Genomic DNA, 121,616 nt, shown 5'->3' on the forward strand with positions numbered 1-121,616 from the left:
AGAGCAGTGGCCTCAGCTGGGAGCCAGGATAAGAATCCCTGGAGAGTTTGTAACTGTGCAGGGTCCCACCCCCACCCCTAATTCAGCAGGCCCAGTTGATTCTGGCATCTATCTTTTAACAGGAGCCTCTGCGTTTTGAGACTGGGGTCTCTGGATTGTTCTTGGAGGTACTTAGATCATTAAGAACCCTTGGACTACCTATCAAGCTTGAGTGCCCAGCCAGATGGTCATGGACCTCTGCAGGGGTCTCACCCCCTTCCCACTCTGAGTACCCCCCACACCCAATCCTCCATATGCCTGTGGGCTGCGGGGAGCCCCTGCATTAATTCCTTTCCCTTAATATTCATTCTGCTGGTGAACTCCTGCTCCTCCTGTTAACAGCAAATGGTGTTTTCAGAAGACCTTGATTCTGATTCTTGTGATGCAGGTTGGAAGAATCCAAGCAGAACATGGCTTTGGTTCCTTTTAGAGGTCTGACATAATTGTAAATGGGATTTATTAAATGTTAGGGAAAGGGAAATACAAAGGGAGCATGGTGGGGTGCAGGTAGAGTCTGCTGGTAGAGAGCGTGCTTTTCTTTTTCAGGAGCTTTTAAAACCTACACTAACCCACTGGGGAGGGCAGACCCAGGAGATTTCCACTCACTAATGAATGAGTGGAGAGGAGCATGTGTGGTTCCAGCCAGGTGCAGGTGGTCTGGGCCATCCCTGGGCAACCTACATGAGCCCCAAACTTTTCCTACTTCTAGCCTACCTCAAATTCCCCCTCAGAGACAATATTCCAAAAAATTCTTTTTTGGGGTTGCTGAAGGGGGGTGGTTCATCTTCAGTATCTGCTTTGAGCTGACAAGGGGCAGCAGACCCTACCTATAAAGAGAAACTGTCTCTCCTATGTTTTCCTCTTGGGACTCATTTGGACACAAGGTGTCTGAATTATTGTCCAGCACAGTTAAGGCTCCTCGTGGAGATCTCGTCTGTTTGTAGAGATCGATAGCCTTGTTTTCTCATGATTTGGGTCCTAAAGGCTTTTATTCTGGGAGAGATAAATCTGATTTAGAAGGCATGACCTGAACATTAGCAATGACAAGAGCATCAGAAGGGGCCCTCCCAGGCGTGGCAGGAAGGATAAAGTAATTTTGAAAAGTGACAGAGTCTTATGGTTACTTTGCCTAGGGGTGTTTATACCTGTAGCTATTTTTAACTCTTAGATGGCCCTTTATTTTGGAGTGTCATTATAGTGGGTAGTTAAGGGCTGATTACATTAGCAGTAATCAGGGAGCAGGTGTCAGTCCTATTAGAGAGTAAACATCAGTGAGTCAGTTCTGTACAGAAAGAAGACTCACAGCATCCTTAAGCAGAAGGTAGATACCATTGAAAGTTATATTGACTTTGTTTAAACAGAAGGTCTTGGGCAAAGACGTGACTTTGTCTTTTGCCAGAAGCCTAGAAGGCTTAAATATTAGAGCACATATGTAAGAGCTCCTTTTAAAAATCTCTCGGTTTTGGTTCCTTTCAGAGGTCTGGCATAATTGACTCCATCTGTACCTGGAGAAGTCCCCTCATTGTGCAGTCCTTTTGAGCTGTCTTGAGTGGCTGAACACCACTTGTTCCTCTGAGAAGTTGTGGGATGCTGACCACTCGGGGATCGCATCCTCTTAATCTGTTTTTCTGAACCGTTGTCTCTGAAGATTTTGCCAATTTGGCAGTTTTGTCCCTCAATGCAGGAGTGGCTGCTTCCAGAAAGTCAGATTTTGTCCCACAGAGGAGAGGGAGTAACACATCAAACAGATCAGAAGTCAGTGCTAATGTGATCTTTTTGGCCAAATTGAGCAACAAAGAGACTTATTAAAAAGTGGCTCTTACCCAATTCTCATAGTGAAATAGAAAGAAAACCAGGTGATACCAACAAGCACATACGCAGTGGCATTACAGGAGAGGAATTCTGAGTTTGAGGAATTCGTGTACTTACTAATAAGTAGTTAGCTTGTTAAATCTTTGCCTGAAAGAAAACATTATTTTTAGTCTGTGAGACAATAAATGAACCTATCTTTTGAGAGAGTTCTATTTTCTATTTTCCAATACTCTTTACTATAAAAAAAAAACCCTTGAAAACATAGCTCAGATAGTCAACACCTTTAATTTAATATACAAAAATGTAAGAGATACATGGAGAGTTGCATTACAACAATGTCACTTGATTTTCCATAGTCAAACGATCTGTGTCTACCAGGACCTTATAACATATAAATACTATGGAGAGCATAGACCTGTTCCAGAATCCCAGGGACCATAATTGTGCCCCTCCCACTGGAGTTTGCTATAATTCCTATGCCAAATTTTTCCTACCATTAACATGGCTAATACCATAAGGCCTGCTGAATTATATAGCCTAAACAGTAGAGTGATTGCACTGCAGTCTAGACCTATTCTGGGCTCTACTTAATGTTATCAGCCTACTATGCCACCGGGTATAAGGATTGGAGTAAGAAATGGAATGTGTTGCCTCCAGAACCAAAGACCACTAGAGCTTTTAAGCCTTCACTGAAGTGTCTGTTTCTTAAATGTAGCTACGATTTATCTCCCAGCCTCTAGAATGTCTTACTAAGGCTACTAGCAAACAAGCCATCTCTTGCCTGCCCTGTCTAGTCATCAGTGCAATTCAGTGATTCTCAAATCAATCACAACCCAGGGTGAGGATGGAGGTCATGTCAGAGATGGTCATCACCATAGAAAACAAAAGGAGTCAAGAGTAGTGGCCTCTCTCACATCTCTATTTACTATACCAGTCTGGCCTCTGCACTGAACACATTAGTCCTAGGAAATGACAGTAGACTAACACTTTCTTAATCTGATCACAGCTATGCCTTCCACCCTATGGTATAATTTATCGCAGACACTAGGGACTTTATGTTAGTTCTACTCCGGCTTTCAAAATACCAGTTCCAATTATATACCCAGGAACCAAAGAAATAACCACAGTGAGGCCACTGTGAGCTGGACTTGAGCCAGGCTCCAATGTATTACCTGGCTCCCATAGGAAGAAGAAAAAGGGAATGGTAGTGATGCTTTTAATCTCTAGACATCGAGGTCAACTCAGTTTGCATGTCCTATAATTCTTCCCTGACATGACATGCCCGCAAGGAAACAGCCATACAACCCTTCGGCAGAAGGACTGAGAAATTGTGCTGGAACGTATTTACCATAATGTTGGGACCCTTCCTCCCCAAGACACAGCCATCTCTTCAGTCACTGGGCTCTGGACCAGAAAACTGGCTCAGGTCCAGGATAAAAACAAAGCACCATGGCTTTTTAGCTTCATGTTATTATATTGTTCTTGACTTTTGTTTTGGACTTTAATTTAATTTTCTTGTTTGCTTGTTTGTTTTTGGTTATAGATGTTAAGCAATACCCGACCATAGACAGAGTACAATTTAGATAAAGGTTCAGAGTGATTCTAATACAGATTTCTGGATTACTTTCTCTGCATGGCTTTCTCCTATAGTTTACTTTGTGCTGCAAATTCAAGCTACCCTGTCTCCCTAACTTCTACTCCCAAACTTTCTCCTCAACTGAACGGGACCACCTAGCTTAACTTATGATCTGCCTTCAGACAGAAAGCTTGCCTCTTGTGTTTCCCTTTTCACAGTGTTCTCTGCTGTCCAATATCTGAAAACAGATGTCTCATATTTTATCCAGGTTTCTAGTTGTTTCTGATGAAAGGTTAAGTCCAGTCTCAGTTTTTCTGTGGCTTGCAAACCTTGACTTTAAAAAGAAAAAAGAAAATCATAGTAATTAATTTATTTTAGAATTTAAACCATCAATTTAAAAGATATCATTTATCCCATGAGTTCATAACAAAAACATTGTAACATGTTTTAAATTATTTATGCTAATAGCCTACCCTAACTCCTTTCCTCTACCTTTCCAAATTCAACATCCAAATAGCCTACATTCACCAACATAACAGGATTTCAGATTACCTGAATAGATTGTGATGTCTTCCCCTACATTTTCTTTCAACAGCATTTGTTTAATAAAGTTGAGTCAACTCTAAAAAGAGAAAAAGAAAAAAGAAAAAACATGGCTCTTAGGCCAGGCCTAATTAAATCTAATTGTCTGTCCCATAGTGGACGTACTGACACCTTTGAATTATTGTGGAGTATCAGAAGCAACAGTAATAACGTTTTACAAGGAAAATACAAAATCACCCCAATATTTAAGAATGTCTGTCCTGGTTGACAGATAAGCACATGTCAGAGTCATTTTCAATGGGTGTGTCTGTAAATATCGCAGTAGCATTAGAACTGTAATGACAAAACTTAAAGTAACTGTGGTTAATTACAATTTAAACCTGGAATTTTGTTTAGGTAAAATAACAAGTTAGTGGTTGTCAGTATTGTCAATACAGTACTAACAATTAAAAACCCTAAATTTTCCAATGGTTAGGGGAAGGCAGTGTCAGTAATTTTAAATAGCCCTTAAATGAAAGATCTATAGTTGAGTTGTTTACATGTATAATTTTTAACTCTGTAAATGATTTTGTAACATTTAGATACAAGGCACTAGCAATATTAAAACAATTTGAAAGAATTTTTACTTAGCTTAAACATAAGGTTTTTTTTTAAGTGTTATTAGAAAAATACCTTAGGGTTTAGGCAGGGTATAAAGAATAGTAAATAATCTTAAATGGGCCATGAAGAGAACTTGTTATCTTATTTTTGTAGCAGGATCAAAGCATCTCCCAGTATTTAAGGATGTAGCCAAGTGAATATGTTGGCTTCTCCTATGCTGATTGTGGGAAGAGAGAGAGGAAAGGGAAGGAGGAAAATCCATTCACCCTTCCACCTCTGCATGAGAATTCCTGAATGGCATTCCCTATGTTGGCTGGTAGAGAGTGAAAGAGGAGAAAAAGAAAGGAGGAAAGTTGCCCTTTCAGAGAAAGAAACTGAGAGCTTTCGAGATTCCTGGAGCTGTCCCCCTTTTATTTTGAAAAGCATCAACACAGGTCCCTCCGACCTTGTTTCCATCAGACATCACTGGAGCAAGCAAGTGTCAGAGCACTCTTATCTTTCCAGTCATCTGTTCTAACAGCCTGCCTCTTCCACCCTGCATGAGGGTTCATATATGGAATGTAGACCCTGAATGTTAACCCAACTACTAAAACATCAGAACTATTATGCACTGGGCAAAGAGGCTGATGCCAAACAACACGTAAAATGAAAAGAAAACAATATGTAGGAAGACAATCTGTTGAGTCTCAAAAGGAAAACATCTTAATATAAACTGCTATAACCAGTAGAAGATAAACTATCGAATCCAAATTGATCCAAATCCACCTTGACTGATACAAACCCATTGCTTGTGGTTGGTTTTTACATCAGGCCATGGGGTTGTAGTCAGTTTGTAAACTGAAAAAAATTAGGGAACATGTGTTTTGGTTTTTTTTAATAAGAAATCAATTAGAATTAATGTCTCAAATTATATTAGATACAGAAACAGAAATAAGGGAATAAGCATAAAGTGAGGAGACACAATGATTGAGAGCCATGGCTTGGATTTTGTTAAGAAATTACACCCTAGACTGCTGATGTTAACTAACAGAATGACTTGGGACACACAGCAGGGTTGTTGTTGACTTGTATGTAGCCCCGGGAGCCCAAAAATAATAGGCTCAGTCATTGAGAGTTAATGACATGCATTATTTAGTATTTGAGAATTAATTAACTTTTGTAGACTTTTAAAAACTTAAGGTTTTATCATTGTATCTGGAGGGTGAGCTTTGTTTGGTTTTGGTAAAATTTTGTATTAGCCTACAATGCCAAAAGATCTTGATAGTTATTTTAATAAAACAGAAACCCATTCTTTTTTGAACACACATTAGTACCTTAAATTTTGACCTTAAAAAATCTTTTAGGCAAAGTTTAAATTTTAGCCAACCCAATTATACATACATAAACTTATAAGCTTTTAGACCTTGGTTTGTATTTTAAAACAACCTGTGTAAAAACTTGAATTTAGATACAACTGTTTTCAATAAAACTCTTAGTAATCTTGTATCTTAAAAGACTTAGGAAGAATGTTAAATTAAACCTTTTTTTAAAATAATAGCAATCTATGGATGGAATTGGAGAGCATCATTCTGAGTGAGGTTAGCCTGACCCAAAAAACCAAAAATTATATGTTCTCCCTCATATGCGGACATTAGATCAAGGGCAAACACAACAATGGGATTGGATTTTGATCACATGATAAAGTGAGAGCACACAAGGGAGGGGTGAGGATAGGTAAGACACCTAAAAAACTAGATCGCATTTGTTGTCCTCAATGCAGAGAAACCAAAGCAGGTACTTTAAAGCAACTGAGGCCAATAGGAGAAGGGGAGCAGGAACTAGAGAAAAGGTTAGTTCAAGAAGAATTAACCTAGAAGGTAACACACGCACAGGAAATTAATGTGAGTCAACTGTCTGTATAGCTATCCTTATGTCAACCAGCAAAAACCCTTCATCCTTCCTATTATTGCTTATACTCTCTCTTCAACAAAATTAGAGATAAGGACAAAATAGTTTCTGCTGGGTAGCAAGGGGGTGGGAGGGGAGAAGGAGGGGGGGGAGAGGGGAGAAACAGCTAAAAAAATAATAATAATAGCAATCTACAAAAACACATGGATCAATAAACCTAATTATAAAAGAGTTAAATATAAATTACACTCATGATAGAATGAAACAGGTTGAGATTATTGTTTATAAAATTATTATTAATTTTTAGTCCTAAGGCAGAGAATATTTAGGCCTGGTTGGGATTAGAACTTTAGATAACTTGAGAAAGTTGTGCACATTAATTTTATAAAAGTAGTTTAAGAACCATCCTAAAGACATCTACACACACACATACACACACACACAGAGAAATGTTTTAATCTAGGCATGCCAAAGAATATAAGCACACATAATGAGCTCAAAAAAGTAAAAATTAGTGGCCACAATTGATAGGAAGCAAAGACATACTCAGAAATCACACACAGTGATACACAAACCAATCACATTACTTTATTGAGTACTCTTATTAAACAAACCATTTCTTTGTCATTATCTTTAGTAGATTATTCAGCTAGACTCCTAAGTAGTTTACAACAGATCTCCAATACAAATGCTGTACCCAATTGGTCTGTCCAGTCCTTAACAGACCAATGCAGTACAAACAACATGTATAAAAACTACACTAATCTAAAGAATTTTAACCACAAGTTAGTTGTAATTTTCCTAGAGGATGGTAAGATGGCATCAGCCATGAGTTTTGTATGCCTAGGGAGTGGCAAGACAGTGTTGAAATACATGTTGCCTTTGTCATGGTGGCACCATTTCTTGTGACCACATGGTCTCTCCAGAGGGCCTCTCAAATGGAACACAAAGACATGTTACATGCAACAGACAGGCTCAAAATAGCAATCTGTTATAGGAATAAAAGACATCTCCCCCTGAGAGACAGGTGTCCATGAGTTAGGCATACTAACAAAAAGACCAGATAAATTGAAGCAAGCTAAGGTGGGATTGAAAAAGTTGTGTGGCCTCCTTGGATGGGACCTCACTTCATAGTTTTGGAGAATTGGTCATAGGTTGTAGAACTTTCTTCCCCTTGAATATAATGTTCTTTCAGTTTTAGAGGCTTATCTAAATTTAGTATTATTAGGGCTAGGGCAAATGGCAGTAAATCTTTTACCTTTGAGGGGCTTTGTAATTGTTCAGTTTACTTCAGGTGTTCATGATTAGATCCTGGGTTTTCTCATAAAGGGACTTTGTTATTACCAAGAAAGCCAAGAATCCATGCCCCATAGAACCCAGCCATTCACAGGTCTACAGTTTAGAAAGGACCTTAAATAAGTTTAGAATTTGACAAACTACATTGAGCCATAGAGAACAAACTTTTATTAATTTTAAAACAAAAAATAATTGTTAAGAATAAAACTTCTAATTAAATTGTCTATTTAAAATATCCACACATAAGGACTCATTTAAATTTTTAAACCTCTTGGCTGTAAGACTAGTTTCATCCGCACAGAACAGTTAAAAGTAGGATGTTTTTAAATATTTGTTGTATATCACATTTTAGAATAATAATTATGATGGATAGCATTAATTTGTACTGTTAAGTTCTCCTATCTTAAGTATATATTTATTTATTATTACTATTTTTAATTTATTAAAAAAATTTTTTTTCTTTTATTCATATGTGCATACAGTGTTTGGGTCATTTCTCTCCCCTTCCCCTGCCCCCTTGAGTATATATTTAAAACTCGTATTTTAGTGTAAAAATTACATCTTATTAATAAATTCCCCCCTTTAACTTTGCCTTGAGAGTAAATGGATTTTTAAATATGGGTGACCTTTGTCAGATCCTTAATTAAATGGCATTGTTTTTAAACATACTTAAGAGACTTTAGATGCATTTAACATTTAAAGACAGTAACAATCAACATCACAGCTACACAGGAGTTATGCAGCAGTAACAAAAATCAAAGCTTTTAGAATCTCTTACAAGTTTATGAAAACAGTGCTAGTTCCTCAAATAGACTTGTACTTTTTTTATTGACCAAGTGTTAGTCACTTTGTATTAAAAATATAACGTTAGCCCTGTAAATTTTTGTATAGCATTTAAATGAAGTTTAATAAAAATGAAGTTTAATAAATTTTATAAACAATTACCCTGATAAAACATAAAACCTGTCCCATAAGCCAGTCTTTAGCAAGTATTCATGAGAGCAGAGTATCTTTAAGATAGAATTAGATGCTAGCTTTAATTTAGCTTTCCAAATTTTGATTTTAGGAAATTATTTAGATAACCTTTTAAATTATAGCCACATTAGTTATATTGTGTTACCTTTTGAACATTGAGGTTTTAACCCTTTTTAAATGTAACAACTTTTTTTTAAAGCTTCATTAATCTCCTTTTAAGATCAGATAGCCAGGGCCCAGAGGCTATGACAGGGAGTTTTAAAGTTAACCATTTCCCTAAAGCCTATAGTAATCTACATTAGCAAAACATAGACCTAAACCGAGGAGCTGGACTGAGCAGTCTAGGAATCTCAAACACAAATTTTCCATCTATTAGAGCAAGAACCGGGATTTGGGGCGTGCACCTTCCTCCTGCCGCTTTCATTGCCTTGGGGCTGGGGAGAGCACGCGTGGTCCTGGTGGGCTGCTGGGCCATCGCCCATCTCACCCCGCGTGCCCCAAGCCTCCCCGGCCTTCCCACCGATGGAAATGGAGCAGCGGCGCTTTTACCACTCCCTCTCCTTGGTCACGGTCACTGCCATCACTGCTGCGCAGCTGACTAGGTGGGGCTTAAGCGAGGAGCCATGCGTTCCTGCCTCTCCCTTGCAGTACCCTGGACGGTAGCACCTCCATTCACCCTCTAAAACAGACAGAGAGCGAGAGAGAAAGTTCCCAGCCAGGTGAGGGTGGTCTGACCCATCCCCAGGCAACCTACATGAGCCCCAAACTTTTCTGTTTCTAGCCTGCCTCACCAAGAGGATAGCTAAGGGGCTTCAGGGGTCTGCCTGGAGAAGTGGTGCCTCCTGGGACCATGGGGACTATCTCCATGTTGAAGGACTGAAGGACAGACTGCAGGAGGTCCCTATTTTTGCATTGCCTGATGGTGGCAAAAATAGGCTATAAAACCCCACTCCCCACCCTGGCCCACCAGATCACCGGTTTCCGGGTCCCCCTGCATTCTCCAATATGCAATCCTTCTCTTCTCTTCTCTACAAATAAAATCTTTCTGACCTCTGCTGCTGGAGTCCGCCTGTGCTTTCATCCTCAGAGCGGGCTCAAGAACCTTGAGCACCTGAAATTCCTGCACATGTCATCCGTGCATCAGTGTCACTGCAGGCCAATTTCAGGATAGGGAACAGGGCTGTGGGGGACCCACAGTGTGGAGGCAACTGGGAATCACCACAGCTCTGCAGCAACAGAAGACCTGCAGGAGACCTTTTGGGATGTTTGAGGGGTGCAGAGGCTGGTATTGGCCAGATCATCAGGGTGGCAGGCAGTGGAAGCCCCCTAACTGTGCCTGAGACCTTAACAATCTGATTCTTCCTCTGAGTCTTCCCCAAGGTGGTTGTGAGGCCTCAGATAAGTCATTGACCCTCCCTGACCTTCCTTTTTCTTATCTTAAGAGTGGAGATAATGTCCGTGTAACCCAGGCTATGTGAAAAAATGGAAACGAAAGTGCCCTGTAAACAATAAACAGCCTTCCAGAAGTCAGAAACGAAAAGACAACAGATCTGACTACATACCAAGTATAAATCTCTGTGTGAATAAAGACACCAAAAGAACATTCAAAGAGAAGTGGCAGTCAGATGGAAGGCATTGTCAACATTTATGACAACAGAGTCGTCACTGCCAGATACAGTGCAGATTATAAATTGTCCTCACAAATCAATAAAAGATAAGTAGAAAAACAAAGGATAGCTGTAGAATACCAATAACAATAAACATTTTAAAAATGGTCATTTCGTTGCTAATCCAGGAAATGAATATATAAAGCATCTGTGAATTGCCATTTGTTACTATCAGATTGGGACTTTTTTGCGGGGGAGGGGAGAATCTGACCCAGGGCCTCATACATGCTAGGCAAGTGGGAGCTATACATTGCCACTGAGCTACACTCCCAGTCCCAGGAAAAAAAAATGTTTTCTCTCCCTTGTATTCCTCTACTCAGTCTTAGCTGCCACAATCATACGACAGAAAGTGCAAAGCCAGTTATTTTCCTTGCATCTGTATTGGAAACCTAGCCCTGGGAAATTTTTAAAAGAACAATAATATTTAGTGTCAGCAAGAAATAGTGATGGTGGTTTCCCACACACAGTGGCGGAAGTGCATGTCTACACGGCTTTTTTCGGAGCACGCCTATAAACCCACGGCCTTGCTATGTAGCCTAGGCTGGCCTCAAACTCACGATCCTCCTGCCACATTTTAGTTATCTACCCTTTGGCCCAGCCATCCCTGTTCTAGGAATGATCCTACCCAAACCATCGCACATGTGCCCCAGGATTCATGTGCAAGGATGTTCTCTGCAGCAGCACTGTTTACAATAGAGAAAAATCATGGTACCTTCCTACTGTGGGAGATAAAAACACAAATACCCCGATTTGAAAAAACAAGGTGGGGTAATCCCAGCACTAGGGGACTAAGGTGGAAGGAATTGAGAGTTCAAAGCCACCCTGGACTACATAGTGAGTCCCTGTCTCAAAAATACCAAAACAGCAACAACAGAAGGGATAAAAACCCTTCTGTTCCCTCCTTCTGGGGGAAAGTGTTCTATGGCACAGTTCTTCCTTAGCATGCTCAAGGCCCTGGGTTCAATTCCAAGTGCCACCCAAAAAAAAAACCAAGGTAAATGGGGTATGGTGGTGGTGCATGCCTGTAAACGCTGGGCCTTGCTGTGTAGCCTAGACTGGCCTCAAACTCAGATCCTCCTGCTTCAGCCTCCTGAGTGATAGGATTGCAGGTGTGCACCACCACAGGTAACTGATGTGTTTTTTCTTTCTTTTTCTTGCCTTACTGTAAGATCTCCACTACAGTGGTGAAGAGGACATCCTCGCCTGTCTCTCTTCCTAGGGGCCAAGCATTCAGTCTTTCACCAGTATTTTTTAGATGCCTTTTATCATGTTGGGCACATTTCCTCCTGCACCTAGTTTGCTGAGAAGTTTTATTTTTTTAAATAAATTAAAATTTAATAAATTAAATTTGGAAATTGTTCAATTTCCAAATTTTTGAGATTCTCCAGATATCTTTCTATTAATGATTTTAAGTTTAATTCTGTTGTGATGCAAGAAACGTTTTGTAGGCCAAGTGCCAGTAGCTCATGCCTATAATCCTAACTACTCAGGAAGTGGAGATCAGGAGGATCGCAGTTTGAAGTCAGCCTGGGCAAATACTTCTCAAGACCCTATCTGGAAAATGCTCAATGGAGAAAAAGGATGGTGGAGTGGCTCAATTGGTAGAGGGCCTGCCTAGCAAGTGTGAAGCCCTGAATTCAAACCCCAGCCCTGCCAAATGTATGTGTGTGTGTATAAAGTTTCAAAGGTTTATTTTATGCCTTAGAATATGGTCTATCTTGGTGAATGTTCCATGTGCCCTGAGAAGAATATGTAGTGAGTAAATACCAATAAGGTCAAATTGGTTTATTGTTTTGTTCAGCTTTTCTATATCCTTACTGATTTTCTGTGTCCTATTTCTTTCTTTCTTTTTTTAAAAAATTTTTTCAGTTCTGGGGTTTGAACTTAGGGCATATACCTTGAGCCACTCCACCAGCCCTGTTTTTGTGTGGGGTGTTTTTGAGATAGGAACTTGCAAACTATTTGCCCAGGCTGGCTTCGAACCCCAATCCTCCTGATCTCTACCTCCTGAGTAGCTAGGATTACAGGTGTGAGCCACCAGCAGCCAGCTGTCTGATTTCTTTCTAGTACTAAAAGACAATATATATTCTCTTAGTTCTATCAATTTTATTTCATGTAGCTTAAGTTCTAAGGTACATATACATTTAGAATTATTATGTCTTCTTGTAAAATTGGTGCTTTTGCAATTTGTAATATCACTTATTATCTCTGAAAATGTTCCTTGTTCTGAAGTCTACTTTGTCTGATATTACTATTTACATGGAATATCTCTTTCCATCCTTTTACGGTTCTCCTGTCTGTCTTATACTTAAAGTGGATTCTTTGTAAAACACAACTAGTTGGTTTTCTTATCCCATCTGACCATCTTTGTTTTTTAAATGATATAATTGAGACTGCTTACTTTTAAGATAATAATTGAAGCAGTTGGATTTAAATCTACCATCTTGTTAGGGATTTTCTATTTGTTCCACCTGCTCCTCTTTCTTTTTTACTCTGTGTCTGTCTTCTTTTGGTTCGACTTAGTATGTTTTATTTTATCTCCACAATTGGGTTACAACTTTAAAAAAATGTCTTGGTTATCCTAGGTTTTTCAGCATATGTCTTTAGTTAATCAAAGTCTACCTAAAATAATATTAGGTTGATTTGAATATAGTGTAAGGACTTAACAGCAGCACACTGCACATTCTTCCTTCCCATCTTTTGTAATGCTGTTGTCATTCAGTTGCACATAGTGTAAATGTACAATACATTGCTTACTATTTTTGCTTTAAATCAGGAGTTTGCAAACTTGCTTGTGGTACAAATGTAACCTTCCTCCTGTTTATGTAAAAAAAAAAACAGGTATTGGAACATAGTTACACATTCTGCATTGTCTCCAGCTGCTTTCAAACTAGGATGGCAGAGTTAAGTAATTCAAATAAAGATTGTATGGCCACAAAACCTAAAATGTTACTATCTGACTTTACCTAAAAATTTCCCAGTATCTACTTTAGATAATTATCCTTTCAAGCAAGTAAAGGATAGTTTTATAGTTACCTTTTTATAGTTACCTTTATTCTATTCCCAGTAATCTTTACTTTTATTTATTAATTTATGGAATCCAAGTTTCTGGTTGGTACCATACTCATCTTGCCAGAAGAGCGTCTCTTTTTTTCTTTTTTTTAAGAATTTAATTAAAATAATTTTATTTTTATTTATTTATTTATTTTTCTTTTATTCATATGTGCATACAATGTTTGGGTCATTTTCCCCTCTTCCCCCCGCCCCCAAGAACTTCTCTTAATGTTTCTTTTTTAGCATTGGTCTGCTTGTGATGATTTCTGTCAGTTTTTGTTTGTCTAAGGAAGCCTTTGTCCCCTTTTATAGTTTTCCAAAGTAAAATTCACATACAAAAGCAAACCATTTTAAAGAGTACAATTCGGTGGCATTTGGCACATTAACAGTGTCGTGCAACCATCGTCTCTATAGACTCATGACATTTTCCTCACCCTTAAAGAAATCCTCATACCCATTAAGGAGTCATTTCCTATTTCCTCATCCCCACAGCCCTGGCTGGGCCTCATCTGTTATCTGTCCCTGTGTGTTTACCTGGTCTGAGTGTTTCATATAAATGGGGTCATACAGTGTCTGCTGTTCTGTGACTGGCTTCTTGCACTGAGCACAGTGTTTTCAAGGTTTATCCACTTTGTAGCTGGTATTGGCGCTCCATTCGTTTTCCTAACTGAATAATATTCCATTGAATGGCTATCCCAGTTTTTTTATCCATTTCTCAACTGTTTCCAACTTTTGGCTATTGTGAATAGGGCTGCATTTACATTCATGGGCAAGTATTTGTTTGTGTTCCTGTTTTGAATTCTTTTGGTTCTATCTAGGAGTAGAATTGCTGGGTTATATGGTAATTCCATGTTTAACTTTTTGAGGAACTACCAAATTGATTACCATAGCAGCTGCAACATTTCAATTTCTGCCAGCAATGTACAAAGTTACAATTTGCCTACATCTCCACCAATACTTGCTATTTTCTGATTTCTTTAAATAACATCCAACCAAGTAAACGTGACATGATATCTCAACATGGTTTGGGTTTACACTTCTCTGATGACCAATGGTGTGGAGTATCTTTCTGTGTGATTTTTGGTCATGTGTATATCTTCTCTGGAGAAACATCTAATGTTTTTGCCCATGTTTAAACTGAGTTGTTTTTGCTTTGTTGTTGAGTTGTAGGAAATGCTGCAATTTGCACTCAAATATAGCTTTTTATTCTGAATACATAACTTATTACTTGTATGGCTTGTAAGGATTTTTCTCCATTCTCTGGGTTATCTTTCCTTTTCATTCTCTTGGCAGTGTCCTTTGATATACAAGCATACTTAATTTTGATAAAGTTCAATTTATCTAGTTTTTCTTTGGTTGGTTGTGATTTTGGTGACATAGCTAAGAAATAATTTCTTAGTTCAAAGTCATGAACATGAATGACTCCTGTGTTTTATTTTATGAGTTTTGTGGTTTTAATGTTCACATTTTGTTCTCATTTTGAGTGAATTTTGTACATGGTGTAAGTTAAGGGTCCAGCTTCACTGTTCTGAATATGGATCTGCTGTTGACGTAATACATTTTGTAGAAAGAAGCACTTTCCCCACTGAATGGGCTCACCACCCTTGCTCAGTTTCAATTGACCACAGTTGTAAGGGTTTCCTTCTTGACTCTCACTTTGAGTCCATTTTTCTATATATTCGTATACTATTTCTGTAGCTTTGTAGTAAGTTTTGAAATTGGGAAGTGTGACACCTCCAACTTTGTTCTTCTTTTTCAAGATTGTTTTGATTATTCAATGATTCTTGCAATTCCATAGAAATTTCATAACCAGCTTTTCTATTTCAGCAAAAAAAAAAATGACTGGTAGAATTTTGATAGGGGTCTCATTTAATCTATAGATCACTTTGAATCGGTACTGTCACCTTAACAATATTAAATCTTCCAACTTATGAAAATAAGGTATCTTTTCATTGATTAAGGTATTCTTAATTTCTTTCAGGCATGTTTTTGTGTGTTTCAGTGTATAAGTCTCATACCTCCTTGGTTAAATTTATTCCCCGAGTATTTTATTCTTTTTGATGCTACTACAAAAGATTTTTTTCCCAATTTCCTTTTTGGGGTTATTGCTAATGTATAAACGTAGCTTGAGTTTTGAGTGTTGATCTTGGGTTCTGCAACTTGCTTGGTTCATTTATTATCGCTAGTGTTTTACTTTGTGGCTTCTTTAGGATTTTTCTATATCTAGGATCGTGTCATCTGTAGACAATTTTACTCCTTAATTTTTAACTTAAATGTACTTTATTTCTTTTATTTCCTGATTGCTCTAGCTAGAACTTCCAATATGTTGAATAGAAGTGAAATGGTGAGACCTGGTATCCGTGACCTAAGAAGACAAGCTTTCAGACTTTGACCATCAATTTGGCTGTGCTTTCTCATAAATCCCTCGATCATGTTGAGGGTGTTCCCTTTCACCCATAGTTTGTTGAATTTTTTTTAAATCATGAAAGTATGTTGGATTTTGTTAAAGGCTCTTTCTGCATCAATTGAAATGATCGTGTGGGACTTTTTTCATTTTATGTGACATGTTACATTGAGTTTTATATGTTGGACCACCTTTGCATTCTGGGATAAGTCCCACTAGGTCATGGTGTATAATTGGTGTAACACTTTGCAGGGATTTTTTGTTGTTGTTTTGTGGTACTGGAGTTTGAACTCAGGGGATTGCACTGCTAGGCAGGCACTCCACCACTTGAGCTGACTCCCAGCCTGTATGTGTGTAATACTTTTAATATGTTATTTGGATTTGGTTTGCTAGTATTTTGTTGAGGATTCTTAGATGTATATTCATGCATCTATATTGAACTATAGTTTTCTTTTTTTGCAAGTCTTTGTTTTGGTATCAGGATAATGCTGGCCTCATAGAATGAATTAGGAATTGATTCCTTGTCTTCTATTTTCTTTGGAGGAGTTGGAGAAGGATTGGTGTAAATTCTTCTTTAAATGTTTGGTAGAATTCAGCAGTGAGGACAGCTGGGTCTGCTGGGTCTGGGCTCTTCCTTGTTGGGAGGTACTTGATTACTGATTAAACATCTTTACTTGTATGGTCTGTTCAGATTTTCTGTCTCTTCTTGAGTAAGTTTTGGTTGGCATTCACAATTGTTGAAGGTTCAAAACATTTTCTTGGGAAAAAAAAAGTATATGCATACATATACACACACCTGAGTACAAGAGAAGAATGATCGTTTTCCTGTATTAATGTTATATTGAGTTTTTTTTCTGTTTCAAAGAGTAACTTTACAATCACACTACTGAAAAAAGAAGGAAAATACTAAGAGAATCAACTCAACAATAAAAAGGCAATTGCCTTCTGAAAAGATGGGGCAAGGGAATGCTATTTTTAAAAAAGAAATTACAGCAGAACAGTTAAACACCTTGTAAAAAATAAATCAGTTAATCTACAAAAGACAGTTCTATAAACTTGCTATCTGTGTCTGTGTCCTCCTCTCACCATTTGATAGCTGTGAGATCATGGATAAGTTCAAGGTGTTTCGCTGAGTCTTGGGCTTCAGTTTTTCCCACTGCAAAGTGAGAGTAACAATAGTACCTATCTCTGTAATCAACACAGAAGACATCTGTGACCAAATGTATGTGCGCGAGGGGGTTGAGGGGATGTTCCTCAAATTCTCAAGGAGCAATTAATTCTACAGCAGATACCATGTGGGTGTCTTCTTATTCACTTTAATTGTGACACTGTGTACCTGGAGCTGAATCAGACCCCAGAGGTTAAAGGCTCAATCCTAAACTCCTGGAGCTTTTAGCTGTGCTCTTGATCCTCCTCTTCAGATTTGATTAATTTGCTAGAGCAGCCTCCAAGACTCAAGGAAATGCTTACATTTATTTATTGGTTTGTTAATAGAGGAGATGACAAAGGACACCAGTAACCACCAGAGGAAGGTGCAAGGTATGGAGGCAGAGGTCATGCCAGCCTCCAGGAACCTCCACCTGTTTGGGTGGGGCTGAAAACTCTTACTTTCTAATCTTGCCTTGTCTTTCTGGTGACCAGTCTCAGTTTACAAAAGGACACTTCACCATTTTGAAGACTTCAAGGATTTTAGGAGTTGACTGCCAAGAAACAGGGATGACGACAAATATGTTTCACAATATTGTTACCAGAGTCCTCGGCCCACGGGACACCTAACTGCTGGGAGTCCCAACAAATCAGGTCCAGCCACTTGCATGAGTACTCAGATGAAAAAGGTAGTGGTAAAAGTCAGGAAAGGAACTGATTCAATGTAAGCATTAGGCCGTCCAGGGGGATGGAGTGTCCTCTGCCCTGTCTTCTGGGAGTTCTGACCTGAGCTTTGGATTTAAATAGAGGAAGAATTAAAGCAGGAGAGGAGAGGTGTGTGTATGAAGCAGTCTTGGTCAAACTATGGAGTGGCTGATCGTTATCTCAGTCTGGTTCTCCGAGGTAGCTCCAGAGAAGATATCACTACTGTCATTGCTTGAGGGGGCAATTTGATTCCTGTGTGAGACATCCTTCCTACTTAGGGGGGCATTCTCAGTTCCCATCACAGAGTGATTGCTCCCTCTGTGGGGGGTACCTGTTCCTAGAATCCAAGGTGACTTCAGGTTTAGGACAATGATCAGGAGACTTTCAGGTGCTTCTCTATGTATGGAACAGGATGTTGTAAAAGCAAAATACCTTACTGTTATCTTGATGCTTTCAGCCTTGGAGGGGGATGAGAGAGGTCAGAACCTAGGGCTAATCAACCTTGTATTACCAGTTTTTAACAGACACTCCTTGGGTGACTAGCATACCTAAGTGTGGAGCTGAGCAAGGATCTGACCCAAACTTTCAAGACAAAGAAGGCTGACACAAAATGAAGACAGAGCTAGCAAACTTTTATCCTACTTTATGTTACCCGTTGGACATCTGGAGGCCCAAGTGAAGAGCCGGGTTTTTTGTTTTTGTTTAGTCTTTAGCAAAAGCAGCCTCTATACCCTTGTTACAATTTCGCACTGCCACATGAAGTCTTGTGGGAACTAAAGCAGACAGTGAATGTAAAGCGCTTGACTGGGTAAGTGTCTCACTGTTATTATCAAACTCTCCCAGACAACCTAACTTTTCTCCTGGCTCAGTCAGAGTCACCTGGTCACTTGGGAGTGACCCCCATTTGTGCTACTGACTGACTGGCTGCCTGCTCTTAGGCATAATTTTTTCCTGGGGGCCCTTAGAGGTGGCTTCAGAAGGTCCCCCAAATTAGCCAGTTCCCTCCAGGATCAGTCTGACTCTGCCCCATGCTCTGCCCCCTCCCCTGGGGGAGGGGGTCATGGCTTTGTTTCTTCTAGAGACCCAAGATTTCCAAACTCTGTGGTTGCCTTGCCTAGTTAAAAGGGGAAGAAGAGGATAAGCCCAAGGAGGAGGAGGAAGAGGAAAAGAAGACCAACAGCGAGTGCAGCGAGAGGAACGTGTGTCCAGTGGAACCAGAAGCTGGGAGCCCAGCGCTCTGCCCACCCTCTAGCCACTTCCCCATGGAGGCCATGGAGTCAGGGGCTCTGCTGGTCCTGCTGGTGGCCACAGTTTGGCATGGTAAGAGTAGAACTGGGGGCTTTGGTAGGGGTGTGTTAGAGAGGGTCCTGTGAAAGGACTCTGAGCACCCCTGCCCCTCCCTGGGTGTCCCCACTCTGTGTGTCCATCTCCCTAGCACTGGACCCCAGGGTTATCTACTTTGGATAACCCTGTGGTTATCTGCTTTGGGAAGACAGTGGAGGGAAAAGAAGTGTGGGTAGGGGGACCAGTTCAGCCAGGGCTATGGATCTGTCCCAGCTTTGCTGTTGACTCACCATGTGTCCCGAGAAAGTCCCCATACTCTCAGGGCTTCAGTGTCCATGTCTACTTTTGGTAGGTAGTAGGCTCAGTGATGGACTAGCCTAGAGAAATGCTTTTGGAATTTTCCTGTGCGTATAGGAAATTACCTGGGGATCTAGTTGCAAGGCAGATTCTGACACAGTTGGTCTCAGGGGCCACCTAAGATTCTGAGTTTTTGACAAGCATTAGGAGGTGCTGAGGCTGCTGGTCCAGTCCTACAGAGTGGGGAGGTCCTGATGACTCTGTTAGCCTATGAGTCCGTCGTTCTAGGCAGGGCCTGGCTCAGACAGGCCTGAAGGGCAGTGACCCTTCTTTTGAGAGGTTTGTGTAAGGGTCCATGGGGAAAAGACAAGAGGTTGGCGTCTCGCCCAGGGCACAGGAGTGGGGAATTAGATGAGAGGCAGGAATATGGCTAGAGGAGAAGGGCAGCAAGGATCTCAGAACCTGCTGCAGAGTCTCAGGAGTAAGAGCCACACGGTATCTCATCCTCTTCCACCCCACGGGGCAGCGGCAGTTGCTAGAGAACTTCCATCCCAGAGGGAGCCTGGCTGTTTGGCCTGTTGCCCCAACAAACATGTTTTACGTTGTATCACCTGCTTATTTGGAGGGGCCTTGAGGGGGATGGGCCGTGGTGGGGAGGAAGGGCAGCCTCACTAGGGTCTCCCCACAGGAGGTCACTGGAAGTCTTGATGAGGTTTCACAGCACATTCGTATATATCCACCACCTCAATTTAGGTAGAGACTTCTCTCACCCTAGAAAGTCTTGGGGATTTGATTTTACTGCCTTGTCTTGTCCTCATCCAAGGAACCCATCTATGGGGCTGTGTGTGTGTGTGTCCCAGATTCTGCTCCAGGGTGTAGAAGAGATAGGAGACAGGGCTGGCTGGAAACCTAACCTTTCAGCCGAGGAGACCAGTGTTGAGTGAGTGGGGTTGTAAGGTGCTACTGTGGAGGGGGAAGATGCTAGAGCACCTGAGATAGGAGAAGCTGCTTCTCCCCATTGAGTGTGTCTGCCTGGGCTGCAGTGTGTGTGTCACCTCCTGGAGCTGATGAGGGAGGCTTCTATCAGGCAAGTGGGAAGAGGGGAAGGTTAGGAGCTGAGATGAGAAGTAAAGAATGGGCAAGCACAAAGGAATCAGTTGTCAACAAGCCCCTGAGCTCAGGGAAGACAAGGGCTGAGCAGGCTCCCCATCCTGCCTGCTAAGCCAGTAGGGGAAGTTGGCAGTGGAAGTGAAGGGTGTCAGCCCTGTCCTGTGAGTGTCCAGGACAATAGGATAGGACTAAACAAGACTGACGCCTCTTCCTGACCACATTTCCAGGAGGCCAGGGCAGGAGTTAGAGGAGCAGGCTGGGGGAGGGGAAGGGAGAGTGCCTGTGAAAGGAGGCAGGTGCAGAAAAGAAACAAGCACAGAACCTACAACTAGGGGCTATTCTGGTCATAGCCCGTGACCTTGAAAAGTTAAAGTTTTTGGATATCAGACTGTCAAGGCCAGAAGGGACATTAGAAATGGAAGCAGTAGCTCAGGACAGAAGAGTAGAGATAGCCAGTAGCTAGCTGCCCATTCTCTCCTCCTCTGCAGCCTTCTGGGGCGGGCCCAAGGGTCAGGGCAGGGTGGAGATACCCACTGAAGGAGGGTTTGTGGAGATCCCTGAACTTGTGAAGTCCTGAAGCCCTTGGAGCTGGCACGTAGCTGTGCCCCCATCACCCAAAAGAGAAGGGAGGGTTAGCCAGAGGGGCAGTGGCAGAGCCAGGCCCCTCAGATGGCCCTCCTCTCACTTTCTGGAGATGGGGCAGTGACCAGGAGGGCCAGGAAGCAGAAGTGAGAACATCCCTGATAGAAGGCCCACATGCTGAGCGGAAACTGGGGGCCAGCCAGGAGCCAGCAATGTGTTTCCGCCCACGCGGGCCAGGGCGCCTGGCAGCCCCTCGCAGGCCGTGAATCAGCTCTCACTTCCCTTCTTCACCCCTATTTCAGGCCCTGGCAAAATGCTGACGCTGCAGAGGCCACGGGCCCCCTTCCCCGAAGGCCTGACAAGGGTTTCAAGTTCTCCTTTCTCCTTCAAGCAAATTTTCCTTAAAAGACATTGGCTACACAGTAAACACAGAAGGGCCAGGGTGTAGAATGGGCAGCTGGTGGGTGACCTAAAGGCTAAGCCTCATTGAGTGTTTTATTTCTTTCCTTCTTTCTTTCATTCCTTCCTTCTTTCTTCCTTTATCTCTCTTTCTTTCTTCTCCTTCCTTCCTTCCACCTTCTTCCTTTCTGGCACTTGGGTTTGGATGTAGGGTCTTGTACTTGCTAGGAACCACTTGAGCCTTGCCGCCCGTGGTTAGGTTATTTTCAGATAGTCTTGCTTTTTTGCCCAGGGCTGGACACAGACCTGTGCTACTGCTATAACCACCATGCCTGACTTACTTGTTGAGATGGGGGTCTCCATGAATCACCCTCCACAGCTGACCTTGAACCAAGTTTCTCCTGATCTCCATCTCCCAAGTAGCTGTGATTACAGGCGTGAACTGCTGTACCCAGCCCCACTGAGCCTGTATTTAGAAACAGGTGGTGCTCCGAAGGCTTCCAGGCATTTAAACCACCTAACATGCTAACAAATGAGTACAATCATTGCCCCCAGGCAAAAGCAAGGCACAGAGCTATTCCACTGTGCCATAGATCAGATGTGCAGTGGTGGAAATGGGCCCAACTCGGATCCCGCGCCCCTTTCTTCTTCTCCATGTGAATGAAGCCAGAGGACTTGGCCATGGACATCCATTCATTTGTTTCTCCATTTGCTCATTGGAGCATTGCCTTGAGCCAGGCCCTGGGCTCGGTGCTGGGGACACAGCCCACTTTGCACTTTGGAGTTCACTTTGTGGGTAGGCGGGTAGATGATAGTAGGGAAGACTGAGGCAGGAGGCTGGGGGTACTGGGTGGGGTGCAGAAGCCTTAGTGCGAGGCCAAGGAAGCTCTTAGCCCCATTCTCAGAGGAGGGCCGCCTCGATACCAGGGCTGTGAGCCCATCCCTAGCAGGTTTGGGTTGGAAACTAAGCAAATGACCAGAGAGGCTTGTTCAAGGTGACCCCAGTATCAGCAGCCTCCCTACCAGGATACCACCCAACTCAGAGTCAGAGGATGGCCCTGGGTTGCACCCCAGACCTCACTTCTGTTTGCCACCCCGCAACAGGTCAGGGGGTCCCAATAATAGAGCCCAACGGCCCGGAGCTGGTTGTGAAGCCAGGGACAACGGTGACCCTGCGGTGTGTAAGCAATGGCAGTGTGGAATGGGATGGACCCATAAACCCCCACTGGAACCTGGACCCTGATGCCCCAAGCAGCGTCCTGACTACAAAAAATGCTACCTTCAGACACACGGGGACCTATCGCTGCACTGAGTCTGGAGATCCCTTGGGGGGCAGCGCCACCATCCACGTCTATGTCAAAGGTAAAGTCTTGGGCTGGCGGAGTTGTTCAAGTGGTAGAGTGCCTGCCTAGCAAGTGTGAGGCCCTGAGTTCAAAACTGCAGTACCACCAAAACAGAAAAAAAGGGTAAGGTTTCAGCCTCCTCCCAGAGGCCTAGCCCAGCACTTCCCACTATAACAGGGAGGAAGGCTGGCTCCGTTTATTAACACACACAGCAGTGCTGCCATTGCTGAGTGCTGGCCGTGAGCACGGACCTGTGGCAGTTTAATGGCACCCTCACAATAACCCTGTGAGAAGGGTTCTGCCGTTACACTCATTTTCAGGGGGGTTGAATCATTTGCCTGGTGTCACCCAGCCTCAAGTTGCACAGGGGCACCTGTCTCCACAAGCCCACCCCGAATGGCCCGGGTACAGATGCTCAGCCTTCTGAGTCTCCCAGTCACCAATGTCTAGGGACAAGGAACAGTTTTAACCCTGTGGCTCCCTCTTCCCCAGACCCCGCCCGGCCCTGGAACCTGCTGGCAGAGGAGGTGACAGTGCTCGAGGGTCAGGAGGCCGTGCTGCCCTGCCTGCTCACTGACCCTGCGCTGAAGGGGAGTGTCTCGCTGGTGCGTGTGCGTGGCCGGTCTGTCGCACGTCACACCAACTACTCCTTTTCACTCTGGCACGGTTTTATCATCCACAAAGCCAAGTACCTCGATGGCTGGGATTACCAGTGCAGAGCCCTGGTGGATGGCAGGGCGGTCCTGACTGTCGGCATCCAGCTCAAAGTCAAGAAAGGTGAGTGGGGCAGAAAGAGACAGGCCAGGCATGGAGGATGGCACAGAGAGCTGAAAGGCAGGCAGGCCATGACTGGGCCAGCGCTGCCAGGAGGCCCCAGATGTGGCCCTTATTTCACTTCTTTCTTCCAATTAATCATTCACAGTCATCTATAGGGCAAGACAGGCAAGGTATATGCCGGGGTGCGGTGTGGGGACGGGGAACACACTCAGACCATATGCAAGTAGCCTCCATGAGCCGTGCTATGGCAACCACTATGCAGGGCAGTTAACCAAAAAGCGCGGAGGAGGGGAGCATTGCCGAGAACTTCTCAAATCCCACAGTGTCTCTGGATTGGAGCATCTTTTTGTTCTGTTTTGCAGTACTGGCTGGGGTTTGAACTCAAAGGCTATCTCTGCTCCTGCTCTGAACCAGAGCATCTTTCCATTTCTTCCTTCCTTCCTTCCTTCCTTCCTTCTTTCCTTCCTTCCTTCCCTCCCTCCCTCCTTTCCTCTCTCCCTTCCTGCCTTCCTTTTTTGAAGCATCTTCTAAACACACAAGCCACACAGAGATTAATTCCATGCCTGCTGTGTGTCAGGGACTGTGCTGGGTGGCTGCTGGCAATGTCGCCTTCCCAGATCAGACATTCTACTGGAGAGTCAGACCAGAGAGAAAGTAGATATGAATGCGATGAGTGAGAAACCAAGCGGAACATCTGGAGAGAGCTGGGGTGGGGCACGGCGGTGCGGCCAGTTCCCCTGTGCTGCTCATGCAAGGCCTCTCTGAGGAGTTCTGTGGCAAGTATCCGCAGGACAAGATCAGCCTCCCTTCAAGGCAGGGGAGGAAAGGCAAGAGCAAGGCCCTGAAGTGGCAAGGAGGCCAGTGTGTGACAGCACATTGGACAAAGGCTGGCAGGGGCTAGGGTGGCCCACTGCAGGTCTGCAGATGTATTATGGACCTTGGCTTTTGTCTGAGAGTGACAGGAAGCCCCTTGATATTTACTTAGAAGAGGGACACCATCTAGTTTATGTTTTTAGAGGTCACTTGGGCTGCTGCAAGGAGTCTAGGTGGTGGGAGGCAGGGAAAGGCAGGAGGCCTTTGAGGTGGCTGCTCCCAAAGCCCAGAGCAGAGAATGGTGGTGGGACTGGGTAGGTAGGAAGGTGGAGAAAATGGACCTTCCAAGATCTCTTTGGGAGATAAGACTTGCTTCGGGGAAAACTTCAAGGCTGCCTCCCAGGATTTGAGATGAGAGAATGTGGGACCCTGGCTCGTGGTAAGGAGCAGAGTGACACCTCCGGCCTAAGGGCTCAGAGACCTTGTCTTTTGTCTTAGTCCTCAAAGGGCCCCCGGACTTGACACTGGAGCCCGCAGAGCTGGTGCGGATTCGAGGGGAGTCTGCCAAGATCATTTGCAAAGCCAAGGACCCTGACTTCAACTATGCTATCTTCCTCAAACGCGGAAACACCCAGGTCAGTCCTGGGGATCACCATATCCTGTGGGGAATCAGCCCATCCTCCTAGCACACAGGTCCTCAGGGGAGAGCCCCCAGCCTCACCCCAAATTGACTCTCCAGGCTAAAGGTACAGCCCAGACCCAGAGAAGGGAGGGTCCTCACCCAGGATCTCCCTGCCGGTCGGTAGCTGACTCAGAGCAGGACTCAGGCCTTTTGCTACATCTTGGATCTTAGAGGGGGGCAGCAGAGGCAGGCAGTGTTCTAGTCCCTTGACCCACGACCTTTGCCCCAGCGTGAAGGCAAGAGCCAGACATGAGCTCACTTTTGATTTACCAAGGGAATCCTAGGCTACCTTGGAAACCCAGAGATACACAGGTAATTTCAGAAAGACTTTGGGGAAAAGGAAGGATATTCCCAGGAATGTGCATTCTGAGTGTGCCAGGCACAGCCCCGAGCCCTCTGTATGCACATGTCACTTACTTTTGCTATGGGCTAGGAGCCAGTATTAAACCCATTTTATAGATGGAGAAACTGAGGACAGGCAGATAGTTACCTTAAAGGCTGATGATTTGAGTTCACATTGTTCTGGGGCTTTTTTGTTTGTTTGTTTGTTTTTGGTTTTGTGATACAGGGTCTTGCTATGTAGCCCAGGCTGGCCATGATCCTCCTCCCTCAGCCCCCTGCGTTCTGGGATTACAGGCGTGGATCACCAGGCCTGGTTTCATTCTCATTCATTCACTATTGGTGGAGCTGGGGGTGGAACCCAGAGCCTTGCACATGCTAGGCAAGTGCTCTGCCACTAAGCTACATCCCCAGCCTCAGTTTGTTCTAATCCCTAAACAGTCTCAGTATATCATCTCCATTCTTTTTGGCTGCAGCTCAACATTGCTCCAGAAACAGACTTCCATGGTAATGATTACCATAAAGTCCTGACACTTGACCTGAAAAATGTAGCCTTCCAAGACTCAGGCAACTACTCCTGCATGGCCACCAATAGTGAAGGCATCAGTTCTTCTTCCATGATCTTCCGGGTGGTGGGTGAGCATCATCGTGTGGTGGGTGGGAGGCCTGGCAGCGGTCTGGAGGAGGAGAGGCAGTGGGGTCTGAGGGGGAGAAAGCTGAGGGTAGGAAGATGCCTTCATCCTGGGCCGGGGCCCCCTCCCTCCTTGGAGCAGTGCTCACCCCCGAGCACGACTACGTCTTGCTCTAGCACTGTTTTGTTTCTGCATTGGAAATGGAGCCCAGCCGCTCCCTACTGCACCTCATCTGTTCGCTGGCTTTCCTTCGTTCTTTCAAGGCTGGGGGCTCATGTCACATGAACAGACAACGATCACACGGTGTGATCATGGTGGTGGGGGGAGCACAGCACATCCTGGAAATGACAAAGTTTCCTCCAACTCCGGCTTGAAGAAAGGGGTCTCCAAGCTGGGTTATCTGGGCTGAGAAAAGAGGGGGGCAGCATTTCCGGCAGAGGGCTTTTATGTGAAGAATTGAGACGCCAAAAGAAACAGAGCAGCAGGGATGTGGTGTGGCACGAGCAGTGGCCACGGGAGTGGACACAGAGGCAGAGGAACCTTGAAGTGGGTGGGTAACTTGCATCTCACCCTGTCGAGAGGTCTTCGAAGGGTTCAAAGAGGACAGTAACTATGCTTTAAAGAGGGCTCAGACTGCACAGAGGGGACCCTGTGTGGTGTCCAGCATGGGTCTGCCCACTATTAGCTGACTGACGTCTCCGTGCTGCAGGGAAATTTCCCCTGCCTGCAAAAGGGGAAATTAACAGTAACTGCTTTGTAGATTTGTTGTGACAACTAAATGAGGGTCTAGCACAGCCTATGTGCTTAAGTGCCTAGGTGCCCCAGGTGTCACCTAAGCAATAGGATGGGGAACAGAGCTGGGAGCAGTCCTAGCGGCAGGTTCAGGCTGGAGGTGCTGGCCCACAGTGCGGGGTGTGGAGGATTCTTATCCAAATGATTTAGGGGAGGCTCATCAACAAGACTTGCTGGCTGCCAAAATGAAGAATGAGAGGAGCTAGGACACTGTCCAGGTCTCTAACTAGGCTGACTGGGCAAGAAGCAGTGGTAGCCACTGGCCTGGGAATCCGAAAGCAAACAGGGAACTCTTCTGGGTGGGAACTGGCTTTGAGTTTGGTATAGCCATAGACATGACTGTATGCTGAGTGTGACAGGAGTCTGGGGAAGGAGGGAGAAGAAACATGAGTCACTGCCCTCTGAGTGCTTTGAGGGGTAAAGGAGATGATGAGCAAAACCACAGAAAGCTGTCCTCCTGTTATGGATTCTAATCTTATCTGTTATCCAGTAGTCACTCAATAAATGTGTGTGTTTGTTCACATTTTTGGTCGAGATCCAGCTGCTAGCAAAACAGATGTTAAAATCCCTGCCCACATGAAGCTTGTGCTGTAGCTGAGGGAAGACAAGCAAGGGGCAAAACAAATGTTAAAAACACACAAGCAAGTTGTGCAGAGTTGCATTTAGATCCTGGTGGTTCCCAAGGACGCTCTCACTGGGAAAGCTAACCTTAGGCAAACACTCCCAGTTGGTGATAGAGCAAGCCATGTAGACGTTTTGTTTTTGTTTGTTTGGGGTTTTGGGGGGCGGGGGCAGGTTTGTTGTTTGTTTGAGACAGAGTCTCACTATGTAATTCAGGCATGCCTTGAACTTCAGATCCTCCTTCTCAGCGTCTGAGTGCTGGAATTACAGGCATGTACCACCATGCCCGGCTCATGCAGATGTTTTGAACAAGAGAGCTCCAGGCAGGGGAACAGCAGCATTCTTAAGGCAGGGCTGTGTATGTCACATTCCTTGAACATGGCCAGTGGGATTGAGGTGGAACAAGCAAGAGGAGAGAGGTACAAGATGAGGTCAGAGAAGGAAAGTGGGGAGCTGTCGGACCCACAGGACGTCGTAGGCCAATGTAAGGGTTTGAGCTTTTTCTCTTGAAAGAGATGAGGGGCCGTTGAAGGTTTAAGCAGCTGTGACCTGATGAGACTTGGGTGTGACAAGATTTAGCAGGGATTTCTGATGCTTTGTTAAGGGTTATCTGTGGGGAGGAAGGGGGAGAAGGAGGAGACAAGTTAGGCCACTGTGACAGTCCAGGCTAGACTCCAGATGGCTACTGACCAGAGTGGAAATGGAGTTTGGATATATGGCTGGTGGGAGGAGAGAGCAGAGGCAAGTCTTGGAGTTAGAGGTGGAGAGCCAGCAGATAGCGTGTGCTCAGGGACCTACTATGGGTGATGACTGAATGAGCAAATGAACTCAGGCATCTCGCACTAATGCCACATCTCCATGTGTTGCTTTTCAGAGAGTGCCTATTTGAACTTGACCTCTGAGCAGAACCTCTTCCAGGAGGTTATTGTGGGTGAGAGCCTCAACCTCAAAGTCAAGGTGGAGACCTACCCTGACCTGGAAGGTTTTAACTGGACCTACCTGGGGCCCTTCTCTGACTACTCACCCAAGCTTGATTTTGTCACCCACAAGGACACATACAGGTACCCCTTGTCACCTTCCGTCTGTCTGCAGAGCCCCACAGTCAGATGGGGGATGCTTTAGCCAGGGATCAGGATACATGGGTCATGTCCTGTCCTTACCGTGTGACCTTGGATGAGTCCTTTCCCCTTTCTGGATCTCATTTCTCAGAAAGGTGCTCACTATGTGGGCCTCCATGTTAGCCCTCTGTGTTTAGGATTTGGTTCAAACTGTCTTCTTTGTCCCACATCCTCAGGAAACCCAAATTTCTCACCAATCCTATCATTTCTTGTGGGCGCACATTCTCATGGTTCCTCAGGAACTCCCAGCCTTGTTCTCCCTCCTCTTTCATGACCAATCCAAATTCCAAATTAGAAAACAACCACACCCCCAGGATTTCCACCCAGAGATGTACCCCTACTGCGTCTAACCACTGCGCACAGCATCTAACCACGCGCAGGAGGGGAACGAATGTCACACAATCATACATATTGTTCTCCCCTCTGGGAATTCTCCCTGGTCACCTTGCCCAAAGGCCCAGGGCTGTTCTTTAGCACAGTCTCACTTCACACCCTCTCTTCTGCCATTTAGCCACATCCAGACTCCTGTGTTTACCACACACCCACCTCTTTAGAAATCTATTTTTCTCCTTCCGACTTTGTTCTGAGACTCTTGATTTCCAGTCCAAAGTGGTGTAAGCAGGTAGATTCTAAGAAAGATCGTTTCCTCCCTAAGAGGAGGACTGATACCAAGTGTTAAAATAGGTGTCTCGCCCTGTTCCACCAGGATGAGGGCACAGCTCCATCGGGGACAGCTGATGATGCTGTGAGTGCTACACGTCCCTCCCACTCTCATGACAGACATTCCAAGCCATGTTCTGCAACTCTTCATGCAGAATCTCGACACAGTCTCAGAATCCTCAATGCAGCCTCCAGGCACTGTTTCCAGCTTATTTGGAACACAAGAGGAGGTCCTTTGGCCAACCCCGGGCTAGAAAATGTCTCAATGTCTCATAGCCATCTTCCAACTTCAAAACTCTCTGAGCATTCCTCGTTCTATTTCCTGCAGCCCAACTTATTGGTTCCTAGGATTTCACTTGTCGGTTGTCAGAAGCACCAAGATGTCCCTTTGCCCTCCTTCTTCCTCCCTGCAGTTCCCCTCTGGTCCTTTCTTGTCCTGGATTTCTATCATTCATCCCCCTGCTTAAAGCAGAAGTTCTGGACTAGAGTCTGTCAACTCCTGGGAGGGTGCTGGTCCATGGATAGGTTTCAGGGGTCCATAAGTCACAGAGACATTGTGGCAAGGAACCACAAGACACAGTGCTCTGGGGCCATTTGACTCAGGGCAGACATGCTTGGGTGCTGAATATCCAGTGAATTTTTGCTCATGTGATGGGCGTGTTCATGATGGTGTTTGAGTCATCCAAAAAAGAGTTAAGTTCTTTTCAGTTAAAAGGGTAGATGATAGTTGTCTGAAGAATTGCTGTGCTCACTTTGGTGGCATGACTGGAATGATATAGACGTTGCATGGCTCCTGCCCAAGGTGGCAACAAGGTTCATGGCGCTCCGTGTTAAGAAGAGAAGGAGAAGGAAGGAAGAGGAGGAGGAGGAGGAGGAAGAATTGACATGCATTGAGGATTCTATATGCAAAGTTTGATAGAATGAGAGTGCTGTTTTTGTGGGTTTTTTCCCAGTAGTGCTGGAGGTGGGGGCCCTGACCCAGGACCTCAAGCATGCTAAGCAAGCACTCTACCACTAAGCCCCAGCCCCAGCCCAAGACTGGCTTTTGAATCCCATGGAGTCTAGTAGTGGCTGCGTTTTCCAAGCAAGAACTAATACTTTTCTGTCATTTAATTAGTTGTTGTTTTGTTGGCATTGGGGTTTGAACTCAGAGCTTTGCACTTGCTGCACAAGCACTTAAGCCATGCTTCCAGTCCTCATTTAACTTTTTAGTATATTTATTACCTAAGCAATATAGTCATTGTGGAAAAATTATAAAAATAGAGATAACAAAAGAATAGAACAAAACATTACCTAGAATCTGTCTAGGTCATCAAAGATGACTTTTTTTTTTTGTGGCACTGGGATTTGAACTCAGGGCTTCACATTTGCCAGGCAGGCACTCTACCACTTGAGCCACCACGCTTCCAGCATTCTTTGCTCTGGTTATTTTTGAGATAGGGTCTTGCTTTTTGCCCAGGCAGGTTTGGACAGTGATCCTCCCATTTATACTTCCTGAAGTAGCTGGGATGACAGGCATGTGCCATTATGCCCAGCTGTTGGTTGAGATGGGGGCTGAAGCTGGCTTTGAACCATGATCCTCCCTATTTCAGCCTCTCATGTAGCTAGGATTACAGGTGTGAGCCACTGGTGCCCTGCTCAAAGATGATTTTATTCATTAGCATTTGCTTCCAGGACTTTTCCTGAGTAAAGGGTTCCATTAAACTGAGTAAGTACAGTGAGTCAGCTTCTGTGTCAAGGACTCTAGAGTCATATCCCTTTCATCCTCAGACCTCGTCAGTGAATTAATAATCATTAGTATCACCTCACAGCAAAAGAAGCAGAGAATCATAGAGTTAAGTATCTGTCTTAGGACAGTCAGGAAATAGTGGCACCAGGGCATGATCTGTCCCACACATGGGCTCTATGGCAACACAGCCCAGAACTAAGGCTCTACATCCTGCCTCTTGTCCCTCCCACAGTCCCTTTTGGCAGAGCTGATACTTGAGGGATTTTCAGGAGGGATCACTGTGCTTGTAAAAGCTTAGTTCAGTGACCATGTTAAAAGCAGGGGACTTAAGCCTGGTGTGACAGTACAGGCCTGTAATCCCAGCACTCTGGAGGCTAGGGTGGGAGGATCACAAGTTTGAGGCCAGCCTTGGATACATAGCAAGATGCTGTCTCAAAGAACCAAAAAAATAGCCTTCCAGATGAGAAGACCAGTGAAGAAAATAGGGTAGGTGGTTCCCTTGACTCAGTGGCCCCCTCCTGAGTACCTGGCTGAGTGGAGGCCTCTGCCCTGGACAATTTACTGAAGGAAAACAACCCGTTTATGGGTGTTGTCTGAGGCCTACTGCCCCACACAGCCATGCAGCCTGGAGCTCAGGCAGGTATCCTCTGCTCTCTCCTGCAGGTACACCTCCATCCTCTCCTTGATCCGCCTGAAGCCCTCTGAGGCTGGTCGCTACTCCTTCCTTGCTCGGAATGTGGGAGGCTGGAGCACTCTGACCTTCGAGCTCACCCTACTATGTGAGTGACAGGCTGGGGCCCGGGCATAGGTTCCCCCTACCACCACCTCAGGGCTGCCCAAGGGTTGGGGTGGCCAAGGGTTGGAGAGAGCAGGCTCAGTGCAAGGTGATCGGGAGAAGAGGCCCTGGCCTCTAGGGCTGATCTGCCTCTCCTTTCCTCCTCAGACCCTCCAGAGGTCAGCGTCAAATGGATGCACATTAATGACTCTAACATACTGCTCTGTGAAGTCTCCGGGTACCCCCAGCCCAATGTGACGTGGCTGCAGTGCAGGGGCCACACTGATAGGTAAACAGATTCTGCTTAACTTCCTCACCTGGGTGGAAGGGCTTGGCAGGGGCATGCCAGTGCAGGGGACCTTGCCACCTGAGCCACTTCCTGTTCCTCCCAGATGTGATGAAGCCCAGGTGCTGCAGGTTTGGGAGGACTCACACCCCGAGGTGCTGAGCCAGGAGCCCTTCCACAGAGTGATTGTACAGAGCCAGCTGGCCACTGGAACCTTCAAGCACAACATGACCTATGAATGCAGAGCCCGCAACAGCGTCGGGAACAGCTCCCAGCCCTTCAGGATGCCCTCTAGAGGTGAGTCTCCCTTCCTCCTGGTCACGATGGGAAGGGAGGTGTTGTACCAGAGACCTACCCTTCATGGAGCCAAGGCCAGAGCTCCTGTTTGGAGCAGATGCCAGCTCTCTAGGTCAACCCCAGGCTCTTCTGACCAATGGTGACCCTGGGGCACTGACATGGGGGAGTCTGGAGCCCTGTGGGACTGAAGCCAAGGAGGAAAAGGCAGGAAGAAACCTGAATGAGGTCCAGAGAACAGCTTGGAGCAAGCAGGCCCGTAACTTGGTCCCTCTGCTCCTGCCCCTGATCTTGAACTCACTTATTTTTTCACAATAGGTACTTGGCATACGCATGGTGTGCTGGACACTTACAGTCCAGGGGACCAGTGGCCCCACAAATGTTAGAGTCTGGTGAGGGCAGCAGGCAATGAGCAAGAAACACAGTTCATCCCAAGCCCAGGACTACCGGACAGTCTTTTCCATTTCTCTTCAACCCCCCGCCCCCAGCCCTGAGACACCATCCTGTCCACTCAAGGACACTACAAGGGGCTTCCCAGGGCTGATGTCCAGTCCTGTGCAACCTCGCAGGTTGCCTTTCTCTGCTTTGCATGAAGCTGCGTGAAGGCTTTGTCTCTGCTTCTTAGAGGCCACAGCACCATCAGGCCCTTAAATCCACTTTCAGCACCCACTGTGTGCCAGACTCTGAGGAGGTTCTCTGGACTCAGCGGAAACAGGGGGAACTGCTGGCCCCTTCCTGGCTCAGATATCATGTCACTTATATAAGTAACCCAGCTTCTGGTCTTGGAGCAACTGCCACCAGGCTCATTGCACCTTGCTGACTGTGATATTGTCTCACTGCTGGTCCCTGTGTATTTTAGGTACTAAACCAACATTGTGCTGAACACTTGCACTGTGCTGGGCATTATGTTGCACTCTTTGCAGGCCTTATATCAATTAACTCTCACACCCTGAAGAACTCAGTTCTATTTTCCTTCCATTTGGGGGAAGATAAAGCTGAGACTCAGAAGGAAGTCATGGGTTCGGTGTCACCATCTACTAAGTGACAGAGGTGAGAGTCAACCTCAGACCTCCTGGTCCAGCAAGAGGATGGAATTATGTCCTTCAAAACATATCAAGAGCCTGGTGCCAATGGCTGACTCCTGTAATTCCAGCTACTCAGGGGGCAGAGATCAGAAGGATCTCAGTTTCAAACCAGCCCCGGGCAAATAGTTCAGGAGACCCTATCTCAAAAAACCCATCACAAAAAAAGAGCTGGTGGAGTGGCTCACGTGGTAAGAGAGCCTGCCTAGCAAGCTTGAGGCCCTGTGTTCAAACTCCAGTGCCATCAAAAACAAACAAAAACATATCAGGAGAACTAGGGCTATAGATCCAGGGAAGAGGAGACCAGGGCCTGTAACCTGGCTCTGAGACCCTCACAAGGGCTGAATAGTGCCAAAGGACAAACAAGGACACTGCAGGGAAAGGCTGGGGAGGTGAATCTCAGTGTAACCTCTAGAAAGCCTGAGCTGCCAGAGGTGGAGGTAGTGATCCTGTCACTAGGGGTGTGATACACGCAGTGGCAGGACACGAGGCCAGGCTACTGCTGAGGGGTTTCTTGACTGGCAGAGCTAGGACCATATGACCCAGCAGTGTCTCCCTGCATCAGGAGGCTGGAATTCTGGATGGGGTTTGGGGTGGGCATGAGAGCCGAGAGCCTCTCCTTCCTGCCTCCTTCCATGGTGCAGGGGGACTTTTCACAAAGGAGGGGGGGGGGTGCCTCATTCACACAAGTCTTTGTAGAACACCTACTGTGTCCCAGACAGCTCGCTGGCTTGGTCTGAGTGGGCGGAGGGGGCTCAGAGTCCCTCTACGTACTCACTCCTCTGCTCCACCCCTTCAGAACCTGTCATACAGCCCCTGGATGAGTCTGTCTTCACACCTGTGGTGGTCGCCTGCCTGTCCATGATGGCCTTGCTGCTGCTGCTACTGCTGTTGCTCTTGTACAAGTACAAGCAGGTAAGCCAGGGTGGAAGACCCTGACAGCCAGGCCCTGAGCCAGGCAGATGTGGACACCTCTGGGCTGCACAGATTCACCCTTCAGCCTCCACTCCCTCACTCATTCTGTCAGTCAGCCATGTAACTAGCAGCTCTTTCACAACTTAGGTGCTGGGTGGCCTCTGACATTCTGCCATGGTAGGCTTTGCTGCCCAGGGCAAGAGATGTCACTGATCAGGTGGCTGTGAAAGTGAGGGTGCCCCTTTCAGAGTAAAATGTGCTATGAACTAAAGAATGGAACCCTGTCCCACCCGGAGCTTCCAAGCATGCAGTAAAGCATGAGAACACGGAGACAGCAGCCCTGCGCTGCACCTGAATCTCACTCTCAGATAGCATGTGGACTAGTGGAAGAGGGCCTGGGATCACCCTCCTCCTCCTCCTCCTTCTCGATGTTCAGTTATTAGTAGTAATGAAGGATGCCATGTTTTGCCCACTGCACATTGAGTGTATCACCCATCTGGCTGCTAGATAAGGGAGCGATGTTAGGAGCATTTTTATGGAGTGTGCGTAGCACATCATCTCATTGACTGCCCTCAGCAAGCATCATGTGTGGAGGGTATCATCAACCCCATTTTACAGAGCTGGAATCTGAGGCTCTGATAGGTTGAGCCAATTGTCCTTGTCAATAGCAGAATCTGGTTTTTAACCCTGAGGAGACTAACTCCAAGTTTGGAAGCAGGGTGTATAGCAGTCAGCTCATTACTGAGCTAGAGTCCTAATGGAGGCTGAAGAATTTGCCCACAGGGCAAATGTGGTTGGTAACAGATGCTCCACACCAAAGCCCACAGCCTCTACTACCTAGACTAGCCACCTCCTCATACAAAAGATAAGGACCATTGTGAGCCAAAGCCGAGAAGGGTAGGCTGAGGGCTCTTCTTCACCAGGGGAAGGACACTGTTGGAGAAGGTAGTCTGGCCTTGGCAGGACAGGCCCAGAAGAGTGAGGAATGCAGCATGGGAGGCAGGCACAGGAATACTCTGGGGGAGAGGGCTGGGTAGGCAAAGGGCCAGGTGAGAGGAAGGCCCAGGTGAGCTCCAGAAGACAAGAGAGAGATTAGGGCTAGGCACCTGCAGGGTTGGACCCCATCCTGCAGGTCCAGGGCTGTAAATGGGATTGATCCCCTTTTCTGCTTTTTCCTGGACATCCCTGCCTTGGGGGTCTTGCGACAAGAGGACCTGGAGGAGCAGGATGGGTGGATGTGGGGGAATCAGGAGGCCAGGCTGTCTGTGCTCCTGACAGCAGCTAACATGAGAAGGTGGCTCTGACTATAGCCCCAAGAAAGTGGGTCCTAGGTCAACACTTTAGGGGTATAGAACGAGCTCTGACACTGTCTGGCCAGGTGACCTTGGCTGCCTCACTGTCCTCTTTGGTCTGTTTCCAAGTTGCTGTATGATGGCAACAGGTGACCTTTAATGGCCTGTCCTTTTACACTGAGATCCTCTCTGTGGTCTGCTTTAAGAGCCAAGTAGTTGATGATCTGAGCCTGGATTTGGACAGATCCAGGTTCTGCCCGTCTCTACCTAGGAGAGCATGGGAAAGTTGGTGACTCTAAGCCTGTTTCTCCATTTGTAAATGGGAGTTAATCACGGCAGGCTGGTGCAAAGCTTCCCTGACCTACCACATGTGGAGGACGTGGTAGGCGCCAGGTGTACAGACATGCTCAGTAGTGAGGGCTCACTCCCTGGGCACAGGAGGAAGTTGGCCGGGGACCCAAATTAGCTCATGCATGTTGGGATGGGAGGGGTCCTGAGGCTGGGCATCTCCTTGACTGCACACCCAAAGTAGTTTCTGTGTTACTCGCCACCTCCAGAGATGAGACTTACTCACCCCTGTGGTCCCTCGTTCCTTCTCTGAGCAAAGTTCTACTTTATACAGAAGTAAAAACTGTCTCCCGGTGCCCCACAGTAGCTGCCTCCTCAGCCTGGAGAGCCCTGCAGAGATTCCAATGTGGAGTCCAGGACCTCTGCAGTCTTTTCTGCATGGACTGACCAGTCTCCCTTGGCTGTGGTCTAGGGACACCTGAGCTCTCTCCACCTCCTTATTTCCTATCTAGGAAATTCAACTGGGCCCTGATCCCACCCAAAGCCAAGAGAAGACCTGTGGCCTTCTCCCCAGTGTCCATGCATATCCTTCAGCTCCCCCCGGGCTTGGCTGACCCTGTGTGAAATACTCAAAAGATTCAAGTCAGTTGTTCTCTTGCCTCAGGGCCTGCCAGGAGTCCTGCTAGTCCCCTTCACAGGGACTTGGCCCTGTCTGTCCCCACTGCCTAGGCCTGGGTGAGGAGTGGCATCTTTGGAAGTGTTGTTTCTGCCTCAGGGCTGAGTCATCGCCTTCTTCAGAGAGACCACAAGGGGGCCACAAGGGAAGAGAAAAGGGCAGGAGTCAGCAGGCTGCAGGGAGGGGGTCACAGTGAGGGAGGGATGGGCTTGGAAGAGGAACTGCAGAGAGAGGCTGCTGTCCTGGAGAGACTGAGATTCTGACCAGGACTGAGCTATGAAGACAGGTGGATGCCCAGAGCTTCCAAGGCAATTGCTCAGGTCTTCACCTTCCTGAGGCAGAAACCCACCCCACGGAACCAGCTGGAGTATAGCCAGGACTTTGGTGCTTCTATGCCCACTTTGATTCCTGTAGGTCTGGGGTGGGCATAGGGTTTAGGCCTTGTGTGAGCAATAGGTGAGAAGATGAGAAGATGCACAGCGAGTGTCTGTTGAGGACATGGCTCACAGGATGTGCTCAGTGAGCACCACTATTGGCAATCAGCATTCCTGGTATTAGAAGATCTGGTTGAGGCAGACACTCTGGCCTCTCTTCTCTCACCAATGGAGCTCCTACAGAGAGGCATCCCCTTGGGCAGATGCCTCAGAGCCATGAGGGAACCCAGCCCAGGGATAGCATGGGGCCCTGGGAGGTGTTTGCACTCAGCAGGGAGAATGGTGGGGACTGTGAGGCAGGTGGGAGAGCATCGGCACTGGAGTCAGGATTCAGCGACATGAGAATCCAGCCACACCCCTCTTTCTCCACCTCCTCCCTACTATCACTTCCAATATGGCTCCTGCTCATTGGAGGCAGGAGGGGCTGACTCAGACCAGCTGCAGAAGAGACAGAGGAAGCAGAAGTGGTGAGGAAAAAAACAGCCTTGGCTACAGGGGTTCCTGGAGATAGAAGTGCCAGAAGAGATCAGAGAATCTCTTCTCCACTCTCTGTCTGGCTTTTGGGTTAGGAAGGCACCCACACAAGAACTTGCATCCTTGGAGACTCAGGGAGTTCCTCCCTATGTCCTTTTTCAAACCCTCCTTCCGAATCAGAGCCTGGAAGTTCCTGATGTCTAACTCCAGTCTTCTCTCCCAAATTACTTACAGGAAGTTTCTTTCTCTTAACCTGGCAAGATTTGCAGCCATAGGCCACCCATCTCCCCAAGGAGGAAGCCACCATTTAGCTCTCCCAACTGGGATGCTCAAGAAAGGACCCCAGCTGCTTAGCACAGCCCAGTTGGTCCCTGTCCCCAAGGCCTGATGGCATGGAGGGTTGGTTTGCTGACCCAAGGCCTCAGTGTCCTCCACTACCCTAGGCCAGCTTCCACTTTCCTCCAAACTTGGTCTTCCCTCAGCACTTCTCATAGACAGCCCTTGGCATGACACCCCCTTGCAGCTGCTCCCAGGGCAGGAAAGGGAGAGGCAGCTGGTCCTCCTGCCCAGGCCCCACATCCCAGCTCTGCCAGCTGGGTGGGTAGAAGCAACATCGAAAGCCTGAGGAGGAAATGAAGCCTGCCAGAAGCCCACTGCCTACAGCACATGGTACATAGTCCTCTTCATCCGTCTCAGCGACATCAAATCAGATAGCTCCTCACCCTGAACAGATCCTCAGGGCTTCTCCCTGAAGTTAGCAGGGAGCCAATGCCTGGTGGACCCTCACCACCTCCTGCCTCTGCCACCTCCTTCTCAGTTCTCCTAAGCCATACCTGCTACCTGTCTCTTAAATCGGCCAAGACTTTCCCACAATGCTGCAGCATTTGTGTTCGCTGTGCCCGGAAAACTCTTATGGCTAGCTTTACAGTGGCTTACCTCACTCATCTTACATCACTCTCTATCCTGTCACCTACCCTACTTCATTATCTTCATGACAGAATTTAAAAATTTCCTACCTAGATATTTGAGTTAAATGCCTCCCTTAGCCACTCGAATGCAAACTTCATGGGGCGGAGAGTTTGTGTTGTTCAGTGCTGAATCCACAGTACCCGCCACGAATATATGGTCAGTGAACTATTTAAGTAAGACTGTTGATACTCAGTCTTAAAAAGGAAGGGAATTTCAACCCATGCTACAACATGGATGAACTTGAGGACACTAGGCTAAGAGAAATAAGCCAGGCACAGAAGACAAATATGGTACGACTTGGGTGCAGCACCCGGAACGGTAAAATTCATAGAAAAGAAAGCAGAATCATGGCAGTTAGTCGCTGGCAGGAGGGAGGAATGGAAGTTTTCTTCAATGAGCATAGAGCTTCAGTTTTGCAAGAGGAGAAGAGTCCTGGAAAGTGCTTGCATAGCAATGTGAATGCACTTAATACTACTGAAATGCACACTTGAGAATGGTTGAGATGGTAAATTTTATATTATATATGTTTTACCACAACACAACTCAAAATCAAACAGGACTGGGGGTATAGCTTGGTGGTAGAGCGTGTGCTTAGCATAGATGGGGCCCTACGTTCATGCCCCAGCACCAATAAAATAAAAAAATAAAACCAAAAACTGTTTGGATGAAAGAATGGGCAGATGGGTAGATGAATGCATTGATCTCAAGTTCTACCCTCCCTCCTGGCCTGGGAATTACCAACTTATTAGAGATATCAAGACCCTCAGAGGTTATCTTGTCCAAGGGACGATCACATAGTAAAGCAGAATTGAGCAGGGACTAGCTCTCTGTGCCATGTCCATGCGATGCCATGACCCCTTCAGCACTTAGTGGGCCTCACTCTGTCTTCTGCTGAGAGCTTCAGGACTGTCACACCCTCTGCTCTCGAGGTAAGACCCAACATCTGCCTATCAGAGCAGCTGCCCTATACCTCCTCCCTTCTTCTGCAGAAGCCCAAGTACCAGGTGCGCTGGAAAATCATCGAGAGTTATGAGGGCAACAACTATACCTTTATCGATCCCACCCAGCTGCCCTACAACGAGAAGTGGGAGTTCCCACGCAACAACCTGCAGTTTGGTGAGATGGGGTCTCAATTCTCCAGCACTCCATGGTGGGGCCACTGGGGGCTGCAAGGAGCCTCTCCCAAGAGAGAGGACCCCTGCTATCCTGGGACCTAAAGGGCCTGCTTTATGTGTGACAGGGAAGACCCTGGGAGCTGGTGCCTTTGGGAAGGTGGTAGAGGCCACAGCCTTTGGTCTGGGGAAGGAAGACACTGTCCTGAAGGTGGCTGTGAAGATGCTGAAGTGTAAGTGGGGGAAGGACTGGAGAGCCGGGGGAGGGCTGGGGAGTGGTGTATGTTGGGAATGGGCCAGCCCTGTTGTTGCAAGAAACATCACCCACATTTTCAGCCTATTGGAACCTGGGGACAGAGCTCAGGATTAGGGGTCAAGTTTTGGCTTTTCATGTGAGCACCAGGTTCCTTGTGATTCCTGGTTCTAAGGAGACCTCTGACAACCTCTGGGTAGGGAGAGGTTTCTGCCTGAGCCCTGAAGAGGCTGGGGTACACAGAGGTTACCTAGGGCCATGACCTGGTCACAGTTTGACTCCCTGCCTCCCAATACCAGCTCAGTAGCAAGAGTATCCCTCATCTTCCTCTGTCCCTCCCTCTGTGCCTACATTTCTCCTTCTCCCTACTTTGGACTGTGATCCCTCTGATCCCTCCGGGTCTTTGGGGATCCCTGCTTTCTCTGACCTGTGGCCCATCTCCCAGCCACGGCTCACTCTGATGAGAAGGAGGCCCTTATGTCAGAACTGAAGATCATGAGTCACCTGGGCCAGCACGAGAACATAGTCAACCTTCTGGGAGCCTGCACTCACGGAGGTGAGGTTCTTGGTGGGATGGGGGTCCATCATTTGGGGGCCTTTGAGGACGCCAGGGCACCTTGCTCCATCTTCCTCTCTTCACCTGCTGCAAGTGCCAGTAGATCCTCAGCATCTCTGGCATTCCTAGGTAAGACTCCCAGGCTTGGCAGGAGTTGCTTATGCGCACTGCAGCCCTAAGGGGTGCTAAGCCATGCCTTGGTGCATGTGCTCTGGGGCAAGGAGATAAACGTGCAGAGTCCTGGGCTCTGCTTCCAGGGGTCTTGATTCTGTGGGTCTGGAGCTATGCCCCTACCCAAAGATGCTGGACACTCACCCCAGGGGTCACTGAGATACCTCAGAAACCTTAGCTATTTCCTTTTTCCTCACTTTAGCAGCTTTCCCATTGAACTGCCATCAATCTCTTTGAAAAAAGAATTCTTGGGCTAAAGTGTTTTTCGAAGTTTGTCCACTTTAGAGAGATGGAGTTACTGAGGCACCGAGAAACCTACTCACAGAGCCAGGATTAGAACTCGGGTGTGTTGGGTCTCAGGCCAGGGGCCTCATTGTCCCTAGCCCCGTGCTGTAGTTCACACAGGAAGCGGGGCCAGGGGCCCACTCCTCCTCACACCAGTCTGCTGCTCTAGGCCCTGTCCTGATCATCACTGAGTACTGCTGCTATGGCGACCTGCTCAACTTTCTGCGAAAAAAGGCTGAGGCCATGCTGGGACCCAGCCTGAATCCAGGTCAGGACCCTGAGGGGGACACCAGCTACAAGAACATCCACCTGGAGAAGAAATATGTCCACAGGTAATACCCTGGCAAAGGACAGGAGGCCAGTTTGGGGAGGTGGGACTCTGGTCTGTCTGCCAAGCTAGCTGCGAGGAGTAGCTAACTGTAGCCACCCCAGGTTTTACGGCAACTCTGATTTTCTAGTACATATACACATCATTCAACAATGATCTGAGCCCTAACCATGCTCTGAGAGTGCGGTGAGCAAAGATGGACAGCTCGAAACTGTGTGTTCATGAAATTGTCATCTTAATGTATATGAAAGATTGGGCACCGGTGGCTCACACCTGTAATCCTAGCTACTCGGGAGGCAGAGATCAGGAGGTTTGTGGTTCAAAGTCAGCTGGGACAAATAGTTTGTGAGACCCCATCTCGAAAAACCCCATCACAAAAATGGGTTGGTGGAGTGGCTCAAGGTGTAGGTCCTAAGTTTAAGCCCCAGTACCACAAAAAAAAAAAAACAAACCAAAACAACAACAACAAAAGTTGACCCAGGCCTGGGGCTCTGGCCAAAGATGAGAAGGCTTGGGGAATGTATCCTTCATCTCTCCCATAGCTGCACTGTGGGGCTGCAGAGCATCCGTTCCACTCAGGACTAGCTAACCTTAGTCCCCCATCACCAAGGAGAAGTGGAACAGACTTTGTTAACAGTTGGGTAAGAGGAGGCAAAACAGTATAACTGTGGCCAGGTCCATTGTCCACTGGGTCCTCAGTTTCCCAGGCTGAGCTGTCAGTATTGAACCTCTCAGAGCCTTCCTGGTTTTGCTGTTCTGTGATGCTGTGATTCCTGGAAGCCACCAGAGGCAGATGGACAGACAACATGGGGAACCAAAGAGAGGAAGTGGCAAATTTCATGTCACACATGAGTGGGGCAGAAGTGGAGCCTGGGCTAGAATTGTCTCTTGGCTTTAGGCCCAGTGGCCACCTGCCACTCTGCTGTTCTTGGTGTCTTGGTTTTGGGGCCTGGTGAAGTGGGGCAGGATCAGCACAATAAGGGCCCTTATTTTGCATACTGGTGGCTGCCAAACTCAGGGGAGCAAAGGAGGAGTCTATCTCTCTTTAGCACATGCTAAGAAGAGAAGGCCTGGTTGGATCTGCTTCTTCTTTTTGATTCTTAGATACCCCTGAGAGGGTTGGCACACACTGAACCTCCCTCTACAGGCTGGAACCTTAGACCAGATCAAATCAAAATGGGTACCAAAGTAAAGTACTGGCTTCCATCTTTAAATCTGCAGTCAAGGAAAGCATTCCCAATGGGAAAATTCCAAGGGTGAACGACTATGAGCCAGTCCTGCCAACAGGATCCCAAGCTAAGTTAATAGACAAGTACAATTTCTAGAACAAGGCGAAGGTATTTATGCCATGGTCAGATCATAAAAAAACCCTGGGTTCTCTATCCCGGAACAGCAGGGTATGGGCATCGCCAATCTGCACATCTCCAGTGCAGAGGGCAGAAGGCAAGTAGTTTCAAAGCTGGATCTGGTTGTTCAGGACAGTACGGTGCTCCTCCAAGTAAGTTCCACTCAAAGGAGGCTCCCGGCATTACTGGAGGTTGTTAGAAACGCACCTCCAAGACCCACCACTCAACCCTACCGAGTCAGAATCTACATTTTAAGGAGGTTCCCCAGGTGGGCACCTGAGTTTAAAAAGCTCTCCTCTAGACCTGCATGGATTTAAAGCTGTGAATGGCTGCCTGTTTCCCTCAAGTTTCTGAGGGTGGTGTGGGCATGGGAAATGTTAAAAGCTCCCGAGAAGGGATGGGCATAATGGTGCATGCCTGTAATCCTAGCTGTACAGGAGGCATAGGTGAAAGTATTGCAGGTCAAAAGCTCCCCAGGTGATTATTATAGTGCTTTATTTTTTGGATAGGGTCTTGTGCTTTTTTCCAGGACTAGCCTCAGACCATGATTCTCCTACCTAGGCCTCCTGAGTAGCTGAGATCATAGGTGCTCACCACCACATGCACCTGTTTGTCGAGATGGGGTCTTGTTAACAAATGCCTGGGTTGGCCTTGAACAGAAATTCTCCCAATCTCTGCCTCCCAAGTAGCTGGGATTCCAAACATGAGCCACTGAACCTGGCCATCCCCCAGTGATTTTAATGTGCTGTCTAGAGAACTCAAAGAAGGAGCTAGAATATGATCCCAGTCCAGCAGGACTGTTAGGGGAAGAGTTTGCCAACTTCAGACTGGACAAGGACCAGGAGGAGGAAAATTTCAGGGGCACATTGGCATTAGGAGTCATGAAGAACTTCCTAAGAGGCAGAGCTGCTAAAAGATAGAATGGTCTGTAAGCTCCAGCACTGGCAGTGGCAAAACATTAGACGGAATGTGGCAAGGAGCTTTTTTTTCATCAGAAAAGAGATGCTCAGATTGACCTCCAGGTTCCTTCCCTCCCTGAGTGGTTCCAAGAGTTAATGGGGTGGCTGGAGGCCAAGGCCTGAGCTGGGCAGTGAAGCAACAGGGCTGACCACCTCCCAACCTTCTCTCCCATGTAGGGACAGTGGCTTCTCCAGCCAGGGCGTGGACACTTACGTGGAGATGAGGCCAGTCTCCACTTCTTCAACTGACTCCTCTGAGCAAGGTGAGGAGGTGTCAGGGCCAGGTCAGAGAAGGGCTGTTGGGGACTGGGGGTGGGGCCAGGGAGGGCAGTGTGTGTGTGTGGAGGAGGACTGCCCTGATGCCGCATCCCACTCCAGATATGGACAAAGAGGCCAGCCGGCCACTGGAGCTCCGGGACCTGCTCCACTTCTCCAGTCAAGTGGCCCAGGGCATGGCCTTCCTGGCTTCCAAGAATGTGAGTCAGAACCAGTCCAGTGCTCAGGTCCCTGGTTGCGGGGGAGGAAGGGGGAAAAAACCCCTGTGGCTGGATGAGTGAGGATGAGAGGGAGGAGAGAGAACGATGTAAGAGGCAGGGGAGGAGTGGAAGTGCAAGAATGTGGGCAGCAGCACAAAGGGCCTCAGGCATGAGTGGAAGAAAGCTGTGCCCAGGGCAGGTCCTCACCCTGGGCAACCTCTCAGCGCGGCTTGGACAGGATTTGCTCATTTTTACTCAGCAGTGAGATAACAGCTGCCTCCTTCATGAAGCACATGGTCTCTTAAGATGGAAACAGAAGTTTCCTATGAGTGTAAACATGCACTCAGTCCAGGGAGTGGGAGCTCAAACCACCTCCACAGAACAGACTTAAGAGTCAATGACAGCTGGCTTTGCCACTTGCTCTATGACTTTGAGCACCTATTTACATTTTCTGAGCTTCTCCACGTCTCTACCTACAAAAATGGCATAATATTCCTATTATGTTTAGCCTAAGAGGAGGAGTGCTTGCCTAGCATGCTCAAGGCTCTGGGTTCAATCCCCAGCACTGAAAAAAAAAAGGGGGGGAGGGCACAGAATTGATTGGGGGTAAAATAGGATTATAATGTGTGCAATCACAAGCTCTAAAGGTGGCAGCTGAGTTATTAGCAATGGGATGGGCAAAGACTGCTCACAGCACAGGGAATTATAACTTCTAGGGCCTGGTGGACTGCCCAGCTCAAAGGCAGGAAGGGCTCCAAGGACCACAGAGGCAGGTGATGGTGGTCTAAACATTAAGCAGACACTACGTTTTCTCAGAACTGAACCCTGGAAATTTTAGAAACTTCAAGACAGAGGACCAAAAGGGATGTCCATTCCATCAAGAGGGATCCTGAGGCCTTATTTGTGGGGCCCTCTTCTCCCCTCCTCCCCCAGGCACAGGGAGGAAAGGGGCCAAGACTAACCCTGTGTCACTTTCCCTCAGTGCATCCACCGGGATGTGGCAGCTCGCAATGTGCTGCTGACCAATGGGCATGTGGCCAAGATTGGGGACTTTGGGCTGGCTAGGGACATCATGAATGACTCCAACTACATCGTCAAGGGCAATGTGAGTGCTGAGAGGGGTGAGGGGTGCAGTGGACTGGGGAAGGGATGGAGGTCCAGGGCTCCAAGTGACAAGAAACTGTCGTGCCAGGCCCGCCTGCCTGTGAAGTGGATGGCCCCAGAGAGCATCTTTGACTGCATCTACACATTTCAGAGTGATGTCTGGTCCTATGGCATCCTGCTCTGGGAAATCTTCTCACTTGGTGAGCTGCTAGGTCCACTCCAAGCCCAGCGTGGGGCTGATTCCTCTTTACCTCATGAAGGAAGATAATCAAGGACACCTGGTGCCTAGAATAGAGTGAGGTGGTAGAAGTGAAGGTTGGGAGAGGCTCTCAAACCCAGCATTGCAGCTCCTGGGTGGGCTTGGCACACCTTCCAGCCCTGAGTTGCATCCTCTCCTGCTTGTGTGATTGCTGCAACCTAGAATGCTGTTGCCCCTTTGAAACCTACATGCCCCTGAAGATGCAGCTCCCATCCTGAGGACTAGACACAGGGCCTCTTGCTAAGTCCTTAAACACACTGCTCTACTAACCTCCTAACTGGGCATCATCCCCACTTTGCTGACACACAACTGAGGCCTTGCTCTGCCCGATTCCAAAGCCTGTGCTGGCATGGTAATCCCTGGCTGAAGGCTGTCTGTCACCTCCTCCCAAAGCTTAAAACTGTGTGGCACCCAGGATAGCTGCTGCTCTGCAGCTATAGTCTGGGTGGGCCATTTACACTCCACATCATGGGTGGGGAAGGGGAAAGCAAGCAATGAGTATGGCCTCTTATACCAACATGACCTTTGCAGGGCTGAATCCGTACCCTGGCATCCTGGTAAACAGCAAGTTCTACAAACTGGTGAAGGATGGATACCAAATGGCCCAGCCTGCATTTGCCCCAAAGAACATGTATGTGAAAGGGTTCCAGGGAAGGAAGAGGACCCCCACGCTTTGGCTGGAAGATGATGGAAGGGTGTGGCTCTAGTCTTTCTATCCAGAATGCTCCAGTGGACTCTTAAAACCAACCCCTTTTTAGTTCAAGGTTTACCAGTGGCGGGGGAAGAGATGTTCTCAGAGAGGAGTTTAAACTGGGGCTGGTCCTAATCTCAGAAGACAGACTTTAAACTCAAGTATTAAAGGTCCCATCTTTCAAAATTTGGGCATTTAAAGTACCCTTCTCTAAGACTACTGAGGGTTAAGAAAGAAAGCATGCCGAACTTAGCTCTTGGGATGTGTAATGGTCCCCAGACCCTAAGGAGTTTCACACTGGCAACCTATCTTCAGATATAGCATCATGCAGGCCTGCTGGGACCTGGAGCCAACCCACAGACCCACCTTCCAGCAGATCTGCTCCCTCCTTCAAGAGCAGGCTCAAGGAGACCGGAAAGAACGGGTGAGTGGCTGAGCTGGGCTGGGCTGGCTCGAGCAGGCAATGCTGGGCTTAATGAATCAGAACTGACTGTCCTTGGCCTCTTCTACCTTCAGGACTACACCAATCTGCCAAGCAGCAGTAGCAGTGGTGGTGGCAGTGGCAGTGAGCCGGAAGAGGAGAGCTCTAGTGAGCACCTGGCCTGCTGTGAGCAGGGGGATATCGCCCAGCCCCTGCTTCAGCCCAACAACTACCAGTTCTGCTGAGATGGTGATAACAGGGAGCACAGCTCCTCTCCTCCAAGCTCTAGCTCCCCCATGGATGGGGCATCATGGGGAGAATACAAACTTTGCCCTTGGTTATTTCACTCAGCTTGGCCCAGTCTGAAACTTGGGAATGTGAGGAGTCTAGGAGAGGTCTGAGAGGGCCCCATTCCCAGGGCCTGGGCCACCACTGCCAATCAGGGGCTGAGGGCTGAGCCTTCTCCCCTCCCCCACTGTTCTCATGGTATTGGCCTGTTTGCTATGCCAACTGGTAGAACTGCCAGCTCACTCTTGACCTTGTTTCCACTTCCCAAAACCCCCTTCCCTAATTACCTTTATGTCTTTGTGGAAATGGACTTTGTGCCTGAAAGTCTCCAGCAGCTGTCCTAATATAAAGAAGACAAGGCTACCTGGAGCTAGGCAGCCTGACCAGTGGTGGGATTGCCCGCCCTGACCCAGTGTAGTAGTAGTGACAGGTGCTCATGGCTCACAGGCCCTTGGGGGCAAAGTGGCTCCTTTGTAAGAATCTAATTGGACCTTCTAGTCTCTGCCTACAGCTTTCTTTACTCCACAGCCTTACCCCACCCTGGATCTGGGACTGCTCTTATAATGAGCCAAGTGGCAGCTAAAAGTGGGGGGTGTTCTGCCTGGTCTTTTGTCATTCTGGGTTGGAAAGCAAACAATCTTGGTGTGTGGCTGGCCACACCAAGCAAGAAGTACGTGCTCCCCCAAGCTGACTCATCTAACTAACAGTCACGATGCGGGATGTCTCTTGTCAACATTAAACTAACAGCATTAACACAGCCGGCCTCTGGTTCTTTGCACACTGCCACACATGCAAGTACCTTAAGACCTCTTTCTAGTCTCCCTCCGGTGAACGGACAAGTTCAGCCCCTCCAGAGCTCAACCACACTGTAACCCATACAATAACCAGGGAACTGGCTCTTATGTCATCAAAACCAGATAATTTAATAAACTTTATTCTTGTTGGGGGAAGAGAGGGGAAAAAAGCCACCTACTCCACTCCTCTCAATAAATTAAGTAACACTCGGCCAATTCCTGGGCCCTAAGCAAACTATGGGCACTGAGCCAGCCCTGCTGTTTCCTGATGGCCCTGTCTGCTTCCCCTTCACAGAAGGGAGTTTTCCTACTGCCAGATTAGGTCAGGACCGTGGACCACATCTCTGTGGTGAGGGTCCCAGTACCCAGGGAGGATGTAGAGTACAGCAGTAGTAGCCAGGGAAAGAAGGAAGGGGAGTCTTTTCCCCAAAGCTCAGGGTAGACAACAGTTCCAGGAGAGAGCTGTGGCTAACTGTTCCTGCCTCCTTAGCTTCCCCAAGATGTGGATGTAGAAGAGCCAGAGAAAAAAGCTCCTTTCCTTTGAGGGAGAATCCAGAGCCCAAAGGGACTCCTAGAGTGAATGAGACCACTGAAGCCCTAGTCAAAGGCAATGGCTAAGGAACTCATGTGGCTGTACAGCTGGGACCACCAGGTTCCTCCAGTGAGAAGAGAGCTCAGCAGCTTTCCCACCTGGTGTGGGTTTCCTGCCTTAGCCCGCCCCAAGTCCTCCTCCCTGACCTGCAGTGTGCCCAGGGAACCAGCTACCAACCTCCCTTAACCACCCTCCCTCCCCTAAACACAGTATGTTCCCCACGTGCTCTCTCAGGGCCAGTTAGGGGGTTCCTGGCACCTCTCCTGACCCCCAGGAGTTTAAGAAGTGAGGACCCTAGGCCCCACCATGCTTAGGAAACGGAAGCTCTTTGGTCAGTCCCAGCAGTCAGAGGTCCTCCCCACAGGTGACTGCTTCTGCAGGTCCTCTGGATAAGGTTACCTCGGGCAAGGGGCTTATTATGGCTTGAGAGAGATGGTGCAGTCCCTGTACCGTAACTTGGCTTACTCTGCCACTACAGCCACCTCCTCTTCCTCACCCTCCTCCTCTGTCTCTGTCTTGATCTGAGCAACCCCAAGGCGGTAGAGGGCATCACGAATGACCACCTCTCCAGGCTGGCAGCTCTGCACAATGTCCTGGATCTGCCGGTTGACAATCTCACGGCTGGTGAGGAAGTCCATCAGGCGGTTGTAGAGGTAATAGTGGGTGGCATTGTCAAAAGCAATGGGCCGCTGGCGGACATTGTTTGGTTTGCTGTCCACGATGGAGGCTAGGATGCTTGCGTAGGGTGCCAACTCAGGACACAGGGACAAGGAATGATGCCCAGCACTGGGGTCACCAGGACTGGGCTGTGTGCCTGCGTGGACAATACGCCGTGTGGTAGTCTTGGTGACTGGGTGCTGGACAGAGTGTTCAGCCTCTGTCACGTCCACGGAATAATGCTGGTCCAAGAGCTCAGGGCAAGAAATGCTCTAGAAGAGAGATGAGAAGCCATTTTAACAAGAAACATGACTAAGGTTGAACCTGTGAGAGCAAAAGTCGTGGAGTCAGGCAGCCCTGTTTAAATCCTAGCGTCCCTGTACACTGCGACTTCTGGGCCAAGCCCCTTCCTAGCTCCCTCTGCTACCATTTCCTCATGTGAGTACAGGAACAGAAAACAGGTCATCCCCAAAACATGTTGGGATTGTTTGAGCTGCTATTTTCATTGTACCTAATCAATTCAGGCTGCAGGGCAGGAGAAACTGGCTCTGAGGGAGGCTTATATACCTGTAATACCTAGCACAAGCCTTAATACCTAGCACAAGCTCTTGGGGACTGAAATCCTCAGACAGCTGTAATAATGATGCTCTCATCAAGGAAGAGCCAGAGGCCTTTACCTCCCATAATGAACCCTAGCAGGGGCACTAGTCTCCCTTCTGATTTTTCCTTTCTTCCTAATACCAGTTCTAAGGTCTCTTTCAGCAAAGGCCAAGGCAAGCTTTGGAGTGTGCATGCCTCTGGTAAGAACAACTGCCAGGTTCAATGACAAAGACACAAAGACAAGGGCTCTGTTACTGATTTGCTGTGTGACCCTGGTCAAGTCCATTTCCCTCGGGTTGAAGAACGGTGCTGGGGACTATTCCAATTTATAAAGAATAGAGGTTTATTTAGTGTATAGTTCTGGAAGTGAGATCAGAGCAGTGAGATCACTGCTGTGTGTCTACAACACTACAGGCATGCTGGTGGTATATGCATAGACAAATCTAAGAAATGGAAATGAAATAATGAGCCACAGGACTAGTCAGTGTGTGCAATGACTCAAAAGTGGCTTATCTGGAAGGCAACCTGTGTTTGGAACACATCAGGCATACTAAATGACATGTTTTGTTCTCATACACACTAAGTAGTCAGTATCAACTTAGAGAGTAAATGCTAGTTCCAGTGCATCAAGCAAAATGCTGGTGGGGAAAAAGGATGCTAGAGATGGTTCTCAGGCATGTCCCTTGAAGAACCAGAGGGTTGGGACACGGTCAGCCTGAGGAATTCATTTCAGTTCCTCAGAGGGTCACTCACCACTGGTGGCTCTGTAGGGCTAGAGAAACAGCCCTGGTTCCTTCCCCACATCTGGCTTGTCAGCTCTGGGTAGCAGAGGTCAGCACACAGGGCCACTGGTGTGGCCATATCTACCATGTAGACAGGTGGCCAGTGACGGGAAGAGGCAAGGAGATCCACATGGTCACGGGCACTTTCACCTCGAACAAGGTACTTGGAGCCGCAGACCACCTAGGGGGAGATGTAGGGCCCAGGCCACCAGGGGTAAGTAGCCAATGTGCAGGCAGGCCATGCAGAACCCTCACTTGTCTTCCCAGGAAGATTAACAATTGGCTTCATAACTGAAGCCCGTGACATTTTGTTCTCCTACTTCTGTCCCTAAATGAAGTCACCAGCTCATCCTTGCCCTCGAGAAAAGTGCTGGGATATCCTGTTCTTAACTTAGGCAGGAAGGTAGTCAAGGCATTTCCTTGATAGCGCACTCCCTCCATATGACCTACCAACATCATGTAGTGGTTCTCAATCCTGACTACACAGCACCAGCAGCAGAGAGCTGGTTACAGATGGAGATCCTGGGCCCCAACACAAACCTAAGAAATTTGTGTGTCTGGATCTAACCACTTGTCTTTTGAGCAAGCTCCTAGCAGACCCCAGTGTACTGCTCAGATGGTAGCCTCTACTGTTATCTAGTAAACATCTCCATTGACAGGCACCCAGCACCATTCTATAACTGAACAAACCTGGGTACACTGGAGAATTCTGCCTTCACACCCACCTGGCCGTAGCTTACAAATGAAATGCTCCCCTCCACAACCCCAAGATAGATCTGGAGTCTCTTATGTTGTCAGATGCTTCTCACAAGACAATACCCATCACAGTATATCCTCTGGGGGCTTCAAGCCTCTCCCTCAGACACAGTTCCTATTCCAGTGATTGATGACCTCACTCCTCTTGCAGCCAGGCTCCCTTCTGACTCATCATGTCTCAGGAACTAAGGCTTTGCTGACACTCCACCCCACTCAGTATCTGTTAACAGAACGGGTTTTCCATCCAGTATCTTGCTGAGCCTATTCTGCCATCAGGTATCACCTATCCTGGAACCTACCCAATTCACATCCTTCAAGACACCTGATGATTGTTCCCAAACCAAAATCAGACTGTCACCATCCCCATTTCCCACTCAGTATCATCCAAAGGGTCCCTCACCACCCTCAGAATAAAAGCCCCAATGGTGATGGTGACTCTAGTCTCTAGGGCTCTCCCTGCTGGGGACCACTTCTTTCAGGCTCTTCCCTAGGGTCCTCCCTATCTTTAGGCCCCAGACTTCTCTGGTTGCCTTAGAGACAGCAGGTCTTACCTTGTTCAGGCTGCACAGCAGCCAAAGTCCCAAACCCCAAAGAATGAGCTAGATCAATCAGATTGTCTGTGGGCAGTTTATAACATTAGCAAGTTCACCCCAAGCTCCCTTCTTACCTGATGGGGGCACACCTTGTAGAGTTTACCTCCTGTGAGATGAGGTGGGGGCTGTCTAGCTCTGGCTCCATTCTGTACAGATTCATAGAGGGCCAATAAGGAGAAGCAGAGCTGATCCTGGAGGAGAAGGACAAGAGTGAATGCTAAGGGATCAGGCTTGTTACTTAGCAGCAAATGCTCACTCCATACCCAAGGGAAAAGGGACAACTGCTAGGCCAGACTGGGCCTTAGAGCCTTACCAGCCCAACTCCTTTAAGTATAGGCAAGCACCTGGAAGCCCCAAAAGGATTAGGACACAGAAAGAGTCAACCGGATTGACCAAGCTGCCAGACTCTGGGCCTGGGGCCTTCTAGTTTCTATTTTATCATTTATTCATTCATTCATTTATTCATCTGGTGGTACTGGGGGTTTGAACTCAGGGCTTCAAGCTTGCTAGGCAGGTACTGTACCGCTTGAGCCACGTCCCTAGTCAGGGTCTTCTACTTTTTAGAAGTCAGAGGAACCTTAAGAGGAGCTAACATTTGAATGTGAATTTGAAGGAGGCACAGTATTTTCAAGAGCACAGAAATATGAAGGAAAATCAGTAATGTATGGATAAAACACATATATACACTGTCTATATGTGTAGTAGCAGTCACTTTCTAAGAGTCTGAAAACCAAATGCTGTGTAAATTCTTTACAACAGCCTCATAAAGTTGATATTTTAGTTATTTTAATTTTACAAATGAAGAAACTGAAGCTCAAAATGTAAGATAAGATAGTTTATCCAAGATCATACAGAGTAAGAAGAATGAGGATTCCTGACCCTAGAGTCTAAGCCTACTACATTCAATAGGAGGAACCAACAGGAAGCCAAGACCTCACATGAATGTCACAATCTGGCCACTGCTATCTTCCAGCTTCCTGGCTGCCAGCACCTTCTTTCCAAAGCAGATGCCCTGTCACATGTGTCCATATCCTGCTCAGAAAAGAGACAAACTAACCTGTTCACAAAGCCCAACTTCCACTACTGCAACTAGCACTCACCCTGGAGTCTTCTGCCCCAAAGGGGATGTCACATTGCCCCAGCAGGTGCTGCAGCTCTTCTTCTCCATAGGAACCAAGCTCATCAAGCTTGCAGGTACCCTCTTGGAGCAGTCTCACCAAGGCACTGCCATTGCCTACAAGAGATGACAATGCTGGGAGGGGCTGCTGCCAGCCACCAGAGGTAGTCTCTTATGCTTGAGGATGAGAAAAAGGTTGCTGGGCCTGTAGGACAGCAAGTAGTAGAAGACAGTTCTACACTGAGTGCTTCCCAGGGTACTGGGAGAAGCAGAACATAAGGCTAGTCTATGACGTCTGCAGACATGTGAACTCTGAGAACTAGAACATGCCCTGGAACATCCTAGTGAGATACCCAGCACATAGCCATTACAAAGAACCCTAAAATGGGCCACCTTTTAATTTGGTCTTGTTTTTTTCAGAACCAAAACACAGATGCTTACCACACCTGCAGCAACAAGAGAAGCAGTAGCTGTCACTTAAAAAATGTTCTCTTTATGTTATGCTCCTGACTAACCAAGGAAACTGCTATGTAGGGACCTTAAACAACTAAACAAATCCTGGGCTGGAGGTATACCTCAGTGATAGAGAGTTTGACTCCCATGCAGATAGCCCTGGGTTCAATCTCTAGCAACGCAAAAATAAATTACATCAATAAAATTAAAAATTTTTAAAAGTTCCTGAGCCTTAAAGCAGCAAATACAAGTGGAGGCGTCAATAGGTAATGTCAGGAAGCAATGTTTTGACAGCCAAGTGAATCACAGCATATTAAGTACTATGAAATCAATTTAGCAGGTTTTATCTAGTTTTTTCCTTTCTCTTCCCTATGTCTCCCCATTCACAATACAGATCAGGCACAAGGCCTGGACTGAGGTGTATATGGGATAGGTTTACTTTTCCTCCTCTTTCTATACGGTCAGTGTAAGAACACAGACTGTGGTAAGCACCAGGAGGCCTAGGTATCTTTTTTCTTTTTAATGAAATAAAAATAAAGCGTATTGTACTTGGTGAGAAAAAGTATTATTTTGTGGAACTTTTTTTCAGTTATAGGTGCACACACATTTTGCATACGTATGGATTATTCTGGGTAATGATGCAAAACGTATTTCTTCTTAAAGTAGAAAGTTATCACTCTATATTAGCTCAACAACTTAAGAGGTGGGTAACATGTCACATCCTTTTTGTTGATACAGCATTAGAAGCTCAGGGCAATGAAGGTACTTGCCAAAAAATTTATGCTATTCCCATCTAGTTCAGGGCTTCTCAGTGGATGATCCACAAACCATGTGATCTACCTCCCCCTACACTTTCTCAATGAAAATCTTTGGGGTCAGAGCCTATCATCAGTGTTTCTTGCAACACTACTACTCAGTTGTACATCCCAGTACTATATTCATCAACAGTGAGTGGTGTGTCTGTCCTATATAGTATTGCTAGTAACTCTTCAAAACTGTGCACCATGACTTTAACCTTTAGGGGATTTTGTCACAGCTGCCATTAGCTTTTTGATGGAGTTTCTAGATATGCCTAGCCATCCCTTGATCACTGTGCTGTCTTGCCATGGACAACATCCCAGACTCCTGACTTAGCCATTCTCTGATACCAATCAACCACCAGGTGCCTTACCAGGTACTGGCTGCACATCCAGGTTTTTGTCTTTCTCAGTATTGACGACCACAGCTCCTCTCATGAGTGGAGGAAAGAAGGGGGCAATAACAGAGGCATCGAACTTGGTAATAGGGATGCTGGCAGGGAATGCCACCTGCTCAATCACCTCTGTTTCCATTGTGGCCCAAAAGTCTTCCACGTTCACTTCACTGGAGCCCAAGAATTCAGGCCAGGTGAACTAAAAGATCAAGATAAAAATGGCTGAACTGCAGAAGCCACATACTCTTAGCAACATGATAGCCTTCACCCCTCCCTTATGTACATGGAAATCAAGGCTCAGCAAAAGGGAGGAGTCTGACAGTCATGCACTGCTGAGCACCCCTAAATTTGACAACTTAGTACTCAACTGATTTTATTTCTCTCATACCAAAAACAGTGCAAAGTTCCTTTGCTTCTCTACCTTTATTCATATCATATTCCCAACCTTAGAGGAAAGGTGAGCTACTATTTGAATGCTTGTTATATATGAGACACTTTCTACTTAACTATTAATAAGCTCACATCTGTAATCCTAGATACTCAGGAGGCAGAGATTGGAAGGATCGCAGTTTGAAGCCAGCCGAGGCAAATAGTTCTCAAGACCCTATCGTCAAAAAAAAAAAAGAAAAACCCATAGCAAAAAAGGGCTGGCAGAGCGGCTCAGGGTGTATGCCCCAAGTTCAAACCCTAGTACCACAAAAAAATTTAAAAAAAGGTGAACCTAGGTCTAGTTCTAAGGCCCAAGACTTAATCCTGTTCCTGGCTGACAAGAATAATTTAGTGAATTCTATCCATCTTCCGATAACCACAGATTCCTCCCCTCTTTCACCTTGTCAGCCCTCTCCTCTTTCCTTTACCCCAGGTAGTATTTACTTGTTATAGGCATCTAGCACTTATACTACCATTCTTTTTGGCAGTGTTGGAGATCAACCCAAGGTCTCATGTATGGCAGGCAAGCATTCCCCAACTCAATTTTTCTTATTCTCTCTCTCAGTGGGACTGGGGTTTGAACTCAGGGTTTCATGCTTGCAAATCAGGAGCCCTACCACTTGAATCAGGGCTCCAGTTCATTTTGCTCCAGTTATTTTGGAGATGGAGGTGGGGGGGTCTCACAAACTATTTGCTGGGCTGGTCTCGAACCGTGAGCCTCTTGATCTCTGCCTCCCAAGTAGCTTCAATTACAGTTATGGCCACTGGTGCCTCATATACTTAGCTGGCTATGCCAACACCAAAGCTGTTCTCCTGAGCTTCTGCACCTGCCCTGGCAGGCAGGATGCAGTCACTTCATGTCCTAGTCCTCTTGAACTCTATGGCAGAGTTCAGAGACAGAAACCTTGTATTTCGGCACAACTAGTAGCATACATAAGGGTCACTATTTATAGGATTAACTCTGTATAAGGTTAAGGAAGATTCCTTCTTATTCTCAGTTTGCAGAGTTTTACGCTAAGTGGGTATTGAACCATACTGAAAGCCCTCCCCCCTTTTTTTTACATCTAATGAAATAACCACGTGAGTTTCTTCTTTAATATGCTAAATAGTGAATTGCACTGATATATTTTCTAATGTTTAAGCAACCTTGCTTTCTGGTGATAAATTTGGTCATGATACATTATTCATTGAGAGCTACTGTGCTATTATCTTATTCAGGCACGTCTACCTTCATGAGTACAATAAACCCTAATTTCTTCTCTTATATCAAAAATGTTTGAGCTTGCTTTCAAGGTTACATTGTTTTATACAATGAACAGGAGAAATATACCCGCGTTTGCTATTCTTTGTCTATGACTGGAATCATATACTTCTTGGATTTTTGCTATAATTATTCTGTGAAGCCATCTGAATTTGGTATTATTTCCATGTGAAAACTGTTTAGTTTAGAACCCAGTACCTTCAGTGGCTTTCCATTTCACTCTGTAAGTTCTTCAAATGGCCCATGTAGGTTTCAGCCTCTCATGCCTCTCTGAACCTCACACACCTACCAGTTCTTGCATCATTCTCTCCAGTTACACTGGTTTCCTTGCTGCCCCCAATCAAGCCCAGCAAGACTGCCTCAGAGTCTGTTCTTTTTTTATTTTTGGCAGTACTGGGGTTTAAACTCAGGACCTCACAATTGCTAGGCAGGTGCTCCACCACTTGAGCCTCACCTCTAGCTCAGAGTCTGTTCTTGCTGCTCCCTCTGCCTGAAACATTCCTCCCTAAAGTTACCTGAGTTTTAGATGCCACCATAGAGGCCTTCCCTGACTACCTTCTATAAGAACAGGAACACCCTTTTCCACTGCACAGCTATCTTCTCACTCTGGTGCACAAAACTCATTACTACTTAACTTACATTTGTTTCCTATCTGTTTCCCCCAAAACAGAACATGAGGTCCATGAAGGCAAAAACCTTGCTTTTTAAACTATTTTCCAAGGGTTTAAAAAAGGGCCTCTAGGGACTGGGGTTGTGGCTTAGTTGTAGAACACATGTTTAACATACACAAAGCCAGGGTTTAATTCCCAGCATGTATGTATGCATGTATAAATAAATATTTTAATAGTGCATCTAGTTCATGCTCAATACATTTGATGAATGAGTAACTGAATAAACAAGTCCTGTTTCCTTCTCCTTTCCCCAGATGAAACCCTGGGCTGTAGGAGGAAAAATCCACTGGCCTCAACCCATAGGACTAAAGATATCTATCCCTGGGGATAGCATGCAGGAAGGTAGCTACCAAACTGAGGGGACACCTCTGAAGGTCACCCATGGCTGAGAGTCACTTACTTCCACACTTTTCAGTGCCAGTACATTCTCTTCATTCCTCTGAGCCATTTCCACTTTCGGGGCCACACCACAGATGCCACAGATCATGTCATTGTAGTCTCGGACAGTGAGGCACTCAAAAGCCCAATAGCCATTGCACAACAGCTCTTGCAACTGACTTAGCTCCTCCGAGGTTAGAGTCTTCTCTGGAAGGACAGCAAGAGCACTGAGAAGGTCACAGAAAAAGCTCGTGAAGGCACTTGAGATGAGCCAGTGGCGAGTAAGAACAGCAATCCTGCAGGACTGATTTTCCCCTGAAAACACCCAAGAGTACTTACTACTCTGAGGGTCAGGCACGTGGCCTTCAAGTGCTCAAGGAGTAATCTAAAGGGCAGGTCCAACCAAAGTGATAGCTGCCTTGAACTAAGAACTTCAAGGTATTACATGCTGTGCTGAGGGCTTTGGAAATGTTATCTAGAGCTGAAAAAGTGGCTCAAATGGCAGAGTGCCTGCCTAGCAAGTGTGAGGCACTGAGTTCAAACCCTGGTACTACCAAAAAAAAAGACAGAGAGAGAGAGAGAGAGAGAAAATGTTACCTAATTTAATTCCCACATGAATTTAATTCTTTATGATCCAAGAGCTATTACTATTCTCATTTTATAACTGGAGAAACACAAGAACTTGCTCAAAAATCGCACTGCCACTAAGAAGCAAGTCTAAAACACAGGCCTGTGTGGCTCTAGCACCTTGCTACGCTGCCTCTTTCCCCACAGCAGGCAAAGCAGAGAACTGGAGCCTGTAGGAATGGGATGTGAAGCACGATGAAGTACAGAGAGCAAGCATGTCCCCTACCCCTGGGTCTCACACGAGCCTTAGGACTGGTAGCAGACATCCAGGAGCTGTGTATTCATAATGCGTCTGACAGACCTACTGTCAAAGGATGTGCTTCTAAAACTCAGTTGTGAATTTGTTCATTCATTTGCTGACCACTATTTGAGCTGTTTTCGTATTTTGGCTGCGCTGAACAATTAATACTGTAAACATTCGTGTATGGGGCGGGGGGGGGGAAGAAAGTCAGTTGTGATCCCTTGCTAAAGATCCCCAGATGTATGGAAAGACACATGGTTTCCAAATCCAAAGTTCATTTGATAATTATAAAATTCAAACAGAAGAGCGCATTAGGAAGAATGTCTCCTTTTCAAAATCCCAGACTCTTCTCCAAAATGATTCAACCAAAGCCTACCACTGAAAATTCCCAGGGTGCTAAGCACTAAACCTGGGAGAAGGAGGAAGATGACCTTTACCTGTCTGCTCCTGCACAGACTTCAGTACAACACTGACAGACACTCTGGGGTCCTCTCCCAACTTGATCTGGTTTCGGATTGCAAAAAGCAAGTCCAGGCTTACTAGCAACTTGTTCCCCACATTAAAGAGACCTGCAGTTAAGAAGAAGCAACAAAAATTCACTGTAACATCACACACAATGGGAAAAAATAAACTAAATGTTCACCAACAGAAGATTAAGGTACACTGACAAATAGAAAATTATGTATGCATCTTTAAAGAATAAAGGAGACCTAACTGTTCTGACATGAAATTGCTCAAAATACATAGTTCAGTGAAAAAAGCAAATAATGAAATTATATATATAGTACATTCTCCCTCCCCGCTCCCTGCCCCAGCTCAGTCCTCAGAACCAAAGATGCCACTCTTCTGCTACCCCTTCCATGGCGAAGGGTCAGGAGGTTCTTTAGCCCAGTGAAGTGTAGGGGATGTAACAAAGGCTATAAAATCACCCCTACATGAAATCCTGGAATAGAAGAATGCAGTCATTTTAAGACAAATAAAAGAGGATTTTTTTTTATTTGTATAAAATGTAACACACAAATGTATACAGAAGCAAATTCTGAAATAGGTGTCCCCAGTAAAGAAAGGTATAGAGGATTGGGAAGGACTTTCTAAGCATGACAGCAAAGGTTGAAACTGTACAAGCAAAGCTCTGGTTACACAAAAATAAAAAAAAAAAAAACAAAAACAAACAAACAAAAAACCAAACCTTTGGTATCCCCCAAATCAAAAACACCATACACAGATTTAAAAGACAACTGATAAAGCGTAGGAGAAAACTGTCAAAACAAAAACAAAACAAAAAGCCCAGAAGAATGGAAATGTTCGCAAAAGAAATTCACACACACACACACACACACACACACACACACACACAAAAGTCCACAAAGATCATGTAAAAGATACTCTTTAAGCAAAAAAAAAAAAAATTACATAGGGCTGGGGATGTAGCTCAGTGGTAGAGTGCTTGCCTAGTATGCACAAGGCCCTAGGTTGGATTCCTAGCACTGCAAAAAAAAAAAAAGAATGAAGGAAAAAAAAAAAGGTCTATCAATTCTTACCTATCAAATTGACAACCTTTAAAAAGTTATAGTACTAATGAAAAGATCCTAGAGCTAATAATTGAGTTTAGCAAGGTCATTGGATACAAGGACAACAGACAGAACTCAGTATTAGCAATGGATTGAACGTCATTTAGCACTGAAAAAAACCCGAAATACAGAATCCCAATTAAAATTCTAGCAGGGTTTTGTAGATATTGATAAACTGACCTAAAATTTATATGGTAACACAAAAGAACTAAACCAGCCAAAATAATTCAGGAAGAACAAGGCTGGAGAACTCATACTACCTGATTATAAGACTTAAGATGAAGATAAAATAATTAAGACAGTGTAGTACTGGCAAGAGGATAAACAATGGAACAAACTATTGTTCAGAAATAGACTCACACATACATGTCAACTGGTTTTCAACAAAGAAGCAACAGCAAGTCAATGGAGAAAGGGCTGTCTATTCAATCACCGTGGTACGACTGGACATCCACATGCAACAAATGAACTCAATGTGGCCCTCACACTTTATGTAAGTTAATTAAAAGTGGGATCACAGACTTAAAAGTGAACCACAAAATTATAAAACTTTCTGAAGGACTCATATCCAGCACATACAAAGAACTCTTACAACTCAACAAAATTCAGTGAAACAAAGTATAAAGAAATAGTTTACCAAAGAAAACACACTGACATACATACATCATTAGTCACAGGGGAAATAAAAATTAAAACTACAATGAGATACCATTGTGCACGCCTAATTGAATGGTTCAAAAAAACAACAAAAAGGAGGCACTGAGTGCTAGTATGCAGAGGAAACTAAAACTTTCACACACTGTTGGAGGGAATGCAAAATGACACAGCCACTTTGGCAAACAGTTTGGCAGTTTCTTATAAAATTAAACGTATACTTACCTTATGACCCAGAAATCCGACTCCTAGGTATTTACCCAAGAGAAATGAGAATATACACTCACACAAACTCCTGTACATGAATGCTTGTAGCAGCTCTATTTGTAATTGCCAAAAACTAGCAGTAAACATCCTTCAACAGGTGAACAGATAAATTGTGGTATATTCACACAATGGAAAATTATTCAACAACAAACCACTAATATATACAACTTAGGTGAATCACAAAGGATTATGCTGACTGAAAGAGGTCAGATTCAAAAGGCTACATATTTATACATATTCTGGAGGAGACAACACTACAGGGATGTAGGAGAGATTAAACAGTTGTCAAACATTAAAGGTAAGGACGAATTTACTTCCACAAGAATGTTGTGGGGTAAGGGGATTGTTCCACACATTGGCTGGGGTGGCAGTATACAACTCAGTGCATTTGTCAGAATTCATAGAACTGTACAACAGAGCAAATTTTCCTGTATGTAAATTTAAACTGAATTTTAATTAAAAAAAAAAAACACCTATATAATACTGAGTACTGGCCTACTTAGATTTCAGGTAAAAATGGACCCCCGATACAAACACCAACAGGCAATATAAGCCTCATTAAAAGTATGAATTCAAAATAAGGCAACATAAGGGTCTTAAGACAAAGAAAATAAATAAAAAATACTTTTAAATTTTCAGCACTCAAGGAGAATTCCAAGATGGCGGCTAGAGGTAGGAAGCAGAAAGTGACCCTCCTATAGTGAAATCTTGGAGAGACGCTGGAGACACACTTTGCAGGCATAATCACCGAGAAAAGGCATAACTTTGACTCCTCCACATCTCCAGCCGGCGCAGAGAATCTCCACCTCACGTTAAACGGAGAACCGAGGAGGCCCCCGGGGCCGCCAGTGGCCGGCGCCCATACGGCTTGGGAAGACGCGGACCAGGTGAGCTTCGCGGTACCGCGGTTCCCCCACAGACAAGCCTGGGCCAGAGCAGCATAGCCCCCTGGACAGACTGACCTCCACCCGGGAAAAAAAGAGAAACTGAGTACTAAGCAATAAGAACAGTTAAGACACGCTGGAAAGAGGGTGGGGCGCCCTGAGCGCTGAAGATTGGGGGAAGGGAACCCTTCCCGGGACTGTAAATAAACGAGCCAGGCGGCTGGAGAGGCTCTGGCGGGAGCGGGGCGCGCCAGCAACCAGGAGCGGGAACGCTTGTGAGAGGAGGGAAGACCCACTTCCCACGTGAACTGTAAATAAACACGCAGGCCTGACAACGCGGGGCAGTGTCGCCTTTCCCAGTGCTTGGAAAGGGGAAAGCCTGTGGCAGAGGCCGCCGCACAGAACTCTGAGCAAACAAAGCCTGTGGGACCAGGTGAGTGCTAAGCTCACCCCAGAGATCTGCATAAATAACGCAGCCAGCTACAGGCTGAGAGCAGCAGGCAGGCAAGCCACAGTTGCAGGTACCACTCTCAGAACTGCCTCCAGACGCTTTTTTTTCTTTTTCTCCCTACCTTTGATGAGAGAACAACCGAATTACACCTGCAAGCCGAAAAACTTACTGAAACTGTATTGCATTTGAACTGGGGACACTTGGTGGGGCTTTTTTTTTTTTTTTTCTTCTGTGTGTGTGTGAGTGTAGTTTTGTTCTACTTTATGCATCCCCTTTGATGAGACAACTACAGAACAACATCTGAGGCACCAACTCCAGGACTGGAGATTGAGACGGACATCCAAATTATTAAGACTGAAATTGCATTGCATATAAACTTGGAAGTTTTTTGTTTTTTTTGTTTTTTTTGTTTTTTTTAATTTTCTATTTTCCATTTTATTTTAATTCATTTTTATAAATATTACTTTCATATACTTATTTTTTATTTTTTTTTTATCTTTGATTTTCAATCCTCTCTCTGTCACTCTATTGTCTGTTCAGCTTACTGTCGATTAGTACACTAACACTCCCTGTTTATACCTTTGAAACTCTCTTGTCTGATACCTTGTTCTGCTTTCTCCCTCTTGTCTGTATATTTGTTTTCCCCTTTTCTTTAACTTCTTGCTTTCCATCTCAGCTCACTCTTCCATTCTCAATATTACCATTGTTATTATTACAAGCTAGAAAATACTTAATTACACACAGTACAGGGACAGTAACACCACCAAGGACAATGACAGGAAGACAGAAAAAAACAAGGGAACCAGTTTCCCCACAGCAAAAAATTAGTACAGGAACCAGAGGGGAATGAAGAGAACAGAAACTCAGAGCCAGACTCCAACAAAATGAAGATAAACTATGCCAAAGGACCCAATGAAGCCTACAAGAATAATTTAAAAGAAGACATACTACAAGTACTCGATGAGAATTTTATAGAGATGATACTGGATAGGGTCAACCAAAATGTACAGGAGACACTCAAGAAATTCCAAGACAATAAAAATAGAGAATTTGAAAAAGCAAAAGAAGAAATAAAGGAAACCATAGAAGCACTGTATAAACACCAAAATGAAAGAGAGAACACAATGAATAAATGGATAAATGAACTCAGGACAAAAATAGACAACAATAAAGAAGAAAACAGCCAGGATATGGAAAACCTCAGAAAAAAGAACGAAACAGAACTGCAAAACAAAACGGAAGGCCAATCCAGCAGAATAGAACAAACAGAAGACAGAATCTCAGAACTTGAAGATGAAATGGTAATTAAAGGAAAAACTGAAGAACTACTAATTAAACAACTCAAGACCTGTGAAAAGAAAATGCAAGAACTCACCGACTCCATCAAAAGACCAAACTTGAGAATCATGGGCATCGAAGAAGGAGAAGAGGTGCAAGCGAAGGGAATGCGTAATATATTCAACAAAATAATAACGGAAAATTTCCCAAATCTAGAGAAAGATATTCCCATACAAATGCAAGAGGCCTCCAGGACACCAAACAGACCAGATCAAAATAGAACTACTCCACGACATATCATCATTAAAACAACAAGTTCAGAAACTAAGGAAAGAATATTGAAGGCTGCAAGAGAGAAAAAACAAGTAACATACAAAGGTAAACCCATCAAAATCACAGCAGACTTCTCAACAGAAACATTAAAAGCAAGAAGAGCGTGGGGTGAGATCTTCCGGGCACTGAATGAAAATAACTTCAACCCCAGGATACTCTACCCAGCAAAGCTATCATTCAAAATAGATGGAGCAATAAAAGTCTTCCATGATAAGCAGAAACTAAAACAATATGTGACCACAAAGACACCATTACAAAAGATTCTGCAAGGGATCCTGCACACAGAAAGTGACACCCAACTTAACCATGAAAAGGCAGGCAGCACCAAACCACAGGATAAGAAAAAGCAAGACAGTAGAGAGTAACATCAAGTTAGGTACACACAATCAAACCTTCAAACAACTAAGATAACTAAATGGCAGGAATCACCACATACCTATCAGTACTAACACTTAATGTTAATGGACTTAATTCACCCATCAAAAGACACCGTTTGACAAAATGGATTAAAAAAGAAGATCCAACAATTTGTTGCTTACAGGAGACTCATCTCACCGACAGAAATAAGCATATGCTTAGGATGAAAGGCTGGAAGAAGATTTACCAAGCCAATGGCCCCCGAAAACAAGCAGGAGTAGCAATACTTATCTCTGACAAAGTAGACTTCAAACCTACATTGATCAAACGAGATAAAGAAGGACATTCCATACTAATAAAAGGGGAAATAGACCAAAAGGAAATAATAATCATCAATCTGTACGCACCCAATGTCAACGCACCCAATTTCATCAAACATACCCTGAAAGACCTAAAAGCATATATAAACGCCAACACAGTGGTTGTGGGAGACTTTAACACTCCATTATCATCAATAGATAGGTCATCCAAACAAAAACTCAATAAAGAAATCCAAGATCTAAAATATGCAATAGATCAAGTGGACCTAGTAGATGTCTACAGAACATTTCATCCAACCTCTACACAATATACATTCTTCTCAGCAGCCCATGGAACCTTCTCCAAAATAGATCATATCCTAGGGCACAAAGCAAGCCTCAGCAAATATAAGAAAATAGAAATAATACCATGCATACTATCTGACCACAATGCAGTAAAAGTAGAACTCAACAACAAAAGTAAAGACAAAAAACATGCAAACAGCTGGAAACTAAATAACTCATTACTTAATGAAGAATGGATCATCGATGCAATAAAAGAGGAAATTAAAAAGTTCCTAGAAGTCAATGAAAATGAAAACACAACCTACCGGAACCTATGGGACACAGCTAAGGCAGTCTTGAGAGGAAAGTTTATAGCCATGAGTGCATATATTAAAAAGATTGAAAGATCCCAAATCAATGACCTAATGATACATCTCAAACTCCTAGAAAAACAAGAACAAGCAAATCCCAAAACAAATAGAAGGAGAGAAATAATAAAAATAAGAGCTGAAATCAACGAAATAGAAACCAAAAAAACCATACAAAGAATTAATGAAACAAAAAGTTGGTTCTTTGAAAAAATAAACAAGATCGACAGACCCCTGGCAAACCTGACTAAAATGAGGAGAGAAAAAACCCAAATTAGTAGAATCAGGAATGCAAAAGGGGAGATAACAACAAACACCATGGAAGTCCAGGAAATCATCAGAGACTACTTTGAGAACCTATATTCAAATAAATTTGAAAATCTAAAAGAAATGGACAGATTTCTAGATACATATGATCATCCAAAACTGAACCAAGAGGAAATTAATCACCTGAATAGACCTATAACACAAAATGAAATTGAAGCAGCAATCAAGAGTCTCCCCAAAAAGAAAAGTCCAGGACCTGATGGATTCTCTGCTGAATTCTATCAGACCTTTAAAGAAGAACTGATACCAACCCTCCTTAAACTGTTCCATGAAATAGAAAGGGAAGGAAAACTGCCAAACACATTTTATGAAGCCACTATTACACTTATCCCAAAACCAGGCAAAGACACCTCCAAAAAGGAGAACTATAGGCCAATCTCCTTAATGAACATTGATGCAAAAATCCTCAACAAAATAATGGCAAATCGAATTCAGCAACACATCAAAAAGATTATTCACCACGACCAGGTAGGCTTCATCCCAGGGATGCAGGGGTGGTTCAACATACGAAAATCAATAAACGTAATAAACCACATTAACAGAAGCAAAGACAAAAACCACTTGATCATCTCAATAGATGCAGAAAAAGCCTTTGATAAGATCCAACATCATTTCATGATAAAAGCTCTAAGAAAACTAGGAATAGAAAGAAAGTTCCTCAACATTATAAAAGCCATATATGACAAACCTACAGCCAGCATTATACTTAACGGAGAAAAATTAAAACCATTCCCTCTAAAATCAGGAACCAGACAAGGATGCCCACTATCTCCACTCCTATTCAACATAGTACTGGAATTCCTAGCCAGAGCAATTAGGCAAGAAGAAGGAATAAAAGGAATACAAATAGGTAAAGAAACTGTCAAAATATCCCTATTTGCAGACGACATGATCCTATACCTTAAAGACCCAAAAAACTCTACTCAGAAGCTTCTAGACATCATCAATAGCTATAGCAAGGTAGCAGGATATAAAATCAACATAGAAAAATCATTAGCATTTCTATACACTAACAATGAGCAAACGGAAAAAGAATGTATGAAAACAATTCCATTTACAATAGCCTCAAAAAAAATCAAATACCTAGGTGTAAACCTAACAAAAGATGTGAAAGACCTCTACAAGGAAAACTATACACTTCTGAAGAAAGAGATTGAGGAAGACTATAGAAAGTGGAGAGATCTCCCATGCTCATGGATTGGTAGAATCAACATAGTAAAAATGTCTATACTCCCAAAAGTAATCTACATGTTTAATGCAATTCCCATCAAAATTCCAATGACATTCATCAAAGAGATTGAAAAATCTACTGTTAAATTTATATGGAAACACAAGAGGCCACGAATAGCCAAGGCAATACTCAGTCAAAAGAACAATGCAGGAGGTATCACAATACCTGACTTCAAACTATATTACAAAGCAATAATAATAAAAACAGCATGGTACTGGCAAAAAAACAGACATGAAGACCAGTGGAACAGAATAGAGGATCCAGATATGAAGCCACACAACTATAAGCAACTTATCTTTGACAAAGGAGCTAAAAATATACGATGGAGAAATAGCAGCCTCTTCAACAAAAACTGCTGGGAAAACTGGTTAGCAGTCTGCAAAAAACTGAAACTAGATCCATGTATATCACCCTATACCAAGATTAACTCAAAATGGATCAAGGATCTTAATATCAGACCCCAAACTCTTAAGTTGATACAAGAAAGAGTAGGAAATACTCTGGAGTTAGTAGGTATAGGTAAGAACTTTCTCAATGAAACCCCAGCAGCACAGCAACTAAGAGATAGCATAGATAAATGGGACCTCATAAAACTAAAAAGCTTCTGTTCATCAAAAGAAATGGTCTCTAAACTGAAGAGAACACCCACAGAGTGGGAGAAAATATTTGCCAACTATACATCAGACAAAGGACTGATAACCAGAATATACAGGGAACTTAAAAAACTAAATTCTCCCAAAACTAATGAACCAATAAAGAAATGGGCAGGTGAACTAAACAGAACTTTCTCAAAAGAAGAAATTCAAATGGCCAGAAAACACATGAAAAAATGCTCACCATCTCTAGCAATAAAGGAAATGCAAATTAAAACCACACTAAGATTCCACCTCACCCCTGTTAGAATAGCCATCATCAGCAACACCACCAACAACAGGTGTTGGCGAGGATGCGGGGAAAAAGGAACCCTCTTACACTGTTGGTGGGAATGTAGACTAGTACAACCACTCTGGAAAAAAATTTGGAGGCTACTTAAAAAGCTGGACATCGATCTACCATTTGATCCAGCAATACCACTCTTGGGGATATACCCAAAAGACTGTTACTCCAGAGGCACCTGCACACCCATGTTTATTGCGGCACTATTCACAATAGCCAAGTTATGGAAACAGCCAAGATGCCCCAGCACTGACGAATGGATCAAGAAAATGTGGTATCTATACACAATGGAATTTTATGCAGCCATGAAGAAGAACGAAATGTTATCATTCGCTGGTAAATGGATGGAATTGGAGAACATCATTCTGAGTGAGGTTAGCCTGGCTCAAAAGACCAAAAATCGTATGTTCTCCCTCATATGTGGACATTAGATCAAGGGCAAACACAACAAGGGGATTGGACTATGAGCACATGATAAAAGCGAGAGCACACAAGGGAGGGGTGAGGATAGGTAAGACACCTAAAAAACTAGCTAGCATTTGTTGCCCTTAATGCAGAGAAACTAAAGCAGATACCTTAAAGCAACTGAGGCCAATAGGAAAAGGGGACCAGGAACTAGAGAAAAGGTTAGATTAAAAAGAATTAACCTAGAAGGTAACACCCACGCACAGGAAATCAATGTGAGTCAATGCCCTGTATAGCTATCCTTATCTCAACCAGCAAAACCCCTTGTTCCTTCCTATTATTGCTTATACTCTCTCTACAACAAAATTAGAGATAAGGGCAAAATAGTTTCTGCTGGGTATTGAGGGGGGGAGCGGGAGGGGGTGGAGTGGGTGGTAAGGGAGGGGGTGGGGGCAGGGGGGAGAAATAAACCAAGCCTTGTATGCACATATGAATAATAAAAGAAAAATGAAAAAATAAATAAATAAATAAATAAATTTTCAGCACTCAATTCTACATATAAAATTCAGGATTTAAACACTCACAAAGGCAGATACACCATTCAATAAATGCTTGATAATGCTGAACAATGGGGAGGGTAAAAATGTAGCAATTCCATTTTTGAGAACTTGCCCAAAAGGATTAAGGATATATATAAACAGGACTGTAAAATGGGAGTACCACACAGCTCTTAAGAATGGGCATGTAACCCCTCCACTTGCTGGCATAGAAGATGCCCAGGATATACTGCTAAATTAAAAAAGCATGTTCTAAGACATGCAGCACATCCTACCTTTATTCAAAGAAAAACTACAAACCTACAAATCCTTCCATAATTCCTTATATTCTGCACAGATGAATGAACATTAGAGAGCAAAATGTTAAGTTTTTATCTCATGGCAACAGGATTACTACTAATTTTCAGTTTCTTCTTCTTTTTTTTCTTTGTGGTACTGCGCACTGAACTCAGGGCCTTGTGTTTGCTAAATAGCACTCTATTACTTGAGCCACACCTCTGTTTCTCTTTCAGTTTGTTTTTCAGATAAGGTCTTGCTTTTGCCTGGGGCTGAACTCAGAGCGCTTCCTGCCTCTGCCTCCTGTAGCTGGGATTACAGATGTGCACTACCATACTTGGTTGTTAAATTAGCTTTGTTATAAAGACTCCAGAAATGGGCCCTACCACTTAAGAGGTCACTGTCATCTACTGGGGCTGAGAAAGATCCTTTGTTCCTCACAAACCCTGCTGAGTACACAAAGGAGCAGGGCTCAGGGAGCAGTTCTCAAGCCCGCTTTGTGGTGTTTGAGGACAGAGAAGGCTGGCACCTACCTGTGTATATGTCCATGAAGCTGTGCAAGGCCAGACAGTGGGGGTTCAGACACATCTTCACCTGGGCAGTCACCACCTGCAGCCGGCTAGCTGTCAGCAGCCAGCACTCCTGGGGCCCAGCCAGGGAGCTAATGCCAAAAATACCACAGTAAGTATCAGAAGGGAAATCAGTCTCTTTATGCAGATCCTAGGCCCAGCAATCAGTGGTAAAATTCTCAAGATGTTACTGCAACAGGCTAAGGAAGGTGATGGAGCTTGGGTTCTAAGGTTTCTACATGTATCTACTTTGTTGGAATCTAGCCTATTAAGCCTCCTCTATAATTAATATAACTGAAGTTATTACATGATTTAACCAATTCCAGTGAAGTTCCAAACCCAAACACTGTGCTGGGCAGTTCAGATGTAATCTAAATTCTAAGCTGGTTATAATAACTTTCAGCCATTTTCAAGAGAAACAATAATTACTTATTAACTTACCATTACCAATTAGAAAGATAAAAGAAGCCTAAGCAAAGCAGAAAATAACATCTCTACATGTTGTAACTTTAAAGTTGTCTGAAGAAAAGAGTAACATGAGCCAAGTATGAGGCAGAGTAAAGGGGTACTTACTTTTGTTCCCCTTTGAATAATGGGCTGCTACAGAGAAGGCACTGCGTGGATGGAGACTCATAATAATTCGACCAAGAGGTTTGCTCTATGGTGACTGTCTCCTCACTCACGTTGGACAGGATAAGTCGAGAGCTGTTGAGCTCATGAATCAGGGCGAAGACCTCAGCCAGGTCTGACTCATTCTCAGGAATCTGCAGGACTTTACGCAGCAGCTGCAGTGTAGACTGTCGCTGGATCTCCCTCTGGGCCACGCTCAGGGGCTCTGTGGCACTCGGCACACTTGGGAGTGGTGAGCTTGCCTCCTGGGAAGAGAGTGGATTGAGCACCAAACACTCTGGGTTGAATGAGCCAGCCTCAGGATGAAATTAGTAAAGTCTGCAGGAAGCAGAGATATGAGCCTTTGCCTGAGGGGTGGGAAACTGAAGTTCCTAACACTTTGGCTAATGACCTGCCCTACAACTAAAAGCCTGTGCTTCTCTTTCTGGTGTTCAGTTTTACTGTTCGTAAAATAGGAGGATTATCTGCACCTTTCAATAAGGAATTCAATCCTTAGCTCTCATTCATCAGAAGGATAAGACTTGGGTTTTAGTTCTGAAGCTATCACTAGATGTGGGATCCAACGCAATTTATTTGATCTTCCTGAGTCTTCATTTCCTCATTTTATGGGGGTTGTGCGGATTAAATGAGATATTGTAAGTAAAGCAATTAGCACAGTACCTATGATTCACAAAGACTATGAACAGTAGTGTTGATATATAAATGTCTGCTCTGCTTAAAGTATTTGTCTTAATTCTTTGTGGCTTCTAGGTACAAGAGAATTTTATACACTAGTCAGAGGTTTCCAGGACCAAGATTCTGAATTGCTCATTAAAAACAGGTCCTTCTCAAGTGGCTCTCTTCAATGGAGGCTCCTCCCCAATCCTTTCTGCCATGCAGCATGGCTCTGTGCTTCCTGAGTGTATCCCTTTATGGCATGCATCATGTCCTAGTTGCTAAACCACTGCTGCCACCTTTAGTGAGGATAGGGTCCCTCTCTGCTTACTTATTTATTCCCCAAACCAGCATTAGGCCTAGTATACATGAAGATGCAGATTCATATTTGCTGGGTATTTTACACACTGCTTTGTAGAAGCTTACTGACCTGCTTATCAACAGAAGTTCTCTACATTAACAACTATTTTCTCACTGTAACAGTTTGGTTATTTGTCTTTCTCTGCCACAAGACTGTAAGTTTTTCAAGGGAACCAGCCATATCCTAATCATCTTTGTAGGCCTGGCCCGTAACAGGCATTCAATACATGCTAGCTTTAAGAATGAAAGAATTATAGGCTGCAGAAGAGATAATCAACATAGAATGAGCTGTCCTGGAAGACTGTTTTGCCAGGTATGACTATGTTGAACCATAAGCTGGAAGACCATGTGACAGCAATAACAACATTTGGCTCCAAGTCAGAGGTAAAAGAATGGACTGAAGACTATTTCAGCCCCAAAGTGTGGAAAGTCTTAATCACAACAGCTAAAGACAAACTGTATAAGGGATGTACTGTCACCAGAGGTAGCCAAAGGGTAACACATACATACAAAGGCCCTAGTTTCTGACCAGTTTTATTTTTTAGAAAACAATAATTGCATTTTATTTCTCCAACTTTAGGAGGGTGAAGGAAGGTCTGATGAAGAGGGAAAGTGTGAAGTTGGGGGGGTGGGGATGAGGGCGGGTCAGCTGTCAGTTAAGCAAAGGCAGAGGGATATAAATAGTGAGATTTAAAATCAACTGGTGAGAGGTCCCTAGACGACTCCTGCTTGACCTGAAAAGTTAGTTGTTTCATCATCCTAGATTCACAGAGCAACATGCATTTCCATAGTACAAACCACACAAATAGCCAAAATGAAATGGAAAGAGAAATGAATGTTCACAGCCTCTTCCTACACAGAACTCAATTCTATCTCCTAATTACAGAGCCAGAGTTAGAAGGTGTAGAGGAAAGAGATCTACCTGCCTAGAAGGGATTATGGTCTCCTAGGGAGTTAAGAAGTCAGTACAGGATGTGATCAATGCTTTGGGAAGAGAAGCACACCGAATGCGTGAAGAATCCAGGAAGAAAGCTCGCTTTAAGCAGCGAGCATCTGGTGCAGCAAGAGAATCTGTTGAAGGCTATGGATCCATACTGCATGCGATTACAAGGGTCTAGACTCCTTGAAGTACAGTACTGAGTCTTCTTTAGGGTTTTGGATGCTCAAGAGTAAAATGCTGAGGGCTAGTGGAGCGGCTCAAGAGGTACAGTGCTTGCCTAATAAGCAGCCGTGAGTTCAAACCCCAGTATCGCCACCACCCTCATTCCCCCGCTGGCCCTCCACAAACACAAAAGAGTAAAATGCTCAGATCTAATCCAGCTCAGGAGAGGGAAGCTTCCAACTCAGGGTCACTCTAAGTCAGATCTACCCCTGTATTTTAGTACCATTTACCTTTCTCATAAGGACAATGACCCCAGAATACCACCTCAAACACAGAAACAGACTTTGGAGACCAAGGAGCAAGATTCATCACCAAAAAGGCCCTCTCATATGCAAAGAAAACCTGAGGCTTGAAGCAGTTCTCCCCAACTCCAGTATTCCCAAATCCTCATGTCTCCTTCATGAAAAAACCTTCCACTAGGATCTCCCTGGCTCCTGGACATTCAGTGGGACCCCACTGCCTAAAGAACAAATGGGTAGTCTAGCATTCAAGACTTTTTATGATATGGTTCCAACATGGTTTTTAGGAATTATTTCCCCTTCTCTAGCCAAATCAAACACTCCTCACTTTCAGTCATGCTTGTACTTGAGAATGCCTTCCCCTTCTATCCCAAACCTACCTATCTTTCAAGGTCCAGCTTCGACCTGGAGTGGTCATGTTGCATCTTGGACCTGTTCTATGTGACATCCTCCCCACTGCCACCCAGGCAGATCAGCAACAGTTCTCTTCGTATTCTCATTCTAGTCATTCCATTTGCCTCAAATGCTGTCACTTTCTGTTCACTTGAAAAAACCTCATGCATGGGACTGGGTGTGTAGCTCAGTGGTAAAGTGCTTCCCTAGCACGCGTGAGGCATTATCTCTAGCAAAGCAAAATCAAGATATAACAAGTGCACACTCTACCTCATGTATGGAAATGAAAATTGAGGATCTCTAAAAAATGTCCATTTTTCCTGGTTCCAATAAAAAACAACAACAAAAACATCCCCACCCCCATCACAAGAAGCCAAGTAGAATGTATATTACTAGCCAAGTAGTTTGGTACAGCTTCAGAGAACTGGTGTGCCAAGAATGCTAGAAGTAAAACTTTGGAATTCATCAAAAGCTTGCCAAGGACCCTGTTGAGAAATAGTAATCTAATTTACACAGTTTTAGGATCGACATTTGCTGTTTATGACTTACAGGTCTTGTGCCAGGCCTCAAAACTAAGAGGATAAGCCTTTTCCCCAATACCATAAGAATAAAATCCTTTCATCCTGCTCTTTTTGTAAGGTCTGTAAGGTCTATGCTGCCATTCTCTTTAGAACTCTTGGTCGTCAAAAAAAAGTACTTGGTTCCTTTGGTTTGAACGTATCTCCTAAATTTCATGTGTTGGAAAGTTAATCCCTAAAGTCCTGTGTTACTGGAATTGAGAGGTGGGATTTTGGGGAGGTGACTGGATCATGAGGGCTCTGTCTTCACAAATGGGTTACTCCACAAATAAATCAATAGATTAAAGAGTACCTTTGTTATAGAAGCTCTCTCTGGCTCCTTGTTTTGTCTTGTAGTGTGGTGTCCTTTACCATGTTATGATGCAACAAGGTCTCACCATATATTGGGCAGGTGCCAACACCATACCCTTAGACTGTCTAGCCTCCTCCTATGAATTATGCTTTATAAATGACCCAGTTCTAGGAGAAAATGAACTAAGACACTCATCAATCCCTCGCCTTGGCAATGAGAACAAGGCCCACAGAGAAGGCACTTACACTGGTTTAGAGCCTACAGAATGGCTCCAGTCCTGATGCTCTAACTACTAATCATATTAAAAGATACTTTTATTTCTACTAAAACAGGTTCATAAACAGACCTCAACTCAAGGCTGGGGGATACATTTGGGGAATGAACTCACAATAGCCTTGGTGCTTTTCTCGGTCCTGTCTTTGACGAGGTTAAAACCACAGCTGGGACAAATCCGAGGTTTGTGCCGGTTGGTATAGACATAACTACACGACGGATTCTTGCACTTTCCCCGGCCTCTTGATGTAGCCAGGCCCAAATCCTAAAAAGATAAAACCAATGTTCAATTCTACAAAAGTTAGGATAAACCTGAGCAGAATACAGAACACTGAAACCTGGTGAAGTCACCTTAAGAAGAATGGGACAGGAGGTAGAGTAATGGCAGGGTATAATACCTGGATATATGGAAATGTCATACTGGAACTCCCTATGTAACTATTATATATAAACAAGATGTTTAAAAGAAAAAAAAGACAAGAAGGTAAAACAGGTCCTGTCCAGGGGTGAGTACCAGGAGGAGGGCATAAGGAAAGGATGAAGGAAGGCAAATATGATGTATTTTGTTCTCATGTATGAAAACAGAATAATGAAAACTGCAGAAATTGTTCTAAGAAGGGGGGAAAGGGGGTGAAGCTAATTAAGATATATTGTAAGCACATAGGTAAATGTCACAATGTATTCCCCTATATAATTACTATGTGCTTTAAAAAAAAAAACAAAAAAACCCCCCAAAAACCCTGAGCGCAGCCAGGATGACCAGCTGTCAATAAATCAGAGAAGAAAGTGGTAATTACAAATCAGACTTAGCCTAACTTCTAAAGACTCTTGAAGCAAAAGATCCTTTTTCTACAGTCAACCCTTTTCAGTTTTAATACAGGCTATATAATTTGGAACATCTAGTTCTTCCTATCTGTGAACTAAGTTGACTCTCAAGGGTCCAGACAATTGACAGAATGATGCAGTCTGTACCCACAAGGAGTGCTGGAGACTGTGGTAAACTCTATCTAAAGGCAAACTGTAATTTCTGGACTACTACTGACTAAAGCCATAGCATCTAGACTCCTATAACAAGTCGTTAAACCCAAGATAAAATCCTAGCTGGGGGCATGGCTCAGATGGCAGAGCACCTGCCTACCAAGTGTGAGGCCCTGAGTTCAAACCCCATGACTGCCAAAAAAAACCCAAAAAACATCCTGGAAAATTCCCACTAAATGGTATAATTAGTGGCCTCCTATAGCCACAGGAGTAACGATAGGGTGAGCAAGGAGGAGGTAAGAGTTAGGTCACTGGAAAAAGAAACCTGAGCAGATCTTTCTAAGACTCATTCTCAGAAAACTTAAAATAAAAAAATAAAAAATAGGGCTGGTTCACTACTGAATCCCCAGCATAAAGCCTGGCACAGAAACAGATGCTAAATAAAAATTTTCTTTTCTTCCTCTCTCCCTCCCCTTCTTTTCTTTTTCTTCCTTTCTTTTCCCTTCCTTCCTTTCTTTCCTCCCTTTCTCTTTCTTTGGGAAGGGAGAGAGTTAGTGGTGGGGTCTCACTATGTTGCCAAGGCTGGCCTTGAACTCCTGTGCTCAAGACTCTAGCCTCAGCCTCGGGCAGAGCTGAGAATATAGTTGTATACCACCACACCCCGCTACAAAGAACTTTTTGAATGAATGAAACATCCTTTCAAAGCCTTCCTGTCATTATTAACTAAGAATACTTTTTAAAAAATCTAGTAGCTCTTGCAAAAATCTGTTCATTTTATTCTAATCAGCCAGAGAAACTGCCAAAAGGTATTTGGTTTTTACCTTAAAGATAACAGAACTAGAGAATGTCAAAAGTGACAAAAGCCTCAAAGGTACCTAACTAAACACAGCATTCTATAGACAGTGAAACTGAGGACCAGAGAAGGACAGAGTCTTGTCTAGGATTATATGGCATGCTAGCAACAAAGGTAGAACTATTTTTGAACTAGGTCTTCCAACTATTTAGTGTTTATTCTACTGTGCCATGCTGTTTACCTTGCAGAAGAATAACCAGAAGTCACACATTTTCATTTATTGGAATGCTAGTGTGTGTTAGGTTAAAAATAAAAGGGAAAGGGAGAGGGAAAACCCTTGTGGGAAATGCTAGGCTAAATATGAGTTGCTTTACTAGAGGACTTGTCAAACCCTTTAAGATAATCTTTTTGGATGTGTCTGTTTTAGGTAGGAAAAAAAATGCACTGTTTAAACTTACTTTGGTGAATGCACTTTTCTTAGGCTAAGAAGTTTCAAAAGCTAATTCTGGACTAGATTCTCATTTCTGACTACTCTCAATAAAAATATCCTGATCTCAACTGGCCTGTGCTTTTAGCTACCTGGAGAACCCCCAAAATAACCTAGGCAGATTCACCCAGCATCTATCAATTATATGGGTAATGGAAACTTCAGAATTTATATCTGACCCTGCCTTACTCTCAAGCTACCATCACCTTCTCTCCCAGCCTCCCATGCCACCCTCAACCACAAAATCAAAACAACTTTCATGTTAACTTACCACTGGGCTGCACACTTACCAGTGTGACAGTACAGCTGTATTTATATGGAGGAAACATATCAGGTTTGACTTCTACAACTTTCACCTGAGACGTCCTGTTGTTTGGGCCACTTGATAGCTGTGGATCAGAACAAGTTATTTAGTGCTATTTTTGTACCTCATCTAAACTCTTGAGGTCCTGTGTCCTGAACCACCTTGAGTAAATAGTTTCCTAGGAGGAATATGTCAAGCAAATGAGCCCTCTGGACTGCTAGTTGGTACTCACTAGCACATGAAGGGCTAAGTGAGTGTCACGTTCAAGTCCAGGGTATGACACACTTCTCTGTGTAGCTTCAAACACTATGTATCAGAAGCACCATGAGTCAGGTTTATAACTGATTGATAAAAGCATATAACACCTATATGCCCAAGTATACAGCTGGATAATGTTAGCATAGAAGGAAGTCTGAAAGACCATCCACCAAACTATGACATGGCTGTTTTTTCCCCTTTACTACTATCTATAAAAATTTAACTGTTCTGTGAGAAATGTATATATTACTTATATAATTAAAATAGGAGGAAAAGAGAAAGCATTCTAAATTAAAATTATTCTATAATGGGGGGAGGAAGGATAAAGGAGAGTGGTGGAGGGGGTGAATTCATGTATGATATATTGTAAGAACTTCTGTAAATGCCACAATAAAAAAAATTTTTCTGAAAGCAGGTGGGATGAAATGCCAAGTAAATAAAATAATGCAACTTAAAAAATTAAAATTATTCTGTAAGAGTGAATTTAAACTGATTCTCAGAATATAAGATTTCATGTACCTGTTCACTAGTTTAAGACTAACAAGAGGATGGGATGGAGATATGGTTTAGTGGTAGAGTGCTTGCCTAGAAGGCACCGGGCCCTGGGTTCAATCCCTAGCACCACAAAACAAACAAACCTATCTCTTTGTTTCAAAGGACACCTTAAGACACCTTAAGACAAGTCCAAGAGTACAAACACACTCAAGTAACACAAAGAAAGGAGGTGCTGCTGGGCGCCAATGGCTCATGCCTATAATCCTGGCTCCTTGGGGTGCTAATATCAGGAGAATTGAAGTACAAGACCAGCCCAGGAAAACAGTTCATGAAACCTTCATCTCTAAAATAACCAGAGCAAAATGGATTGGAGGTATGGGTGAAGCAGTAGAGTGCCTGTTTTTCAAGTGCAAAGCTCTCAGTTCCATAAAAACAAACAAACAGAAACAAACAAACAAAAAAAATAAAGGAAAAAGGGAGCCCAGACAAAAAGTTCATGAGATCTCATCTTAACTAGGGAGATGGCAGGCCAATTCTCCCATTTTAAGCTAGTTTGTGAGTTTCCAAAGTGCAGGCCACAATCCACTGAGGGATCATAAAATTAGTTTAACAAATGAAACTGACAAATAGGAGTGGGAAATATCACAGTATACCTAGAACAGCAAAGCTTCATTCATTATTAATGTGTACATTTACTGGGCAATATCGTAAAAATGTGTGTTAATGAGATGAGGGTCATGGTAAAGTTTGAAAAATGTTGGCTTAGGGAATTTTGATAATAACTATCTGGCTGAATATAGATTTTTAAAGAAAGCCAGGTATGGTGGCACACACCCATAATTCCAGCACTGGGGAGGCTAAGGCAAGAGGACTATTGAGTTTGAGGCTAGTCTGGGCTACAGAGCAAGACCCTATCACAAACAAAACTGTTAAAAAAAAAATTTAAGAATATGCCGAAATATATGAAATTTTAACACCTGTGACATCTTCAGTATCTATTATCACTAAAGTGAATCAAAGGCCATAAACCAGTACATGGAGAAGAAGCCATGTTTTTGGTTTATAAGAGCTATACTAAAAAATATGTACAATCGTAAAAGTCTCTGGTTTTTTTAGCTGCTACATATGACCTTTATTTCTTTATTCTAAAGCACATGTTTTCATTCACATTTTAGTCTCTAAAATTGGCTTGCATTTTACAGTTGCTGTCAGCTGGCAGCACTAGTGATGTCATTGCATTGCCTGCTGAATATGCATCAAAACTTGCAGAAGGGAAGTTAGCAGCATAGAATATTGATGATTCTAAGTCTAAACATCATTCAGAAAAGTCTGACTTTGAGAAGAATATTTAGATATGCCACAATCAAGTTATTTCATGAGTACTTTCCTTTTAATACACACAAAGAATGATATGGAATTCAAGCTCTATGTCTTAAGTTTCAATTATATTTTTCAAAAAGTATAAAAATTACAATTTTTCTTTTTTTAAAAAAAGCACAAATTCAAGAAAAGATTTAAAAGCTAATAGACCACAGCATATCAGATGGTCAAAACTTGGTTAGTTCTAGGTGGCAGGTCATGAGGGATTTTCTTTTTTCTTTACTTAAATTTTCTATATGCATGCCTTTTTTAGAGACTAAACAGACATGACAACTAAATGCAGTATTTGATCCTACAGTGGATCCTCTATGAGAGGGGGAGAAATGCTATATAAAAGATGTAACTGGCTGCATGCCGGTGCCTCACACCTGTAATCTTAGCTACTCAGGAGGATCGAGGTTTGAAGCCAGCCCCAGGGAAGTAGTTCTGGAGACCCTATCTCAAAAGAAAACCATCACAGAAGAGGGCTGGTGGAGTGGCTATAGTGGTAGAGCATCTGCCTAGCAAATGTGAGACCCTGAGTTCAAACCCCAGTGCCACAAAAAAAAAAAAAAAAGGGCTGTAACTGGCAAAAACTGGTATTTTGGTAAACTGGAATATATATACATTAAAATACTGCACTAAGATGTCAGTAAAAGAATATCTCTATTCTTAGGAAATATAGAAAGATGCATTAAGAAGTAAAGGCTGTGTGACTCACCCTTTACTTATATATATTTTATGCACACATGTACATGTTTATACATGGGGTAGGTATTTATTAAACACAAATGATAATGCAAAATGGGCTAATATGTTACCAGGTGACTCTGGGTAGAGTTTATGGGTGCTCTTTGCAGTGTTTTTACTTTTTAACATTTTTTTCTGGTAAATTACAGACTTTAAAATAAAGGGCTTAAAAATTTTAAAGTAAATGCATTCATTTTACACATTACCTAAAAAATAAATCACTCATGTCAACCTCTTTGCAGAGTCTATCAGTCTAAGAATTGGGGTCTGTCTTCTACCTGTGGCTTTAGTCCATTAAATACAAGTGACCAGATTCCTAAACAGCCCCTCCTCTTGGGAGCAGGTCTTACCTTCAGCTCACCAGTGCCAGATGGATGTTGGATAGGCTGGCCTAGCTGCTTTAGTGTGCTTGGCTTCAGGCCACAGGTCCTCACAGAGGGAGTCTTATCTGTAAGAACCAAGAGCCAAACTGGTGACTTAAGTGTATGAGTTTTCCAAAGTCTCTCCTCTCCATTCTCCACCCTGACTCCCGCCCCTTACCCATCAGACAGCCCCTCCAGCCCTTACCACTCAAGGGGAAGGCCTGCCTGGCCCTGGGCAGTCCCATGCTGCTGCCTCGACCCACATTAGCAGGGGCTGGCAAAATTGCTCTCATGGGTCTTGCTGCAGCCAGCAATGAGGGCTTGGCCCGTGCTCTGCCTTTAAGCTCAGGGGCTCTGGGCCCTGTGGTGAGCAGATCAACTCTGAAAAAAAAACACGAAGAAATCTGGAAATTCTAGACCAAAAAAAAAAAAAAAAAAAAAAACCAAAGTGCAATTTCCAAACAGCATTTTATTAGAGGATAGTACAATGGTTAAACTATCAGGCTTTAGACAGACTGAGTTCAAATTCAACCCCTATGTGACTCTGGGCAAGTAATTTCACTCCTCTGATAATCTAAGGCTTCTAATATGGAAATGGGGAAATAATTAGCTACACTTTATGGGGTCCAAAGTATAAAACAATGTATATAGTACAACCATAATAACTATACCATCACTTGTCTCTAATTAGAGTGATTATGCTTCTAATCAGAAGTGATTAGAAGTGATTAAAGTATTATCAGGTTCCCACATAAAGGCACCTTAGAAACCTTGGAGAGCAAAGTTCATGTTTTCCTCATCTTTACAGTGCCAATGTTGAACACAAAGTCTGCACCATGGAAGCCTCAATGAATATTGTTAATGTGGTTCACCTGTCTCACTTCACTTCATTCTTTAAGGGTACTAAGCCACTTCTAAAAAATAAATAAATAAATAAATAAAAGCAAAATTTAGAAGTACCTATGTTTTGCCACCATTTCTGTAAAGCAAGCAGGAAAACACACACACATACATGTTTGTATATGCTTAAAACTATCTCTGGAACCAGAAAGTTTGGGATATGGACTGATTCTAAGAGATGGATGATTAAATAACAGACCAAAAGGAAGATTTTTAAAAATATATACTCCTTGTAACTTTTTTTTTTTTAACTGGTGGGACCGGGGTTTGACTCAGGGCTTCATGCTTGCAAAGCAGGCACTCTACCACTTAAGCCATACCTCTTGTCCATTTTGCTATGGTTATTTTGTAGAAAGGTCTTGAGAAATATATGCTTTGAACCATGATCTTCCTAATCTCAGCCTCCCTACTAGTTAGGATTACAGGTGTGAACCACTGGCTCCCCAGCTTTCTTGTAACTTTTGAGTCTGAATCACGTGAGTATTTCCAATTCAACAATAAAAATATAAAATTAATAGTGTAAGGCAAACTTGATACTATAAACATTTTGGCAAGATAATTCTTTGTTATGGGAGGCTATCCTGTACTGCAGGATGTTTAATGCCCCTTTCGTCCCTCTAGATGCCAGCAGCAAGCCTTTTCCAGTTTTGACAACAAAAAAGCCCTCTAAAACACTGCCAAAATGTCCCCTGGGGGCAAATCTGTTCCTAGTTGAGACGAACTGAGATGAACAAGAGGCCTTCAGTTATAAGAACACAACAGCCTCCAAGAAGAGCTACATGTAGAATCCATTTAAGTTTTTAATTAAAAAAGAATAAGGACTGGGCACTGGTGGCTCACACTTATAATCCTAGCTACTTGAGAGGCTGAGATAGGGAGGATGATGATTTGAGACCAGCCCAGGCAAATTAGTTCATGAGACCCCTATCTCTAAAATAACCATAGAAAGATAAAATAACCATAACAGACTGAAGTATGGGTCAAGCAGTAGAGTGCCTGCTTTGCAAGTACAGAGCCCTTAGTTCCACCAAAAAAAAAAAAAAAAAGAAAAAAAAGAAAGGGAACAGGAAAAGAGAGCTGAAACAAAAAGTTCATGAGACCTCATCTCAATGGATCAGTGGCTGGGTGCAGTGGTACATGCCTGTCATGCCAGCAATGCTGGGAAGCACAAATAGCAGGATTACCGTCCAAGCCAGCCCAGACATTTTTAAGATCCTATCTCCAAAATAATCAAAAGTGAAAAGGGCTGGTCTGGGGGCATGGCTCAAGAGGTAAAGCTCCTGCCTAGCAAGTGTGAGACCCTGAGTTCAACCACCAAGAACTGCCAAAACAACAACAACAAAAAAGGTAATCCACATTTATTGACTTCATATTTGCAAGGTGCTAGGCTGCATGCTTCACACTTGCAAAGCAGGTGCTCAACCACTTGAGCCACACTTCCAGTCCATTTCACTCTGGTTATTTTGGAGGTGGGGGTAAAGGAACTATTTGCCCTGGCTGTCCTCAAACCTTCCCAATCTCAACCTCCCAAGTAGCTAGGATTATAGGCATACTCAGCTCATCCCAAGGTTTCTCAGAAGCATGAAACTATGCCCAGGGTCAAACAGAAGCCAGAGTCAGTCACAACTACCACTGGGTTCTCTGACTATCAAACAAGTACTCTTTTAATAGGGTACTTTTATAAGGCTTCTCATTCCAAATTGGTAAATCATAGTTTTTAATACTGCCCACACCTGTACCAGCAACTGCTTTAGGGAGACTGACAAGAAAAGATGTACCAGGAATTGTCAGCAGTATATGGACGGCAGAGTGGAGGGGGAAAGGCAAATCATTACATCTCTCTAGGTCTTGACTTCTGTATTGCTAAAGAGGAAACATTAATTGTGCTCTGCAGCCTCTCTCAGGAATGCTATAAGGATTTTGGACAAAGCAAACAAGGGCAATGGTTTATTGCTTTTCAAAATATAGTCCCAATAATATAATATATAATTAGATTGACCTACCCTGTGGGTTTTTTAGGAGCAGGGAGTGGACTGGTGATGCTGGTCCCCTCGGCTGGTGTTGGTATATCTGGTCGAGGACTGTCATTCTCAGTTGTCCCCAGAGTGACCTCAGGCTGCCCGCTAGTCTTGGCAACTGGTGCTGTACCACGATTCCCAGGAGTGTCCTTGACCAAAACATGAGCATCGGAGACAATCACTTCCTCCCACTCATTCTCCTCACCTACTTCTCTTGGAGGAGTTACATTTAAGAGCTGGCTTACGGCTTCCGAGTTTTCCAGAGACAATTTGGAGGCATTTTCCTTAGAGGAATTTTGCTCAGTGGTGATAGGCTGCTGATTTCTTTTAACCACGGAACCTTTGGAGGAGACACTTGAAGCCAATTCCACCTTGACTTTGGCTGGCTTTTCCTACAAAAAGAAAAAAAAAGGAAAAAAGAATACCTCATGTGCATAAGACATTTTACAGTTGACAACACCATTTACAAATTTTCATAACATCAGGAGACTAAGTCTCACAGAGAAGAGGCTAACTTAAGGTGCCAAGTACAAAACTGTCCCTGCTGGTGGAGTGGCTCAAGTGGTAGAATGCTTGCTTAACCAAGTGTGAGGCCCTGAGTTCAAACCCCAGTACCACCAAAAAAAACTACTAAATCTAAGTCTTCTGACTCCAAGGTCCTTTCACTACAGTATTGAAAGCCTCAAGATAGTATAAAGCTACTCTCTGCCTATGAAATTTCTTATCAGCATGATTCTTTTTCAGGAAATAAATGCTGGCACTTTGGGGGTTGACTTTTGATTGTTCTAAGCCCACTTCTTTATACCATGATGGAAGCTGTCATGCTGCCACATTGGGACTAAAAGTACTAAATGGTTTATATTGGTGGTGCTATTATGAGATTCAGTTAATCTCAATGTGGTCACAATTAACACTGTGTTTCCACTCCCCAGGTAAAACCCTATCTTTAGTCCCATATTCTTTCAGGTGAATCAGTAGAATGACTTACCCATATGACACATACTTAACACACTAGGTCAAATGAACTCATGCATGTTAATTATGTGTTAGAAAATATTCAAAACCAGTAAAAACTGCAGCTGCTATCTCAGATCTACTTTTAAAGCCCTTGGTGCCTTAGTTTTTATTCAAGCAGCATGGCTGGGGAAACAACATTTATAAATACATACACACACACACTTACACAAATACATACATGCAAACTTCTTAAAAAAAGTCTCTTAAATACTATAAACTAGGAGATGTTGTAAACCTAAAACCTAGGTTCTATCTATGCTCAAGTCCACTCCTAATTGTGTGATCCAGAGTAAGTTTCATCTGAATCCTCATTTCCCTATTGTTAAGTAACAAAGGGTTGGTCTCTCAGTGTTTGTCAACAGGATTAAGACAGCATTTCAGGTGGCCCAATTCTTCACTGTGTAGGACCTTCCTGCATGCTTCAGGAAGGTTAACATCGGCAGCTAATGTCATTAAAACTCAATATTATGTCTCAAAAACCCCTAAAATTTCCAAAGCTGGGTAGTGTACTTTTCCTGGTCAAGGACCAATGACAAATGACTTATAAGAGCTTGCTAGTAAAGCATTCTCTATTTCTAACAAACAATAGCCCCAGAAGATGAGTAAACATGGAAAAAAAATTCCAAAATGAGTGCACAGAGCTTATTTTGTACAGGACAGGAAAAGTCAGCAGAAAAACAACAGGCTAAATTCATCTCTTGAGATCTGACCTTTGAACAAAATACTGCTTCTTTAGACAAAAATCATTTGCAGAAAAGATAATGAAAGCACTCTGAAATGAAAAAGAAAAAAAACTCTACCTGGAGATCTTATTTTGCCTTAACCTACCTTTTATAGATGTTGCTTTCTTCTAAAATGTAAAGTAAACACAACCAGCTGCTCAGATCAACCTCAATTATCATCATCAGAGCCAATAAGAATGACGCCTTGAGCTAAACAGCCTCACATACTATTCTTTGTCCCATCCAAATCATTGTGAACTAGCTCACACATTTCTTGGGATAATTTTGGTCATTCTGAACTCTAGGACAATACAAAAAAAAAATGAGTAATTTTCTGACTGGCATGGACACAGGGAGCTTTTAAAAATGATTTATACCTGCTTCCTCAAAAACTAGAACTCAAGAAATCTTAGATTCTGCAGCTAAATAGCATAGCAATGCCCAAAAAGTGTAGTTTAGAGGAAAAGGCACTGGCCAAAGTTCACAGCTGTATGAACTTAGCAAGTCACTTCTTGCAAATCTATTTTAACTCAGCTAGAAACTTAGAATTGAGCTAGCTAAGAACCAAAGCCACACTTATCTCTAAAGTTCTACAGTGCATTGATGCTAAAATGTTACCTTCTTACTTTTCACACTCATTCATCTAATGCTGGAGGAAAAAAAATTGACATAGAAAGACGGGACAAGTAGCTAAGAAAAACATTGTTCATTTGCCCTAAGTTTGATCTTAGTAATAGTAAGAGAACTGTGGTTCAAAAGTTTCTCTAACCAAAAGAAATATACACACATATACATGAGAAATGCAAAAATAAAAACAAAGCCCCAGGGGAGAGAAAAGTCTACCACCATCACTTAACACTCTTCCATACACAAGCACAAGAAATAAGTCATTTCACAGACCTGCTTTGCACTGGTGAAGAGGGACCAAGGAGGTTCCAACTCAATAATCCTATAATAGGTGGCAAAGTATACTTTTGGGGACTAGAGTAGGTATAAACTGATGGCTTCACAGAGGTGCACCAGAGAAAATGGGCCCAAGAAACTTGACAAAACCGCCGGAGATACTAGCACTAGGCCCTTCCTGACCCTCGAAGTGATATGAGTAGCAATAATAGACATATATTAATCTCAGTCATGATGATAGCAGGAAATATTTACTAAGGATTTAACATATATGAGGAACTGTGCCACCCACTCTACACAGATAATCTCATTTGACCCCTCCAACGACCCTAATGACGTAGAGACTACTAACTTCCATTTAGAGATGAGACAAAAGGAAACCTAAATCAAGGAACAGAGACATGAAATGACTTGTTACATAGCTAAAAAACCTGGGAAATGAGCTTGAACTAAAGAAGCTAACTCCAGAATTGTATTAATTATTGCTGCTAGAATCTTAGGCATCTCCCAAAGGTCCATTTGGTAAAGGCTTACTCACCAGAGTGGTGCTATTGGGAGGTGATGGAACCTTTGTAAGTTGGAGTCTAGTGGGAGGACTTAAGTCACTGGGGGCACACTCTTGTTGAGGAGTGTGGAACCCCAGTCTCTTCATTTCTCACTTCCTGGCTATAAGGTGAATAGTTTTGTGTTGCCACCATGATGTATTTCCTTGCCACAGGTCCCAAAACAATAAGACCATGGACTGAAACCTTTAAAACTGTTATCCAAAACAAACTTTTTCTCTTTAAGAGAAAAAGTGGGCCATGCTGAATTAAACTTACAATCACAATCCTAGTCTAAGTCAAGTCTAATGCTCTCTCTTTCCTTTTATATCTTCGCAAATGCCATTGATCCTTCAGATCATCTCTTCTACAACAATCCTCCCTGTCTATACTAGTCCTTAATAAGTGTCTCTTCTCTATGAACTAACTGAAAAGTGACCATCTAGTCCATTTGTTTTGGTCCTAAAAATTTGTAGTCTCACATAAAAAAAACATGGCAAGTATATGTGTTTATCTAGTCAGTGCCAACCAAGTGTGTAACAAGTTAACAAAACATGCTGAACTGAACTTCGCAGGGGCAAAACTGTGATACTGGCCAGGTGCAAGTGGCTCGTACCTGTAATCCAAGCTACTTGGAAGGGTGAGATCAGGGGCACAGAGGCCTGTCCAGGCCAAAAGTTCGAGAGACCCCATGTCCGTCAATAGCTGGGCACAGTTGTGCATGCCTACCACGTTAGCTACATGGGAGGCTGAGATCGAAAGGATCACATTTCTAGACCAAACCAAGCAAAAAAGTTTGGGAGACCCCATTTCAACAGAAAACAGCTGGGCATGGTGGTGTGTGAATGTCATCTGAATGATGGCAAGAAGCCTAAAATGGAAGGAGGGCAGTCTAGGCCAGCCTGGGCAAAAAGTGAGACCACATCTTCAAAATAATCAGAGCAAATAATGTACTGCAGGTGTGGCTCAATGGTAGGGTGCTTGCTAAGCAAGTCAGAAGCCCTGAGTTCAAACCCCAATATAGCCAAAAAACAAAGACTAAACTGTGAGGCTCATTTGTTTATTGTACATCCTTGATGGGTAAAAGTTGTGGAGGATGCAAAGGTCATACTGTTACACTGTGACATAAACAGAAACACTTTTTAATGGTGATGGCTACTAAATTATAGCGTTGAAGGCACATATAAAGAGACAGGCATTCATTCTTCCCTAAGGAAACCTAGGGATGTTTCATGGAAGAACTAACATTTATGAATCATGACTCATTGTTATTCATGAATTTTAGACAAAGAATACCCAACTAGTTTGCCTACAGAAAAGATAGTAGGAAGAAGGGAGGGAGGAGGGGAGAACAGTACATCATAAAGATTGAGTAACGCTATGGAAAACTTTGAATATGAAGTTAAGGACTTCCTTTTTTTGTTTCTTTTGTGGTACTAGAGTTTGAACTCAATGCTTTGCATTCACTAGGCAGGCACTCTCCCACTTGAGCCACACCTGAAGCCAAGGACTTCCATTTTTAATAGGAGTTATAGGAGAAAAAAAGGATTTTGAACTAAGGAGTGAAAAAATGTAGCTATATCCTGGAATAGTAACTAAGCAATCAGCATGGAGGGTGGATTGTGAGCCCTAACAGGAAATGAATCAGTTAACATGGTTATCCTCATTCCTGGGAAATTATGAAACAATTTAAGATAATGTTTTCAAAGAACATTTAATGGCATGGCAAGTTAAATGAAAAAAGAAAGATACAGAACTTATTTTATTCACAGAAAAAAATCAAGAAGATATATAAAAATATTAATAAAGGCTCTTCTTTGGATGGTATAAGATTATAGATTGCATTTTATTCTATTTTTCTTTTCTTGAAACAAACTGCTTACAAAAAAAACCAATTTACTTGCATAATCAAAATTAAAATGACTATTAGCTTTTAAAAGACCATCTGTTCCTAAGGACAACAGGAAGCCTACTCTGTCAGGCTTCCGAAACAGTAATGGCCAATAGACCTTACCTTTGGGATCCACTTCCCTCCTAGGAAGTTACCACAGGTAGGGCACTTAGGTGGTTTGTGCCTAGTGACATATGTGAAGGAGCAACCTGGGCTGGTGCATGTCCCATGGCCCCGACGGGTGTATGTAGTGGTCTGTAAAAAAAAAAAACCAGTGTCAGAATCAAGACGACAATTCAATCCTGAGGCCCTGCTGACTTTGATAACCACTGTATCAGGAAGAGAACAGCTTTTAGCAGGATAATCATTCATGATATCATAAAAAGTCAGGGTGGGATAGGTCCTAAGGTACAAGTTTACTTTTTAGAAATTAAACTGAATTCAAATGGGGAAAGACAGCTGCCCAAAGGTTACCCAGTAAGTTAGCAGAAGAATGAAGATAGTGATGGCTAGTACGAATTAAGCAAAGCACCACAGAGTGTTAAATACTTTACCAACATCTCATTTAATATTCTCAGCAATGCTATTAAGTAGGTTATTGTTACTACTGAGGCCCAGAGTGGTTGACTGTTTTGCCTCAAAACATACACTGAAGATCACCCTGATTCTTGGTCCAAGATTTCTTCTGTGTACCTAGCTATTCCCCCTGGATCTGAATACTTCAAAAAATCTGATTAGTCTTCATTCTTGTCAGTTAAAAATCAGAGACTCTAGGACCTAGGATTTAGGGATAAAAAAACAAAGCCATGATCAATGGGGGAAAAAAGGAGGAAAATCCAAGAACAGAAACCAAGTCGATGGATATTTAACAAATCTCCCCTTGTACAAAATGTATTATAACATATCACTGTATTTCAGCTAAAAGTAGAAACTACTCATTCATTAGTCACATTTAATTCTAGATTAATGCAGGAAGGGTAACATTTCCCTGTCAGATTTGTTCTGTCACTTACCAATGTTTACTGAGCTACTAATCCCAGTTTTCCTAGCCTGGCCAAAACTCAAAAACCTCTCTTGGGGAAACTCTAAACTGCCACTAGCTACCTCTGCCAGGAGGCCTAAGGAAAAGCTGATTATCATAGCAGTACTAGGTCAAGGATGAGTGAGTGTGAAGTGGTATGATACCAAGGAAAGAGACCAGGCTTCGAGCTCCATTTGCTGCCAACACACTGAATGATCTTAGAGTAAGTCACCTTAAATCTTGGGTTCTGGGTTCCCGCTGTAAAATCATCTGCTCTTCCTATTTCATAGGTGTGTTTTGAGGTGCAAATGCAGTAAAGAATGAGGACATATTCACTTAGTAAATTGTAAAAGATTCTATAGATGTGTGGGAGATTATTATTTCTAGGATATAAAGTATTTCTGATGTTTACTCAATTCATGGCTTAATACAGAATCTTCATACTGAATACCTCCCAAAAGCAAAATAAAAATTGAAGATGAATTAGTTATATAAATAAATTACCATGAACTTAGAAATACCCTAAATAGTAACCTATAGAAAGACTTTTTTTTCTAGAAGAGTTTAACACTTTTTAGAGAACTACAGAACAATCATTTCCAGGAGCACAAGAGCTCAGGAGAAACAAGCAGTTTTTTCATGAACCAATTTGTAATGGCAGTTCCTATTTCAAAATACTAACTTTCTTATCCAAGAATATACTGTTTAGCTAGGCACAGTGGTGTGTGCCTACAGTGGCAACTATCAGGAAGCCGGGCAGGAGGATCACTTGAGCCCAGGTGAGACTAGTCTGGGAAACACAGAATGGCCCCCATCTCATACCAACAACAGCAACAAAAATGTTTAAATACATTGTTTATCTGTAACAGGGGTTTTTGAAGATAAAACAGATTATAATAAGTTAAAGACATATATTAATCCTAAAGAGACTAATAAAATATGCTTGGGATGTAGTTCAAGTGGTAGAGCAGGGCCTAGCAAGCACAAGGCCCTGGGTTCAAACCCCAATACTAATAAAACAACAACAACAAAAAACTAGTAAAATAACCAGAACAAAGTTAACAGCTAATAAGTCATTAGAAATAGAAGAAAGTTGCCAGGTGCATGTAATCCTAGCTACTCAGAAGGCAGAGATGAGGAGGATCTCTGTTCAAAGCCAGCCCAAGTAAACAGTCAACAAGAACCTATCTTGAAAAAAACCCATCACAAAAAAAAGGGCTGGTGGAATGGCTCAAGGTGTAGGCTCTGAGTTCAAACCCCAGTACTGGAAAAAAAAAAAAAAAAACGGATTCATAAAATACACAAATAGTAAGATAACAGATCTAAACCTAACATATTAAATACAAATGCTTTAAACTTTCCAATTAAAAGACAGTCACAATTGGAAGCTCTTTTTGTTCCCACCCCTCAATACACTATTAACCATATTGTTTAAACAAATGGTATCACCATCTTTTGAAGTTGTATTATGTCTGGTTATTTTTATCTAGGAAAAATCAGTATTTATCAGAAAAGACTGGCACTTAGCATTTGAAGAAACTTGGTGTCCACATGTCACTAATCATTACAGTATGTTCTGTACTGAAGCTAGGTCTTGCTTTTTTGTATCCAAACTGCTAAAAATCAAAACAAAACAGAACAAAAAAACCACATTTTAAATACAAAGATATGTAAACTGATTAAAAGCAAAAGGATGGAAAAAAATATACCTTGCTAATAACATTTAAAAAAAAAAAAAAGCTGGATATCAGACATAATAGATTTCAGAGCAAAGAATATTCCTGAAGATAAAAGATCATTTCATGCCCACAAGCTGGGCATGGTGGCATACACCTGTGATCCCAGTTACCAGGGAGGCCATAGGTAGGAGGTTAACAGTCTGAGGCCTCCCCAGGCAATAACCTGAGAGCCCACCTCTCAATACACTTTTTTGCTAAAAGCAAAAGGGTTCATTCGAGTGATAGAGCGCCTGCCTAGCAAGTGCCAAGCCCCGAACTAAACTTCAGTGCTGCCAAAAACTTTTTTTAAATAAAATAATACAACAGAATACACGACCTAAAATCTAACAAAACTCTAAGAAGTAAATCTACAATATTTAGATGCCTTCTCTCAATAACAGATAGAATAAACAAAAAAATCAGTAAGGATATAACAGATCTGAACAGTATTATCAATCAACCTGACCTAACACTCAACAGCAGAATACACATTCACTTCAAATGCACAGAATATCAAGACAGATCATATTTTGAGCCATAAAACATGTATTCATAAACTTTAAAGAATTCAGGTTTTATGAACCATAAAGTTCTGACCACAATGAAAATTAAATTTTAAGTCAACAGAAAGACATTTGGAAAATAAATAACACACTTCTATGTAACTCAAGGATCAAAGAAGCAAACTGTAAAGTTTTGAGCAGAATGAAATGAAAACATACCACATCAGAATTTGTGGGATGCACTAAAAGCAGTACTTTTTTTTTTTTTTGGTGGGACTGAGGTTTGAATTCAGGTCTGCACACTTGCAAAGTGCTCTAACCGCTTGAGTTACAACTCCAGTCCATTTTTGCTCTGGTTATTTTGGAGATGGAGTCTTGAACTATTTGCCTGGGCTGGCCTCGAACCACAATCCTTCTGCTTTCAGCCTCCCAAAGTAACCAGGATTACAGGCATGACCCACCAGTGCCCAGATACAGCAGAACTTAAGACAGGAAAATTTATAGCACCAAGCACCTGTACTAGAAAAGAAAGAGCTCAATGACATCAGCCTCTACCTTAAGAAATTAGAAAAAGTAGAGCAAATAATCAGTGAAATAGAAAACAATTATTAAAGAAAAATCAGTAAGATCGCAAGATGGTTCTTTGAGATCAATAAAATTGATAAAACCTCTAGTCAGGTTTATTAGGAAAAAAAAGACCCAATTTCTAGTAACAGTGAATCACTATACATTCAAAACATAGTAAAAAAAAACAGTAATAATAAAAGTTCCTGGAAAATATAAACAAATTAAAGAATCACAATGTGATGTGTCAGTTCCACTCACAGCTATATGCCTAAAGGAACAGCATGCAGAGGTTGAATATGGCTCTTAGGAGAGGTACTTACACTTGAAAGCAAATCTATTTCAGTATTTATATATATCTGGACATCATAATAGTTATTTAAACTTCTAAGCACCCTGTATTTATAAACAAAAAACTGTAATAAGCTCAATTTTAACACATTTTAGAAATCATAATTTGTATCTATTTCTTAGAAAATATAGTTTTATTTTTTATTATTAAGATCTATTTTATTATTTATTAATTGTGTCAATGGCTTTGTTTTTTTATTCAGCACTGGTGTTTGAACTTAGGGCCTCATGAACTAGGCAGGCACTCTTACTGCTTGAACCACTTCATCAGCTATTGGCTTTCTTTCTTAAAAAATGTTATCAATTCCCACTCCCCCCGTTTGGTGGGACTGGGGTTTGAACATATGTAGATGCCGTTTCAAAAGTGTATGCTTGCTGGGTGCTGGTGGCTCATGGATGTAATCCTAGCTACTGAGGAGGCAAAGATTAGGAGGATCAGGGTTTGAAGCCAGCATGGGCAAATAATTCATAAGACCCTATCTCCAAAAAACCCTTCACAAAAAAAGGACTGGTGGAGTGGCACAAAATGTAGGCCCTGAGTTCAAGCACCAGTACCACAAAAAAAAGTATATGCTGTGTCTTTTCAAAATCCAAATAACAGTGTAATACTTAATATTATACATTCCCTCTTAATGTATATTTTGGTAAAATTTATTAGGAAGAAATTACAGGTGAGTGGTGATGACCTTAGAAAGAAAGCTGTTCGCTCAGGAAAGAGAAGTAATGGTGATATAAATGAAACTACTGTTTATATCTATACCAAACTTAAGAAAAATAAATGTAAAAGTAAGACTTTGTGGTAACAATGAACATATGAAAAATGATACATTCCTTGAACAACAAAAACAAACAAACAAAAAAACCTGAATGTAGGGACTCAAACTAATACTTGCACACCAAAATTTATAGCAAAATTATTTACAAGAGCCAAAAGGTAGAAAAAACCCAAATGTCCATCAACAGGTAAGATGATAAATTGTGGTACATACATATAATAGAATACTATCCACGCATAAAAGCAAAATTCTGATACATGTGACAAGGTGGATGGACCTTAAAGACATTGTACTAAGTGAAAAACCCACACATGAAAGTACAGTATTTGTAAGATTCCATGTGTATGAGGTACCTTAAATAATGTAAATTCACAGGCAGAAGGTAGAATAGAGATAACCAGGGGGGAGGGTTGGGGATGGATGGGAAATTACTATTTATTTAATGGGCATAGTTTGTTTGGTACAATAAAAACATCCTGTAAATGTATACTGGTTTTGTTTTTTGTCTTATTTTGTTTTTTGGTGGTACTGAGGTTTGAACTCAGCTTAGCAGTTGCTAGGCAGGCATTCCATCAGTGAGTCAAACCTCCAGCCCTAGAAATGTATATTGGTAAAGACTGCACAGTATTTTGAATGTACTTAATGCAACTAAATTGTACATTTAAAAATGGTAAAAATGATAAATCTTGTCATTTATTAATATATATAAGTATATTACATGATATATAATATATAATTATATAGTATGTAATATAAATATTACATATTGTATTTATATATATTAATGTGTTTTTTTACCACAATTTTTTAAGAGCAACAAGGGAATGTTATGAACTTAATGTCAATAAAACTGACAAATTCCCAGAATGATAAAATAGCAAAAATGCCCTCAAAAACAGGTCATCTAAATAGTCCTATATAAATTTTTAAAATTGGACTTGAAGCTAAACACACCACAAAGAAAACTCCAAGGCCAGGCCAGGCCAGGCATGGTGGCTCAACCTGTAATCCTATTTACTCCAGAAGCAGCGATCAGGAGGATCACAGCTCAGTGCCAGCCTGGGCAAAAAAACGCCCCACCTCAACCAAAGCTGGGCATGGTGGTTGCACCTATCATCACGGTATGCACAAACAGAAGAGTCACTATCCACACAGGCCTGGCATAAAGCAAGACTTTATCTCAAAAATAACCAACGTAAGGCTGAGTGCCGGTGGCTCACACCTGCAATCCTAGCTACTTGGAAGGATGAGAACGAAAGGATTATAGTTTGAGGTCAGTCCAGGCAAGTAGTTCACCAGACCCCCATCTCCAAAATAACCAAAGTAAAATGGACTGGAAGTATGGCTCAAGCAGCAGAATGCTTTGCAAGCACGAAGTCCTGAGTTCAAACCTCAGTCCCATCAAAAATAAAACAAAACAAAAGGCTGGCAGAATGGCTCAAATAATACAGCAGCTGCCTAGCAAGTGTGAAGCCTTGAGTTCAACCCCCAGACCCACCAATTAAAAAAAAAGGAAAAAAAAAAAACCCACCAAGCCTAGATGACTTCACTGGCAATTCTAACACACATTAAGGAATAAATAGTATGTATATGACACAAACCCATCTAGAAAATTGAAGGGGAGAAAATATTTCCCAACTCACTTTATAAGGCAAACATCACTCTAATAAGAAAACAAGATGGGATTGTTTAGGAAAACTAGAGTCCAGCATCCCACATGAAGGTAGACACAAAAATTCTGAACAAAATTTTAGCACACCAAATCCAAGCTGGGTTTGGTGTGCTAACCAAGTGGGGTTTGTCCTGAGAATACTGTTTGGTTTAACATCTGAAAAAGAAAGTTCACTACATTAACCAACTAGAAAAGAAAATCCATATAATCATCTCAAGAAACTAAAAAAATTCATTTGACAAAATTCAATATACATTCCTTGTAAAAACAAACAGAAGAAAACTTCCTGAACTTGATAAAGGCATCCATGTAAAATCTACAGCTACTATCATACTCCCTGGGGGAAAGACTGATGCATTTCCCCCCAAGATGAAGAACAAGACAAAGGTATTCACTGTTAGAATTTCTATTCAGCATTGTACTGGCAAACTTAGGCAATGTAATAATATAAGAACAAGTAAGAAGGAATGAAGATCAAAAAGGAAGATATAAAACTAGAATGGGGTTGGGGATGTACCTCAGTGGTAAAGCACTTGCCTAGCATGTATGAGGCCCTGGGTTTGATCCCTAACACTACAAAAACATAAAACTGTGAGCTGATGGCTCACACTTGTAGTCCTACTTGAGCGTCTGAGATTAGGAGGAATGAGGTTCATTAAAGGCCAAGCCAGCCCAGGCAAACAGTTCACAAGAGCCCATCTCCAAAATAACCACAACAAAACAGGTGTGTTTTAAGCAATAAAGCGCTTGCTTTGCAAACCTAGAAGGCATTAGTTCAAACCCCAATCCCACCAAAAATAAAATAAAAAGTCATGAAATATTTAGGGATAAATATTGGTCAAATGCTGAGATTTATGATGTAAAAAATATCAACTGATATTCAAGAAACCTGAATCCTGGTTCTGACTTGTCTATAGTCTAGAGGTCTTGACGTCTTTTTCCCTTCTCTGGATCTTTTTTCTAATTTGTACAATATTTAATTAGATCAGAGGCTTCTTAATTTTTCAAAATCATGCATGCTTCTGAGAATCTAATAGAAGTCATAGAATCTATCCCAGGAAAATGGTCTCTAAGAGAAGTCTGTATATTACCTGAGGGGAGTTCATGGGCTCTATCTATAAAACTACCAATTTGTATGTATTTATATACAATGGAATTTTATTCAGCCATAAAGAAGACTGAAATTTTGTTCTTTGCAGGTAAATGGGTGGAAGTGGAGAGCATCATGTTAAGTGAAGTTAGCCAGGTTCAGACAACTAAAGGTCGCATGCTTTCTCTCATTTGTGGAAGACAGGCCCAATACAAATACAAGCAATATTATGAAAAACAGGTCACTAACTAAGGGGAGGTCACTAATGGGAGAAGAAGGATAAAAGAAGGAAGTTAAAAAGGTGAGTATGGTTGATGTACTTCCTATTCAAGAATAAATATAGAATTTTTAAACCTGTTGAAGTCATCATAAGAAGGAAACTAAGATAGAAAGGAGAATAGAGGGAATGAACCAGTTAGGGTTATAATACATATATTCATGGAAAGGACACAATAAAACTCCCTGTACAGCTATCTTGAACAAAAATGTCTTTTTTCAAAAGGTGAGAACAGGAAGGTAAAACAGCCAGTAGGAGGAGGTAGGATATAATGAAACAGTGTAGGAGAGTGAATGTAGTGAAAATATTATGTACTCATGTATGAAAAAGGAAAAATGAGACCTGTTGAAACTATTCCAGGAATGGGAGTGGAAGTGGGGGGATAAAGTAGAATGATGGAGGGGGTGAATTCAACCATGATATATTCTAAGAACTTTTGCAAATGTCACAACGTACCCCCAGTATAACAATAATATAATAAAAAACAAAAGAAACAAAGACCTACCCATTTTTCAACACATGGGCCAGATAATCCGAAACCAGTCTCAGTGTCCTAAAGTTCTAAGACTTTGGGAAAATTACTTGACATAAAGGAGAATGTTCATGGAGTCCTAATTGCCATCCATTCCCCAATACTGACCAGTTTGATGGAAGTGGGGTTCTCCACAACCGAGTAGGCAGGCAGAGGCAGCATGATGAACTGAGTGGCTGGTGCAGAGGAACTACTCTCACTGGAATCCTGTGGCAATGGAGAAGAGGACAGTTTCATTGAAACAGAGAACACTCAGGGCCATCCAAACACAGGAAGACTGGATCAAGTTCAATACCCACAGACAATGTACTTACCCAACATGCTTATCAAAAGAAATGAATCTGTGGTTACCTCAAAATAGACTAATTAGAAACACAGAAAGATAGAACTATCACAGGAATGTCCTATTCTCATTTAGAGATTATAGAAAGGAAAGCAATAAAAAACCAAAATTGAGATTCTCACAGACGACTCCCAAGATAACATAAGCAGTTAGTGAGAGAATTCAATTCTTCTGACCTTGTTCTCTTTTTGGCAGCACTAGGGTTTGAACTGGAGGCTTCATGTTTGCTAGTCCCTGTCAAATGTTCTTAAACTATTCTATTTATGCCAGGTGCTGGTGGCTCATGCCTGTAATCCTAGCTACTTGGGAGGCTGAAATTGAGAGGATCAAGGTTCAAAGCCAGTCTGGACAAATAGGATTCAAGACCCCATCTTCAAAATAACCAGAGCAAAACACTAGAGGTGTGGCTCAAGCAGTAAAGTGTTTGCTCTGCTAGGGTAAAGCCCTGAGTTCAAACCTCAGTATCACAAAAAAAAAGAAAGAAAGAAAAAATACTCTGTTCATATTAAACATGTTAGTGGCATGTTTCATTATCATAAACAGCAGGGAGGCAACAATAAAAAGGACTTATTAGGTCTGGGATGGGCTTCTTTGTGGGGCACTTGCTTTCTTTAATGAAGAAAGCATGTTGGCCCTCTTCGCATGAGAGGGAAGGTTACCACCTCTGAGGCTGCCATCCTGTCCAGGTAAGAGGGAAGCTGTACACTAGGCCACTGTAGTGATTCTCCCACTTCCAGCAAACCAGATCATGGAATCTGTGAGACTGCTGGTCTCCCCTCAACTTAGACTAGCAGAGATCTGCTTTAGTTTCTCAGCTACTAATCCCATCAGACTGGCCTCAAAGAGAACATCTTTCCATGCCCAGAAATTTCTTTTAACGATTCTCAAATATCATACAGTTCAAGACGTATTGTGTTGAAATAACTTCAGAAACACAAACCTAGGCTTTGGCTCATGGATAACTTAAATACCATTTCCAGCTCTTCTGCCAATGTATCTTATGTACTATCTGATGTGATGAAAATTCAGTCTAAGCTGGACAAAGATCTAAGAATACACAAGAGAAGTTCTCTAAAGGGAAGTATGAAGCAAGCCAAAGGCTCAGAAACATTCAAGAGAACTACAGTGCCACTGTAAGAACCACATGAGCACTCTTAATTACCACTACTCTGACACCACTGCATGGTGCTGACTGCCTATTTAATTACTCCAGATAAGCAATACACATCAGTACCAAAGCCACTTACCCTCATGACTGTTACCACTGATACACTCTCCCCAACCTGGGGGTGGGGTACAGCCAGGTTTCCAGTGGGGAGGTCTGGTGAGCCATTCACTAAGGTCTCTTCAATTACCAGGCTTGTCTGGTAAGGCTGGTGACTTTCCCCTATCTCCAAGGAAGTCTCTTCCAGGAGGACATCCTGGCTGAGGATCTCTGAGGCAGTGATCTCCTGTACAGCACCTGGCTGAGCAAGGGTTCCCACTTCCTCAGTCAGAGCCTCCACAGCCAGGCACTGCTCTGCCATGCCTGCATGGCTGGACACTGTTTCTGGGACAGTGCTAGACACAAGAGGAAGTCCTTTAGCAGACATCTGGTTCTGAGCCACACATAATTCTAGCTGAGGGCAGCTCCGGTCCTCCTGCAGGCTGCTCTTGGGGATGATGATGTAATCTGAGCGGGGGAGGATCTTGCGGAAACCCGGGATGTCTGGAACCACAGCAGTCAATGCAGAGAGCTTAGAGTTCTGAGGATGAGGAAGCCAGAAGAGGGAGGCAAGCAGAGAAAAATGAACTAAGACCACACATTTTCTTTCTGCAAAAAGAACTAGAAAGACTTCACTTTTTTGACTTAACCTAGACAAGGGTCAGTCTCCATCAACAGCAATGCCATTTTTATCTGAATCAATGTTACATGTTCAATCACACAGAAAACAGATAATATGGATTGAACTGTGGAAAAGGCACTAATCTTGGAATCTAAAACTGTGAACTGGAACTCCAGGTCTGGTATAGTCTTGAAAAAAATCCTCTCCCCACATCTATAAAATGAGTGGGGCTGGCAAAGAGGCTCAAGTGGTAGAGCACATGCCTAGCAAGCACAAGACCCTGAGTTCTACACCCCAGTATCACAAACAAACAAATAAATAACTGAGAGAGTAGAAATGGACCAATTTATGAGTCCCTTTCAAGCTTTGATATTTCAGAACTCCAAAGTAGTATATGAGACCAGGTATAGGGGTGCACACCTGTAATCTCAGACAGGAGGAGGAGACAGGTTAGAGGCCAACCCAGGTTAAAAAAAAAAAGACCCTATCTCAAAAATAAGCTGGGCATGGTGGTACATGACTATTAATCCAGCTATGTGGGAGACAAGAGGTAGGAGAATCATGGTCTGAGGCCAACCCTGGGTAAAGAGCACAAGATCCTTTTTTTTTTTCTTTTTCTGCCTCCTTCTGTGCTAAAGCAAAAAAGGCTGGGGGGGCCCTTTTGGCTCTCTGAGCAGCACTGAGCAGGCAAGAACAAGCACCTTACAAAAGGCGGCAAGAAGGGAGCCAAGAAGAAAAAAGTGGTTGATCCATTTTCTAAAAAAGATTGGTATGATGTGATAGCACCAGCCATGTTCAATATGAGGAACACTGGAAAGACACTCATCAAGAGGACTCAAGGAACCAAAATTTTCTGATGGCCTCAAGGGTTGTATGTTTGAAGTGAGTCTTGTCGATCTGTAGAATGATGAAGCTGCATTTAGAAAATTCAAGGATGAATTTCTGAGGATGTCCAGGGCAAAAACTGCCTGACTAACTTCTATGGCGTGGATTTTACCGATGACAAAATGTGTTCCATGGTCAAAAAATGGCAGACCACGATCAAAGTTCACGTTGGTGTTAAGACTACCGATGGGTATTTGCTTCGTCTGTTCTGTGTCAGTTTTATTAAAAAAACGCAACAATCAGATACGCAAGATCTCTTATGCTCAGCACCAGCAGGTCTACCAAATTCAGAAGATGATGATGGATATCATGATCCAAGAGGTACAGATAAATGACCTGAAGGAAGTGGTTAATAAAAGCATTGGGAAAGATATAGAAAAGACTTGCCAGTCTATTTATCTACTTCATGACTTCTTCGTTAGAAAAGTAAAAATGCTCAAGAAGCCCAAGTTTGATCTGGGAAAACTCATGAGCTTCACAGTGAAGGTAAGTGGTTCTGGAAAAGCTACAGGTGATCAGACAGGTCATGGATATGAACAACCAGTCCAAGAATCTGTCTATAAGTTCAGATTTTTAATAGTGACAATTAAAACATCCTATTTGTGGGGGGAAAAAAAAAGGCTGGGGGCATGGCTCAAGTGGTAGAGTGCTTGCCTAGCAAGAGCAAGGTCCTGAGTTCAAACCCTAGTACCACCCAAGAAATAACCAAGCAGCATACAATCTAAACACTAGAATGTATAAATGCTCAATAAAAAACCCAAAAAGCATAAAATGCAACTTAACAGGCTGATTTGGAACTTGAGGCAGCAAGTTAGGGTTCTGACCTCACTGGTTCCTCCAAGAATTACAAAGAAAATGATGACCCACGGGTGTTGGTGCACATCTAATAATCCCAGCACTTGGGAGGCAGAGGTAGGAGGACCTCAAGTTTGAGACCACCCTGGGCTAAACAGCAGAGCTTTGGCTCAAATAAATAAATAAATAAATAAATAAACAGCCGGGTGCCAGGGGCTCACACTTGTAATCCTAGCTACTCAGGATTTGGAGAGCAGGAGGATTGCAGTTCAAAGCCAGCCTGAGCAAATAAGTTTGTGAGACCTTATCTTGAGAAAAAACCTTCACTAAAAAAAGGGCTGGTAGAGTGGCTCAAAGTGTAGGCCCTGAGTTCAAGCCCCAGTACCAGGAAAACAAAACAAAGCAAAGCATAACAAGGAAGATGCAAACAGGTCACAAAGCTGAGAAGGCTTCCTGAGTGAAAGTATATATAGCAAAGGATAAGGTCCTGAATATATTAAGAGGAAAAAAAGAATAGTAAGTATTAACACTAACCTAACTTTAGAAAATGCTTTCAAACCCATGATCTAATTTTACCTTAAAAACAACACTGTTAAGTTGTTTTATTCCCATTTAATACAAGGAAATAAAACATAATACTCAGGGGGCAAACTTCCAAAACACAAAATTAGTAAGTACTAAAAGTCTGAACTCCAGGCTACGTCTTCTAAACATTAAGAAGACCAGGTACTAGAAAAAGCCTTGTATAGCTAATTGATACCAAGAATCAATTATTTATTTATTTTTTTTGGACTTAAACTGAAAGTCATCCAGTAACAGAAACAAGTTCAAAGTGAGTGGTTAAGTGAGAACTCAAATTCAATGGACCAAAATAAATAAATAAATAATTTTAAAAGGAACACTAAACTTAATCAAAAGCCAAGAAGTCAGTGAGATTACTTAAGGCACAAAGGCAGCATTCAGAGATAAGAGGTAAAAGAAGCACTCAGGTGAAACATGAAAAGTGGATAGATTGAGTCCTTTATGGAGCCTTTATTGGAGAGGTAATGGGAAAATGGCATTCTCAAGTCACCCTTTGAAGCAGATAGATTAGAGGAACAAGACAAAATAATGACAAATACACAGGATGGTCTGGACTGAATTCAAGCACGGAGAAACCAGGATGATCAGAATGACACTGATTTTCCAGACTGAAGGAATAACACAGGAACCACAGTCCCTGCACGTGGCAGGAGACCTGAGGGGACACTGAAGAGATAGCCTACCAAAAGGGCTCCAACAGGCTCCCAAAATATACAGACAGGAAGGTCTCATCCTCACACCAAACAATTTGGGAGAGGACAAACAGCATAGAAAGCTTCCCCCAATCTTGGTACATGCTCAATAAATACCACCTTTTCTTAGTATATGATTATTGGGTACTTAATCTACTTGAGAGTGACATTTATGAAACAAGTTAGTATGTGCCAAGAACTCAGCTAAGTGATTTACATTTTATCTACCTTAAATATTATGAGTAGAGAAAGTTTCATTTTACCAAGACTCAAAAGTTATATGATAGGCTGAGGAATTGGCTCAAGTGGTAGAGTGCTTGCCTAGTATGTACAAGGCCCTGAGTTCACTCTCTAGTACCACTAAATTCTTGCAAGGTCCTTCAGCTAGTTAATTACCAGAGCTAACCTATTCATGATCTTGGCTGCAGTGGTGGAGATGGGTAAATATAAATAAGCACACAAATAAGGAAGAATCATTGCAGATATTTACTTAAAAGTTTTAAAGTGCTGGTAAAGATCTCTACTTGTGCCTAGTTTTAAAAACCAAATGAGTCCAGGATTAGATAAAATTTAAGGACTGCTGATTTCTTCTTGTGCTGGGGATTGAATTCAGAGCCTGAAGTATTCTCTACCACTGAGCTATATCCCTTAACTCCAAAGATTGCCTGTTCTGTAAGGCACAAACCAAAGGAAACAGGTGTACTTTTCTGATGCTATACCTCCCCTCCTTCCTCAGGGATTATTTCCCAGACTCACTGTTTATAAATAAATCATCTAGCGGAGGGATTACAGAGTGGCACCTTTGAGTGTAGGTTAAACAAAGCTCCTTGAAGAAGAGAATGTCAAGCCAGTAAGGATAATATAATCTAAATGGAAGTGGCAGATAGTCTCCAAGAAAGGAAATAAAGCATGTTTTGCTGTGTTGTGGCCTTCCAAAGGAATTTTTGCTCTACATTAACAAAAAAGAAGTTTGAGACACTGTTTAAATTCAAAGAAGAGGGTTGGTGGAGTGGCTCAATCAGTACAGTGCCTGCCCAACAAGAACAAGGCCCTGAGTTCAAATCCCAGTACTGCCAAAAGAAAAAAGGAAATTCAGGTTAAAGGAATTCAGCTTGCAGTTATTTTTCCTGCAGGAACTTCAATTTTTAAAAACCCACGTGGGAGTATAGCTCAATGGTAGAGTGCTTGCTTATATAGCATGTGTAAGGTCCTGGGTTCCAGTCCCAGCACCACAAAAACAACCACCAGCAATTCAATGGTCATTGGTATGTTTTGTTACAGTAAGTCCGAAATAACAAAATTGCAGACAAACATAAACCTAAATGCTTTCTTGCGGATTTTTTGGGGGGTTGGGGCTGGAATTTGAACTCAGGGCTTTGTGCTTGCAAAGCAAGCACTCTACAGCTTGAGCCACACCTCCAGTCCATTTTGCTCTGGTTATTTTAGGGATAGGGGTCTCATGAACTATTTGTTTAGGCTTCCAATCTCAGCCTCCCAAGTAGCTAGAATTACAGGCGTGAGCCACCAGCACCCAGCTCCTTATTAATTCCTTAGTTCAAGTGTTCAATCTCTGCCATCATCTTTGACTTTAACCTTGCATTTCTGCTTCTAGCATAGTTTACAACCACCAGGAGTAACAAAAGAACATGGTATTATACAAAGTAGCTATATCTTACCTCTAACCACGCAAGCCTAATTTCTGATTATGTTATAAATGACACCAGTCAGTATGACAAAGTAATTACACTACATTTCATTTGTAATATGAAAATATGGTATAAGGGAAATGCCTAGATAAGCTACTATATTAAAGGGAATTAACTAACCATTAGAATAAGGAGCTCCAAATTACACTATAATTCAGAAAAGGAACCTAAGGCTCACTGCAAAGAACTCAAAATATCAGCTCCATATACTCTTTGCAACCAAAGACGGCAAAAGGAGTATACCATATCAGACTCAGAAAGGTAAAAGTTTTCCCAAGAGAAGGAAGTAGGAGAACCAAGGGCCTTAAACTGGAAAAAAATTACTTACAGGATCCAAACCTTCTTTCTCTAGTTTGGCTTTCTCTAAGTAGTAACTCCTCTCAGCCACGCTGAGAAGCCTCCAACTCTCACTAATCTTCTTATTGATCTCAGACTGCGGGAGGTGGGGGAGCTCCTGCTGCACTTTCAGGTAGATGTCATAGTAGTACAAAAGGTAAGCCGACCTGAGGAAGCAATAATTTCTCTTATACAACCAGTATGTTACAATGTTAGTGGTTGGGTAAATTAGGAAGGTGATACAAAACCCAGCATCTCAATTCCAAGCATTTATCTAATAGAAACTGAAAGTCAAGCAAAGAATATTTATAATACCTTTATGGTATTTGGGAAGTAGGCAAAATGACAGCCACTTGCTGCCTTAACTATTGAAGGGAACAATACCCTTCAACTTGGAAGCAAAGGTTCATCTGGTTTACTTTTCCATGGACCATTTCTGCAGGAACAACTGGCTTTGAAACCCAATATAGCCAAAGAAAGATACAAATATCCTGTCATTCTACTCTAAGGGAGACATTACTGAGGGAACTGATTGCCCAGGCTGGTTATCACTCACACTCTTTACTCCTCTACAAAGACTTTGACTATCTAACTAGTCAAAAGCACCTCAAGGTTGAGAAAGGAAATTAAGAAGAATAATCAAAATCAACCAATGCCTCAGCAAGAAGTCTGCAGTGTTCACAGAGAAGAGGGAGATTAAAGCTATCTGGATATTCCCTGGATATTCTCTACAAATGTCACTGGCACCACTTACAATTCTGTAATTTTATTAAGGCCCTGTGTTAAATATTTAAACAATGGTACTTAAAAAAATAATGTAGTTCTTTTGTACATAGATTCTACCATCTGGATGGTATAACTTCCTGTGACAGTCTGGCAACATTAAGCAATGCCTGGCAGGAACGACACATGTTAGCATAAATCCCACCACTTTCCACTCCCCATTTCCCTCTTCCCCCACCCCAATGCCCATTTAGACTTTGCCAATTGCACCCTTTCTCAATGAACCTTAGAATTCCTCCTCAACCACCTCTCTAAGCAGCTTGTTCATAAATGCCAGCAGCAACCAAGAAGTGTTGGCTAACCTGGGTTTCTTGGCCTTTTCTCCATGCATTTTATATTTTTTCTTCTTCTTGGGTGGTCCAGGGGAGGTATAACAGTAGGCTTCCTCAATTTCCTCCATCAGGACAGTTACCTCAGTACCACCATACGATGCATCCATGGCTAGAAGAGAGGACAGTCAAACACAAAGTTTTAAGAATGCACCCTAAAAGGGGCAGCAGCCTCCGCATCAAATAATCCCTTACCTCTCTCAGGGCTGTAAGGCTTAGCCATTTCCTAAACTCAAGATCTTAAGGAGCACACTTGATAAAAATAGATTCCAGGGTGCTACTTCACCCTTCTGAATCAGAATTCTTACAGGGTATGGTATGGAAAACTGTATAAGTAACAAATGCCTCAGATGATTCCTCTCAGCAGGCAAATTTGGGACCACAGGCTTAGCCTTTTCACTTATCTTCACTCACAGGGTACAGTAGTTCATCTACTCAGATTTATTGGTCCCATATTACAAAAATTCCACATGGAAACAGGTAAAAAGAATACCCGGCTAGGAATTAGAAGTTCTGGGCCCTCCCTCACCTGTATCCTCACCTTAAACAGCTTCAATGAGTCATTTAGTCATTCACTCAAACAAAGCAATAAGGACCTATATACAAGTTTCTTTACACTCTGTCTGCTTGTGTGATTTGGTGGAAGGTGTTTTAACTGCTTTAGGTTCAGTTCTCTCTCTGTAGAAGGGAGGGAGGGAGAAAGGAAGGAAAGAAGGAAGAAGGAAGGAGAAAAGAGGTCTCATTCACCTCCCCACAGATTATAGTGGTACTCAAAGGATCTAATAGATACAATTGTATTTGAGAACAGTTAAGTGCTGTACAAATTAAAGGGTTTATTATTTAAGATTATTATCTATAGCTGAGATGCTTAACAACCTGCCCAAGGGCCCACAAGGCCCGGTGGCCAAAAAAAGACTTGGGATAGGTTTTCAGTTTAAAAACCCAATTTCCTGGTCCCTTTTTTTTTTTTTTGGCAATGTCAGAGTTTGAACTCAGAGATTCACACTTGCTAAGCAGGCATTTTACAGCCTGAGTCATGCCACCAGTCCCCTGGTCCTTTCTCATAATGCTATACTGCTACCTATCTCAACTGGTAACCCTCTCTACCAGAACTATTCAATAGCTTCTCCAAGAGAAAGTTTCTACATCTATGCTGTATAGCATAGTAGCCACTAGTCACATATGACTGACAGATGCTTGAAATAGGGCTAATGTGACTGAAGAAAGAGATTAAATTTATTTTGCTGGACTATAGTTAATTTAAGTAACCATACATGGCTAGTTGCCTTAGTATTGGACAGCACAGGTCTAAATTATAGCCTGATAGACCAGCTCTCTGGTGCTGGCCTAAAAAAAGAGACTCTACTAACAACTTTTATGTCTAGGAAAAGGCAGACATTAAAAAACAACAACAACAAAAAAAACCGTGAATGAGTAGTTTAAGAAGAATAATTTCCTTGTGACCAAGTTCTAAGGTGGAGTTTTATCAACGCAGCTCTTGGAAGGAGAAAGGTTTCCAGAAAAGACTTGAATCTTATGAGAGGGAAATATAGTTTCTACTGAAGAGCTATCATAAGACGAGGACTCTGGAAAGGAGGTGTGCTAGTAAACCCAGGAATGATGAGTGTAGTACAAAGCCCACTCCACAATGATAAGCGTAAGGAGACAAAGCAGACCACATGTGGAGTCAGAAGATGGATCCAAGGCTAAACTCTTACCACGTGGTCACAGACAAGATATTCCACACCCTAAATTTCAGGTGTTTCCATTGTGAGATGAAGAGGATGAACTTAGTGGTGCCTAAGCTTTAGTGAGGCAAGAATCTTTTTGACAGATGTTGTGAAAACTAAAATCCCACTCCTAGAAAGTGCAGACACAGTACTTCACCTCTAATTTTAAAGATATGCCTCAGATTAAAAACATATTATTCCTAAGGTCCTTTGTATTCTGTGTCATCTCTAAATAATTCATCTTCTTCCCCTCCCCTAAAACCTCACAAAGAAAAATCAAAATAAACCTGCGTTGTAACTGTCATAGTACAACTTAGGAAGAGAACACAGTCCACAACTTAGCTGGGTAAGCAAAATGCAAAAGGGCAGGGGAAGGAGGGGTTCAAATCAAACTGGAGCGTTCTCTTTTTATAATTGACTTCCTTGCCCTTGAAAGTCTTGTGGAGAAAGCACTAACTCCAATAGAGCATCTGTAAAGAATGACATCTAAGGTTTTAGCACCCAGAGCAAGGTAAGTTAAGAATCAAAGTCAATACAAACACCCTGGGGTGGGGCAGAAAGGAACTCTCCAGTTCTAAGCCTGGGTATGAGTATATTGTCAGATCCAAAGGCCTCAGTGCAGCAATGCAAAGAAAGGCAGGCTAATGTGAAGGTTAAAAATAAGGGCTCTGGAGGACAGAAGGTCTGGGTACCACTACGGACCCCTTATATGACCTTAAGCAATTTACTCACCCTCTTAAAACCTTAAATTTTTTTTTTAACCTGCAAAACAGAGAGGAAGGAAGGAACACTTGATCTGTCCCTTTAGATACTCCTAGGAACCTCATCAGATGGCCTTTGACGGCTCAGCCATGGGCCACGGTTTGACTCTGGGCTAGTTTCTTTCCCTCTCTGGGTCTCAGACGTTCCAAAGGCATGGACTGGGGGAAAAGGAAACTGAGGCTCACTGACCCTGCTCAGCAGAGCGTTAACAGAAGCTCAGAGCGCCGCAGCACCCGGATCGAGGTCCCCCAGCGGGTGGGTCGACAGCGCGGCGTGACCCCCGAGGGCGGGACTTACCCGGAGGAGCGTGCGAGCCGCGCGGCTCACATTCCCCGAGGCGCCCGGCCCAGGGGCTCGACGAGGGGGCTTGCCGGCGCACTCGCGCTCCCCGCGGTGGGCGAGAGGCGGCTCCAATCGCGACAGCGGCAACAAGGAAGTGGAGGCGAGGGCTCGCGCACGCATCCCGGGGGCTGGAGGAGCCCCGGCCCCGCGGCCCCGCCCGGCGACACACGGCGCGGAGTCGCGACAATCCCTCTCGCTCTTCTCAGAGTTGCGATATGGAGTCGTGAAGGGAGAGTGTAAGAGCACAGGCTCGCTCCACGGGCTCCTCACCACACCTGCCAAGGGCCCCGGGGATCAAGCCCCGGGGAGCCCGAGGAAGACAGCAAGGACACAAGCGTCGCTGCGACACCGACTCAGTGGTGGCACAGGCGGCAGCAGCAGCACACCACGGATCGCCAGGGAGACCCTTCCCAGCGGCCCTCGCGGCGCACCGGAAGCGGCCGGCGGCGCGTGACTCCGTGCGACCCCTAGCGCACGCGCAGCAGTGCAGCCCTAGCTGGAGATGGGAGGACGGATCCCTAGGAACCGCTTAGAGGGTGTAAGAGGGGCTGGTAAGGCGGACGAACTGCTTCCGGCCAGAGGTTCAGGGCATGGGAGGAAGCTGGGGCTGCCGGCTGTGAGGCGCCTGGGCGTCTCAGCCCCGAGGCACTGCCGTGGGGCGTTCAGATAACAGGTCGGACTGTGCCTGTCGTCAGGCGTGGAGGCGCCGCCTTACCTCGCACAGCCACGTGAGGGCGCCGGGGAGCCTACAGCACCCCCTCTCCCCACCCCTCCGTAGCTGCCCGCCCCGGTTCAGGAGAGGGTTGATACTCGGTGCTGCCTTAATTCCCATTCCTCGCTCTCATCTGCCCTCAGTCGGCCTCCCATTGTCCCACAAATAGTAACACCACTGAATTCCCGGAGTGTGGGGAGGCTCTGGGAATCAGAGATTGGATTGTCACCGATTGTGCCACATTTGAACAAGATCCCGCCCGACCCCTTGCAAATGTATTTCCAATCCGCCGACTTTTTTCCTTTTACCCCTGGCACCAGCTTCCCAGCCACCATCATCTCCTGCCTGAACTGGAGTTCTTCTCCCTCCCATCCTGTCCCTTTAAGGTCTGTTCTCCACACTGCATCCACATTGATCTTTCTGCGCTGTAAAATCTGATCGGGTAACCCCCTGCCTAACTCGTGTCTTGTCTCTGACTTAGAATAAACTTCAAACTTCTGAACATGGAGATGTAGCTGGGTGGCAGAGCATGTGTAAGGTCCTGGGTTCTATACCCAGCACCGGAAAAAAAAAAAAATTTTTTTTTTCATCCTTCTTGGTTTGGCCAAGACTTCGGTTTGGCTCTTCATTCTCTTTCCACTTCTCCTCAATATTGGTAGTTCTCAGAACAAGCTCTAAAATACAGAGCATAAGCTTTGTCCTGAGTCACCCTAGATTGGAATGCCGGCCCTACCACGAATAAGCTGTATTGAGCATGTAAAGTGCTTCACAAATTATTTTTACATAGTAGATCCTCAATAATTGGTCCCCATCTCAGTAAATGACACCACCATCAATCAGTTGTTAGTGCTCAAATCAGAAATCTTGAGTTATCCTTCACTCCTCCTTTACCTCACATCCATCCTATCAGCAAGGCCTGTAAAACAGCCCCAACTGAATACTGCTCACAATTGCCTCTACTACTCTAATCCAAGCCATCATGGTATCTCATCTGGACCCTTGTTTTTTGTTTGTGAGTTGTGCTGGGAATTGGGCCCAGGGCCTTGCACATTCACTGTACCACTGAGCTGTACTCCCAGTTCCAGGACTCCTGCTTTTTCTGTGACACCCATTAATTCCATTCTTCACAGATTCTACCCTGCAACCAGAGGACTCGCTCTAAAGTGCAAATCTGATGATGTCATTCCACAAAAACAAAAATGTCGGAAGACTTCTTACTGCTCCAAGATCAAGATAGAATCTTAACTAGGCTTTTGTGATTTGGTTCTGCTTTCTTCTCCAAAGACTCATTTTTGCCTGACCATGACATTTTATTTCCTATAGGACTTCATTATCTTTACATATATTTCTTTACTTGTCATGAATTCCAGTTTTTTATTTAAGGCCTAGTATATTACTTCATCTTGGAAGTACACTACCTTATCCATGACCCATCCCTGTTGATTATCCCAACTTCTGTGTTCCCATAATACTCTCTAATCTCTGATACAGTCTATCATACATTCTACAACTTGTCTTCCCTGCTTTCCTGCCTGTTGTGCTCCTCAATGGTAAGCACCATGCTCCCACTCTGTATGGCTGTCATTGAGCATAGTGCTTGACATATGCAAGATGCCATGAATAGACAGGTGTGTGTGGTGGTAGTGATTAAAAAAAACAAAAACAAAAAAACAAGGGGCTCCTAGAGTCGAAAGGGGGAGGGGAGGAAGGAAAAAAAAAAACAACAAAACCTGCTGTTGAGAAGGGTCCCTGTTGAGAAGGGTCACTCACAGCATAAAGTCACAGCATCTTCTTTTGTCCTTTAAGGACTCGCAGATAGTTACCAACAGTGAGTGGTACTGCTGGATCTTGTGTTTGACCAGCCTTGGAAGGGGAGGTGTTTGTTTTAAATTCTTAAAAGCTCTAGACAGGACACACAGACGACATTCTCCAAATACCTTATCCCTGCTTTGCTTATGCCACCATCCTGACCCCTGAAGGTATTTGAGTTTGAGGAGTCTATCTAGGGTCCAGTACTTGAATGTGGGGAAAAAAAAACCTTAGGAATCATCTGATCTTGTGATTTGCAAACTTGTTAGACAAAAGAATCACTGAGAGCTTTTCAAAACTACACATTTCCTCATAGAGGACCGGACATGATGGTACATGCCTGTAATCCTGGCACTCAGGAGGCTGAGGCAAAAGAATCCAGTTGAAGGCCAACCTGGTGCAACCCTCTCTCAAAAGAAAAATGCAAAACAGGTTAGGACTCTCCCCTTCCCTCCATGAAAACCTTAAATGTATTTCTGTTGCACTCAGTAAAATATCAACTCCTTATCCCAGCATCTTTGAGTAGCCTGGGTCTCCACCTCTGTCATATACTTGGAGTCATGCAAATCCTTCTGTTTTCTGAATACCTGAAGCTCTTTCCTGCTTTTAAGATGTGGTTCATGCTGTATCCTTTGCTTTACTGCTCTTCCCCTCTGCTCTTCATAGAGACCCCAACTTAATGCCATTTGCTCAGTAAGGCTACCCCCGACCACCCCTTTGTACATAGATTTTCTCTTTTTTTGTGTGTCAGTGGTACTGGGAATTGAACTTAGTACCTCACACATTAGCAAGTAGTCTACCACTGAACTATATCCCTATTCCTTTTAAAAATTTTATTTTGAGACAGGGTCTCTCTAAGTTGCCCCCAAATGGCCTTAAACTTGTGATCCTCCTGCTTCAGCCTCCTGAGTAGCTGGATTACAGGTTTATACCACCATTGCTGGGCAGATCTTTCCCTTATATTTCTTCATATACTTAACCACATTCTGTAATTACCTTATTTATCTGTTTATTTATTGTTTATCTCCCCTACCACATTTTATACTTCATAAAGGTAAGATGTTAAAACTGGGACTGGAGGTTTGACTCATGTGGTAGAGCACCTGCCCCAGGCCATGAATTCAAACCCCAGTACCACAAAAAGAAAACAAAAGAGATCTTGACTCTGTTATTCATTATTGTGTCTTCACAGCTTGGCACTTGTAAATACTCTTTAAATGAAAAGATCAGAAATGGCTTCTCACAGTGAAAATGTTTTCAAGCTAGATGGTGAGAGAGCTTTTTTTTTTTTTTTTTTTTGTGGTACTGGGGCTTGAACTCAGGGCCTACACCTTGAGCCACTCCACCAGCCCTTTTTTGTGATGGCTTTTTGCGAGATAGGGTCTTGCAGAACTATGTGCTCCAGGTGGCTTCAAATTGCGATCCTCCTGATCTCTGCCTCCTGAGTAGGTAGGATTACAGGCGTGAGCCACCAGTGCCCGGCAGTGAGAGAGCTTTGAAGAAATCCTTTTGGTAGAATTTCAAGCAGGACCATGGAGTGACAGACACAGAACTAATCTGAGTCAAGAAATCTAAGCCACATGAGCCTGAGTTAGCCTCTTCTTCAGGCTTGTTTCTTTAGCCATAAGGCAAGCTGAATAATGGCTCCTTGAGTTCATGCACTACATTGCTATTTGCAAAGCTCTTTTACCACCTATTTCAATCTGTTCTCATAGTAAACAAAGCAGACATTGTTGTTCCCATTTTTACTGAGGTTCAGAAAGTTTAAGCAAACTAAATTATTTGTAAGATCCCTTCTGTTTCACATGTCGTATGAGTCTGTGTAAGCAGTCTACTATCAACAAAAAATCAGCATGAATCCTATCTTCTCTTTGTCCTTATTTCATCATTTCCTAATAGAATTTTTAAGAATCTGAACCCATGAGCCAGGCAAAGTGGCTCACATCTGTAATTCCAGCTACTAGGGAAGCAATATTGAGAGGATCACAGTTCCAGATCAGCCTGGGCAAAGTTAGACCCCCATGTCAAAATAAGCCAGGCATAGTGGTTCCTGCCTGTGATCCCAGCCACTCAGGAGGTGCAGGTAGGAGGATAGAGGCAAGAGACTTGCCCCAGGCAAAAATGCAAGATCCTATCTGAAAACTAAAGTAAAAAATGGGCTGGTGCTTTGGCTCAAGTGGTAGTGTCCACCTAGCAAGCATGAGCCCAGTGTACAAACCCCAGTACTGCCAAAAAAAAAAAAAAATCTGAACCTATCTTTTAGGGAATATTTGTTATCTTTGGTTCCTGATAGGTTACTCCATTGTTTTCTCAGTTTTCCACACTTGTGGCAAAACAGGCTGTGAGGAAGAAGAGACACAGCTCTTATTAGTTGTGGCCCAGCCCTCATCCCCTAGAAATGGAAAATAAGGGAAACAGGAAGTGTCAGCTGTTCTTCATAGAGGAGAAAGTGGAAGCTGTAGACTCAGGCAAGAGGAAAGGTAATGTGGCAAAAGAATTTGGTATAACTTCTTCTACATGATCTGTGAGACCCCAGCGGAAAAGGATGAGGAATGCTTTCTATGACGACATTGATAAGGCTGTTTTTGCTTGGTTTCAAGAAATCCATGCCAAAGACATTCTTGATGCTGTCATTCAGAAAAAGGCACTAAACTTGGCCAACATGCTTGGCTATGACAATTTCCAAGCAAGTGTGGGCTGGCTGAACAGATTTAGAGATCACTACTGAATTGTTTTGAAAGTGATCTGTAGAGAGAATGGTGAAAGGTTAATGAATGCTCTAGGAATAGTTAAGGTTAATGAGTGGCATGCAGGGGAAATTATAAAACTGATTGTTGACTGTAGCCCAGATGATACCTTTAATGCCGACAAGACAGGAGTTTTTTTCCAGTTGTTTCCCCAGCATACACTTGCTGCTCAAGGGACCATTGTAGAGGAGGCAAGAATGCAAAGCAATGGTTAGCAGGACTCTTTTGTTGTAATGTTTCAGGGACTGAAGAAATGAGACTGCTGATTGTTGGTAGGTCAGCCAGTCCACACTGTTTCAAGAATGTCCACTCCCTCCCTTGTGATTACCGAGCCAACCAGTGGGCATGGATGACGCAGGACCTGTTTAATGAGTGGTTGATACAAGTGGATGCCAGGATGAAGCAGGCAGAATGCTAGATGCTCTTGCTTCTTGACAATTGCTCTGCTCACAACATGCTTCCACACTTGGAAAGGATTCAAGTGGGGTGTCTGCCCTCAGCCTGTACTGCTCTCCTGCAGCCACTGAGTCTTGCATAATTCACACTATGAAAACGCTGTACAAATTGGGTTCCAGTGGCTCATGCTTGTAATCCTAGCTGTACAGGAGGCAGAGATCAGGAGGATCACAGTTCAAAGCCAGCCTGGGCAAATAGTTCATGAGACCCTATCTCGAAAAACCCTTCATAAAAAAATAGTGCTGGTGGAGTGGCTCAAGGTGAAGGCCCTGAGTTCAAACCCCAGTACCACAAAAAAAAAAGAGAGAAATAAAGGAAAGAAAGAAAGAAAAAAAGAAGAAAGAGAAGAAAGGAAAAAGAAAGAAAAAAAGAAAATGCTGTACAGGAGCTGACCTCTAAACCAAATTCTCCTCCAGCTCAACAGCAGTGAAGATCAAGAGAAAGTAAACATCAAACTGCCATCGACATGATTGCCGCAAGATGGTGGTCAATCAAGCAGTCTACAGTGATGGAATGTTGGTGGAAGGCAGGCATCCGCCCTGTTGAATTTATAGATTCTGCTGCAGAAGCAGCAACCAGTGAACCAGCAATTGCTGTTGAAAAGTTGTGGCACTCAGTGGCGATTGCCACGTGTCCCAAATGAAGTAAATATCCAGGATTTTGTCACTGCAGATGATGAGCTCATCATCTCCCAGGAACTGGTGGACACAGAGATCATCTGAAGCATGATGGCTGGCAAAACTACTGGTGAAGCTGGAAGTGAAGATGAGGAGGAGGAGGTTTCTTTACCAGAGCAGCCAAACATCGCCATCACGAAAGCCATCTTAAGTGTACAAAAACTTAGACAGTTCCTTTCCACTTGTGTAGGGGGTTCTCAGTACCATTTTGTACAGCAACATGGCATAGATGGATATTTAATGAAACGACTGACACAAAGTCTTATTGATTCCAAAATTACAGCTTTCCTCCAAACAAAATAACAGTATTAACTGCCTCTTTTACTTTACAAAATACAGTTTACAAGAACAAATATTTGTTTGGATAGGATATTGAATTAATTTAAGTAAAGCAATATTATGACAACATTCTAGTACCCTGAGATAATCAAGAAACTTCCTTAAATGGGATTTGGGGAATGGAATTTGATTAATATGTATTATCTCTTTTAATTAATCCCGTGGCTCTCAAACTTGCCTGCCCATTAGGAATTCTGAGGATCTTTTAATAATTCTAAAACCCAGGCCATATCCCAGACCAGTTAAATCACAAGCTCTGGTGATAGGTGACAGGCATGAGCTGTTTTGAAGCTCCCTAGGTGATTCTAGTGTGCAGACAAGTTTGGAAGCTAATGGATTAACCACAAGAAAATCAAGTGCATTATATGGATGGAATCAACTAACTCAGTAGTTTCCAAAGTTTAGCTCACGTCAGAATCACTTGGAAGTCCTGTTAAAACCTAAGACTGCTAGGTTCTACCCCCAAAGTGTCTGATTAAGTAAGTCTCAGGGGGAACCCAAGAATTTGTATTTCTTTTTTTTTTTATTAGTATGAAATAGTTGTGGAGGGAGATACATTGTGACATTTACATATGTATTTATAACATATCTTAGATTCACCCCCTCCATAGTTCTTCTTCATCCTCCCTGTACTCCTTCTTAGAACAATTTCAACAGGTTTCATTGTTCTATTTTCATACATGAATATGAAATACATTCACCATAATTGCCCTCCTTCACCCTCTCCCCCCTCCCCGCCACACACAGAGAACCTGTTTTACCATTCTATCCTTAATTTTTAAAGTGCATGTTGATAAATTTAAGGGGGTTTTGCCTTGATATCTCAGACATGTATATAAATATGTATTTCTAATAAGTTCCCACCTAATGGTCCAGGGCCCATACTTTGAGAACTGCTGGTCTGTCTTGATTCTATTTGAGCTACTGTCTATCCTTAACTAGTTTTTGTTTTGTTTTTAAGAATAAGTTGGTCTTATTCCAGAGTTCCTAACTCCTTTCTGATTTGGTAACTCTAGATCCATCTTAGGTATGCTCTTGAATGCTCCAACAGTTAGCCAAGTATTGAGTAGTACATGTGCCTGTGCCCCAAAAATTAACAGAAGCCTTCCAGTCTATTAAAATATTTTGTAGTGCTTTGGGCATATCATTATTAAGGAGCTAAGTATAGAGAAATAACACTGAAGGTACATGGATATGATCTGAGAAGGAGAGTATAACAGAGAATTGTGGGTCAAGATTGTGGAGGAGAACATACAACCCAGCCTGCCTCTCACTCTTCAGACAGGGTGAGAGGAAAGTTCATTAGAGAGTCGACTCTTGTGAGAGTATTTAAATAACACCTGATTTGGATTTTTCCCACTGTTCTTCTCAGTATCTGTGAATAATCCACATTACTTTTGCCTTCTATGAAAATGGCTTCATAAATCAACTTTTCTCCTTTGTGTTTGTTCTTCAGGGAAATCAACTAGAGTTGACTATAAGTTATTTAAAACCATATAAATTTATAATCAGATTTATATTTTTAAAATTTCCCCTATAGAGAAGGCATTCTTAATAGCCTTTATAATTCTAATATCTATTCCTAATAAATTAGTAAAATATCAGTTTCATTCTTAGAGGGTATACACAGTACCTGTTAATGTTGTGATGTAATTTTTTTTCAACTGTCCCCCTTTCTGGGTGGATATTTCAGAAACAATAGCAATTCACTTACTTGTCTTTCTACAGTTAATTGAAACAGATATAAAGCAGATTAACCATATAGTATTGCTTCCATGTTGAACAAAACAAAATCACTGGAAAACTATATTTACATGTATTTTGGATAGTCTTCCTTTTAACAAAGCTAGTATGAGAATTTGAGGGGGAGCGGGAGGGGGTGGAGTGGGTGGTAAGGGAGGGGGTGGGGGCAGGGGGGAGAAATGAACCAAGCCTTGTATGCACATATGAACAATAAAAGAAAAATGAAAAAAAAAAGAGAATTTGAATTAAAGGTACTGTTTGGATAGATATTTTTAAAAAAATTTTGAGACTATGTAGCCCAGGCTGGCCTCAAACTCATAATCCTCCTGCCTCAGCCTCCTGAATGCTGGGATTACAGGTGTGCACCGCCACTTGGGACTCATATTGTACATTCTTAATTTAGGAGGGGAAAGCAATGTCTTCTGGGTAAGTCCTGTGGCATATCTCATTGTTAGTGCCTTAATTGCTTTCACCATCCTCTTGTGCCAGGATTACTGACAGTTTCCTTCCCTCACTCTTCTCCTGAAGTCCATTCTGCACATTGTTAGGTCTATTGCAATCATGCCATTTCCTCTGCCTCATGTCTGTGGTGGCTCTCAAGTACCTAAAAAAAAAAAAAAATCAACTGAGTTTTAGTATCTTCTGTAGTTGACTACCATCTTCATTTTCAGCTTGGTTGCTCAACACAATTTAGATTGTGCACGATGCTCCCTGAATAGACCATTGTCTTCTTCCATTCCATGCTTATTTCTGCTTGTGTACTTTTGCCTGAATGGTTCGCCCTACTCTACCAAGCTAGGCTCTACACATTCTATAAAGACTAGCTGGAGTTTTCTTTCTTCCAGGCTTTCTTGAAGACTCCAGCATCTATTGGATCTTTCTCTCTCAGTGGTAGGGACTTATTATCTCTACCACTAAAGGAAGCACTTACAAGTTTTCTGCGTGTTCTACAGCTCTTTAATTAGACTGTAAGCTCCATTAAAGCAGGGACTGAAAAGCCTTTATAACTTTAAAGGTGCTTAATACTATGGTAGGCATATCTCAAGCACTTCAATAAGCATTGTTCCTTAGTTGTTTGTATAAGTTGATAAATGTGTGTCAAAGCCACCTTATTTTAAAGCATCATTGATTCTACTAGAAAATGGTGTGAGGATAAGGTAGGGTTGTACTCTATTTAAAAAGGTATGCAAAGCCAGGTACCAGTGGCTTACATCTATAATCCTATCTGCTTGGGAAGCAGAGATCAGGAGGACTGAGGTTCAAAGGCAGCCCTGGGCAAATAATTTGAGGGACCCTATCTCAAAAATACCCAACACAAAAAGGGCTGGTGGAATGTCTCAAGTGGTAGAGTACCTGCCTAGCAGTGTGAGGCCAAAAACCCCTGTACCCCACCAAAAAAAAGTTTGCAAAATTTTTCTGTATAATTGCCTCAAATATAATTTCAATCTGAGTTATAATCTGTTCTTTGATAATGAAGAATCCTAACACACAGAGTTAAATCTGTATCCTCCCACCCAAAAATCATTACAGGATTTTTTTTTTTTTGGCAAGTGTTACACAAATAACACTTTAGTTTTTGGCGGCAATGGGTTTGAACTCAGGATTTCATGCTTGCTAGGCAGGTGCTCTACCACTTGAGCCACTCTGCTGACTCTGTTTTTTTGTGTTGGGTATTTTTAAGATAGGGTCTCTCAAATGGCTTGCTCCGGATGGCTTCCAACCATGATCCTTCTGATCTCTGCTTCCTGAGTAGGTGGGATTACAGGTGTGAGCCACTGGTGTCTGGCCCACATAAGACTTCTTAAACTTTTTTTCTAAAAAAAAAAAATCTTTTTTTTTTTTTTATGGCACTGGGGTTTGAACTCAGGGCCTACACCTTGAGCCACTCCACCAGCCCTTTTTTGTGATGAGTTTTTTCAAGATAGGGTCTCACAAACTATTTGCCCTGGCTAGCTTCAAACTTCTATCTTCTTGATCTCTGTCTCCTGTGTAACTAGGATTATAGGCATGAGCCACTGGTGCCCAGGGAAATCAACATGTTTTATTATAAAATTTTTGATTAGGATGTTTTCACTATTCATGGGGGGGATTCATAGTGACATTTCTAATTAGGCTTATATTGTATATTGGTTAGATCACCCCCGAGATCTAACATTCTTGATTTAGATCTGGGAGATGAAAATCACATCCACAAGAAAGTTTTGCAGTCTAATTTACAGTGGCTTAACCCTTTGGTTCTATTGGACATTAGGAATTTGGGTTTGGTACTTTGCTTTTTAAATTAAAGGAGGTTGCTATTACCCCTTCTTGGCCTGCTTTCCTCATCAGACCCTATGTGGCTTTCCATGTAACTCTGGTCCCTCCAGCTCCATTTGAGTGGCAATTCTCATTCTGCCTCAATTGAGTTTTCTTCAACAAAGCCCAACATACTAGGACTAGGCATCTACCTCCGTTGTGTTGTCAGGGGGACTAAAAGATGTACCTGGTTCAGCATTATTTAAATATTACCTATTGTCATTACTGTCTGCCCCTGTTTGGAACTTAACCAGTACCATCTAGTCACGAACATGCCTTACCTTTTCTTTCATTTCCTTACCCTTTCTTCCATTAATAGATCTTGGGGTTCAGTGTTCCAGATTGATAAGCTATTTTCTTTGCTTCATTACTAAGGAGGGCTTTTATTCAAAAGGAAGGAAACTAAGATTTATTGGTTGCCTATTATGTCAGGCAGTTTCACTTATCATTAAATCTTTCTAGCAAATCATGATACAAAAGCACAAATAGGCTCAGATAATTTAATTCCAAGGTTGCAGACCTGTTAGCTATTCATGCTACTGGGACCATATTTAAAGTGGAATGTGCTAGCATATTCTTGCCACCAGATGGCACAGGTGGGCCACATAAGGGAGAAGGGTTAGCCACTTAAAAAAAACCTTAGCAGCCACTTATTTCTCTGATGTAGTATAGATTGAGAGGGAAGAAAGAAAGGGGAAGAGAGGTAGAATGTGGGGCCTGTTCAAACAACTAACCTAGAACTAAGTGCCTGGGACAACCTAATGTACTTCATTACACATCTAGACTTTATACAGTAGGCTTTTCCCACTCTATTGATATCATAGCTATGTAATTAACTCTGAACAGATCACACGTTCTGGAAATGAGTCAGTGTCGGAGAGATAATTACTCATCAAACATATCCATGTTTCAGCTGGGTGTTGGTAGCTCACACCTGTAATCCTAGCTACTCAGGAAGCAGAAAGCAGGATCACGGTTCGAAGCCAACCCAGGCGCATAGTTCTGAGCCCCTATCTCCAGGAGACCCAACACAAAAGAGGGCTAGTTGAGTGGCTCAAGTGGTAGAATGCCTGCCTAGCAAGACTGAGGCCCTAAGTTCAAGCCTCAGTAATATAAAAAACAAACAACCCCCCTCACACACATATCCATGTTTCCAGTAATAACTTATTAGACCCTTATAATACAGCCACTGCTGGCCATAGGCGCTCTAAAGGTGAAGTACATAGCCCCACCTCAAACTCAGTACAGGAGACAGAAGAGGAAACATGAGTGGTAAATGTCATTTTAGTAAATATGCATAGACTGAACAGAGGCGGAGCTCAGAAGAGGCCCTGAGAGAAAAGGAATTCTGCAGGAAATGCTGCCATCAAGTCCTCTCCCTCTTCGCTGATGGAAAAATTGAGTCCCAGAAAGAAAAGAATTGGGTTTCTTAATGCTTTGCATCTATGACATATTTTTGTTATAACTGGGAAAAATGGATGAGCCGCTCTCAAAATGTAAAGAGATTCTACTTAATTTATTTAGTTTTTTTGAGACCGTGTGTTGCTATATAGCCCAAACTAGCCTCAAACTTGTGATCCAAGTAGCTAGGATTATAGGCATGAACCACCATACCCAGCTGAGACATTATTTCAAAACTCACTAGTGCCTAAATATTTCACTAAAATAACTTAGACAGAGTAGTATTTTATTAGAGTAGCAATTTATTAGCAAACAAATTTATCCACAAATATAAACAACACAAATTCTTCCAGAAGAAAAGGATCTGCTATTAACCAACAGTTCTAATCCATCAATAATTCCTTCTTGTCCTATAACATGGTCGAGCAATGACTTGTGAGGAATGACATCAAGGCACTTTAAACACATACACACACAGTACAAAACATATTCCTAAAGTCATCAGCCTTGATAATTAAAGGAGAAAAAAGGCAGTATAATTTCTTTATAAATAGACAAGACCGAGAATTTAAGTTCATTCACCTGTCTCCCTGATGTTGTCTTGGTTTGTATACAACGTTACAAAGGAAAAAAGGTAGCCTGTTTTGGTTTGCTCACACTCATTTCTGAGAAAAAGATGTTGTGACAGCATCAAGCCATAATTCCCCAACTGCTGTGCATTGAAAAGGCAAGAGCTACTTGATTCCAGGTATGTTATTATTTTAGGGATGGTATAGGGAGTGGGGAAGAACCTCCCCTAAGTTTATTAAAGCTTCAGATTCATAACCTTTCTGGCCTAGGCTGCTTATCTACAGACTCACAAATATAACATCTTTAATAAAGGCATTTGGTGTCTTTCATTATCCATTGAATTCTTCAGAATTCAATATGTTCTTATTTTACCCTACCAAGTTAAAAAATACACACCAAAGAATCTACTATTTAGTATCATGTTTACTTTACTTTGTAATTGTATTTAACATGTTTAAACATGCAAATTTTATTTGCAAAATATTTTTAATATCAGGATAAAAATTACCTTACAAAAATAAATCTGTGGCTGGAGGTGTGGCTCAAATGGAAGAGCACCTGCCTGTAAGCAGGCTCAGGGACCTGAGTTCAAACCCTACATTTAAATTCTCCATTCCTAAGTTACTAATTTTTTTTTTTTAAAAAACCTTAACAATTTACTTTTAACAGAGTATTCAACACTATTCTACTTTAACATCTAGATTATAACAAACCAGCTGGTGTATTTTGTTCCACTCCAATATAATTTTCAAATAATTAGCATCCAAATTTATGATTCATGATTATCTAAATTCTTTATACAAAAAAGGGGGGAGGGGATACTTTGGAGCCTAACAGCTTTCTAGATCCCCTTTCATCCTCTTTGCAGTTTTAAGCCTAGTTTTAAATCACTAAAGAAAAGATTCAAGGGAGAAAACACAAAAGAACAGAAAAATTAAGCAAAAATCTAAATTTTGTCAATTGGACTTTTACCATGAACTCTTTCCTGAAAAGACCAGAACTGAATCAAGCCTCAGATCAACTCTCTCCACAAAGCACCTAAGTGCCCAGTGTGTTACCTGTCTAGTAGCATAGTACCAGCACCTAGTCCAGATCCCCTCACTCCTAGAAAGGTCTCAGAAATAGCTGAGGTAATATCTGTATTGATGGGCCATCTCTAACAACAAATAAAGGAAAACAATTCATTAAGAACATTTAATAGGGATCAGAGAGTCCGAGATTATCATTGTAACTTGGAGACACAATTTAAGTTCCCGGGAAATGCATTATATCACTTTTCTTACTTTGATACTGAATCAGGACTAGACCTTAAATGTTCTTAAATGAGGAACAACTCAGAGAACAACCCAGCAGGGAATTAATGTTTTGCTAAAATGTAGTTATTCGCATTAGAATAGTCTAAGGAACTCATCAAACAACCCCATACATTTTTAAAGTTCACCATTTCTACATTTAACAAGTTTTGACATCAATGCCTACTATTATTTAAAAGCTAAGACAGACTATCTAAATCATACCTTTCTTTCCTTTGGTCCTACTTAAACGATCAAGTAGATATCTGTCAGTCTTATTACCACATCAGAGGCACAAGGCACACTACAGTCACTCAGTTTAGAGGGAAGACACAGTGTACAAGCTTAGGTCAACCCAGGCTTTTGCCACAATCTGACAGGTGCTTCTCAGCTCTCTGGAGCTTGGGTGAACCTGTAACTCACCCCTTCTAGACAGAGAACCCACTTCTGACTTTTTAAGAACAGAAGAGGTGTGTGTCCTACTATCATGTGAGGTTTACCAGGGATTAGACAGTACTCAGTTGCTTCCCTTTCTTTTCTATCCTCCCTGCAAGTTCTTTTCCTTGCACAGCATGTCTACTTGTACACTGGCACACTCTACCCCTTTAGTTATAAAAGTTTAAAAATAAAGTATGAGTTTTAACTATTAAGATTGTACACACTGCATTTCACTTAAATGATAACCATTTAAACATATTCAGAATTTTGTGTTTGTTAATAAGCAATAAAAAAAATGCTTTAGACTCTCATGTTTAGAGTATCAAGAAAGCAAATGAAAACATTCTTTGTTGTT

At 43.1% G+C, this 121,616-nt stretch overlaps 2 protein-coding genes, 1 non-coding gene and 1 pseudogene across 6 annotated transcripts; 2 read left to right on the forward strand and 2 right to left on the reverse strand.

The window, feature by feature from the left end:
- The first annotated feature begins 18,247 nt into the window (after window positions 1-18,247).
- Window positions 18,248-47,373, forward strand: Csf1r (colony stimulating factor 1 receptor). Its single transcript, XM_074076663.1, has 22 exons — window positions 18,248-18,512; window positions 18,823-19,024; window positions 22,481-22,738; window positions 23,212-23,496; window positions 24,808-24,944; window positions 25,807-25,966; window positions 28,250-28,436; window positions 31,546-31,661; window positions 31,826-31,946; window positions 32,050-32,240; window positions 34,119-34,234; window positions 39,357-39,483; window positions 39,608-39,712; window positions 40,178-40,288; window positions 40,914-41,076; window positions 43,555-43,640; window positions 43,756-43,853; window positions 44,836-44,958; window positions 45,046-45,157; window positions 45,748-45,847; window positions 46,223-46,331; window positions 46,424-47,373. Exons 2-22 carry the CDS (start codon window positions 18,967-18,969, stop codon window positions 46,571-46,573), a joined length of 2,913 nt encoding a protein of 970 aa, XP_073932764.1. The 5' UTR covers window positions 18,248-18,512; window positions 18,823-18,966; the 3' UTR covers window positions 46,574-47,373.
- Window positions 47,374-47,534: 161 nt separating this feature from the next.
- Window positions 47,535-106,986, reverse strand: Hmgxb3 (HMG-box containing 3). 4 transcript variants are annotated; one of them, XM_020158854.2, is made up of 21 exons: window positions 106,738-106,872; window positions 103,922-104,060; window positions 102,829-103,003; window positions 97,262-97,759; window positions 95,780-95,878; window positions 87,291-87,422; window positions 82,338-82,484; window positions 82,078-82,241; window positions 79,380-79,555; window positions 79,163-79,260; window positions 75,937-76,035; window positions 73,504-73,653; window positions 69,381-69,682; window positions 68,772-68,899; window positions 58,197-58,328; window positions 56,914-57,098; window positions 54,132-54,351; window positions 52,491-52,624; window positions 51,465-51,581; window positions 50,013-50,222; window positions 47,535-48,931 (listed from the first exon to the last, which is right to left on the reverse strand). In XM_020158854.2, the coding sequence occupies exons 2-21, from the start codon at window positions 104,056-104,058 to the stop codon at window positions 48,464-48,466; spliced, it is 3,771 nt and encodes a 1,256-aa protein (XP_020014443.2). In that variant the 5' UTR covers window positions 104,059-104,060; window positions 106,738-106,872; the 3' UTR covers window positions 47,535-48,463. The 4 variants fall into 4 exon arrangements, with proteins under 4 accessions (XP_020014443.2, XP_020014442.2, XP_020014445.2 ...); XM_020158853.2 differs by having other exon boundaries at window positions 82,078-82,484; window positions 106,738-106,986; XM_020158856.2 differs by lacking the exon at window positions 97,262-97,759 and having other exon boundaries at window positions 82,078-82,484.
- Window positions 53,330-53,461, reverse strand: LOC141424515 (small nucleolar RNA SNORA51). Its single transcript, XR_012449424.1, has one exon. It is a non-coding gene; the product is annotated as a small nucleolar RNA SNORA51 (small nucleolar RNA).
- Window positions 98,235-102,411, forward strand: LOC109683170 (small ribosomal subunit protein eS1-like; annotated as a pseudogene).
- Window positions 106,987-121,616: the final 14,630 nt, after the last annotated feature.

The sequence above is a fragment of the Castor canadensis genome, chromosome 6 (assembly GCF_047511655.1).
Source record: "Castor canadensis chromosome 6, mCasCan1.hap1v2, whole genome shotgun sequence".
Classification (NCBI taxonomy): Eukaryota; Metazoa; Chordata; class Mammalia; order Rodentia; family Castoridae; genus Castor; species Castor canadensis.

What these genes read in the sequence shown, in the direction of transcription:
- Csf1r (XM_074076663.1), top strand. Translation starts at nt 18,967, where the DNA reads ATGGAGGCCATGGAGTCAGGGGCTCTGCTGGTCCTGCTGGTGGCCACA. An exon ending in ACCCACAAGGACACATACAG is followed by an intron (nt 28,437 to 31,545) that starts GTACCCCTTGTC and finishes TCTCTCCTGCAG; the next exon opens with GTACACCTCCATCCTCTCCT. An exon ending in GAGAAGAAATATGTCCACAG is followed by an intron (nt 41,077 to 43,554) that starts GTAATACCCTGG and finishes TCTCCCATGTAG; the next exon opens with GGACAGTGGCTTCTCCAGCC.
- Hmgxb3 (XM_020158853.2), bottom strand. Translation starts at nt 104,058, where the DNA reads ATGGATGCATCGTATGGTGGTACTGAGGTAACTGTCCTGATGGAGGAA. An exon ending in ACCCCACTTCCATCAAACTG is followed by an intron (nt 87,423 to 95,779) that starts GTCAGTATTGGG and finishes TTTTTTTTACAG; the next exon opens with ACCACTACATACACCCGTCG. An exon ending in TGGCACTGAAAAGTGTGGAA is followed by an intron (nt 54,352 to 56,913) that starts GTAAGTGACTCT and finishes TTGATCTTTTAG; the next exon opens with TTCACCTGGCCTGAATTCTT.